This window comes from Gymnogyps californianus, chromosome 1 (genome assembly GCF_018139145.2).
Source record: "Gymnogyps californianus isolate 813 chromosome 1, ASM1813914v2, whole genome shotgun sequence".
Lineage (NCBI taxonomy): Eukaryota > Metazoa > Chordata > Aves > Accipitriformes > Cathartidae > Gymnogyps > Gymnogyps californianus.
In genome coordinates, this window is record NC_059471.1 from 7,970,327 (window position 1) to 8,092,222 (window position 121,896).

Below are 121,896 nucleotides of genomic sequence, written 5' to 3' on the forward strand. Positions count from 1 at the left end.
GACAAAGCAACTGTAAATTGTCAATATCCAAAGGCACTCCATTTCAAATCTGGAAAATTGTTGGCTCTTTTACCCATTGATGTCATTCAGCTTGTTCTATCTTCTTTCCTCTTTCTCTGTGGGTTAATATCTAAAAAAGACTTGGTTCTAGGAAGGCACGATGGCTATACAACTGGCGTATAGATTACGCATGAGTTCACACTGTATCAGCGGGGTCCAGTGATAGGCAAGACCAATAAGTGACTTATGATAGTGTCCAAGAGATGAACAGGAGTGTCTCCCTAGCAGAAAGTAATTAACAACGACATAGCTCTGCGGTCTCCAGCTATTTGTCAGCACACCCATCAGACTATGTAGCTGCTGAATATGCAGCTCTTTAGCCAGACGCTACGTTTTCAGAGTCAAACTAAACTAAGCCACCCTGAACAAGAAAGAGCATCCAACCTGCTTTACCTAAGCCCCTACTATATTCTGTAGAGAAATGATAAAATATCCAACTGTAAGAACCTGATGAAAGAATTTATGTTCTGTTTTCAGACACCTGCTCCATTTCAGCCCTTGAAGGGTCAGATGTCATACTGCTGAGATTTCAGTGGCATTAGGGGCTCGCTCCAAAAGGCGGTGAAATACAATCCGGTGGAGCATTGCACTATCTACCTTCCAGCTGAATCCGGAACTTCTTGGGCCGCTGGGCTCATTACTCTATGGGAGAAGAGTTAGGTGCCTTGGCATGCAACACAAAACAGTCTCCTTGTTGGGGAAGAAACCACTTCAAGTCGATATGCCAAGTGTACCAAGACAGTAATTCATCCAAAACTGATAAAACTGAGACTAGTTCAAGTAAAAACTGGTGTCCAGTATCATCAATCCAAGTCCTAGGGGACAGGTAGCAAACAACAAAGAGCCTGTACAGGGAAGGCTAAAGGGCTAGAGATGACTCAGTATTTCACTGCATCATGGCAAACAGGAAGAGGCTATTTCATAAATCATGGGTCATTTCCATAACCTGAAAGCCCATATGTATGCTAACAGGTCATTACAGCAAGGAATCACACACAAGATTTTCCATATTATTAACCTCAAGCAGAGCGCAAGTGCTGGGCACACTTAAATCCTGCAGAAAGCTCTATACCGTCTGGTGTAGACTGGAAACTGTTCTGGAAGAGCCACAGCATATACTGGCGTCATGAATACACCCCCGTGTCTGCAATAACCTTGTCTTATCCTTCTGACCCTGTTCCTCTAATCCCTTAATCATTCTTGTGGCATTCCTCTGTGTTCAAATACATCAAACACCCTTCAAATACATCAAACACCCTTCCTGCACTGTGGACACGGTTTTGAAAACTGGTTCAAAAGGCTTGATCCCTGCAGAAGAGGAGGATGCAAATCCTACTCATGTGTGTTTGGTATTGCCTGTGTTTTGTGGAAGGGAAAGCCAGAGGTTATCTGCTGTTTGTAGCCATTATGGAAGATGCCTCTTCAATCTTTTGCTTGAGTTGGTCACTAGGTTGCTCTATTTCTGCAAACAGAAAGGAATGTTAACTACCCTAGCAGATACTAAGGCCTCATCTGTGCTATGCTTCTGAAATGGTTCAAAATGAAGACTGCTGGTACTCAGTTTTTTTGAAAATTAAAGCATTTTAGATAGGAATTCCATTTCAAAAACATAGGTTCTGAGTGGTAAATAAACTGAAATCAAGGACAGGAATTTTTGAATTTTTGTTCAAACCTTTTAAAACTACTTAAATATGTGTAGGAGAATTCTCAACAGAACATCTAATACAGAATATAAATCACTATATATCAGAACATGACAAATTTTCCATCACCACTTACTATTACCTTTTATTCTGTACAGCTTCCTAACAGATCTCCAGTCAACAACAGCCTGAACTACTTATACAAGTGCAATTGGTCCCATGTGGAATGCCACTGATTTCAGAAAAGTTAATGACTATCTACTAATTAGATAAGTAACTGTCACACTTTATGCCACTGGATGTGAAATCAGATCCATAAAATCTATTGTGCATCTACAGACCTTTAAAGATGAGGCAGAGTATTACCCAGTATTAGTAACACCAGCCTGCAGACACAGTGGGTGAGATGAATCTCAGCTAGGTACGTAGGTTGGAAGTCTAACTTTGAGCTAGACTAACCTCTGCTCCCTCTGTAGTCAACAGAAAGGAACAGACATCTCAAGAGACAAATTAGTCTCCCTGTAGCACAAGCATGAGAATTGAGCCCATTCCTGCATAATACTCACATAATTAACTGCCTAGTCATTAACTGTCGCACATAGTGGGACTCCACATGAGAATAATTATACATGCACAAAGGTTGCTTGGGATCAGGCTGCTGCTAGCTTGTGTTCTGTAAACTTACATTCCTAAATTAGGATAAGAGGTATTGAAGTCAACCTTGGGATGCGTGCAGTCCTCTCCACAGAGTGTGAGGAAAGCCTAAGCACAGACTGGGCATCTGTTAGGTGTCTGAAGTTCGGCAAGATGAATTCCATTGACTATTAGTGTCTTAAGTTTCAATCCCTAATAAATGCTAGAACACTGACAACTTATTCACAGAGTTATGTATTTCAAATACTTTGATCCTAGACTGAAGTAGTTCCCAATCAATAGCAACATTATCTCAAACCTGTCTTCCTAAATTTAATTACAATGTTTGGTTATTCTCATCTGGAAGAATAATGTCAAAGCAAAATAAACAGTGAGGAAAAGCCCAAATGAAAATCTTTGTTAAATACTTAATTTCTTATAATTACTAACTAAAGATAAATGGAGGATTGGGAAATAAAGGAAGCACTAAAGCCATCATGCTCAATATTCAGCCTGTAAAGTGTTTAAACCTTAAAGCAATGTATACACGGTCTTAGAGCCACCCTCTGCTGGTAGAGACCCACAAGTACAGTGGACTAGCAGCTAGAGCAGCCTCTCCAATTTCAAAGCTAGCAGACATCGACACCTCTGACGTGCATTTTGCAGCACCATGTAGTATTTGGCTACATCGAAGACTTCCGAGGTGTGACCTGAGTGGTGGGGAGCTGGGGAGATAGAGGGACCGAGACCCTCTCTGCCCGTTAGCATTACAGGGTGCCCGGGGTTCTGCAAGGGGGGTGGAAGTCTGCCATTCCCTCACTCCCCTTGCAGCTGCATCCAGCCCAGGTTTAAACTTACAGCCCCATCCCTAGGAGAGTCTGCGATGGGGGAGAAGATACGAAAAGAAGGATTTATAACTGCTAACACTAACTGCGTTCTCTTTGCTGCTCTGTAGGCAAAACAGATGGGCTGGTAAGCCACAAACCCTGCCTGAACATTGACTGTATAAGCATGTGCATGCATTCATTTTATCTAAAATAAAATGCAAATCTAATGTTCCTGTTTTGAAAATCAAGGCTCCTTTTATCATTTTTACTGCTTTCAAAAGAAATAACACAAAGCCACTTTATGTCTTGGACTTAGAAATGCGAACATATCCAATGATGCCACAAACTGGCTATGAAAATGGATGAGTAGTTAAATCTCTTTCAATGTTCAAGAAGTTACATTTTATCTACAGATGGCATCCAATATAATCTTTATTAAAGTAGGAGTGATAGTTGGCTACATTTATTAGTGCATTAAAATGGGGGGAACCCTATAGAGGTACTGGTAAGTATTTGATTCTCCTCTTTAAAATGTTGTCGACTAGTTCTCCAAGGGATAATAGATTTTAGACAGAACACTGTAGGCGTAACATTGTAAGAAGGGCTGGGTTTGCTCAGCCTGCTGACAACTTTTTGCACTACTGTATGTTAGTGGTGACTGGCTGGTTCCCAGCAATACCATGGTTCTGCGTATTCACTGGGTATCTGCAAAATAGCACTTCTGTCTTTGAGACAATTGGCTGTAGAGATCTGTTTATCCTCGGGTGTCATCAGTTTAGGAAATGGAAGGTGCTACTTTAAATTTTTAAAATGCAAAGGTTAAAAAAAAAATTAAATTCAGCACATGGGAAGCACTTTTCATCTACCTTTTAAGTGTTACTAGATCTTATTCCCTCCCCTCCAGAGATTCAGTGGGAACCAGAAGAAAGATTTTGTCCCAGAGATAAGAGATGCTGGCGTAGCAGCAGCCAGATGTTCACACAGATGTCCTCCAGTGCAAAACATGGTCCTGAGGTATAAATTATTTGCCCACTGAATGTGCCAGGAGAGGATCCAGGTCCTCTGAAGTTTGAGCTCAATAACTCTTGTGGTTTATGACCCAATTTTAACATGTTATTCAAATATTCCTGACTTATCTAATGTGGATACATGCAGCTGTAATATAAAACATGAAAGAAATGCCTACTAAGACATGTAATTTATATGCCTTTGCATAAAAATGGCCATATTTGTACAAAATGGAGAAATGTAATCGATTGTAAGCTACATGGAATATGCAGGGATTCTCTGGGGTTGAAACATGCACCAAAAAAAAAAAAAATGGAAATGGGTCAAACGTGTTCTTCCCATCAACACCTGCTCTGAAGGACCCCTGGAAAAAGTGTAGAGCCACCTTCGCACTGTGAGCTCATCAAGGCCTTCTTACTTAGCAGAGGATTTCAAAACCCTAATGCAAGATTACCACAATAGGGCCGTGGAAGAGTATCTTATCATGGTGCCACTAAAGAGAAGACCAAGTCACATAAGGTGCTTTGTCAAATTTAGCAGACGTCACACACAAGAGTGTACAAAGGTATTTCTTGGACCTTGTCCACATTAATGTCCCCTTTGTTACAAACGACGTAAGGACCTGAAAAAACTTCATCTGCTGGCACGCCAAGACACATCTAGGCCTCCTGTTGCTAAAGACTGCTTGTGCTAAAGGGCCATATTAGAGCAGCTGTTTTCAAACAAGAATGGGAATGAGCTTCAGGAAGGGGGACATAGAAGCCACAGGGACAGAAAGTGACAAAAGCAGAAGATAGCACCTCTTGAGACTGGTGTCCCCTCACCTCCTCCACCATAGGGTGCTGCTGTCCCACCACCCAGGGCAGGGGATGGGTGGAGGGCAGCAGCTGATCAGACCCCTGCACCAGCTCTGGAGCTGTTCAGGACATCCCAATAGACAAGAAGGAAAGGAGGGCTCCGTCCTCCATGCTTTCTTTTTTCTTCTTTATAATGATGGGATGCAATAGCTGGAATTCTGCAGCCACTGGAATCACCAGCTCCACACAGCTGAAAAAACAGGGAATTATCCTAGGGCTTCTCACACACATCAGGGTATAACCTACAGATTGAACACTTAGTGCGATGTACTATGAATGGGTGACAGGGAGATACTACAGAAAAGGAAAAAACCCAAAGTTTGGAAAACCTGTGTGTTGGCACAAAGCCTCCCTTAACACCCATGTATTAGCTAGAAACAAAATGGTGACCAAAAACAAATGCCATTCGTGCATGGTGGACACGAGCAAAATAATGCCTTGCATTCCCTGCTATATCACTGTGTGCTGAGTAGTAAATTCAGGGAAGACTGGGGTAGCCATCCCTTTGCATCCCACAGAGGTGAACATTACCTGGAGGTTGTGCACATAAAGCACTACCATAGCATAGGGAAAGTTCAGGGCGCACGTTTCCTTTGGGAGGAGCGGTAAATTGACTGTACCCAAGAGGGAGATCCACCCATACCAGCGAGCACGACTGAATATTACAGGGAGGCAGGCATATTCCAAACCCAGGATCTTGGCTGTCATGATTTGTACCTAAATTTACCTTCAGATAATGGAGAACTGGCTATAGTGAAAGGCTGGGATATCTGAGATACCGTCAAACCCATGTGAACGAGGCTGCAACGCCACTCAATGGCTGGCAGCAACATTATCCATTCTGGAGAGCTGCAACACTTAAGTGTCGACAGAAACTTGTGAGAGACCCCCCACATACCTGCTTCCATGGCCAAGCAGGTCCCACGCCTCAGTACTCATGACAAGGTTAATCCACAGCCAAATAACCTTCTCAAGGATGAGAGTTTAAAAGACAGACATGATTAGAAATTTTAACAAAACAAGATGATTCACACAAACTGTATTTGTTGGGGACCAGACTGTCACATTCCATCTGTTCTCAAGAGGGAACAGCTACTCCATCCCAAGACTCTGTTGGCAACACAGAGCTCCTCTATTTTTCTGTGATTCCCTGGGCTTATTAATTTATATTTTATAAATTGTTAATTTATGAATTATTAATATATTACAACAATGCATATATATTTAAATATATACAATTTATATACATATATGCCTATATTTCCAGGTATGTATTTATAAATATATTTACACTATAAAAATATTTATAAATTATTATTGTATAATTTAAATATATTTATTCATTTATAATGAAGAGTAGGCAAATTCATTTATTTTCATTGGATCTACTAAAATAAACTCTCTTTCCTCACCCACTTGTTTCCAGGAGGTAGCATTGGGACAGCGGTTGCTCCAGTCACAATCTACCCTGGAGATGAGAGGAGCTTTCAGTGGGCAGGAATTTGCAGGCGGCTAAACGGACCTCGCTGATAACGAGCTAGTAAAGCATGACTGCCTTTCATCCCCGCTGAGACGTAGTGCCCACTTGGCTGTGCAACACCCTCCGGCCAATTCACGTGAGGATTGCATCTGCCTCTACTTCTCATTTGTTTTTCCAGAAAGGTTAACAGCAGCAATAATCTAACTCTTAGGGGACGCAATTACTATTTTAGCTGACATTCGCTAAAGCAGAGCAAGTACAGCGAAGCCACTGCACGTCATTCTGAAACAGCTGCCACCACATCGTCCTCGTCAGAGGATGACATCCACCATTATCAGGATGGAGGCAGTAAATCCCATTTGCATTGTAAGAGTTCACAGTAGTGAAGCTGACTTCACTCATATCAGGAGCACTGCAAAAATGTTGACACGGAAAACTGCGATTAGGCTTTTCATCTATCATGTGTGAAACACTTTAGTTCCCAATTCTCTTTTTTGCAGATTTACTCTGCCATTAAATATAAAAGGGATATTTGGCTATGTGCGCAGGGGTAACATGCAACTCCCTAAGCATAAGAAATTACTTCCATCATAAGAGAACATATTGGTACTCTCTGTAAGTCAAAAAACCCCAAACTTAAGGGAAAACTGCTCCACATCTCACTCCAGCTCTCTTCTCCCCCTGGGATTTGTCTGGACTACATCTAGCAATCACCAGTGCTGCTTACAGACATCAGGGTTTCTCGAGCTGCTGCTGCCTGCCCAGGCGGCTACACGCAGCAAAACATTTGGCTGGGTCATGAGATCTAAAGCAGAAAAACACGGTTAACAAAAGCATCCACATGCGCAAGGGACACCCTGCTGCTGCTGCTCCTCCCCCACAAAATAAGCTGCATCCTTAGACGCATGATTTAATGAAACAGAGGCTTCAGCAACAAGCCCAAGAACTCTTGACTTCAGCTGTGCACGTGGCCACCTATTTTTAGTGCCATGTTGCAAATACTCTAAACCAGCTCACTAACCTGATTCACGTTTCAGAAAGCTGCACAAGTACAAACTTTCTCTACTTCCACCCTGAGCCACAGAAAGGCATACACAGGGCAGGGAGGGTGCGTTCACAGCCTGATTAAGACACTGATAGCTCACTATGCCACTCCAGATAGTTGCGTTGGCATAAAAGGGAGTGGTGTACTGTGGCACAGGAAGGCAAGCAGCAAAAGGTAACACCAAACTCCTTCAACCAGCAATGCCACCACAGCCTCTGCATCATACAACTGTATTTTCTGAGAGCTCAAAGCAGGGAGCTCAGGTAATACACCTCCTGGGAATGCAAGCCCAAAAAGGCTCTACTAGATACAAACCAACTCTTGACATACATGAATCCAGAACCTGAGGATAAAACTCTGAGCAAGGTAGCTTAGACAGTCAGCCTCACACCTCTATGCTGGTTTTGAAAAACCTCTCCTCTACTGCAGCATGTCAGACCTATTAAGACATGAAAAACATATCCTTCTCACCTTGAGAGCCCTAGGTCTTGTGTATGCAGAAGAGCAAGGTTCAGAAGAGATTCTGGGTCATGCAACTCAGTAGCTAAACTGATCAAACCTAGCGTGTCCTTTCTTAAGTCTCTGTACGAGCAGCATAACACGATCTTTATCATAATGTCGTACAACAGGAAACCAAGGGCTGTAAGAGTAGCCACTGAATTCATCGTGAGGAAGCAGGCTTGTGTAAACCTGACCTGTGTGGACTGGGGCCAAGACATAAAGGTTAGCTGCTTACTAGCAGTCCACTACATTACATCCTTAGGACACTGCATGTAAATAACTTGACACAACGGAGCAAGTGAAACCATGCGAGTGGAAACTTGGCCAGGAACCCGAGACACTTAGTGTTGTTCCCAGTTTTCCAGGAAGAGGTATTTGCAGAGAAACAGCAAAAAACAAAAAAAATAATCAGGTGGTGGAAAAGAGCCAACCAGCGATAACGTACAGAAAGGCTAAAAGTTTGGGTAAACAGCAGCGTCCAAGGCAAGGAAAAGGAGCAAACCCAGGGAATTCTGGCGCAGGAGATGCTATCAAATGATGCTCTCCCTGAAGGTGTGTGCTTTTTCACAGTGCAGTGTTACTTACCCAAAAGGAATGGTTTGTGTGCGTTAAGGAATGCTCTGACTGTAATATTGTTGTTTAGGTACTCACACTGCCAAAGCTTGTATTTTAAGCTGGATTGTATAGGAAGAAACATGTAAGTTTGCGCCACTGCACCCAAGTAGCTGGAGAACCTGAGAATGCTACCACGCATAATCAGGGACTCCAGTGTATCCATTTAGTCGCCGGACTTTCTTTGAAAATAAGTAATGGTGCATAATTTGACACAAAACTCCAGTTGTTAAAATTAAATTTTTACCTGTGGTTATGCCTTTCACACTCTCCCCGTGTCCAACACTTCTCCCCTACGGACCTCACAACAAAAACAGGGACAAGGAACAGTGTTGGAAGATTGCCATAACTGAAAGCTCACGTTGCCTTTGTCACACCATTCATTTCCCAAAATGTATTCTTTCCACAATGATATTTTCAGTGGGCTTTGAATTTCAGTAGAATTTATGTGACTCTTCAAAAAAATTCCCTGCTGCCTGCCCCCCCCCCTTTTTTTTTTTTTTTGAAAGGAGTAAAAGCTAGTACCATGCTTGAGGATTTGTCAGCTCATGGACTACTTGTCTGGCACAGACACGCACATCAACTGAACGGTATCAGTTACCAACTCAGGTTTACCACTACACAACTACAACAGACTTTTCCGGGATTAGTGGTAACTGAGCGAGGTTCGCACCCAGTCTAACCTCAGTGTGATACCTCCACCTGCTTTATGCAATACAGGGTTTTATCAAGTTTTGTGCTGAAGAGGGCAGTGCACACACAAAGTACATCCGAACCAGCATAGCCCAAGTGTTTTCTTGTTCCACGTGGAAGCGCTCGCACACACCCGTTGTATATACTATAGCTAGAACGCAGGCAACCAGAGGATTTACACTCAGCCCTGGAGCCCATCCTAGTCACGTTTGTGTGCCAGAGTCTCCAGCAGCCCATGGGTGGGGAAGGCTGCTTCTCTTCAGAGCAGTGCTGCAACCAGCCAGATAGCTCTGCAGCAGCTGGGTGGACCCAGCAAAGCTATTATTTTTAAATCAGGAAATACTCTTTTTTGATGAAAACTGAAGCTGTTCAGGTGGTTCTGACTTGGATAGTTGCATATATGCTCTCAAGATAAATGTGGTCTGCCTACAACCCTATGGTCTTCAGTGGTCATCTTAGGCCATCCCACCTTAAGAAGTTTCCCCCACTGCTAGTGTGCCTTCCCAAAAGGGAGCTTCCCACAACTGGAGTCTCTTGTACTGGAACTACCTGCTGTTTTCCAAGGCCTGTCACAGTGCCCTGACCAGCACTTTTAAGTCCCCTGTTTTGATCCCCTTCTCCAGTATCTACAATAAAAGTAACCTCCTGTTTCAGTATTAGATGAGCTCCCATTTAAACTCAAAGGAGTTAAAAGTTGTGGAAGAAACAGAGTTTCTCTCTCTACTAAAATGAGTTCTTTCAGATACCAGTTCTCATGAAACCAGGGACTCGCAGTAGCCTGCACACCCTTTGCTGTTGTGTAACCGCTATTGAGCTGCTGCCGTGTTTCAGCTGAAGAACACGTCCATGCTATCTGAAGAGGTTCTTGACAGCTCTTAGAACACTCTTCTTGTGCTGAAAGATAAAAACAGTTAACACTTTTTAATTAGTCACTAGAATTATTTTCAGAGAAGCTTTACAAACTTTTCTGGCTATACAGGACTACTAGGTTCTTCCAGAAATTGGTTTAACAGCTGCCTCCCCACAATCTCATTAAGCACTTAAAAAGGGACAGAAGCCTTCCGCTCTTACCTGCGTTTTTCCAAGCTCTCCTTGCTTAAGAACAAAGTAGACAATGCAATGTATTTTTCTGTATTGTTATCATTATGATACTTGGGAAACAGTAACACAATATCAGAAGTACTTACCTATTCTACCCAGCTGAATTCACTCTCTCACCTTTCACCTTGCAGCTCCAGTAACTCTTTGGGAAATAGCTCCATGGGAGACAATTACAAACAAAAAACCTTCATAGCAGCTTCTTCAGCCTCCAGAATCTGAGCAGTAACTTTGATGTTAAAGAGTTTACACCCTTTCCCCACAGGCTCTGAAGTAAGCAGTTGGTCAGTGACACTTCAGCTCTCCGCATTCCTCCAAGGGCACTGTGGACAACTGAGTTTTATAGCTGGGATAATTAAGAAAATGGGATTTTAAAACAAAACTTATGTGCCAAGACTAGCATAGATCGTATCAATCACCCTGAGAAACCATATTCCACTCCATGTTTGAGTGCACATGAAAATCTTTTCATCTAGCTAATTTGCATACTAGGAATTATGTAAGGCCCGACAATTAATTTGCAAGAACTGAGACAACTGCAACATCCTGCCAGGTCTCCACACTGCGCTGACAGAGATGTTGACACCATGACAGCAGAACATCAGACACCTTAAAAATTGTTATCACATATTTGTACACTTAATCTCGTAAAATTGTGCATTTCTCATGCAGACTGCAGAGCTGGCTTTGGTATACTATCAAGTGGAGGCTCAATTTAGAGCATTCAAATCCTTGAAGGTCTCATTAAGAGCAAGAACTTGTCAGAATGAAAACTGAGATATGAAGCCAGGTTTCTACATGAGAACTTAAATTAAACCTCGATTAAGCAACTTCTTCAGTAAAGACATCACACATTCCTACTTATCCTCATCTTTTGCATCCCTCCTGCAGGGTCTTCCAAACGCTTCTCCTGGTCTTCATTAGGAGACCAGGTGGTTGCTTACCTAAGTCCACAGTGACCAAAAACACTTTAGTAACAGACAACGCATAGTTTCTGCAGTGTAGCATGTCAGCATAGTAGTCCAAGTATACACAAACGTATTGGCTTCATAGGCTCAGGACCATACAGACACTGGAATGTTTTCATTAACGGTATTAAACCAGAGTATACCCACGTATTAAAGAAACACCAAAGGCAGGCTTTCAATTCTATCATCACCTTATGTCTTTTCATATGAAGTGCTGAGACAACGCTTATTTCTGCAATAGGACCGTAAGCTTCTTGTGGATCTTGCAATTAGGACCTGTTGGGTCAGGAGAGACTTGGACATTAGCGCTTTCAGGTGAACACAGTATCCAAGTTTGAGACACGTAACACAGGTTTCATCATTAACATCTCTGACAAGTTGTGATCAATGAGTAAGACCCATACACTGACAAGTATCAGACACCCCCAAACTGATGAAAGTGAACTATACACACACAGAAAACTATTTTACTTGTCTCTTGCATCAGGCATTCATCTGGGTAGTTTCTGAAGTCAATTCCTTTTTTCTACATTTCAATATGCTATAGCAACTCCTAGCTGAGACATCAGTGGCATCTACATCTTCAGATAAACATGGTATAAAGAATGAAACAAAGTTATCTGTAAAGGAGGATGCATCCTTGTCTCCTCCCCAGAGCGGCAGCACTGACACAAAGGGGAAGGGGAGGAACAGAGGGGAATCAATGCAGGTGAAACCAATTGTTTCTGAACCAGTTTAAACAACAAAGCATACTGTCATTAGGTCAGCAGACTATCTTGGATGAGGATTTCACATACATGTTTTCTGCTGGTTACAGAAAAGACAACCAAGCTCCCCTCCAAGTACCCCACTGCAATACTTACCATCATTACTTGGTATCAGCTGCACATATATAAGCATAGGCTTTAAAGTCTACAGTGGGCAACTGTCATGACAGAAGTCATCATGCCACTGCCCCTTTTTTTCACCCACAGCACACCTAATCTAAAGGTATCTGTGTAGAGAAGGAACAGAAGTAGAAAAGAAATAAAAGGGGCTGTACTTGTAATTCAGAATTCTTCAGATGTATGCAGCTATTACTGAAAGTTATAGCAGCAACCAAGAATTACGCTCCCTTCGCTCCTTTTCTTCAGTGATGAATATGGCAAAACTGGACAAGCTGGGGGTGGGGAGAAGCACCTCCTGTCCGAGGACACCAGACGTTTTACAGGAAGGCAAGCAACCGATTCAGATTCTTTAACTGGAGGGAGCTGGATTTAAAGAGATACAAGAATGGCACACATTGCTCTAGTATCAACAAATCTTGAAAGGCTGCAAGGTTCAGGTTAAGTAACTGCATCACAGAACATCTCATGACATTCTTCCTCCATCATTCAAGTGTATCCTCGGGCAAACAGACTACTGTATCTGTGTAGTTATTGTGAGGCAATATCCTGAGCAAATGCATTGTACTTACCTCCAGGAGGAGCCAAAGTATGAAATAAAAACTTGCAACCCCATTTTTCCTGAGCTATACCATTTCTGGACTTTAGCCAAGACTTCCAGCGAGCCTGTGAAACTCTTCATAACTCTTTTCAATGGAGTATCTTCTTGAACTAATAAAGTACTTTATTTCACAGGAATCAGCTGTAACTAGAAACAGTGTTATTTCACAAACCATGTAATACTTTGAGTGTCCCCCCTTCCAGTTTTGAGCAAAGATCTTCCACACGTTATTTCAGGGAACTCCAGTCCCCTTAAGCCTAACAGAGATTTAATCAATCTCTCATTTGGGGAACAGGTCACTTCCCATTCCCCGACCCAGTGACTAGCACAAGCAGGGATGATGTTCAGTACTGGAAAGTCTACAACCCGCTGCTCAAAATCTAGCCTACCTCCTACACGCCAGCCAGACGGTATGCTGAACTCAGATAGCACCTAGTCAGCTGGCTAAGCCATGCCAACACTAGACAGCAAGCACAGGTAAGAAAACAGGGAAGCAAGTTAGCTTGGCTGCTCCCATACCATGCTGAGAGGTCTTACACCATCTCATCCATTCTCTCAGCTTTTTCAAGGTTGCTTTATGTCTCTATGAACATACTGAGGACAGCTGCCTTTAGGAGGGAGCAAAGCTCCTGCTGCTGGTCACACTAAGCCACATATGTATGACAGCCAAACACTACCAGTGCAGTTATCAGACATCAGTCAGAAGCCACAACCCTTAAAAGAGCCCCAAATCAGCAAGCACAGGCTGTCACCTGGTGTGTGACAAGGGCATGTCCTAGCCTGCTCCCTGCTGAGGGCCTTCCCCACCAAGGCCAGGCCAAGAGTTCAGCCCTGCTCTTTAAACCACAGTCTGTACTTCATCCCAGGCAAGGGCCAAACACCTTGGCAGCTACAGTCCCCGCACGGGGCCCAACCCCGAGAGCCACCGGGCCCTCTCCGGCTTCCTGCGCCACACACGGCTGCCTCCCCCTCCAAAACTAGCACCATCCCAGCCCCGACACGCACTGCAGCCGCTGGCCAGCCTGCCCTCACAACCGCGACCAGCAGCCCCTTTCAACCGCCCGCACCTCCCCCCCCCCCCCCCCAGCTCCTTCCACAGACCCACCTCAGCGGGCGCCGCTCCCGCGCCGCCGAGGCCCGCCCGCCTCAGGGCTCCGCTACCAGGGGTGCACGGGCCCCCCTCCGGCCCGCAAAGGGGGCGAGCCCCGGGAACAAACTCCTACCCCCTACCTCACTCCCGCCATGGACAGGCACTGCCCTACCAAGCGCCGGCAGGCACCGAGGGACAAGCAGCCGCTACGCGACGTCCTTCAGGGCCCTCCACAACCCGCCGCAGCCCCTCAGCCACTCCTCAGCCTCCCCCTGCTCTCTCGCTCCCTCACACAAGCTCTTTCTACCCCCTGAACCAACACCTGACTCCCACCCTCTCCCTTTTCCGACATCTTAACCCGGTTCCCCGGCCGCTCCTCCCGAGCTAAAACCATCGCACGCCACCAACATGGCGGCCGCCACCACCTCCCTCCCCACTCCCCTCCCGCTCCTCACCGCGGCCGCGCAGCGCGGGGCCTGCCGGGAAATCGAGTCCTCGCCCTGCGCGCTGCCGCGCGGCGGGTCTTCTCACGAAACTACAAGCCCCAGAAGCCCCCGCTGCCGGCGGGCGCCAGCCAATGGGGAGGCGGCGGCGCGGCCGCTCGCCCCGCCCCGGCGGGCGAGAGGGGTGATGTCATTGCCCAGCGGGCGGCCGCGGGGGCGCGCCGCCGTTCATTGTGCTCTGCCGGTGCCGCCTCCCGCTGCCGCTGCCGGCCACGGCGGGGGGGCCTCGCTCCTGCTCCCGCTCTGCTCCGGCCCCCTTAGCAGCGGCCTGGGGCGGCCCTGCTCCTGCAGCAGCCCGGGGGCTGCCCTGCACCGGGGGCGGCCCTGCACCCATCCCCGAACGGGGTTGCCTTGCACCGAGCCCCGCTGCACCCATCCCGGGGGGGGCCTGTCCTGGCCCGAGGGTGGCTCAGCACCCATCCCGGGGAGCTGCGCTGCACAGGGGAGGGGGGTCGCCACCCATCCCCGAGCGGGGCTGCCTTGCGCCCAGCCCCGCTGCGCTCATCCCAGGGAGCTGCCCTGCACCGGGTGGGTGGCCAGCACCCATCCCCGGGGGAGCGGGCTGCCTTGCACCCATCCCTGGGGGGCTGCACCGCGCCGGGGGCGGCCCAGCACCTACCACTGGGTGTGTGGAGGCTGCACCGCACCCAGCCCCGCTGTCCCCATCGTGGGGCGGCCCGGGGCTGCCAGCTTTCTCCTATCGCCGGTGACCGGCTCCTGGCTCCCGCCTCGTTTTATGGTCGTGGAGAGGGAGGAAGAATCCCAAACCAGGTGAGTTCTGCGCTCCTCTTCCTTTTTTTGTGTGTTTTACCTCCTCCTTTTGCCCCCGCATCCCTCCCCCCCCCCCCAACTCCCCCATCTCCCGATGCGCTTCCCCGCACTGTGCATTCCCCAGCGGGGAGAAGCGCTGCCGAGCGGGGCTGCGCCACCTTTCCCTGCCAGTGCTGAAAAAGGGGGGGGGAACCCCCAAAACCCCCTAAATCAGAGAAATACCGCGGAGATGAGTACCCCTCCCCGCCCTTCGGGCCCGGCGGGCAGGTGCGTCCCCGCCGCGGCGGCACCTCCGCGGCCGCGCTGCGCGTCCCGCAGCCTCCGGGAAACTCCCGCAACTTCGGGCTGCGCCGGGCGCCCCGAAATAGCGCGGTCCTGACCGGGGGGGAGCCCTGTCCCGTTTGTCTTCTGCACTGTCTAACAGCGGAAAATAAGATGGACTTTTAATTGCTGTCGCTAAGTGCTGCTGAGCGCCTCTGAGACCCGGGGTTCCTGGGGAAAAAAAAAAGTCGGATAAGCGAGGTCTGTTTTACGATCGGTTTTGGGGTGCTGGTGTGCTACGTCGTGTGGCTTCTGTGTTTTGACACCCCCATTCCTCCCCTCTTTCAGGGAAATGGGGGAGATTTGAATCAAACTGGCTCTCAATTCTGGCCGCGTGCAGTTGGTCTAGGTTTCTTTTCCAAGTCGTATCATGAGTATGCATCTTAAAAATTGTTGGTTGGACAGCCTGATGGTTTATTTCAACTTCCAAACTATCACTCTGGTCTTTTTCCCTTTTATCATAAATACAAGAAGTGTGTATATTTTAAACTTTGTAAAAACTTTGTGGTCCAGCAGAGCTTCATTTTAGTGTGGCTTTTTTATTTGTTTCCCTGTTCCTTACTGTTCGCGAGGTGCAGTTCAGATCTTTACTTGAACAGTGCTATGATATTAGCGCAAGATACTAGTTTTTTTTTTCCTTAGTGTATAACATCAGAAGGTTTTATTCCCTTCTATAACTACATTATCGCTGCAATTGCTCGTGGATCCCATACATCTAATTTTGCGCTGGTGGCAGTGAAATGTGTGCACACAGAGGGGTCCTGCTCTCCTCAAATCTGTCAGCGTCTTTCGGTGCCCTTTAAAGTTAATCCGCTCCAAAGCCCGACTTGGAGGCTCTTCTGAGAGCAGGAAGAGAGCGTGCAGCTCAGCTGATTTTTTTTTTTTTTTTTTTTTTTGCCCCCCCCTTTCCCTCTGCATATTTGCTTCTGCGCTTGTCTTGTGTAACTGGCACTGTGTGTCCTCTGGCAGACTCTCCCTGGAATCGCGGCGTTGGGGGACGGGTGACATGAGTGCAGTGGGGACAATGAAACTCCCTGTTTGGTTTGATCAAAGTGTTTGTCAACACCAAGGCGGTGGTTGGGGTGTCCATATGCAATGCGCTGCGTTTCACAGCCTCCCCTCTTCAAGTGGGATAAACATGCTGCATCCACACCTTCTCCTTGCATTTATTTTATCTGTGGTTTTTTCCTTCCTTCCTCTTTGTTACTGACTCAAAGGGGAAGAAAAACAGTGTGTGCAGGAGTTGCCTTTGTTTGGTTGGTCTTTTTTTAACATTTTTATTTCCTGGAATGGCATTTTCCCCCTTTTTTTTTTTTTACAAGGGAGGGAACGGGTAATCTAATAAGGGTTTCCCATCTTGGCTGTAAAAGGAGAAGTTTTATAGCAGTGATTTTGTTAGCTATGGAGAGAAGGCACTGGAAATGAAGTGATAATTTGAAAGTGTAGCCTGGGAATTGTTCTGGGAAATATTGATACAGAAGTTGGGGAGAACAAGCAAGGAATGCATGGCCAGGGATTTTGTATTTAAGTAATGCAATTTTCGTGGTGTCCATCTTTTTGATTCTGCTTTCATCTTTATATGTGTGTATATATATCTTTACAAATATGTATTGGTATTTCTGCTTGTTTTGTTGTTTTTTCCAAATTTATTATATTTGTTGAATTTAGAAAGACTTACGACAATGCATGCTAGCATTTTCGAGCTATATTATACTATAGCAAGAAGTGGATTAAATATGTACCTCAGAAATCTACACTATTATATTAATAAGATGAAATTTTGCCTTGCAGCAACAGAAATATAGACACATAAAAATGGACCAAAAGCTGAAAATCACTCAATAGATGAGTGATTGCTGTGAAAAAGCACAGATGAGCTAAGGAGCCCTTCCTCTTGAGTAATTTAAATCCTGATCCTGCAAAGACCTAAATGCAATGTGTGCATTTACTGTGATTCAAGAAGTCCCTGAGATGCCAATTGCTGGAAGCAGAGAGACTATCCCAGGAAGGCAGCACTAAATATTTCCTCTGGTCTTTTACTTTTTTCCCCAATTTCTTACTCATGTCCAGTGTCTGGAAGGAGATTCAGGGCTAGAAGGTCTTGTGGCCATACCCTGTACAGTTTTCTTGTGTATTAGTCCTGTTCTTAATCAAACTGAGTTTGATGCCATTGATTGGCTTCTTAGTAAAGCCAGAAATTGCATCTTTGTGAGTTGGCTTTATCAGCATCACCTACGTGCCCTGCGCTGTATTGAATTGCCCATCCCAGAACTGTTGTAGCAAGAGGTTCAAGCTGCCCTGCGATGCTGGGGTGTCTCCCAGCCTCATGTATGGGGGGACCCAAAGACTGGTGAGACGAGGGGAACTGGGAAGAGCCAGAGCTGGGACAGACTTGCTGTCTCTTAAGCTTCACTTTCTTCTCTGCCCTAGAGCTGAGCTATGAGAGGACAGTGATTTTTTTTTTTTTTTTTTTTTTTTCCTTCCCCCCCCCCCCCCCCCAGCCTGGAGCTGGGGTCTGGTGAGGCAACTAGAGTTTCTGAAGGGAGAAGTGGATGGATGAAGAAGGCTTTTGGGGGGGGAACTGAGCAGATGCTTCCCAAACAGGCAGGGGAAGGGATGGTGAGAATTGAGGAGTGGGAGAAAGGTGTCTGCGAGCAAATTGAACCTCCGTTTGTTGCCTTCCCGTGAAAGAGCTTTCCTCTGTTTGCAGATCTAGGCTGCATGCTCCTCTTCTTCCCAGGCCCAGCTGCAGGTGGTAGGTGTTGCTCGCAGCCTGAGCTGGAGTGTTGGGGCTCTCTAACACAAGCTGCAGAGCTCCTGGTTTTAGCTCTGGAGCTGCCCTTGTTCGGTCCTTGCTGTGATAGCCAACCTGGCATCCATCAATTGGCAAATTGAGGTGCTTGCTCTAAGTTTTGTGGCGTGTCCCAGGCAGATGTATCTGCAGCTGGGTTTTTTTGTGGTTGGGGTATGGGGTTGTTGGCATTTTCTTATTTTTACATAAAATATAGCCAAACAAGAAATTATAATAGCTGAGAATTAGATAAATTCCTTTTCTAATTTTAAGGCATGTTACCTTTTTTTTAGGGCAGGACCAACAGTTTGAGTGAAAGCCTTGCTCTTGGCAAGTACAGAAAGAGGAGTGGGGAATGTGCTAGGAGCTAGTTCATGTGTATTGCCAAATAACCACTGAGGCAATGCAAAAGTTCGAGAGATTCATTGCAATAGTGTGGCTGGCGTGGCAGGAGCGCAGAAGGTGGCACGGCGTGGGCATACCTTGCAGTGATGAGGCTGTTTAAACCAGGAAGCTCACATGGATGCTTGCAAGACTTCACAGCAGGAGACTGAGGAGACAATAAAATCATCTGTGTTACAGATGGGTTTCCGACACCAAAAACATCAACCCTTGGGGCAGAGATGCTCAGCAACAGCCCTGCTTTGGCTGGAGGTGATGAGATGACCTAAGGCAATGTTTTGATTGACTCTCCAGTTTCCATAATTTCATTTTGCAGCAAGTCATTTAGCTTCCTGCCCGCCCCAGGGATTCTGTCAATAACTAACTAAATCCTCATTTTATTTTTAATGTCTCTCTTACAACATGAAACAATTGGTCTGTCATGTTTGTCATATAATCCTGGTGCCTCTTGGTCAGCCTGTGCTTAAATCAAGAATTTAAACTGGGGGGGGTTAAGTCAAATATTCCTCAGGTGCTAATATGTTGAATTAATTAGGGCAGAACAGGGATGAACTTGTCCCTTAAAATCATTGTCAGTATTTAAACACAGTCGAGGCCACGTTAAAGTCTGTCGCTGTTAGAGCAGTTTCATAACTAATCTGTGCTGTTAAACATTGGCCCTGAATAAGGAATTAGTGAGATTTGTGTTATAATGTCATTTGATTTCACCCTGCGTAGACAAAAATCATTAGAGAGCTTTGTTGCATTGAGCTGGGGACAGATATTTAGGTTGCAAACATCTCGAGACTGAATTGCTGTTTGTCATCTCGCCTCTCCTGGAGTTACTGCTCTCACTACACTGCGCTTCTCTCTGAATGCAGAGATGCACTCTTCCCTGATATATTTAAGGCAAAATTTAAACCACCTGTTTAAACTAAACTAACCTAGCTATTAGTTTCCTGAGATAATTAAGGAATACTTGTACAGAGGAGAAAACCTTCTGTTAGGTCTTGTTTTGCTCGATATAGAAAGCGCCTCACGGAAATCTGCTACTGTCCTTTTAAAGATCACAGGATACCCTGTTTGTTTTCTTTCCTTTTAGCAGCAATGCTTTCTTTTAGGTACTGCTGAACTAAAAGTTAACTGTAACCTTTAAGTGTCTGAATAGTGTTTTCTTTTAGACCTTGAAAAGAGTAATGGGAAGGGAAGAGAGAGAAGAGGAAGGGGAGGAAAGGCTGTGCTGGCATGAAAAAAGATAAGCTTGCACATGGTTTCTCAAAAGACTGTATCCTGCAGGGTGAATTTAAAAGGGGAGGGAAAAAAAAAAAAGCTGTTAGAGATGCCAAAGTGTACAGAAGTCAAGCAGTGTTTGGGTAACTCTGTCCTGCTAAAGATGCTCTCCACAGAGAGAGGAACTTAATGCAGGGCCCCAGCAGCCCGACCCAATGCTGCACTGTGCTGCTTCTTGTCTGTAATGAAGTTACAGAAAAATAAAGTCTGCTTTTTTGATTAAGCAAAAAGTCATTTACTCAACGGGCAGCATGTGTGCATTTAAAGTGGGAGTATTTGTTGATATAAATCCAGCCTATTATTTGCAAAAGAGAATCGCCATGGAACTACCATCCCATAGGCTGGTGCTGAGCCTTGACACCAATTTGTTTGGAACAGTGAAGAAAATGAATCTGACTGCGTACGAGTCTCTCATGTCCCGCAGTAGCAATCAGTTGCATGTGCTTTCCAGAGTGTTTTGGACTGAGCCCCTCACGTCAAAAAAAAAAAAAAAAAAAAGAGGAGCTTTTATTGCTTCAGCAGGAGGGACCGCTCCCTTACCTGGCTGTGGAAGTATGGGATCCCTCTGCAGAGTAATCAAGTGGTTAGAATAGAATGTTTTCAGTTGGAAGGGACCTACAAGGATCATCTAGTCCAGCTGCCTGACCAATTCAGGGCTGACCAAAAGTTAAAGCATGTCATTAAGGGCGTTGTCCAAATGCCTCTTAAACACTGACAGGCTTGGGGCATCGACCACCTCTCTAGGAAGCCTGTTCCAGTGTTTGACCACCCTCTCAGTAAAGACGTGCTTCCTAATGTCCAGTCTAAACCTCCTCTGGTACAGCTTTGAACCGTTCCTGTGCATCCTGTCACTGGATCCCAGGGAGAAGAGCTCGGCACCTCCCTTTCCACATCCCCTCCTCAGGAAGCTGTAGGGAACAATGAGGTCGCCCCTCAGCCTCCTTTTCTCCAAACTAGACAAGCCCAAAGTCCTTAGCTGCTCCTCATAGGACATTCCTGCCAGCCCTTTCACCAGCTTTGTTGCCCTCCAACAAAGCTGTACAGGGTCGTACGGGATGTTTCACCTGGGATGTCACTACTGAGACAGTACCAGATTGAGGGGAACTGCTGACATGCTTGTTCCCATCTGCTTTCTCCATGCTTGTTTTCCATCTGCCTAAGCCTCTCCTTGCTCCAGTGCAGCCATGCCACCTCCCCTTCCCCCATGGCTTTTCTTCTATCTAGTGATGTTCAGCAATAACCTTTGGGAGCTTGGATATTCCCCAACTACAAATTAATCCAGGGAATGCTGTGAATGGGCATAAATGGAGACTCTCATCTGAAGAAGACGTGACGCCAATAGGGAACAAGTTACTAAAGATGTTGGGTAGAAAGAAGAATGTGTGTCTAATTAGTAGATCAGCGCACCTATGCTCTGCCCTGTGGCAGATGAAACTTAAGGCACAGGAACTTGTCAAGCCCTCCTGTCTTTTGTCACTCTTTTGCTCCAAATACCAATTCATCCATAGATACAAAAGTGGTGGGAGATCCAGAAAAATCTGTGCTCCAGAAAAATCCCAGATCTATGTTCAGCATGTAGATAAACACCTTGAGTTGAGAGGTGAACGCCAACATTTGGATTTATGGGCAATCAAAGAACAAGTGAAAGGGATTGCCAGGATTAGAAAAGAGGTTTTGGGTTTGCTATGTTGCAAAGAATGCTTTCAGTAATGAAAAGCTGACTTGAAAAATAATCATTAGCACTTCTCTGTGATTTAAATTTCATTGCCTGAACTCAGAGTAATGGAAAATAGATCAGTCAAGGCTTTTTATCTAACAAGTTTTTAAAGGAAGCCAGCTTCATGTCTAATTAGTGAGAAGTTCTCCATGGTACCATGTCTTATGCTTCCAGGGTATAACGCATGGTGTTTTCATGACAGTTGTGGCTGCAGCATGGGAATATTTACTTAAAATAACATCCTTTCTTAAAAACATAGTAAGACAAACTTGTATATAAATCTGTTTCTTAGCCTGAATTCTTGTTAGTGACCTCAAGAAATCCCCTAAGGGGTCTCCGTGCTGTGTGGTCTTATTTTCCTGTTGCTTTCTGATGGCAGAAGGGAGTTTTAAATACCATCTTCTTCAACACTGGAGATTCAAGCTTTATTATAATGGCTACTGAACTTGATTAACTGTGAGAGGAGATGACTGCCCCTTGAAAAAATAATATTTTTTTTTGTTTTTGCTTCATAGCTATTGACTCAAATACCTGAAGAATAAATGTAGGCTTGAAAAAGCTTTCCTGACTCATTTGGTATCCCTGTTAGTTCTCTGGAGACATCAGATTATTCCATCCTGAGACGAGTAATCTTTGGAGGTGAGAATCAGGTAGCCTGAAATTGCTGTGGGGGTATCAGTTCATTTTTGTGTACTGGGAAAAAGATTAAGAGAAATAACATTAGCTTTTTATTCTTGCATCTCCCCTGAAGTTCATGGTGCAGCGTGTCCTGTGGAGAAAAGGTATTAACTCACATAAACCTGTGGTAATGAGTTTAATTAAAACGCCAATGAAGACTGGAGTAATCTGTAGCTTTCACAAGAGCGTAAGGGCAGGTTTGGGATTTCCATATGTCTCTGACTGCCCAGGACCCCGGGATGGCTGGTTCCAGCATCAGGTTCCATGTCCTGGTTGACTGGAGATGTAGCTGCACGCTCAACCTGTGTGATGATGGGTTTGGGCTCTGCTCCTCTTCTCTGTAATCCCCGTTTCTTTGGCATAACTACAGAAAAGTGCTTTCATTCTAAAGGGGTCGTTTTAACACAGTTTGCAGCTAATTCCATGTTTTCTATCTAAAATACACTCAAGTAAAGCAAATATCTGCACCATTGCAACTACTCCAGCCCTGCAGGCAATTGCTGTCTCCTGTCTGTGGCCAACAGAAGATTGTGGCACCCTCTGATTTCTCATGTATCTGATAATATAAAAATCCCCACTGTAAATATTTGCTCTTGAGAGCATAGGGTAGTTATGGGGGGATTCTTGAACAGTGTTGAGTCTATTAAAAAAAAAAAAATCATGCAAAAAAGACTGTATCCGAACTGCATGTACCAGAAGCTTGAAACAGCAGAAGCAAAGTCGGTGCCTGATTTCTCTATTGCATTTGTCCTTGTTCTGAACAATTTGTTCCTTCTAAAAAGGGAACTGTGCCCATTTTCTTCAAGCCAGCAGTATTCACATTTCTAAAATATGGTAGTAGCATTTTGCTCAGATAGATGGATGTGTGTGTGCGTGCACATAGAAAACCCCCAAATAAACCCAGGTTTCTGTTAACTCTTTAATTTCAGCAGGCAGACGGGAAGTCTAAAGTCAAGCTCTTAACTCCGTGCTAACGGATTTCTGCTCAACCTACTTAGGAGAGGGAGGTGTGAGTGTGTGACTCAGCTGGAAACTGCTTTGTGGTATCTGTAGGAATGAGGTCTCCTCTTGTGTTGTGACCCGCTGTTGGGCGTTGGCATGCCCTGACCATCTCTTGCAGGGATGTAGCGTATGTTCAATGCAGAAGCAAACTGTGTCTTTTTAGCAGTCGCTAACCCCTAATTCTGAAGTTTCTTTTGCCTCCCCCCAAAACTGGAAAACAAATTTAAATATATCCATATTGTGATCCTGAGGTTCTTCTCAGTATTTCCATTATGTTTGTAAACCTTGGAAACTGCTTAATGTAGAGTGTTTCCCTCTACTAGGAAATCTTTCTTTCCTTTTTTTTTTAAGTAGCAGTTCTGTTGTCACAGTTCTGCAGGAAAACTGTGTCTTGGTGCACTTGCACTTAGCTGTGCAGGTAGTTGGTCCCTATATGTCACCAGGAAGCACTGACAAAAGTGTCTTCAAATGCATGGCCTGTGAGAAGTGTCTGCTGGGTCATGTTGGACATCCCTGTGCTGGAGATGCTTGAGATTCCCCTGTCCTGTGCCATTATACATGGTTATTATGGACCATTCCTCAACTTTCTATTGCAGATGTGAATGTAGCATGGGGAATTTTTAAAGCTCCTTCTCAAGCTGCTGCACGGCCAAAGACATCTGTGCTTCCATCATTAGTAACTTCACCTTACTTACCATAAACCCTCAGTCTTTTGTCAATGGCCATCCCATTTATATCAGTGTTGTCTCTAATTTGTTGTGCCTCTGGACTGGGAAACTGCTTGGTTAAAGCCAATCTTAAAATTAATCTTTTTTGCTAGGTTAATTTTTTTGGGACAGTGTCCCCAGGCTGATTCACTTTGCAGCCATGCAGGTGCTTAGCTGGTATTTAATAATAAAAGCATCTTTAAAATAAATCCCCCCTAGTTAGAAATTCAGAACTGAAGAAATTCAAAATAAATTGAGTATTGACTTGTGCAATGAAATAACAAAGGAAAACATTCATTGTGGGCTGAGGCTAATTCTGTTAGAATAAAGGAGGCTGATTGTGAAATAAATATTAAATAAAGTGTCTCATTAAGTTCTGCAGTTTTACATAAGCTGTAGCCACAGGGAGGAAGAACCTGGCGTGAATTATTGTTTGTTTACTGCAGCTGTCAGTCATCGTGGCGGTGAGCGTGTTGCATCAATTCGTAGAGTAGCCATTAGTAACCAGGCCATCCCGCTTAAATGTCAGACTCTTTGCTGGAAAATGTGTGAAACTACATAAAAATTCTTTCCATCTTGTTAACACATCTTTCACAATGTTCCTCATTTTGCTTGATGACATCAGTTCTTGGAGATACAGAAGGCTTTAGAAATATCTCCTGGGCAATGTTGGGTGATGCTTAGTTAATGAATTTAGTTATGTCTGTCTGATACTCTGGAGGGTTCGTCCATTCCTGGTTCTTCCTCTGACGCAGTTTTTGAGTATAATCTCTTTTTGACTGTTCCTGTATTTTATGTATAGATTGGATTTTATTATCCATTATAAGGTCTTTGGGATAGGGCTTTTATCTCTAGTCCCTACTTTATACAGTGAGAATCTGCAGTTCTCTGCAATCTGTGGGTGTTACTGTAATGTGAGTAACCAGTGCTGTAACTTGGGGGGGGGGAGTAGCCATTAGTGATTTTGGGGAGTGACAGTCTCCTTAATTTCACTGCAAATCAATCTATACAATTTGCAGTTTTGTCTAGAAAGACATATTTTATACTTTGAAGGCAAGACAATTGAATTCTGCATCTGTTTTGTGTTTATAGGCAAATCACTTCTAAACTTTGTCTCTTGGTTGCCTCTATCTGTAAAATGGAGATAACCTCAGAGGGATGCCCTGAATATTCATCAGTGATTTATTGTATGCTGCTGAAGAAAAGTGTTACGGGCAATGTTAATGAAGATTGTTACTCAGCCGCTGCTGCACGTTGATCGGTATTTCAAACAGCGGCAGTCTCCACAGTGAGTGCTAGCAAATTCTTAACTGAACTTTATCCTGTGGATGACAATAATAACTTCAATTTACGTGGGGCTTTTCCTTTGGAAGAGCTCCAAAGAATTTTATAAACTGTAATGCAAATGATAGTGTAAATATTGCCTTAGCAGCCACCAGCTATCAGTGAGGTGCTGCGTGATGGATATTGCAATGTAGCTGGCAGCTGTATGTGAGAGGATAGCAAAACAGAGAATACTGCAAGCAGCGGAGGTGACACAGGTAGGGAAATAGGAAGACAAAATGACACTACCTGAATTGTGATTTTTAGCTTTGATGTGATCAGCGATCCCTAGAGATCAAGTGACTCTCATGTGAAACATGGCATTTTTGTTGCAGTCCCACGGTGCTGCGATATTGGTTCAATTCCAGTCGAGCAGAAAGAGCCTTGCTAGCTCCCAGGGGTTTCTTTCTTGCAGAATGTGCGCGTTTCTGGATATCTTCATTAAAATACTGTGGTACAACAATGTGATTTCAGTAGTTTCTCAGGCTGGTATGGCTGTTTGTGTAACGTCCTCCTTTTATGGAGGCAAAAGGCACAGTCACTTGGAGTTTGCTCTGTACATCCAAAAGACTTGAAAGTATGACCCAGATAACTTGCTCTCAAACTGAAGTCCCATCTAAATCCTTTCAGAAGGTGTAAATACCTTTGCAAAGATGTTGGCTAAGAATTTGTGTTCGTTGAGTTTGGTCACTGAATGATGGAGCCTTGGCTTCTCCCCTGAATCGTAGGCACCTAAGTTGGGTTGTCTAAAGTGGAATGTTGGTATTGTAGGTCCCAGCCACTGTTGCTGGAGAGAGGTGGCAGATTCAGAAGTGCTCAGAGATGCTTGTGTCTCTCACAGTTTGGTAGGGAGGCCAGGCCTTGTATAAGATTAACCTGGACATTTTGATTAGCTCCTCAAAGATAGGTAAGACGAAACAGTGCCACCATGTACAGTGAAATCTGCCATACAGTTTGTGCTTTAATAGACTGGACACAGGGCTCAAGTTGTCAAATAATTTATTAACAAGAGGTTCATCAGCTTTTGTGTCCTGTGCAGGAACATGTGTTTTGGGGAGGTTTTGAGCACTTTAAATCTGGTGGCTGAGTGCTGAAGCTTCAAAGGCTCAGAACCACTAAAAACCAAGACAGAGAGGTCCAGAAACTGGATAACACAAATGAGTAGCTACAATTGGAAGCTATGATAGGAACATCTGGAGAAGAAATGCATGGCTCCTACATGTGCTCTTGGTTGACAGGCATTAGTGTCCTGAGCAACTAGCCAGCTGCAGCCAAACAAAAAATGTCAAGGGCAGAGGTCAGCCCAACAGTTACAGTGTGTATGCTGATTTGGGGCTCATGCCAGCGGCCTGTTGGTCACAAAAATTGTAGAAATTGTATTGTCTTTGTAATTTTGCTGAAACAGTCTTTCCTTCAGTAACTTTTGAGCCTGTTGGCCAGGCTAGATGATTGCAAAAGCTTGTTTTTCTTAGAAAATAGGGTTAAAGTGTGTATAATGCTTTAAGGAGAGGGGAGCTTGTTGAATTCAGATGCTTGTTTGGCAGTGGTCATCCAAAGCTTGCCTGGTGTGGAGAAGAGGTTGCGTTGTATCAACTTTATTTTGGGCATGGTTGGGCAGTATAGAGGTATTTGCTGTTTGTAAATCAACTTTAGAGACTATGTCGTCTGAGGCAAATCCAGTATCTTCTGTAATTGTGAATGAGTAATCAGTAACATTCTTATCATTCCTAAACTGTAATTAGAAGAGAAGCAATACTGTAAAAGTCATCTAATTCGCATGACCGTCTCGATAGAGAAAAAGTGAATCATAGAAGAAGGTTAAAGAAGGCATGCTTGTAGAACTTGTGTTGTTCACCTTCTTTTTTTTTTTTTCCTTTTCATTTTATTTTTTTTTTCTTTTTTTTCTCTTGTAACTTGTGTGCCTTTTGTCATGGTTTAACCCCAACCAGCAACTGAGCACCACACAGCTGCTCACTCGCTCCCCCCCGGTGGGATGGGGGAGAGAATCGGAAGGGTAAAAGTGAGAAAATTCATGGGTTGAGATAAAGACAGTTTAACAAGTAAAGCAAAAGCCGTGCACACAAGCAAAGCAAAACAAGGAATTCATTCACCACTTCCCATCGTCAGGCAGCTGTTCAGCCATCTCCAGGAAAGCAGGGCTCCATCATGCGTAACGGTTACTCAGGAAGACAAACACCATCACTCTGAACGTCCCCCCCTTCCTTCTTCTTCCCCCAGTTTATGTGCTGAGCATGTCATATGGTATGGAATATCCCTTTGGTCAGCTGTCCCGGCTGTGTCCCCTCCCAACTTCTTGTGCACCCCCAGCCTACTCGCTGGTGGGGTGGGGTGAGGAGCAGAAAAGGCCTTGACTCTGTGTAAGCACTGCCCAGCAGTAACGAAAACATCCCTGTATTATCAACACTGTTATCAGCACAAATCCAAAACATAGCCCCATACTAGCTACTATGACGAAAATGAACTCTACCCCAGCCAAAACCAGCACACCTTTTTAAGGGGAAGATTTATTAATTGAATCTTAATATGTGTTGTGATACATAGAGATACACTGGAAAAAGTTGTACATTGAAACTAGCTGGATTTCTCATGTGCGAGATGCGTGTTGCTGAAGTGTGGGCTATTCTCAGGAGCTGAAGGACTGATGTACAGGTTTTTGTGAAGTGTGTTTGGCATTTGAGGGCTTTGTCCAAGGCTCTGACGTTTTACTCTCCAACCTCTGGTTTTAAAAAGGAACATCTGTCACTTTATCCGAACCCTGAAGTGGGTCCCAGTGTGCCTCTGTGTGTGATTGAGGTCGATTGTCCCCTTGCAAAGGACAAGCTCATAATGGCTATTTTGGCTGTTTCTGGGAAAGTAAAGATACTCTCCATTGCACGTCTGCTTTTGCGTGGGAAGGGATCCCTCTGAACAGTCACAGAAATCCCTGTAAATATCAAAAATGCATCTCGTGACACTTCAAATCCTTCCTCATAATTCCCTGCTCTCCTGCTGTTTGCAAGAAACCTGAGCCACGTGCTTTCAACTCACCATCAGTGTCTCAGCCTGACGGAGCTGGGAGGGATTGCCATTCTCTGTGGATCAGACCCAGATGAAAATGAGTTGCATGGGAGTAACAGCCTGGCATTTCCATTTAGGAACAGTTGGATAAGCCTCAAGAGGGGAGACTTGCTGCTTTAAATTAAGGGCGGCCCACCAAGCAGGATCCCTTCTTCTGCCTCTTGCTGCTGCGTATTGCTGCAGCATCCCATGGCCCATCATTGCGTCCCAAATAACCGTGCAAATGCAAACCACAGTTTCCATCTGGCAGAGCTCAGCGCTTTCTGGTGGGTGACAACAGGTCACAGTCACAAACAGGCAGGGAAAGGCCAGGTAACAGCAGTATTTTTCATATCATAGAATCATAGAATGGTTTGGGTTGGAAGGGACCTTAAAGATCATCTAGTTCCAACCCCTCTGCCACGAGCAGGGACACCTTTCATTAGAAGGAAGAGCAGGAGAAAGCTCGATGGGTGTTTGCAGGGAGATGCACGAGGGAGAGCATGGTTGACACGGCTGCTTTTGCATTGAGGATAGTTAGTGGGATGTAGGCTAGGCTGTAAAATGAATGTGAAAAGTAATAATAAGGAGTTGGGGAGCCATGGAAGGAAGAACAACAGGAAACCCTGAAGATGCAAATCAGGAAAATTGGGAAAATTGTCCTTTAACAGGATATTTTTTTTTTTTAATGGGGATGCCAGTGATCCAAGATGAGATCTGTCAAGGCCAGAGAGGGACAATTGCAATAACTGAGATGTGAGGGGATGCTGGGTTGGATTAATCCTGACAGGACTTTTTTTTGGAATGCTTCACTGATGTACTTCTGCAGGAAAGAAGCTATCTTGCCAACAGAGATTAAGCCAGTTCTTCACATAAATGACCTGTGTGAACAGCAAAGCTGCTAGTTGGCGAGGCTTTCGTTGGGGAGGGAAGGGCTGTTCTCTGGAGCAAAGGGAGGAGAGGGTTTAAGAAGAGGTGGATGATGTCTGTTTTAATCTGGAAATCTTCCTAGATAAGTATCAGCTACTGGAGCTTCAGAGCTGCTTTTGCTGTCCAGGAGTGTTCCAGCCTGCAGCACAAGGAAAAATAGTATTTTCTTGCTGTTCACAGCTTTACCAGTTCAATTGCTGCCTGCAGAATGTTAAATTAGGATAGAAAGCATTTTTACTGGAGTCTGGGGACAGAGGTGGCACTAAAGCATTAGTGGCTGGGGGAGAATTTGGGCAGTTGCAGAGCAGTGGGATGTGGCCTGTCCGCATGGAGACACGGTGAAGACCTCCAAGGGAAGGCTGTGCCATCGTGGGTGACCTGTCCTCCAGCACCTCGGAGTGGGTGGGAGGAGAAGCTAGAAGAATTATCTTCTCTATTTTGATAGCTGTAACTTTTATACGAAACTTACTAGTTAAAAGGGGAAAAATTCCTGAATACAGCCCAGAAGTAGTTCCCAGAGGAAAATACCAGCCCTATTACACCTTTCTTGGTAGACAAAGACAAAAATGCATGTAGAGAGCATGATACCAGGGCAGAGGAAGGCAGGTATCAAGACTGCAGAATGAATAGAAGAAGAAAAAGAGGGATCAAGGATAGTAAAGAAAAGCAAAGCAGAGTTGGGGGTGGCAGGGCGGAAGGAGGCTGGAGAGGTAAAATAGTCCAACAAAGAGAGCATGAGGCTTAGGTCTGGTTACATGGGGGCTACTCCTAAATTTCTGACCTTGGGCAAATCACTTGATCTGTTACTTTTTTCCCATCTTGCCTGTGTGTACAGAGGCTCAGAGATGGACAATAATGCTTATTAAGTGATTTTTGTGTAGTACAGAGTGCAGTGAGGCCATCACCCTGGCTCATATTTAAGTGTTATGATACAGATTTGAAGTTACTCTTAATGCTGAGGAAAGGGGAAAAATGTACATAAAGTTTATGCACAACTTGCTCTCACTTTAAAATTTAAAGGATGTACATGTGGGCATGTGTGCGGTGGAAAGTGTGCTTGGACACTCCCTCCATGCAATAGTTAAATGTTGAGTGAAGCTTTTGAGTTGTAACTCTTGACCTTTTAAAAATGCCACAAGCCTCTTTCAATGTGATAGACCAAAAAAATTGTAATATATTCTCTCAAAGCACAACTCCTATTTATGTTGTTGGAGTCCATACAACCGTCTGTACAACCTGGTATAAAGAAAACTCGTATCATGCACACCAAGGTACCAACAAGTAGCAAATAACAACAGGGAGAAGAACAGTCTGGGAAGTGGGCAAAGCAGAGAAGCCACATGTATAGAGTCTGTAACGCTCCTCTTGTGCTCTTAAATAACCCAGCTGATGTTTGAGTTAGTTTCATGTTCGAATTGTTGGTTGTTGTAATGGCATAATGAATGAATAATTTAACTTGATACAATATTATATATTTAATCGTGGCTTCCTAATCCCTACGTGCTCATCCAGGCTCTGGATCTGTCCCAATAGTGCATTTGTGTTGAGGGTGAAGGGGACGATATTTGTGACGATGCTCGGACCTTATTTTGCTGACTTTGGGGCAGACATGAGAGGATGCAGACCTGCTCCAAAGAGCGCACACTGTCTTCACTGACTGTTTAAATGTAATAAATGTACAAAAAAATGCAAATGTGGTGCTTTCTGTGTGATCCTAGTTATCTGCAACTCTTGTGTTGTACCTGGGAAGTCTCACTCGGTGCTTACCCAATTTCGTGGCAGGGGGAAGAGAGGTTATTAGTTGCCAAGAAAAGAAACTCAAACCAATTTAAGTGAGAACTTGGAGCTGCCAGCTGTAACCCTGGGCAGTATGTGAGGCTACTGCAGAGCAGCAGAAATAGAGCTGTGAACCAAAGCAGCGGATTAGCGAGCCCACAGTGAAAACTTGGATTTCTCCACTGGAGGTGAAGTTCTTCGCTACAAAGACTTTTTTTGATGTGGAGCACTTGTCTTTGCCACAAGCCAACCTACATTTCTATGCCAAAACAATACTCGAACCTGTCCCCTTGTATTGCACCACAAATGGGATACTTGACACTTAATACCTAATTTTCCCTGATTGTCTTGGGTTGTTTTGTGCTTTTGACAGTGAACTGAAAGCCTATTTGTGACTTACAAATGCGTGTTTTATTACAGATGGATGTGTTAGCTGGGGTTGTAGCGACTGTTATTCAGGCTGGCACTGACATTTGCACTCGAACCCGATTTGTGCTCAGTGTTTGAATTCAGATTCCCAGATCCAATGCACAGTCTCACCAGAATATGCATCTCCTTTGCAATTTTAAAAACGGAGTGTTTTCTGACTTTTGGCAGAGATAACCCTAAATCTTTTGAGTTTGTCTCTGTAAGTAGCTGGCAGGTGTCCTTCCAGGGTTAGGGATTGTTTTTTGCCAGTTTGTTCTTCCCATCATCCCCTCTGGGCTGCACTTCTCCTGCCCTTGTTTTGCTCTGCCGGGCATGGATGCTCCTCTCCGCAGTGCTGCTGGCTAGGCTCATGCCTTGGTGCTCCAGCAGCATTCGCCTAGACATCCTTATCCCAAATTCATCCTGTATCCTTCTGTGCTTCCTGTTTTCCCTGTCTTTTCACCCTATAACTTTTATTTCTTCCTTTTATAATCTAATCTGAAATTGCCTCACAGTTTCTTTAAATGACTTTTTTTTTTTCCTTTAAACCTAGATTTTTACAGCTATAACATGTTTCCTTTCACCATCATCTGTAGCAATTCAGAGTACTGCCATCTAAGCAAATATCCCAGTCCAGGTGAAGCCAGTTGTGCAAGCCTTGTTACCCTGCCTGGATTCTTGACCACCACAGCAGCTTCTCTTTTGCTTTTTATCATACATGTATCCAGTTGTTCAAGATGGCTCAATTTAAGTTGTTCTGCACACGACTATTGCAGAGGCGCTGAGGTGCTTATGCTACGAGGGAGCAGCAGCGCACATTAACAGTGAAGATTTCTCTTCCCTTAGAGAGAAACTAAACAGATTGGAGAACAGAGTAGTTTGAAAAGGTGGTTCAAAGCTGGAATTTGCTTGTTCTTGCTGGAGTTGGCTCACTGCAATAAAATTGTGCAAGTCGTCGCAAACCCTCTGTTTTCAGAGAGAAAACCAGCTACTTTGAAAATCTGCTTTCAAAGTTAAGTCGTAAGATAATGCTTCTGCAAAAGTTCCTTGTACAGAGCTTTGCAGGATGGGTGGGTTTGGTCTTGCAGTGCATATAATGACTGTCGCATAGGGAAGAATAAAATCTGAAGTGCCATGTAGGACCTGTCCTGCAAGCTGTTGCCAGCAGAGCCAAAAAGTCTTCTTATATTCTGACTTCTAGTCTTGGCCTCTACCTTATTTTCCCTGCTGAGAGGATAAATATGCACAAAAAAAGTCATGTTTGTTCTCTGATTTGTGGTACAGTCCTGGATATCCAATTTCAGTCACATGTAGTATAGAAATACATATAGAACTGACTAGAAATAAATATAGAACTTCTTGAGAAGTCCTTTCTTTGCTTTAGATGGGCTCTGTTAGACATGAAATCTGTTTGTAACTAATGACAATTGCTGTGCAATAGGAGATGGTGCTTGTGCATTGCTTTATACTTGATGGGAGCTTGCTGTGCTGGGGGGCAGCAAGGCTGTGCTTGCGTTTGGTGGAATAAATGGCAAACTGAAACATGAAGAGGGAATTCTGTATTTGACTAAATGAAAATGCCTTATGTTGAGTTTTGAATTACAAGTAGTGTTGTTGGGTAGACTGCCCGTTTTGTTGAAGGACAGATGGTGGCAGTCCAAGTAGTTTTGTGTAAAACTGGGGAAGTGCAAGGAATGAACAAATGTGAGATATTCCGTACCCCCATAAGCACAGTCTGTCTAGCTCATGCCACCTCCTTTGATAAGCTGTATCCTAAAGAAAAATGTCAAAGTATATATGTATTTAAGAAGCTGCCAATGCAGTCTTTTTTGTGACCAAAACACTTTTCTTTCAGGATTGTACGTCAAGATCTTGAACACTTGAGTGTAACCAGCTGGCATTAGCCTTGGGACAAAGTCTACTAGTTGGGATAAAAAACATTTAGTCTGTCACATCCCTTCAACTTAAAGGAGTAAAACTGTGTGGTGTCCAACAGTGTCAGGCCACTCCGGTGTAATACCTTAAAGAGAATTATTCTTGCTTGGTTTTGGTTTTCTTTCTGTTTCCCTTTTTCTTTCTCAGCCTGTCTCTTAATTCCCCTTTGGCCCATGCTTTCTCCCTTGCCCATCCCTCCCTGCATCCACCCACGTGCATAGCAATCCAGAAATGCTCCAGACCCCGAACCGCTGGAGGACTGAGCGTGTGAGCCAGCAACCCTTGCAGGGATGCGATGCTGCGGGACCGGCGTGCCGAGGGGTACTCTGGCTGGAGTCCTGCATGGAAAGATCCTCTTTTCTGTGTTTTTGGCTTATTGCCTGGGTGAAAGAGCTGAGTTCAGTTGTCCCCTGGATTGTGATTGCATTTCCAGTAACTTCAGCAGCCTCAACGTTTCAGCTCTGCAGTGTGGGTAAGGGTTAAAGCATGAGGCTTGTGATACAATTCACAGTGTTTGAGCTGAAAAGTTATTGTGGAAATCTGTTTATCTCATGCTTGATACAAAGTGACCTCCTCTTGGTATGTGCAGGCCCTAAATGAGGAGGTGGGGGTCTCACCCGCAGTCCTGCAGGCACAGCCTGGCTAGGGAGGACAATGATGAATCTCCTTCCTTCTGCCTCATATCCAAAAGATAAAGGATCCCAAATAGTTATCCTTGTTATATCCTGTTGCCTTTAGCTAGTTTGCATAGGCGTCCCTGATTGTGGCTGAGTTTTGTGGATGAAGTTTGGGGAGGAGCACGGTTTGGTTTGTGGTCGCGACGAAGGCTCTGCAGTGCAAACGCGCGCTGAGGCCTGTAGGATACGGCCCTCGGTGTGTGTACGCAGCCAGCGTTGGAGTGCGATGGGGCGGTTTCATACACAGCTGCTTTTTGGGGAATATAAGGGAAGGAGCTTGTGGCTTTCTTTAGAGAAGGGGCTGCTTTCCAGCCAGCCACACGTGTGTGGTTGTGCAACTTCTGGTCCCCCCCATGCAATCATGGCGGATGGGAGTGGCAGAAGAAAACCTAACCCACAGAGGAGCATCGCTTACAACATTGTATAATAAACATTATTCCCTAGGGTCCTGTTGTTCCTTCTAGACAAAAGGCCTGGCATTGGAGCCTGGGAGTGAAGAGAAAGATATGCAGGAGGGGAAGGGCTGGAGACAAAACCAACCAAATAAGACCTGGTGGTGAAATGAGTGATGTAAATCTGCCGCGTGGATATCCTCAACTTCCCAGATCTTTAGCGTGCGGCCAAAACCAAAAGGCAGTGTGGCTGGAAGGAGCAGGCTCTCTGGGGACCTGCTCCTGAAGTTACAGCCAAATTATCTCCTGCCTATATTCAGAAAATCTACTGTAATGAAAGATGTGTGGTGCTGGTCGTGCAGGCAGGGTACAAGGTGCTTCGGATTGCCTGTGTTGGAGCAAACGCCGGGGTGTCTTTGCTGCGATTACCTGTCTGGCAGATTAAAACTCACACAAATACCCGTGGTTTTGGCTTGCTTTGAAAACACATGAAGAAACTCCCGTTATTGGACACGTGGCAAGAAATGCCGCGGTGATGCTGAGTGTGGGAGCAGGGGAGGGGACTCATGCCGCTGCCAGGTTCCCCTGGCCGTGCCGTGCTGGCAGCCTCCCCGGGGAGTCAGTGGCGGAGCTGTCATGGAGCTGAGACCCCCACCCCCCCACCCCCAGCTAGTTCAGGCTCCCTTTGGCAGGCAAGAAGTCACCACATATAAAGCACATGATTCTCATTACCCGCGCCTGAATGTCTGCTGGGGCTGAATTGCCTGGATCCCTGAGAGTCGCTCAGTAAGAAACAGCAAACATTTTCCCTGGAAAGGAGCAGCTGTTTATATATAGTGTGCAGTGGGTTCACAAGCGATTATTAGGAAAACATTCCTTTCTAGTCATAAAAAAAGGGCATTTTTGTTGTCTCTCTTCCTCTAAAACACACAAGTTGGACAGTTAGCAATTTTCATTTGCCATGACAACCAATGAAACTGCTGAGCCATGTGATTTCTCTGTCCTTCCTATGAGTAAATCTTTGTTAGCAACATGGCCTTTAAAAAAAAAAAAAAGAGTTGGGAAACATCAGGTGTTATTTGTTTTTCTCATGTAGATTAGGCAGGATTTAATTTGCATGTTTGCTTGGGAGCTGTAGAGAGCTGGGGGATATTGATATTTTCATAATTTATGGTAAGAATGGTGTCTTAGTTCAGAATTACAGTATTGTACTGAAGTCTCTTTTTTTGCTCTTTGAGACAGTGCTATTACTGAGGGGTCCTGGCTCCCACAGGACAAAAACCATCGTGGGACCTATCAGTGCTACTGAACAGTGATGAGGTTCAGAGCCTTGGAGATGTTGGTTTACACATGATACAAACTGCTTAGAGACTTTATGAGCCAATAAATCTTTTCATATTCTTATGCTGGGACAAGGTTTTGCAAAGGCAGAAAGTGTGATGGACGTGACTCTTGATGCCTGGTCCATGTGAGGACTCCCGTTGGCTCCAGGTCTCAGCATTTCACACTAACCAAAAGCCTGGGGGTGGTGTTACTGTCAGCAAAGCTCGAGTACCAGCATTTATCCTCTCTTTTAAAAATTGCTATCTTCTGCTCAGGAATTTCCCCAGGGTGCCAAATATAGATTCAACACACACACAAAAAAATCAAAACCCAACCCCAAGAGCTGCTCTGTTGCTAAGGAATAAAAATAAATGGTCACAAACATGGTGCTGACGTGCCAAGTTGTGTCCCCATGACCATGCAGCTGTGAGCATGAAGGTCCCTAGCTGGGCAGTGACAGCACTGCCCAGCCTGCACACGTCATGTTGGCATCGGTGCCTGTGGAGGACTGGCTACTGTTTGCTTTAAGTAAACAAAAGGAAATAACTTTCTGCTTCCTCATGTTAGTCCCAAAGAGGTCAAAGCTTCAGTAGGCTGCTGCCAGGAGATCAGGAGTAGTAAGGGACAATCTCTGTATTTTTATGTGGTATTATATATAACACAGCAATGTCTATATTGGAAAAGCCTTGAGAGATCATATTTGCGATGGGAACATATTTTTGAGCAAAAGCACCATGCTTAGGGAGATCTTAGGCTACGTCATAGGATTGTTGAACATTGACAACATCAAAAGGGTGAATATTGGTGCTGCAGAAGCTTCAGTTGTGCCTTCACCTTCTCTCCAAATGCAAATCTCTATCTGCAAATCTCTGCAATAATTTATTAACCCATGTGGCTGGAGATCAGGAGTAGCTGAGCTGGGAGTAGAGGTGTGCAGAAGTGAAGACATGATTTATCTGGGCTAGAGAGCTGCTGTGACTGACGCAGTCTTTTAATGTGTGTGTGTGCATGCACATGCGATGCTTGGTTTTGTGGGGGCCTGCCTGCTTTAGTCTTCAAGGTACCACTTGCTGCATCAGCTCTAAATAATAAATCTCAAAGACCCTGCCCCTGGAACACATTTTTTTATTATTATTTTTTCAGATTTCAGGCTTTTACATAAGCTGTTTGAGTAATGTCCCTGCAGTGGTAGGAGACCTAGAGCAGAAAGCTTCCACTAAAGAGCTGCTTTTTTGCTTTTTGGGATTTCTTTTAGTGTCAAATTTAACCCATGCAGTCTCTTGAATTGCAGCTGGCCCAAAGCTGAAATGAGGTTTTAACAGCAGATAGCTGCCCTAGATGAGTAACTGTACTTTTGCGGTGGTTTAGGACAAATGAAAAGTACTGTAACCACCTGAAACTGTAAGGAGAACTGAAAACAGGCTACATGTTAGCGTGTGAGCTAAAATTTAACCAGAACATGAATACTGTTCCTTACTGTATGAAGAGACCTGTGATATCCTTATAAAAATCTTACTCAGGAGCCATGATATGAAATTACCATTATAGAGATACTAGTTATAGTAAAGATACTTTTTTACAAAACTGAAATTCTGGGACCAGGGCTGTAAAACCTAATTCTGCTGTCCCACCCCCAAATTTTTTTCCCATCTGGATTGGGTCCCACCTGCAGCTGGCAGGGTGCTGGGCACAGGCTTGGCTGTGCGGGCAGGGCTGGGAACCTTACCTTTGGAGGCAGCAGGACTTACATCAGCTTAAACCAGCCCTGAAGCTACACCCAAGTCTCTTATTTCCCCTTTCTTCCCTCTCTGGACAATTTGTTTTCATGAAACATCTGCTTCTCTGGCAGATGCTCGCAGTTGAAACTGTACCACGGTGTTTCTTTGCAGAAATGCAAAGAATATTCCCCGTCAGCTCAGCCGCTTGCCAGACGGGTTGGCTGATCCCAGCTGAGGGGTTTCCATCAAATGAGAGCATTTTTAGAGGGGACAACTTTTTAGAGGGGACAATGCTTGTGCAGTTTTGTTATGAAGCAGAAGCATATATGCTCGGATGCATAAGCATGTATGATGTTACAAGTAAAGTGTGCTTCCCATCTGGAAATGAGGAGGTGATGAATTGGGGAGCACTGGGGCAATGATCAGCCTAGGACTAGCCTAGACCCATCACCCCAAATTTGATCTTAGTGGCAGAGAGGGCCCTCTGGTTTGGGGTTTTGAGCTTGTCTTTGGAGGGAGCAGGAACCTGGGAGATGTGCTTCCCTGAGCTGCCCTCATCTTCTCCAGCATCTTCATCTCCCTCCCCATAAGGATTTAAATAGCTAATGCTATTGCATTGCCTCTGCCATCTTAACAGCAGCCTGTAATGCTTAACTCTATTTTATTCCTCCATCGCTTCATGTTCAAAAAGCTATCATTTCTGGGGGAGAAACCTTCCTTTAAAATGCATAACGGAGGCAGACGTCCTTCCTAAATACCAATGTGCTGTTGCAAATTGCCACCTTTCCTATCATGGTGGCACAGGGGTGTGATGCACAGCTCCTGTGTGGCTGGTGGATGTTGCACATGTGGTTCTGATAAGGAAGCCTCCAGCTGAAACACAGGATTGCTTCTTTATTTCCTCATGTAAGTTGAAAAAAAAAAAAAAAACCCAACAAAACCCCCTTTTCTCTTAGCAATCCTACTCTGTAGTAGCAGGCTGTGCTCTTGAATTAGAGGGCATGCCTGAAAGTTTTGCCTGGGGATGTCAGCCTCCCCCTTGTGTCACCAGGAAGATCCTGCCCCACAGAATCCAGATGCAAATGACTGATTGAAGGTGGGTTACCTGCACTGTGTGATTAATTGCCCTAATAATTTTGTGTTTCTTCCTAGAGAAAGCTCCTTCAAGCAATTGTCTTGGAGGGCTTCTTTACTGCACTTCAGGCTACAACATAAAATGTATGAGAGGTGCTAGTTAGGGGTCGAGATTCTCTCACTGAAACCTTATCAATCCTAATGCTTCAGAAGAATGTGATTTTTTTCCTTTTCTTTTTTTTACAGCTTCTACAGTGCAGGTACAGTTCTTACAGCTGTGGTGTTTTGGCTTTGATTCTTGCTATTTTAAGAGAGCCAGCGCAAGTGCATGTAGCTGTAGCAGGAGTGCATGCATCTCCTCTTTGGAGATCTGGTGATATGGGACGCAGACTGAATTTGGTATGAAGGAATGATAGGTACTGTGTCTGCTCCTCAGGAGGTGTAGCTGTCTGACTATTAGATCAACTCAATGGATGATGAAATATGTTGTCAAGAACAGTGTGCAAGGTAGTTTTTTGGTTTGTTTTTTTTTTGTTTGTTTTACGGTGAGGTGGTGAGACACTGGAACAGATTTCCCAGAGAAGTTGTGGATGCCCCATCGTTGGAGGTGTTCAAGGGGAGGTCAGATTGGGGCTTTGAGCAACCTGATCTAGTGAAAGATGTCCCTGCCCATGGCAGGGGGTTGGACTAGATGATCTTTAAAAGGTTCCTTCCAACTCAAACCGTTCTAGGATTTTTATCTTGCTTTATTACCTCTTCCCTTTACTGCTGGTATTGCTAATTTATCATTATATTTTGGGAAAGTTACCTTTTAAGTCTGATATATCTGTCCCAAGCCACAGAGCCAAAAGTGTGGTGGGTTTTTTTGTGGATCCTGTTGTCCGTTCTGAACAAACAGCAAACTTTCATCTTAATATAGCAGTTAGTTTTTAGCTTTTTGATTGCTGCTGCAGGACTCTGTTGGGCTGGCCCAGTGTGACTTCACCAATGGCATGGCATGATACAGCATGGCATGGCACAGGAGCATCACACATGGTGCCGTGGACCCCGCAGCCCAAGCCGCAGGATACCAAGCACAGCCCTTGAGACACTGATCTCAGCCATGTGAAAGTGAGATTAGATGAGGCTTAATTACGTGTTACTTCTACTAGGTTTGATGGAGAAGTGATGTAAATCACAAGCTAACTTGAGCAGAAATCAAGAGGTGGAAATACCTGCTTATTTTTTTAATTAGAAAGTATTCTTACAAAACAAAACATTATTAGCAAAAATGTTTGGTTTGTTCATACCACAGTCTCTGGCACAATCAAAACAAGGTGGTCAACAGCAGTAAGATATGTCATTGTAGTTAAAACTCAAGAAAATTTTCTTGGACATGCTTTTATAACCCAAACTATCTAATGTACGTATTCATATTTCACAATACATTCATGGGACTTACGTCATTGGTTAATGACATACACTTATGATACTTCTGTATTTGCAATCTCATTTGAGTCACGATGTTCTTGTAAATATTTTATTGAAAACCTTTAGTTGTGATAGCTTTTGTCATATCTTGTCAAAAACATTGGTGTCAAACTGTCTAATCTTGCAAGTGTTTTATCAGAGCCCTGTCACCCAGTGTCAAAATATTTCCACGTACAACTGTGACGCCACTCAAACCCATGCCAGCCCAGCAAACTTAATGCATCAGGAGATTTCTTTGCCTTTTACCTGGTTGACATGCACATACCTTTCTTCTGCACCATGGATGAATCATTCTTCCTCCAGCTTTGCCTCCTTGTTTGTAGGGCTGCTGTCCCCAAAACCCTTCCCAGCTCATGGGAGACACCTGAGGTTCAGCCTGATCCTGCACCTGGTTTCTGAAGGCAGAGTAATTCTCACCTAAGGTGCTGATGGATTTCTCCATTTCAGTGGGTCAGGTCTTGGTGCGGGAGCTTTATTTCCCATTGTAGAGAGCTGGGCTTAGGAAGCTTTCCTGACTTTTCCATGCAAGGCATGTTCCAGTTAATGCTTGGCTGTAGTTTTAAAAACTCATTTTGTATTTTTTTTTTTTTCCTTTGGGAAGAGGCTGTTGTTTTTGAGTGGATAAAGCAGCATTTTTGGCTGGATTTCTGGCAATGCAGTTTTCCACGCTTGGAAGTCAGCCTGTCTGCTGTGCTGGCTGAGTCTTTAACTGCTTCCATGCAAAAATGTGTTGCTGCAGAGCATACAGCTTGGTGGTCACATGATTTGCTAAAACAGTGTTGGTTTTAGCATGCACTATTGGGTCTCCGTGTCCAGGCATGTCTTATAAGATGTTTATAAAAGCGTGTGTTAAGGTTGCACCGACTCTTTTGCAGTCAGAACCCAGATTCTGCCAGTAAATGGAGTGTGGGGCTGTTCTCATGCTTGGAAACAGTTTTCTGAAGATGGTGTGTATCCTGGGCGTGCTGCTGCTGGTGTGTGGTTTGGTCAGCCACTATTGTGGCATTATAGATGTGCATGTCAGCGTTCCCCCCCCCCCATCCTAAATAAATTAATTTTCTATTTGTTATTTTGCAAATACTGTGTGTATCTCATTTTTCCCAAGTAATGCAGAAATCGGATTAGTTCACTTATCTGTGTGAGGAGAATCATCATTGAGTAACAGTTCAATCCTCAGATATATTTGATAGAATATAACTTGCTGTCTGCATGTGATATTTTGCACTTCTATGGCCGTTCCCAACACCGAAGTGCGTTACAAATGTCACTGAGTCTCCCCTCCCTCCAGGAGGTGGGAAAGTTAAATGAGGATCCTGGACTGCAGAAGCTGTGACTTGCCTGGTCTCTCCTGAAGAGCCTTTGGTGTCACTGAGATCCTCAAGGATGTGTCCAACCCAAACACCACCCATCCTTCCACCACCCAACAAAAAATGATTAATGATGTGTGTTAATGCGGCTCTTGACACCAGTACTAGGAAAGCCCCCCAGAAGACTTCACCCAGAAGGGGACAGCATGGACACAAAGCCTTTTCACCATCAGGGGATGCCAGGAACATGTGAAAATCCAAAGATTGCTCCTGAGTGCGAGATCTGTAACCTCCACCGTTAAGCAAAGCAGGCAAAGAGGGCAGTCTGCAGTCAGTTATCTCTGGAAGTGAGGAGAGCTGGTGTCCGGCCGTGGGCAGTGGCAAGGCTGGGCCCTCTCGTGTTGAGCGTGGGCATCACAGCTGAGCCTGCTGCTCTCCTGAGCTCCTTCTGCCCAGTAAAGCAGAGCTCCTGCTCTGAGCTCTTTCTTGGGATGATATTGGTGCTGGATTTACCTGCTTGTTTTATGGTGAAGTGCCTGTCATCGCTGGTCAGTGGGTTCCTCTGTAGCACTTGCACAAGCTCCTGGAGGCTGACTAACGTATGAGCCATGACCTGATCAAAGTAGTCCCGTGAGCTACAAATTTTCTCTGGTGGCAAAAAGAGGTAAGGGGAAGGGCTGTGTGCTCTGTGCAGTCATTGATGCAAAACCTCTCAGCTTTAGCTTTTCTGTTATTTATAGAAATATATCTGCGAGATAAAACATACCTGTGGTACATGAGAACTTGTACCTACTTAGCTCGCTTGGTTTCTGTAGGAGAAATATCCTGAGCAAAGGGTTGAGGAGCAGGAATCTCTCCAAATAGGGTAGGGCTGAGGCTTTCATAATATACTGCTTTTTCCAGCTGAAAAATTTGGATGCAATTTGCTATTTTTTCAAATGTGCCTAGACTTTTGAATGACTGGCAGCTGGTCAGCCAATGCTGATGGGGCTGTCGTGCACAGGGAAGCTCCACGCCTCCCTGCACTACGTGCATAGTTGCTTAATGCCTTCTGGAAGCGTTGGATGGACTTAGTGAGCCTGAAATTGTCAGTGGCGGTGTGAGCACACTGCAAGCCCAGTGCACCGTGGTGGTGTGTGCACTAATAGTCTGTAGGTGATGTGTGTGTGTGGGATAAAAGCTGCTGTGTTTCTGCCTGGGAAATCACACTTAGAGGCATGGTGTTTCTGCACTCCGGACCTTCTCTCTTCCTATGAGGGACTATCCTTGATGAAGAGGCATGTTTAGGATTGCCAGTGCACAGGCAACTGGATATTGCTTGCCTGGAATGGCAAGTGTGATGGGAGGAGATGGGGAAATGCTGGGCTCTGCAACCCCGGGTGCCTGCAATAATCTTTCTCCCTTGAATTTGGGAAAGACATCTCTGGAGTTTCAATGTTGCATGAAGAGCATGGATCCCACGTGCTTATGGCTTTGCCACCAGCAGCACAGAGGCATGGGTGATCCAGGCTTTTGTGGGGATGAAGTCTCCCTTCATTTTTCCAGTGTGAATGGAAGTGAAATTAAACCTTGTAGAGAGGAGTGAGGAAGGTGGGCAAGGGAGCAGAAGGAAATCCAGGCTGCTTGTTTGCAGGGAGGCATGAGCTGGGCTCGTGCTTGCCAAGTGCAGGAGCCTGCTTGGGTTGGCAGGTGCTCTGGAAATGAAAATATTTTATCCTGAGTTACGTAATGCAGCAGCATGTCCAGACCTGAGTTCCCTGCAATTTTCTGGCCTGCAAGGAATAATTTTCTGCTTGAAATATTAGCCTTAGCTTTGAATTTCCTGGCTCATGTGGCATATGCAATCAATGTAATATCTGTATACCTAACTGCTGCTGTTTGAATTTGAGATGTTTAGGTAAATTTATTTTTGTTTATAGCTGTTGGATGATGAAGAACAGAAAATACTTGTTCATTAAGAACTGTATAAATACATCAAAATCCACCCTGACCTACTGGTTAGATCCAGCAGGTTGAAGAGGCTGCAGATCCTTCTGTGTGTCTAATTGAAGCAGTAGGTTGTAAATGAGGATTTGAGGTGGGATAGAGCTGAGGTGCAAATTATCAGTGTTCCTGGCTTAATTTAGTTTCAGTCTTTATCCCTAAAAGTGGAGAAGCCTTTGGAGCTGTGGATAGGGTTTTTTACACAGCTCTTCACTGGGTAAAAAAACTGGCTGGATGGCTGGGCCCAAAGAGTGGTGGTGAATGGAGTTAAATCCAGTTGACAGCCGGCCACAAGTGGTGTTCCCCAGGGCTCAGTATTGGGGCCAGTTCTGTTCAATATCTTTATCAATGATCTGGACAAGGGGATCGAGTGCACCCTCGGTAAGTTTGCAGCTGACACCAAGTTGGGCGGGAGTGTTGATCTGCTTGAGGGAAGGAAGGCTCTACAGAGGGCTCTTGGACAGGCTGGATCGATGGGCCGAGGCCAACTGTATGAAGTTCAATAAGGCTAAGTGCTGGGTCCTGCACTTGGGTCACAACAACCCCATGCAACGCTGCAGGCTTGGGGAAGAGTGGCTGGAAAGCTGCCCAGCGGAAAAGGACCTGGGGGTGTTGGTCAGCAGCTGGCTGAATATGAGCCGGCAGTGTGCCCAGGTGGCCAAGAAGGCCAACAGCATCCTGGCTTGTATCAGTAGTGTGGCCGGCATGACGAGGGAAGTGATCGTCCCCCTGTACTCGGCACTGGTGAGGCCGCACCTCGAATCCTGTGTTGAGTTTTGGACCCCTCACTACAAGAAAGACATTGAGGTGCTGGAGTGCATCCAAAGAACAGCGAAGCTGGTGCAGGGTCTAGAGCACAAGTCTTATGAGGAGCAGCTGAGGGAACTGGGGTTGTTTAGCCCGGAGAAAAGGAGGCTCAGGGGAGACCTTATTGCTGTCTACAACTACCTGAAAGGATGCTGTAGTGAGGTGGGCGTCAGTCTCTTTTCCCAAGTAACAAGAGGAAAAAGCCTCTTGTTGCACCAGGGGAGGTTTAGATTGGATATTAGGAAAAATTTCTTTACCAAAAGGGTTATCAAGCATTGGAACAGGCTGCCCAGGGAAGTGGTTGAGTCACCATCCCTGGAGGTATTTAAAAGACATGCAGATGTGGTGCTTAGGGACGTGGTTTAGTGGTGGACTTGGCAGTGTTAGGTTTACGGTTGGACTCATGATCTTAAGGGTCTTTTCCAACCTAAATGATTCTGTGATTCTATAGCCATGCATGGGTCTGCATCACCTGGCTGCACTAAGCCTGCTCTGATTTGACCTGTTCTGATCTGGGGACAGTGGCCCCCTAACCATGTCTCGTAAGCAGGACATGCCCACGAAGCCTTCTGATGCTTCTTCAGGCTACAGGAAATGAAAACCCATGAGTGAGACTGGTGGGGAGAGAAGGTGATGCCATTATGTGCCACACACTCCCTGCTCCGGTTGTTGCTTGGACCTGCAAAGATATGAACTGCTGCACCTTGACTTCTGCACCTCTAACTCACAAAAGGACTGAGATACCATGGAGGTTTAGAAATAACAGGTTATTTCTGTTTTGTTCTTCTCAAATGAAGGCGTCGAAACATTCTTTTAGACATGAAAGGCTTTTGACTTCAGATGAAGGCTGTCCATCGTGTTTCCTAAGCACACATTACCTTGTGAAGTTCAGGGAGGGTAAAAGACAGGTAGAGGTTGGTAAACCTTGCTGTTGACTGAGAAAGGCTTGCTCTTTTGAAGTATCCCACTCCACTTTTGGCTCCATGAACCAAAACAATTGGGGCAGAATCATCATCATAGAGCCTGCTCTGATCATGCCTCGAGGTGGAAAGTCTTCCTTGAGCAAAGGAGTCAAGAGAGAAGTGCCAGAGATTTTTTTATCAGCTAAAAACCTCACTCATACTTGCTGGTTTTTTTGTGCAAAGACTAGTGCTGGTGTAAAAGCTGATGAGGGACAGGCAGAATAGTGGTTTCATCCATTTGAAGGAGAACTTGATCACTTCAAAGTCATTCATGTCTCCCAGGTAGTATTTGAACCTTTGCATTGTGTTTCTGCCACTTAGTTGGTACCCAAAGAGGCTGAGCATGGCATGGTCAGAGCAGGTCAGAGATGAAGAGGAATCCTCTGTGCCCATCCAAACTAAGGAGTGAAAAAACACTGCAAAAAGATAAAATAATTGGTTCCGATGATGATAAACGCTGTCAAGTAAACCAAAGTGGATCAGGGAGAACTAAGGTGGATGGAGCAAATGCAGGGAGAGGGCATCCTGTTGGGGAATAAACTAAAACATATATGCTTCAGGGAATAAGATATCCAGGTATTTACTGTGGATAAACTCCTTGCCTTGTGGCTTGTGGCGAACAGGAGAAGCAGCTGGGAGTGTGTCTGTCTCCTCCATCAGCTGTGCTGCTGTCCCACATCTACAGGCAGTGAAGAGCCCACGGCAGGGTGAAACAGAAGACCAAGTCCTGCTGACCATGCTATGGGAGAGTTTCGAGCAGTCAAGATACTGGGAGAAGCGGGAAGGACTGGTGCACGTCTGCCTTTGCAGCAGTGCTCGCTGCATGGGGAAGGGAGCCCATGGCTTCTGCACTTCTGTTTTCAGGTGTCTCCATGCGAGCTGGAGCTTGTTTGTACAAGCTTGCATGGAGGGAAGGAGAGGTGAAAGCCCCTGGCCCCTGTGCTTTTGTTTTGGGTGGATCTCACCAGTCTTTTGGTTGAATTGGAATTAATAATTGAAAAATACCAATAATATTTACTGCGCTGTCTTGCCTAAGTATAAGAAAACCAGCTAAGCCTAAAACATCTCCTGCCATCCTTCAGCTGCATTCGTGCTGATGGTCCACCTCTCCGGGTGGTCACCCTGCTTCGATTTACCCCTCCTGGCCCCTTGTTCCTGCCCACAGCGTGACCGTGCATGGGGCCACGTGATGGAGTGGAGCAGAGCAGTGACACAAACGAAATAAAACCCTGCAAAACTGATCCCCTGCGAGGCTGGTGGGAACAGCCCAGAGGGGTCATGAGCCACGGGGCTGGTGGGGATGCGAGCTGGATAAACTGTCTCTGGGGAAAAATGGCCATGAAACCCAATTTTCTGCCCTGCTACCAGCCTCAGGCTCTGCTCCTGCTTCACCTCATGATAGGTCACGTCTCTGTGCTGTAGCCAGCCCTGTTCATGATTTAAACGAACGTGGTGAGGGGTGGCTGAGGCATGGACAGGCATCCCATCCTCTGCCCTTGCTGCAGGGTCTTGTCTCTGCCAAAGGGTGGGACAGGCAGCTGCAGCCCTAACGCTTTAAACCAGTGCAGGTATGCAAGGCAGAGCCCTGTGCCTGCAAACACAAGAAAACAGAAAGGAAAAAAAAAAAACCACACGAAAAAACCCCAAGAAAACAAAAACAAACAAACAAGTTGCACTCTGCATTTTTTTTTTTTTTTAAGCATATAATTCAAAGTGTGATGTATTGCTGAGATGCACATTCCCTGGCTGTGGCAAGCCGGGCAGAGGTTGAGACACGTCTTCCCTGGGGAGAGGGAGGGTTGCATGAGCCTGAGTCAGCAGCAAAGGTCACTTGGCTGAAAGGCTCCGCTTGCAGGAGGAGAAGATTTCGTAACGGTAACTGATGCAATGTTTCTGTGTTCAGTGCTGACAGCGTGGTAGGTTAGTGTGTGTGCACATCAGAGGGAGAAACACCAATTTGCGTGAACAGGGGTGACAGGGAAGCGATGGTCAACCTCACCTGCCCGTTCCACCTCCCAAATCACTTCTCTCTCTCCCTTGCTGCTTCCTTTGCTTTCTCCCCTCCTGTGTCCCTGCTTTTTGTGCCTCTTCAGTTCTGGCATTTAATCTCATCGTTGCTTTGTTTGTTTTATGGCCTTGGCTCATCTTCGAGTTCCTGTTTGGGGTCATTATCACATATGATTAGTCTTGGAGCCTAATGAAGGGGATCAGACATAACTCTAGGGTATGTCTGAGCCATTTAGCATTTCTGAGCTCAAAGATCTGCAGAGGAAGTTTGTTTTTAAGCTTCCTGAAAAGACAAATTTGAACGTTGGATTGCTTAGGGTACAAGTAACAGAACTGAAATCCCTCCGGGGGGAGCAGTGCCCTCCAGGATTTGAAGCATCCCAGGGATAATTATCCAGTGCTGAGTAAGTCTTGTTAGTCTTGAAATAGCTTTTAGTAGATGATCACATTTTTCTTCACGTTGGCTAGTGTGAAAGCTTGAAACCGTATATTAATGTTTAGCCTTCATTGTAAGAGCACTGTCAACAATCTTAATACTGTTGTTGTTACCCAGTCCCACTCTGGGAAAGCCAGGCATGGAGATACAAAATGATTACACAAAATAACAACCCCAGAAAATAAAAAAGGGCATTTTTTGAAGCTGCTTTTTAAGGTCCCACTCTTTCACTGTATTAAGAGATAGGAGGGAGCAGCAAGGTCTTGCGTGTCAGAGCAAGGCGAGGTTAGAGCATCCTCAGGACAGCTCCAGCTGCTGCTGTTTGGTGGCACTTTGCAGGGGACCGTAGCTCCAGCTCAGCAAAGCAGGAGCAGGGCACATGCTGTGCTGTGTCACTGGCCCAGGCAAAGTGACGTGTCCGTGTAGTGACTCAGCTGTCTCCCTGCTAACCATCTGCTGATGTGATGCAGATCATTAGTCACTAGTTGGTGTGGTTACCCTTTTTTTAGGCTGCTGGAAAGGCCAAGGATCATATAGATGTGAAGCAGCTGAGTCAGTCTTCCACCTCTTTTGCCTTCAGGTCCACCAGGCTCTTGGTGGTGCTTGGAGAGCCGTTTCCGTGTGCCCTGCCAGGCAGACCCAGACTGTCTCAGTTTTATCTTGTATTCTCTGGCTGTTTGACTATAAACCTATCACAGCTGCATGGTGGGACCAGGGTCTGTAGCTGGGGCCTTCTGGTGTATTGCAATGCACCCTCCCAAGGAAGGACCTTTGGATGCAGCGGTTGAGGGCACTCCGCCTTTGGGCTGTGTGAGAGAAGCTTGTTTCATCTGTGCTGCATTTGCTCCCTTCATCAGCTCTGTAAAAAAACCCTCTAAGCAATCTGGGGCTTTACTGAGGATAGCAATTTCATAATACTTTTTTTTCATTCTGTGTCATCTCCTGTGCTTCCCATCTTTGGCTCTATCTCTTCACCCAGTGCCTAATCTATAGGTACTGGTGGGTTTGGTACTGATGCTTAGGTATCGCCTTACCTGATATCTCTACTGATGGCTTGTAAATCTGTCTCTCTACTGATGTCTTTTGTGCCATTACCCCAGACCAGTCTTGAGGACAGGTCTTTGATGCCGCATATAATACCTGGATCCTCCTGGACACAGCTGGGTTTGGACACTGCCCGTCTGCTCCCTTGTCTGTGGGTTTTTCTGTCTGCCTAAAATCTCCAACTGAATCTCTTCCGGCTGTTTGTTGCTTTTCCTGAAGGTTACAGATCCCTTCTCTGGTCACAGTGGCAGTGGCACCCTTGGGTGCACTGGAGATGGAGGTGTGGATACTTATCCCTCATGCCTTGCTCAGCTGCAGCAAACTCTACGTTTATCTGTTTGGTCCTCCCCATACTTTGAGTTGCCTAAGGAAGCCCTGTAGGTCGTCTTCCGTGTAGGCAGCCCTGCCCATATCCTGTGACATTGCTGAAACGTCAGTCTCTGCATCCTGCAAAGGAGGTTGTACTTGGGGCGGGAGGAGGATGTGTTCGGGGTACCCCCCAGGCTCCTCTGTGTTCCTTTCCCATTTGAGCTTTACACCAAGCAAGCTATCCTCACAAAACTAAAGAAAATTATCATAGTAGTAGCAATATTCCTAATAACATCTATTATTTCTTCTTTTTTAAAAACCTCTCTTAATGTACTTCAGGCAAACTGTTACTCCACTCCCCACTATAATTTTAGCCAATGAGCTCTTTCTGTCTTTAAGGCAAACGCTGCTGCCTTTATTTTAAAATTATTTTAATTTCCCCATCTGTTCTGCCTTCATGCGTGCCCCAGCCCTGCTCTGTGGGTACCCAGCGCCCGCCTGGAGGAGCTCACAGGGGAGTTTCTGGGTATTGCCCTAACAGAAATAAATTATGCGATCCCCTCGGACAATGTGGTAAAGTCCACGCTGTCCTTTGGAGCTGACATAGTTAAAAGCAAAACAAACATTTGGAGAAATCTAGGAAATGGTGGCTCGGGCTTGTGGAGTGTTGCTTGGAAAGCTGAAAACCAGCATCTCTAATTTGTGGGCAGCCAGGTGGGATGGCATGAAAGCTGAAACGTGGCCGAGGTTTTGCAGCAGCTGACGTTGGACTGCATGGATGCCCCAGCTTGGAGTGGGAAGGGCTCTTCTCCCTTATCTGAGGAGCCACGCACGTGCCAGGAGACCTTTGTTCTGAATATTTGGAGGAATAAAGTTCAGCAGGAATAAAAGGGCATTCCCCCACCACCTTGGTTCACATCGTGTTGTGCTCTCTGTCTCTCTTGCAGCTGCGTAAATGAGTATGGAAGATTATGATTTCCTCTTCAAAATTGTTTTAATCGGCAACGCCGGTGTGGGGAAGACCTGCTTAGTCCGTCGCTTCACTCAGGTAAGGTTGGCCGCCTCTTGGATGTGGGACGTCGGGGTGGGGGCAGCACTGGGATGGGAGCGTGGAGCCTGTGGCTGTGCACTGAGGGCTCTGCTGGCATCGCAGCTCCAAAGCATTTTGTTGTCCACACTCTTGGTGCGTGCATCGCCTATAGCGACATACTGCACAAGCAGCACATCTGTATCTAATGCTTTACTTGGCCCTGTTGGGGATCTTGCACTGGAGAAAGCTCATCCCTCTCCAAAGATGGAAAGTCCCCTCTGAAAGCCGCTGGGACAACTCCTCCTGATTTGGAGGTGCTCTGGACTGGTTATAAGGACCAGCACGTCTCCTGGTGTGCTGCTATGTGCCTGCTCCTCCCCATCCCTCCCTGCATAAAGCTCTACCTGTTGTTTGGCATTAGTAGATAATTAAATAATCTGGGTCCTGGGCTGTCAGTCCGGTGTCTTCTGTTAAACACCAGGCCTTTTTTTTGTGGCAGAATAACGGGGAAAGGACCATGCTTCTGTGATCCAGGGCAGGAGAAGGTTTTGCATAACGCACTATAAAACATTAGTTGTGGGGTTTTTGTTGCACTCTCCACTAGGAATTGTCAGTAATTTTCCCTCTCACTGTTAATTTTAGTTTTAAAGCTGTGGTGATGTTAAACGCTCTCCAACCGCATGTGACAACTAGTGGCAATAAAGCTAGTCGACCCCAAAGGGTTAACCGCAAAAATCTGTGGCCACTTCTGCTGCTTGTGCTTTGGCAGCGCAGCTGCTGTAGGGGATGGATGTGCTCCAAAATTAACATGACTTTGTAGACCTAGACACCAGAAATCAAAAAGCTGTTTGTTTGGGGTTTTTTTTGGTTTGTGTTGCTCCTTTCTGATGGTGCTGCAATCAAATACCACCAGCATCATGCTGGCCCTTGCCATTGCTGTGGCACCGGTAGTGGCTGGCTTCATGCTTCGCTCACAAAATGCTGTGCAGGGATGTGACCCTGGTACTAGGAGCTGCCAGAAATGCCTTTCCATGCCGTGGCGTGTGGTGGAGGGGAGAGGGAAGGCATGAGGTTGCAGGAGCAAAGGCATCTCATCCCACGGGTGCTCAAACCTCTTTCAAGGCATTGGGAAGTAGGATGGAGGGTCCTCATTTACCTTCCTCTGCCTCTTCCAACTGCACAGAAGCAGAAGGGCTTTTCCCCTCTCATTTTCCCTGTATGCATTTTCCTTTTCTTCTCCTGTTTTCCTACCTCTGAAGTCAACGACTTGCTACATGACTAGAGATGTGTAGGCAGGGAAAACACTGTGGGGTTGAATTATGGTAACATTTGTGCTGGGGAAATGTCACATTTTCGTCTCTAAATGTGATGGAAATAAGTGTCTGGGGAAGGGGACAAGGGAGGAATAGTTTTGAGGATGGAAAAGAGTGAGGATTGGCACCCAGAGAGAGTTTTGTCTTGCTACAGAAATTTGCTTAATGAAACTCTTGTTTTCTTTCAGGGGCTTTTCCCACCGGGTCAAGGAGCCACGATTGGGGTTGACTTCATGATTAAAACTGTGGAGATAAACGGTGAAAAAGTAAAGGTAGGAGCCTGATGGTTTTAAGCGTAAACTCGTGTGGCAGTACCATAGCTGAGGTTTCTTGCTGCAGCCCTCCCGCTGCTGGAAGGCACGTGGGGAAGCGCAGGGCTGTCTGGCGTGGCTCAGGCAGTGCTGGGTCTAACAATCTTTGCACCCCTCTCCACAATTACTATCAGGATCATAATGGTGAACCTACTCTAAGGGAGAAAATGGAAAGGGGAGATCTTGCAAAACTCTCTCCTTGCTTAGGAGACACTAAGATCGTGCCTGGCTGGGGTTGAGGAAGCACAAAGAAGCACTTTGGTGCAGCCTCTGCTCATGGCATTTCTGGTAAGCAGAAATCTGTTGCATTCCCACTGGGATGTGCTTGATGAAGGTCGTCTTCTGTGAGCTCCCAAGACGGCCATTGGGGAGAGCAGGCTTCTGGACTTGAGCGGTTCTGCACAACGAAGGCTCATCTTCCACTTCTGCCAAGTTATGGATTTGGGAGAAGTGGAGATGGTCACAATACTGGTGCTTCAGTCAACAGGTTAAATTGAGAAGGGCAATGTCCTCCATATCATTAACTCCTTCATCCTCCAAAATAGGGTGGTTGCAACCAAACTGCTTCTGGGAAACCGTCCTTGTCCTGTGCTAACTCCCAAACTGAGCCTGAGCATCACTTGGCAGAGAGCTACTTTGCCTGGGCCAAAACACACCGGGACCAGTCTCATGCTTTAATGGGATCCATGGTTGGGTTCCAGCACCCAGAGAAGTTGGCTGGCGCCGCTTTGTTCATTAGTAGAGATTTCACTAGAGCTACTGTGGTGTCCAGGAGGTGGAAGAAGAGTATGGTTATCTGAGCCTCTAATGTCAAGATGTCTAGGGTCCCTGAGCTGCTCCTGGAATTACTCTGCCTGCATTAAATCCAGGGGCATTGAAGTGAAAAACAGTGGTTTTCCCCTTGCTGCCTTCATCAAATCTAGTAGTGAGCAAATGGGAGAGCGGCAGCAGTGTGATAGCGGCTGGATGTGACATTGAGACCCATTTTTAAGCTTGTGTAAGAGATGGGATGAAAACAGTGGTCTTGTGCAGATTTTCAGCCTTGGGTTTTTTTAACCTGTATTTCAGCACAGAGGGTTTTAAGAAGAAAATCAGGTGGTGTATTCCTAAGTTTAGGACAGATTTTAAAAGCCATGATCATGTCAGCAGGCTGCCACCCCGCTGCGTGAGGAGGTGTACAAACCTAAGGCAAGTGATAGTCCTTGACCAGAAGACCTTCCAGCCTGAGCAGGTGAAGGACAAGAAGTGTAAATACCTTCACCTGATAAAGACCGAGTTAATATTCAGCACATCGCTGTGCAAGTGGGACAGAGCAGCAGGCAGGAAAGCAGTGAGGATCACGTGTAGCCCCTCTGGTGTCGGTGCTTAGCTCGGTGGTTGTGATGCTCATTAGCAGGCATCTGGCGTAGCAGGGTTGGCCAGGACACGGGTGCTGCTTGTCCAGGCTGCTCGGACAGCAGAGATACTTCATTCAGCCAAAACCAGCTCTAGTGGAGCAGCTCAGAGGATCTAAGCTGGTAAATGGCTTAGGTACTGCAGTGAAGGTGGAATTCATTTTTTCCCTTATATACCTGGCTTAAACCAGCTGTCTCAAGATTGTCCTGGTCAATGGAGGGAGAAAAGCAGTCTTGAGGGAGATGAATCTCATTCACTTCAGACACCTCACCTTTCCAAGCATCTGGTTCCCTGTCAAGTACAGATGGAGCCTTAAGAACATTGCTTGTATCTGAGGTCTGGTTTTTGGACAGGTGAACTCACCCTAAGGATTTGTCTGCGTTTTGACTTGTTGCTCCCATGACATAATCCTGTTTTAAGACTAGCCTGGACTGAGGATGCAAACTCCTTAAGAGAACGTTGGGAGCAGTCGTGCCAACATGGGCTATCTCAGGGGCAAGGGCAGTCCAGGGAAGCTCTACAAGCTAAATGAAAACTCATCAGTGTGGTAAGCCCCTGCTGCCCTGCAAATGTCTGATGAATGCACAAGTGTCCACCCAAGCAACTCTCTTAATCACCTTGGGGCTGGCTTGTGTTTCACAGAGCCTTAGCGAGTGGTAGCTGGTATACCAGCTGTATTTCTCATAGCAAATAATGAGTTGTTAAATCAAAGTCCCTCTCCCGACCCCACCAGTGGAGTGAATTGGAGTCGCCGGAACTCAGCCACAATGACCAAGCTTGGGAGAAAGCTTAGTATGATATGTTTGGGCATTTGAATGAGCCTCCCAGCATCTGAAAGGCAAACGGATTTCCTTCAGGGAGTGATCTTGTAGCCGAAACTTTTTGAGTAAGCAGTGCTAGTGAGAATAAACATTTAATGAGCAGGAAAAGCAGGAATGAGTCAGAGCACAGAGCAATAAAAATGACATCTCAGTCAAACGAGGCGCTTCTCTGACTGTTAGCTCATTTAACAGTGCCCGAGCCATGACTCTACTTTGGTGCCGGGCAGCATCTCCTGCACGTCTGCTGGGATCCAGGATGAGAGAGCAGAGCTGTTTACCGAAAAGGTTTTCAGACTTGAAAATAAATGATAGATTTCTGGGGAAAAATACTTTCCAGCTTTCAAAATTGCATGTGAAAGTCAATGGAGAGGGACTCGCTAGCACGAAAGCTGTGTGCAAGCCCTATCAGATATGAGCGGCTACTAAAGCTCTCTGGCAGATGAGCTGAGACAGCACTGTGCAGTTGAGGGGGCTTTTGATTTGCCTGGCCTTTTCTAGTAAACCAAAAATGTACAACACCTGTACTAAGAGGCTACACAAATTTGAGCCAAGTAGACAGCAGTTACCATGCTGGTCAAAGCTAAGCATCCTCAGTGCTGCAAACAGAGGGCTATGCTATATGGACCTGTGATCTTATTGTACTTGGTGGAAATGTTCACACGCATAAAGCTAAATGTATGTGCAAATATTGGGAAAGCGGGAAGCATCAGCTGGCTCCAAGAAAATAAACATCTAGGTTTTCTGCAGGCTGATCACTTCCTTTGGTTCCTTTGAAAAAATGACACAAGTAAAATGGTTGCTGTGAAATATTTTATTTGGCATAAATAATCAGTGGGGTGAAGTGTGAGATGTGCATTTTGTGTGCAGGAAGAGTTTATCAGTGGCTGTAGGGTCGGAGGCTCTTCCCTGCCTTCTGCACCTAGCTCACGGGTAGACTCATGACTGCAGCCAGTAAGAAACTCTCTCCCCCAGGGCAATCCCTTTTGCTTTCAGTGTCTGTTATATTAAAGTGGTGGAAGAACATACTCACATCAAGTTTTTATCAGCTTGGAGATCTTCTCAATAAATGCGAAACATATATAAGCTGGAGTTAACCAGTAGACCAATCAGTAAATGTTTTTCCTGGGAAACAGCCGAGCAACAACAAAATTATCAGGATTTTTCCATCTGCCAGAGTTTGGAGGCTGGTTTGTTTTAATGGGGACTCGTTTGTTATTTGAATTTCATGTGCAAGTAATTTCACTTATGGTTTTGTGTGTCACTTAACTGCAGGTGCCAGGTTCAGCCGTTTAAATACAACTGTGCCAAGAGATTAAGCACAAAGGTGCCCAGGAGCTGTGAGCCAGTCACAAATTACTTTCTCTGCCAAAAAATGTACTTTTAAAAAATCATACCCCACGTCTGAAAGCTGCTACTGGGAGCTCTCATTTCAAATGAACACATTTATGATGAGTAGCTGGCGTAGTTCGACTTTGGAACTGGGCAAGAATAAGGCTTTCTCTGTTATGGGCTGCTGAATATATGGAAAAAATCTCAACTACTTTACCGTTTCTTCCCAAAGTACACAGGATTCTGGCTGGAAATCACCCTTTCACATATTTAATTCCAGGGAGGGGTGCTTTAAAAAAATAAAAGCTGAAGCAGAGAAGTACTCTCTTATATTGAAATGTTTTAATTTTGGATGTTTGTTTCTTTGACTGCCTTCTTGAAGAATTGAGGTTTTGATGACCGACTAAAAACTATCAGATGGTCAAATGATAAAAACAGTATGAGTGTAGTTTGTATTGGGAAATATATGTTGTCTTCCTGGACCCAGAGGGTTTGGCAAACACTCATGACCTCTTTGATACAGTTAAGGACATATCAACCAGTTCTACGTGTTGGGAAGGCAGGCAGCGAGCAACTGGGTGAGATGGTTGAAGTTGTAGAGAGGAAGTGTGTTAGAGTCCTTGGATCAGCCTTCAGCTGCGCGCCTTGTTCAATCCTGTGGTTTCCACTCATCAGTGCGTCACCTCAGGATGACTATAACTAGCTTTGGGAGCTAGAGGAGAGGCTTTCTGATTTCTTCTTGGGATGGATGCTGCTGTTGGTTGGACTTCAGGGGCAAGAGAAGCGACTTTCTCCCTCCGGCGCCTGCGTTGTAACTCCAGGCCAGCAGCTCTGTCCACAGCAGAGGGAGATGCTAGAAGTCGCGTGAAAGCCCGCAGACCTGTGGCTTCCAGGGGCCGTCGGCCGCAGTGCCAGCTGACTTTGTGCCTTGCATTTCAATCCACAAGTGCAGGAACGGAAACAAAAAATGCTGGGGGAGGGGAAGGCAAAGGGGAGAAGAGCTAAGTGCTTTCCCAGCATTGGTTTTACCCTGAAGGGTTTTTTTATGTCAAAACAGTGCTGCTATCAAATAAAAATGGTTAAATAATTTTTTTTTTCCTTTTACCACCCTTCCTTGCTATGCCAAAAGCTGCAGATCTGGGACACGGCAGGACAAGAGCGATTCCGATCCATCACACAGAGTTACTATCGCAGTGCTAACGCGTTAATCTTGACCTATGACATCACCTGCGAAGAATCCTTCCGGTGTCTCCCCGAGTGGCTGCGAGAAATCGAGCAGTATGCCAGCAATAAGGTCATAACTGTGCTAGTGGGTAAGTGACAATCGTCCCTCGCAGGGTGGTGTGATGAGGGGGTGAGCTGTGCGTGTCGAGGGGTTGGTGGCAGATGGAGGTGTTAGCAGGAGGAAAATATGGCATCTGTGTGAACTGGTGGTGCAGGGTGCTCGAACTGGTGTAGCAGATCTTGTTGCCAGCCAGAGTTGTAACCGCAGGTGGGTGCAGCCGGTGCATTAAACCCAGTGCTTGGACCATTCCTTCTGTAAATAACCCCAAGGTGCTGATAGTGATGTTCAGGACACCACAGGCACTTCTCAAGGTGTGGTCTTGTCTCAGGTCTAAGGCTATTGCATGCAGAGGTGGATACTTCCCACCAGTTGGTCCCATATGGGACTAAAGTGTTGATGGTGCAGCTACCAACTGAGCTAAGAATAGAGCAGTTTCCCTTGTGACTCCCAGCTCGGATCTCTACAAATATACAAGGATCTGCTCAAGTTGGAGTTGCCTCTGGGTTGCTGTACCCCATAGCTGTGGGACAACCAGAGTCTTGTCTCAAGTGGGTCAGGATCTGGGACCCAGATCAGGATGTGATGGTTGTGTGGATCATAGCACTCCTAGGTGGGAGAGAGCTGGAAAACTGGATATTTTTGCATGGATTTTAAGGAAACTAAAATTAAATAACTGAATGTTACGTTAATTTGTAGAGCTTCAACTCAAGCTAAAGCAGACCTCAGGCCATCTCTATACTACAAGCAAGGTGAAGGTTATTTTGCCTACCAGTGCTTTTCCATGCTCTGCTTTCAGCATCTGATAGTCAGGACTTGGCTTTTAAAGGCCCAAGAATATATGAAGAACAATGGAAAAATAACTTGGGGAAAACCAAAAAGTTTCATGCTGCAGTGTTGATATCACCTTTAATAAGTTTGCTGTTTAAAACAAAAAATCTAGAGGATTGTAAAATGTGTTTAAGGTGGCTTTAAAAATCTTTTGAGCTTTATATGCCCCAGTGGTATTGCAAGTGAGCCTTAGGATTTATAAAGCTTCCATACAAGAAACTCATACTCCATCAGAAGGGTATGGCATGGGTACAAATGGCGCAGAAATAATTAAAATACGACTAACAAATGTATACGTGATTTTTTTTTTAGGGAACATTAAGTTAATTATCAACATCTACAGCACAAAATATGAATGATAACAGCCATAACACACACTTTGAAGATGGTGACACCCATAAACCGCTTGTGTTGAGTGATAATTTGTTTAGAAAGGTAACTTCAGTGTACATAGCAGGTCCAAGAAGCTGCTTTATGAGGAAAGGAAGGGGATCTCAGATAAGAGAAGGGCAATGAGATGTGGCTTGCCTGTGGAAGCACAGTCTTTTCCTCCCACTAGTTCTCACAAAATTGCTGGTAGAAGTGAGGCCAGGAGATGTTTCCTCCTGAACTTGCCAGGTCCCTGGACACAGCCCCCTATTATCGCAGGTCCTGGTCTGTTATCTTCTTTGTAAGATTAATTTATGGCAAAACCATCATGTTTGAAGTGAAGTGGCTGGTAATAGGGTATAATCATATCAGACGCTTGCTTGAGGCTTTAACCAACTCTCCGCTAAACCGAGCTTTCTGAAGGAAGGGGCTGGCTTCTCACCCCACGTCGCTCTGTGAGTGCCCCCGAGCCCATTGCTCTTCCAGCCTCAACAGCTAAATCCTTCACGGGAATATTGAAATAGGAAAGCTGCCTTCCGTGCCAGGCTTCTTTTAAAGCTTGTAATGACATGAGAAATACCATGTTTAGTGTCTCATATGCTATAATTGACATTTTAAGTGCTCCTCAGAGCAAGAACAGGAGAATTTTCAATAGGTATTAAAATGGAAATCCTTTAATGTCGGTTGATAGCAGCAAACAGATGCACTGGTGCTAAATTAAAGCTAACTGACTTGGATGTTCGCAGGGCATATTCCATTAAATGAGCTGATATTAAATGAACTTGGTCACATACATCAGGGAATCCATTATTTGGAGGGGAGAGCAATCACTAAGAGTTTCACATCAAAACCACTGTCCATACATATATGCAACACCAAACACTTCTTTATGCCTTATTAACCTCTGTTTGTCTTGTTTTGGAAGTCAAATTAATTCCTTTTCTAAAATTTTATCAATGCAGGTAATAAGATTGATTTAGCTGATAAGAGGGAAGTCTCCCGGCAAAGAGCTGCAGAGTTTTCCGAAGCACAGGACATGTACTATCTGGAAACCTCGGCAAAAGAATCGGATAATGTGGAAAAACTCTTCCTGGACTTGGCCTGCCGGTTGATCAGTGAGGCACGACAGAACACCCTTGTGAACAATGTCTCATCCCCCTTACCAGGAGAGGGGAAAAGTATCAGCTACTTGACTTGCTGTAATTTTAATTAAAGAGCTGGCATGTGACTTCCCCTTCTGCCATGGGCCAAAAGGATTTCTTTTTTGCTGGGATTTATCTACTTGAAGGGAATTCCTGCCACTTTCACCTATCTGACTTACCCTCAGTCAGGTTGCAGACCTGGAAGCATGGCAGGCTGATGGCTCCAGCTGCATGGCAACATAGCAGAACATAACATGGTTTAAATTTCATTTTTCTTGCAGTCTCTGGAGCAGGTTAGGAAAAGAAGAGTTGCACAAATGCTTCATGTAATGCAGAACGTGAGCTATTGCATTTCCTTCTATGGGAGACTAGAGCAGCCTCTCTTGAAGATATTGAAGAGATCAAAATCTTTCTTACAGAAAAATGTGTTTGGTCCTTCTTAAAATAAAAAAAAAAGGCAAGAAAAAACAACAATGAATACTGACCCTGGACTACACTGGCAATCTTCTGGGCTGCCAGCAAGTGAGCTCTTAGGACATGTACATAGTGTCTGCCCGCGCGTCTTCATGGAGGACTCTGGTGTTTGAAATAGTGTTATGTCTCTCATCTACAGGCACTTTCATGAACATGGAATTTAAAAAAAAAAAAGTTACATATATCAACATTTTCAAGATTTAAGACAACATGGATACAGCTCAGTTGCTCCCTTTGGTGCTAGCAGTTCAGCAAATATTCCATAGACCAAACGTAGTCTCACTACATTACTGTCCTCTGAATGTGTAACTTAGACTGGTTAGGAAAAAACACTAATAAGCACTGTTCATAAAAATAAAAAATCTCGTTACCTCTTTTTCTAGGCCTGAACGTAGTGGGAAAGGACTGTGCTGCTTTGATATCCAACATAGGATGAAAAGACTTTCCAGAAATAAAAAAAAAAAAAAGAAAATTAACCGTTCCTCCTCTAATTGGTAATGTCCTAATGCGAAAAATTAGCCTTGGGAAAGGTTATTGGTGGAGTTGGAAAAAGCAAACCAGATGTGACCAAAATCTTGTGCGTGCATGGATTGTGTATAAGGGTTCAAAGGGAGCACAGTTTGCGGTGGCAGTCTGCAATACGTCTGGCTTAAAAATAAAGCTTGTAGATACAGTTCTTGTGGAAAGGCAGGCGTACAATTTTGTAGAGGGTCTTTTCATGCTAAGTGGAAATAGCGACGGGTTGCAAGTGGTATCATTCTGTGTTTGACGCATCCAGCGCTTACCTTGTGGAACTGCTCTCCAAGACGCTCTTGAAGGTATCTTCTTGGCATCCAGTCTCTCTGCTAGAGTAGCTTTCAGGTTTAGGGCTGTAGAGTCATTTAATTTACTTGATGCTTTGTACTCTTAATCCCAGACTCCAGTCTATGTGTAACTGTTTAGGCAATTTCTTTCTACAAAACCCCTGAAGTGGAAGCGCTATGGAGTTTGTGATGTTATTACATCTCTGGTGCCATATGCGAATAACGCATTGCAAATTTACACGTTGACGTTAAAGTGAAATTGGAAGATAGTGAATGCGCACATGAAAAATGATATTTAGGAGTTTGAGTTCAGTTTAGCTAATCTGGATAAATCTCTCCTGGCAATTACATGGCTGTGCTGTGCTGTAATTTAGAGTTAATCAATTTAATATTATTTGGCTTTTACTGAAGATTGTAACAGAGCTTTTGTATTGACATAAAAAGCTGCCAGTAAGTACTTCTTGAAAAGAATAACAATTAAAAAAAAAAAAAGGCATTTTAAAATGCTTTTTCACATTTTCCTGGAAAGACTTCTTCGGGCTGTATCATGTTGTGCCTTTGATCTGTAATGGGGAGCTGACTTTATGTGTCAGAGAGAGGGGGGATTGGTGTGTCATGGCCATTTTTAATATTTTCTTGCTATTTTTTAGGTCACGTCCTTCTTTTAGGACCAGTGGTAAAAAGGAAGATGTAGAAGTTGTGGTACGAGGCTTATTTGTCATTTAGGTAACACTTAGCAAAGAGCTTCTGTAAGTGTGAGATGTTGGGGGACATGTTATCTGCTGCGCTGGCCTGGTCCTTTTCAGTCTCTGCTCATGGTGCAATCCAGAGGATTTAGAAATATGTGGGACTTGGTGGTTTCTGCTGTGCTGGACCGTGTGGTACAGCCTGTCCTGAAGAGCAATGTCTTTCTTGAGCATTCCCCAAATTGCCAAATGCAGGCTCATTTGAGCTTGTGAAGACCACCCAACTCTGAGACAGCTGATTCTGCACAGCTTTTAGGTAGTTGTTTAGAGCAAGGCTCAGCGTGTTATGTGTAAGTTAACACTCGAGTTAAAAATCAATACTATGTATATTTAATTTGTAAAAGCTCTTACTATCCAGATGCTGGACTTGTCAGCATATATTTAATAACAAATAGGGCAGGGCTGTTTGAGTTAATTGAGGAGGAAGGAGACTGCCCACTAAAACACCTGTGGGTTCCTCAGCCTGATTTCCAAAAGCATCAAAGCTGGGCAGGTACTTTTCATTCCTGCTGAGTACCACTATAAATGCATTTTAAAGTGCTCCTTGCATCACTTCTGGAGGTTGAACTCTAACGCATTATCATGACTGAACAAGCTGAACTGGTCAAATAGCAGAAACTGCTAACTTCATTTTCTCGAATACTCACTTTGAGGTTTCTAGAAGGCTAAGTCTCTTTTTCCAGTGCTTTCCTAACCTGTAGGTGACTATTTTGGAGACTAGCTGCCTACTAGTAACCTCGAAGCATTGGTTCTTTTTATTGTTAGCAAATCTTCTCCATGTAAGGACTCCATCTCCAGGCAGTGACGTGCTTTTGCGGCGGGGTGGAGTGCTGCAGTTGGGCTGATGTTACAGTGAAGTATCTGACTTCTCCAGGGACAAATCTGAACTGATTCCTTTCAAGGTTTATTCTGTGTAGACTTAAAGTTGAAAGGAAACAATGGTGGTATGTGGAATGTTTTATAAGGTCGTAAGCCAAAGCTGTAGTTTGAAACTCGCCTCTTTTTCTGCAGTTACCAAACACACTACCTGTCGAAGAAGTGATATTTTATTGTGGTAACTCCTTTGCAGGAGTTATTTTTGTACACCTTTGAGTATCTCTCTAGTGCATACAACCCACCTCTCCTTGTAGCACTGAGGGCTTATCTTCTACAGTCTGGTCCACTGCTGAAGGCTTCCCAACTAGAAGAGGAGCTTTATCAACTGCTAATGACAACTTAGTGCTGTGGCATAGTGATCAAAGTCTTGAAAAATAAAAGGAGATTAAAAAAAATACAAATCCCAATTATCTGACAATCAGCTCTCCGACTGTGGCCAACACCTTGCTAGATGAGAACTGTCAGTAAAAGCCTTGTGATGCTTGCTGGGCCGAGTGTCCAGAAGCCATGCAGAATTGATATAATGGGGCCAAATTTGACTGGAAATGTTCTCTACTATCAAGAGAGCGAAGCATTGCTAGATTTTTATGTGTTTTCAGGGTGATATATTCACAGCCATGGAGTAATCTTCTTATTTCTGGGTGAATATTAATTTTTATAGTAGTCCCATAATGAGACCTTTTATTGAAATTTTTTAGCGCAATGAGTAGCTCCAAGCAGTAGCCAATATTGGATGCTCAACAGATGTTTGGTTTAGCTAGCAAACCTGTTTGCAGAGATTAGTTAAAAGCATCTCCTGAAAACTGGATGGTCTAAACTCTGTTTTCCAGTTCAGCCACTAACACAGTCAAGCTGATCTTGGGTAAACCACCAAATGTTCTGTGCTTCAGATGACTGTATGTGAAGTACTCGCTGGTATTTTGTGTTGGATATTTACACGGCAAGTTTGCTGGGACAAGCCATGACTCCCTTCTGTTCCTATTTGTGTTCCCCAGGAGAGACCAAGTCTTGGGGGAAAAAAAAAAAAAAGGCCCTTCAGGTCAAAGAGTTATGATGGAAAAAGTGAAATTATGAACTCTCTAAAGAAAGGGACACTGGTGCCTCTTCCTACCTCTAACTGAAGTCCTGATTTGATCTACAGGTAAGTTGTCTGAGCGTGCAGTCAGATACGTGTTTGTGCTGAATGCTAAATGGCTTTGTGATCATTATTTAATGAAAACCACACATGACAAATTGTCAGGCAAGATACTTTGTTCTTTGCTGTAGAACACATGAAACAGCCCTTAAAATCTGTCAGCCTGCTGGTGCTGTTTGTCTTTTTGGAAATAGCTATATTGGTAACAGTTGGCTCCCGCTAGTCTAGGTTTAGCGGTTAATGGCTATTGACTTCCTTCAGCATCAGTAAAAACAGCAGCAGACTGAGGCTGACACAGGAGACAGTAATTTGAAAAGAGGGAAAGTCGAAATTAGTGATGCAGAAGCACGGTGGGTGCACACACACGGGACAGCAGGCTTTCCTGAGCTTTTGCTGACAAGGAATGCAATTAGTTATAGTCAAACCCACTGGGTTTTGCCTTGTTTGTTATCCCTAAGGACTGCTGTTTGTTCAGCTGCTTTTCCACTTGTCTTCTCTTTTCAGTATGAAGAACTGTCTATAAATCAGGCTGAGATGTTAGGCTGGCATGATTTCTGTAGTCAGAGACTGAATTCAGTTGGAAAGTAGGTGAAATTCTCCAGCTATTGAAATAGGCTGAGCAAACATGCAGGATACGCTGCCCTTTGGGGACCTGTGGTGCCATCGTGGTCGGATATGGCTGGAGACACTGTCACAGAAACCCTCTCCTGGCTGCGGGGCAGACTGAATGCTATAGCCCTTTGTGCAAGGGCAAAGATGACTGTGTGGAGCAGAAAAGGCAAAGTAAAGAGATGGTTCTACTCGCTCAGGATTTTCTCAATCCCATCCTCTTGTAAAAAAAAATGCACCTATGACTTAGATTTTGATTGCTCTGGACTTTAATAAGGGATGCTTTGAATTTGAGTCTCATCTGAAATTCTTCTGTATTCTTTTGCTTTCAATATCAAAGCACCCAATATCCTTATATGGGTTGCTCCTACCAACAAAGACCTTTTTCAGTTAATTCAGTTAAAGAAGGTGTTTCTAGAGGACACTTGGTGAATTCCTAGTGAGCAAGTATGGAAACTCTCCGAAATGTTGATGTACATAAGGGCTTACCAGAAAACCCACTGGAGCCAAAGGAAATACTCTAATCAATTCTGTAGTGAAAACCCTGTGAAAGATGTTATATCAAAATGTTTTCTTCCTCTGTTTATAAACTTTATTTGCTTATCTGAACAAATTTGGCTCTTGACACCACCCTTTTTCCTTGCATCAAGTCTGTCCTCTCGCTGTGGGTAATAATTGTTCTAGTTACTGTTCACAGGCAGCAAAGGATCATCATTTTGAAGGACAGTCTTGTCATCTTATGATGATGAGTGGTGGGGGAAACAGTAGCTTGACTTCTTACAAGCGAGTAGTGCATCCTAAGCAAAGCAGCCTCAACTGGAACTGGTCATGTCTTTGAAATGTGATCATCCACTCGAGCTGTAGTTAAATGTACCATAAAGGTTACAGATTTCACATCTGCCTCGGTTTAGGATTTATCTTGGCTAGGAAAATAGACAACAGGGTAATCACGCTGACCGTGATGCAAGGCTCCCAAAGTAGCCCGCTGCGTTGCTCTGACTTACCTCGCTAATCACCACCTCGCTAAACTGACCCAAAGTCTCCTTTGCTGTACTGTACTATATCCAGCTGAGAGAGATTGCTGGCTGTCATCACCCATGGATGCCATCACACCCTTTCCCCTCATGTGAATGAGCTGTAACTTAAACCAGAAGTAAAAACTATGCCATGTGAGTTGAGGGTGTTTGATTTTTTTTTTTTTTTTCCCCCCAAGTGGGAGCCACAGATCCAGAAAAAAAACCTCATCTCTACTGCTTGCCCCTCTGAATACAGTCAGCTGAGTAACTGGGGAAAGATAACCCAGATATAGCAGAAACTGAGATGGCAATGAGTGTAATTTAGGCTGTAAATACTGTCAGTGAAAAATTAGACTGGTTTTAAGAGTATAGCCAGGGTTCACAGCTCAGCTCATCTGTCTGGATAAACAGGAGCTGGCTGTACTGTACTCAGAGATTGTCTCTGTTTTCACATTAATAACTAGCTATTAGCACTTCCTGGATGTGATCACATTTGTTGAACCAGTTATTCTTTTCCAGCAAGCTCAGAAGTTAATTTTAGCTCTGGCTAGTGCTATGATTAAACTCAAGAAGTAGATGCCGCCTTTACATTTGCACCTTTGCTTTTTCCACTACTGCTTATCTTGGGGTAACATTTCCAAGGACATGCACGCTTGTGAGTGCACCGTGGTGGTGTCCCTGTTGAGCATCTTCTGGAGTCCAGCCCTGGTCCACAGGCACCTGACATGGCCAAACCCTGTGTCAGTCATGATTTAGCTGTGCGTGGTTCCCTGGGGGAGAGGGGATGTTAAAAGTACTCTTACGCTTTCATGGGCAGTGATCAAGGGCTCTGGTGTGTCTGGTGTCACGTGAATGCAAACCTCAGAGCTTTTCAAAGCCTGATTTCTCTAGTACCTTTCATCCATGAATCTGCTCCTTCCTAATACTGCTCATGCCTCAAGCACTGTGGAGGACTCAGACTGGAAACAATCCTGGCTGCATGAACCACTGGATCAGACTCCTCCTTTAGCCAGAAGGAAGAGCATCCGTGGCTCGTCTTCTGTGCCACCTCGAGTTTCTTACTATGAACATAAACCTTACTAATTTGATAAGCCCATTCTCAGCCAGGGCTGTAAGGGATGTTTCCCTTCTTATGGGACCAATACAAGAGATTCAGATGTTAAGAACTGGTGGGCGTTTGGTGTGAGTAAATCTCCAGGGAGCAGGTGGATGCTGTTCTCCATCCAAGGAGACTTATGGCCGTGTGAAGGAGGAGAGTCATTCTGAGCTGTCACTTGGGTAGTGGCGTGAATATCTCTGAGGGTCTGGGTTGCATCATTGGCACGAGCTTTAGTAAATGTAATGGCCACAGTGTCCCCAGCAGTCAAGCCTTTACGGAGGGGGAAGCGGAGGAGAGGGGAATGCTGTTTTGACGTTTTAATGGAGTGAGAATAAAATGTTTGGTCTATTGCGGGGAGAGCTGCTGTGATTTCAGGCACTGCCATTGCCTCAACTCTTGCAGACTGGAAGAAAGCCTTACTGCTGGCCCCCACATACAGTCAGCACTGAAGGGGAAAAACTGACTTCTTAAGCCAACATTTTGGGGGAGAAAAGGCCATCTAATGAGAGTATGGAGGAAGCCCAGCGCTTGTTGCTATGCTGGTTTGGAGTGACAAGTATATCTCTGGATATTAGAGAAGTAGTTTAAAATGTGCCATGCTTTTTAGCATAATAAGATGCACTGCAGATATGTCACATCCATTTTATTCCCCACAGCTGTTTACAAAAGGGAAAAAAAATAAAAACCCCCTGAGATTGGAGCAGCTGCAGTCACTCAGCTGTCAATATGGGACAAGGCTCTTTCTGCTCCTCTTTTATTTCCACTTCACTCTGTTCTGCTGCACATATTTGGCTGTTCTGTGAATTTGCAGATCATGAGATTTTTTTCAAACTGCCTTTGATCTATACAGACTCACCCAGTGCTCATTTGAATTCATTAATACTTTGAATAGGCATTTTAATTTTATGTTTACTGGTTTGTTTCCCTTTGTAATGTTATCTAACTGACAAGTTCGTCGTGCTCTGCATTGCCTTTAGGTTTCTGAGTCTAAAAAGTTTCCTCTTGCCTGAAAGCTATGATCATTTTTAGAGATGTTACAAAGGTATCTTCATTTCCTCCGGAGAAAACCTGAATTACTCTCAGCTTTGATGACTAGCAAATCAATATTGAAGCACGTAATTTTTTTTTACAGCATGAACAAAGTATGTTTTACATCATCAACTGTAGTTTGAATTGTAGTTTAAAAACCTGCTTAAGCACTAAAAGCAGCATTTTGTTTGCAACTTCCATGCCAGGGAAGTCACAGCATTAAAGGAATTTCCTGGGTTGGAGTTTCTCCCACAAAGGTCTGCTGTCTTTTCCCCAACAATTGTGAATTTAGCACAATGTACAGAATTTTAGCAAGAACCCTGATTCCTAAACACATGGCCAGAAGGGTGAGGAGAGGATGTGTTTCTTGTTGATCAAGCACAACCATTTCAGTGGAGAAAATGCACTACAGCTGGTCAGACCATTGATCTCGAGTTGCTGGGGTAGTGCTGTCTTTGGGAAGGGTATAGGTGTTAGCAAATCGCCAAACTGTGAATCATTGACTGTCGGAAGCATTTGGCTTGTCTGTTTTTTAAGTTCTTGTGGTCAGGTGTGCTACAGTGGGATTGAGAAAGGAATGTATTTTGGATGACCAGGATGATGAATGTATGATGCTTCATGTTTATTTGTAATGTCCTTTTTATACTTAGCAATTGCTTACATATGTATCTGTATGTAAATAAATGTTTAATCCTTTCCACTTTGTGTTTAAATTGTTTTATTTGTTTGTTTTTTTGATTTGAACTGCAAAGCGAAGTTGCCTTAAAAATATGTACAAGACAGATTCACTTGACATGATTTAATATCAGACCAACAAATGAATGGCTGCTAAGGATTTTTTGCTTGGGTTGAGCATACCAAGGCTCTCACAGCATTGGGACCTCACAAGAAGAGCAAAAGTAGAGCTGCTGTCCATGGGAGCAATGTCCCTTTGCACTTGAACAGAAGAAAAATTTTATTCAAAACAAGAGAGATCATAGTGAAGTTTGAAATGCCAAAGAAATGCCAGCATCAGTCACTAGAGGGTGGTCTTTGACAGAGGTCTTTTTTTTTTTTTTTTTTTTTTTTTTTTTTTTTTTTTTTTTTTTTTTTTTTTTAATGCTAGTTCTTCTCTTCAGCCTTCAACTTGCTCTTTTCATGCTCATAGAACTCCACTGGAGTTCCCCAATGACCTGCCTTTCCGGGGGCCTAGAATCCTTTTGGAGAAGATCTCTCATTTTAAGCCTTTAGTCTTTTTAGTCAATATATAAATTTTGTGCTCTGACTCATTCTGGGGATCAGGTTTCCTCCCCTGTGCTCTGCTCCACATCAAAGATGACTTCTGCTAGCACTTACACTGAGAAATGAGCTGTGAAGCTTGGAGATACCATGTGTCTTTTATTGCCTCTTCCACTGACCTCCACTGACCTTGAAGCTCCTTCCTTGGTAAATGTCTGACATGAGGGCTGGACCATCTGCTCTGTGTTCCCCAGGAAGCTGGCAATTTGAGTCAGCGATAAAACAGAGAGGTATTTGGAGAGGGAAAAGTCCCTGCATCCTTCTAGGTAGGAACTGGGCAAAGGGAGGGGAAGAAAACATCCTTAAATCTCAGACAGCCTGGGAACTGAGTATTTACTGAAGGAGAGGAGAGCTGGAGTGTGTTGCCTGTGGGGGTGATGGCTGGAGAAGCCAGACCAAGTTCTTCCTGGGGAAAAGTAAATGGCAAGTGAAGAGTGGTAGCTCTTCCTTGTAAGGAGCGTGTAAGTGGTGGGATGTGCAACCTTCTCCTTCTTATTCAGCGGGTGTGGCAGCAAGGGCACAGCCTGTGCCAGGCTTTGCTGTGGGTAAAAGGATTGTAGGAGCATGAAGGCTCCCGGGGAAGAAATGCAAGACTGACAGACTACAGAACCAAATCCAAGACAGCTTACTGCCTCTCCTCCATCTTCTCATGTACAAAGTCTTCCTACTGAGCACTTGGGGAGCTCTGCCCAGAAGATGTCATCTTGCTGACAGGGGTCTGTCACACAACAGTACTTTTTGGTCTCACTATGTGTGCAGTCCTCTCGCACAAAGCACAGGAGATCTGACTGCTCTGCATTAATGTCATTGGTATTGTACAGACAGTCCTACCTAATTTAAAATCTAGTCTTGATTTATGGATTTCTATGCATAGGGAATCAACCACAAACCTGGTATGCATTTTCAGGAGTTTTATTACCTTCAGAATTAAACATGCTGAGCTTTATTCTTTTTGTACAAGCTTATAATTATAATCACATCAGCTTGCACCAAAGCTATCACTTACCGTAGTATGTGGATGAATTCTCCACTGAATAAAATCACTCATGCTGGACAAAACATTACATGTCAAGATGCTGTCAGGTACATGATGTAGGAGTTCTGGCAGTGTTTCATAGCTAGCCTCATCAAGTCTCTGGTGTATCACTTGGACCACGTCTAACCCCTGTGATAAAGTGGATGTTTGTCCAGTTCATCACAAGGGAGTAGTTAAGGAGCCAGTGATACTGCAGTCTTGTATTATGTGCGAGGCTGTAGTAGAACCAACTAGTTTTATTTGTTTGGGCACTGATGTCTTAAAACCCTTTCAATATTGTCTTCCCTGCACTCAGTGATTTGGGTATGGGTAATGCTGTCTTTCCCTTTATTTCTTCTACCTATGCTCTCAATGCAGATTTACCATTTCCAGGCAGGCTACGTTTCTTACTCCTTTTCTACTTGCCCCTAACATAGATTCATCAAGTAGGATTTTATTTGCAATAAATAAAATCTTTTGAACAGGCATAGCATTGGTAAATGCAGGCACAAGCATAGGCTTGTTCACTTGGGCTCACGCTAGAGCCTGGCACTATCCTGACCGAAGCAACCCTGGTGCAGTTCTGGTGCTCTGATCTGCTGTCAAGTGCAGGGCTAAAGCTCAGCTGGGCAAGTCATCATCAGCTTATGAAGGCTGTATGGCTGCTTCTATTACCGCCGTGTCCCTTCGGCTGTGCCAAGAAGCCCTGCACAGGGATCTGTGTGTGCCTTACAGTGCAGCGTTGCCACGTTCTGCCGACGGTGGTTTAGGCGGGCATCGCTGGCACAGCACTTAACAAGTGACTCCACTCACAGGTACGATGCTTGAAGTTACTTTGGTCATCAAATTATTATGTTTAATTCTGCTTTTTTTTGCCCCCTTTTTTTTTTTGCTATAACTGGATGTTCCTTTTTCTTCTGTTTATCTCTAGGATCCAGGGACTGCAGGGATCTAGGCTTGGACCTGTAAGAAGAAACCTCAAGCCTCTTGCCACTGCCACCTACTGTTGCAGCATCCTTAAACACTGGGAGGAACTTTTGGGTTGTGCTTGAGTATCTTGCTGGGTAGGACAGCAAGGAGAAAAGATTATTTGCTGGTTAAGGTCTTTCAGTGATATCCAGAGCTAGGCTCCACGCTCTCTTAATGTTGGGCAAGTCTTTGAACCGGTGCCTCAATTTCCTCGACTGTAAGTAAGCAGTGAAAAAAAAAAAACCCAAACCCAACACTGACTGCTATGGAAAAACTTCTTTGTAAAGTGAATTTACGTGTGGAGACTTGCTGTGTAGCCACGAGGAACAGTTTTCTCTGGTCAGCCTGCAGCCTCAGCACACCCGTGCCCTCAGTAGGAGAGGCTGTATCTCACTAATACCCTGCTCAGCTGCAGAAGCGGCTTGTTTCATTTCAAATACTGTTCTCCTTCCCATCCCTCAATGAGAAATGCAGTTGATTAGAAGGTGCAGAACTTAGGGTAGAGACCGAGAAACTGAACTATATGTTCTGTAAGGGTGATCCATGCTAAAAATAGTGGATAAGGGACAAGGTGGTGAAAGTAAATGCCCTCATACTTTCCTGAGTGGTCTGAAAATAATGAGCAGGTACATAGTTTATAGAAGAGATATGAAGGCACACAAAGATTACACCTCAAATCCAAAGGTCTGGTTTTTTATCCATCCCAAACGTGGTTTCCACTGGCTGTCTTAGGCAGGTCCTGCCTCAACACGCTGGTTTGTATGCGCACCCCACGGAGGTACCTATCGTGACACCAAGCGACTGTAAGGTTGGAGAAGCCTTTCAGAGTCACACAAGAAGCCCTTCTAGCCCTGACTCCAACAGTGACTAACAACAGACAGTAAGTAAAATACACAGGAACAAGATGAGCACAAAATGATACGTTCCCACAACACTCTTCTAACTTCCAGCAACTTCTCCCTCTCAGATTTCCTAAGGCAGCGGTGGTGTCTTTATAACCTGAAAGTGTTTTAGTTATCAGGATTGATACAATTTGTTCCCTGCATGCAGAGACACAAAACTCTTCTGAACAAACACTGAGTCTGAGGCTTAAGTAGGTGCATTAGAAATGAAGTGAAGCCTCAAACATAGAAACGTAGTAATGTCTATCTTGTAGCAGAGAATGAACCAAGTAAGCTCTCCTTGTCACCAGTCACAACGTAAATGGCGCATATTCATTCTATGCCTCAAAAAAAAAAAAAAAATCACAGCAGATTTTAGGCCTGCTTCTGGTTCTACAAGTCAGCATTTTCAGGCTGATGAGATCCTGTGCCATCAGGTTCCCACATCCTTCTGCAGGACCTGACCGACAAGCTTGCAGCAGCAGCAGCTCCAAGATTTCTCTATTCAATGACGCTAAATGCAGCTGTTCTGGGCGGGGGATATGGAAGACCCCAAAGCAAGGAAGAGGAAAGACACTGCCAGGAATCTGCCACTAGCAGTCTTTAACTTGAAAAAGCCCACAGGAAAACTGGGAGCTGCTACCAACCTCTCAGGATGGTCCCTTCCAGCCAACTCAACTCTGTCACAGGATCCCAAGTGGGCTCAAATATAAGGCTTCCATATGGTATTTGAAATTCTTTGATGAAAACTTTGCTGTCCTGGTTTCGCCTGTCGGTTTAACCACGACATTTGCCCATCTCCACAGAGTCATCAGGTAAGAATCTGGAGTGGACACAGACACCAGGGCTCTTCTTGTGATGAAAGGACAACACTGAACGCTAAAACACTTCACCTACCTGTACTTGATAAAGTGAGATCTATTAAATACTCACACATTTAGAAAAGTTTTTATTGCACATTCTAGAGTTAATTTACAACAAAATATAGTAACTGCAAATTCTGTTTTCCCCCATCTCTGTGGTACAAAGATCTGCAAATAAACATAACTCATTTTAGGAAGACATATGCCAATAGGTGTATCAACAATTTAATTGTTAAATAGCTCTTTTCTTCTACTGGCTCCTTCCTGAAAGTCTTAAAAATAATTAAGAAGTACACAGCATAGAAATATCTTTTTTTAGTATTTTGGCTTATTGGAAAAAGGGGTCCGTGCTTGGAAGAACAACTCAGGAGACCAGCCAGTTGCCCCTGCCAATATACCCCCTGAATAATTTGCACTTGAGAGGAGATTCTTGCCTTCTGAAGGGGAACTAGTTTCCAGGACTGTATCGTTTAAAAACAAAGCCTTGGTGACACCTGCAGATACAGGAGTTGTTAGAATCCTGGCTGTATCTGCAGGGCTTAATCTCTCATTTTGAAAGCATACATCATTTTCACTGTTCTCTTTGCTTTCAGAAATAGTGTTCCTGCCAGCATGCCCACAGGTCGATTGCAAGTCAGCAGCCCAGCTAACTGTTTTTAAGTTTAAAGACGCAGTTGGTTTCCACCTTTTGTTTGCAGATGGAGGGATCCACTCCTCAAAGCTGGCAGGTGGTTGGCTGTGAAGGAACTGCTGTGAAACAGAGCTATTCCTTTCTTTGTCTTCCCTGTTACTTAGCCTTTCACGCTTCACTAACCTGCCAGTAAGCTGCTGCAACAGAGTGTTTTGAAAGGAAGACCTAGATCGCTTGCATTTGGAATGGATTTTAGTGGGATTTTTAGGGGTGAAGGTAGTGACAAAAGAGCTTCTTTCCCCAACAGGCCATAGTTTCTGGAGAGGTTTTGTCACAGGAGTCGACTGTGAATAAGGAATAAAGTCTTGAGCACTAACTGAATTGCATTCTGAACCACAAAAGGAGTAAGTTACTGGTGTACTGTGCTTACTAAAAGCAGGAGAGAACTTATGTAGGGATGAGCTCAGTTTTGAAATGTTACAGGGAACATCTCCAGGATAAAGCACCAATTCAGGAGCTGTGACCTTTTCTGTCAAAGTATCTTCCTGTATTAAAGAATTACATGATTTATTTAAGAATTCTACAGGTTTTGCTACCTCTCTTGCACTTGCATCAAAGAGATCAGCAGAAGCATTGTAGCTGCCTTCAGGGAAGATACTGTTCCATGGCATCTCTCTATTAACACTTTTGAAGGTATTTTCTGACAGTTCTGTCAATGGTTTTAATTCTCTTTTACATATCCTTCTTCTGTTGTTGGGAGTTGCTGGATCAGAGTCGCATGCCCCTGTGAATGTAAGATCTGTTCTTTGGCTTGGTGCAGAAGAAGAATTTTCTTTATTTTCACAACCAGCTGACCAGCTATCACGTGCAGAATGCACACAGGTAGCTGCCTTGCTCCTTTTTAAACAGGAGGTTTCTCCATGTTCAGCACTGCACTGCAGACTAATAAAGGACCAAGCTGACTTCAAAATGTCAACATTTGCTTCTTTGGACTGCACATATCTGCTCTCGGAAACAGAAGGCTCTGATGTAACTGGCAAGGACTGTGACAGAATAGGTAGATGAGGGTCAGGTATAAAGCAAGATGCTCCACATTCCTTGTCAGTTGAAGATAAAACACAGAAGAAGACTCACATTGTGACACCTCATCACTCGGAGGATTTGCATTCGACTGAAGACAAGCAAACAATATGTTCTCCCAGCTATCATTCTTTGCTGGTGGTAAGAACCTCCTTGAGACGCTCGCTTCAGGCAAATCACCAGCTACTAGGGTTTGCCTGGGATACGATTTGTTAAGATTTACACCCAACTTGCTACTTTCAAGAAGGGCATGTTTGCCTGCATCAAGGCTGGGTGATGTTACAACACTCTTAACATCTTCTATTCTGGCTAAAAATTCATTTAGGCTTTCTGAGAATGGGAGCTCATCCCAAAGCATAGAGTCCATCTGAGACACTGCAGCTACATTTACATGATTAGATGCTGAGGCATCTCTCTTGTAAAAAAGGGAGTTGTGGGATTTTTCGGGGTAAGAATAATTTCTAGTATTAGTCTTCGGGTAAATGCTTTTTACCTCAAATTCCAAGGGATGTTGTAATAACCTGGAACTGTTTCCATGTAAACACTCAGTCTTTGAAGAGGATACTCTCTCTAATTTATCAGTTGCAGAGATACTGTCAGTCTGACTAGGCTGTGAACTCCAGTCATTATCCTCCTCCTTATTCCCTTCCTTCACAGAAGAGCTGCAAAACTGTGAATCCCAAAGAGTTTGATTGTTGAGGCTTACACTGCACGATTCTGCAGAGACAGGCCTCCCCTCTTGTTCATGCTGTTCACTCACCAGCTTTCCCACTTCCAGAGTGGGAAAGTCTTCCGCTGTTACCCAAGCAACAGATGAAGTCAGGCTGAAGGACTGCTGCCAGGACCCTAAGAAACTTTCTCTGCCAGTAGACTGAACAAACCAGGAGTTTCTGCTCAGGCTAGACAAGCTGCTGAGCTCACTGACAGGTTCATCTACTGGAGCTGAAGATGCATCAGGTAAGCATGAGCTGTTATTACAGCTCCTGAATTTTGCTGACTGCAGGAGCCGATGGAAGTAGCTGATAACCGTAAAGCCAGTAACAGCAGCATTTGGCAGGAAGATCTGGCAAGCTGTAAGGTTTTTTGTACTTCTATTAATTCTGGAACAGTTTTGCAAGATGCTGCTGACAGCAGAACGCCCTCCATCTTCACTTGCATGACTCTGGGGGGAAAAAGAAAAAAAAAAAAAAAAAACAAACTTAGTACAATGCTTTATTTTGTGATAGAAAAAAAAATAGTTAATGCATGTCTTTTAAGTCAGGCTTAAATTTAGGTCTCACTTTTTGTCAGGATCTGCAGGGAAGAGAATACAAAACAGTCTGTCACACAAAGCAGTACTCCCTGGGAAATAAGCACTGGCAAGGGCTATAAAGGGCATCACAGTGAGAGGTTCTTTGCTTGTTGCAATTACGCAGTTTTGGAGCTGGAAAAAACACCAAGAATTCTGAGAAAGGACTTCACAGAAAATTTCTTCCTCCCTTTAGGGCACTGGGTGCTTCCAGGCTTCCTCCAGTGCAGTTCTGTGCAAATGGCTAGCTGCCTAAAGCGAATGCTTTTCTTTTATCTAGAAGGCACTGGGCAGTACGTGAAGCAAAGCACTCTGGTACCAGATACCTGAGCTGCCAAGTCAGGTATCAAAGCCAGCATGATATTTTCTATGCGCTACCTCTGTGAAAGGGAAATAAGCTACAACTTTTATCTTCCCAGATTTATTTAGGGAGTAGTGTTTCAAAGGAGCTTCAGCTGCAATTCTTTATAGAACCTGCTTCTCTCTACACAGAAATTACAGGTGAAAAATAACATTAAAAGCAGAGGGAATTATCAAATGTTTTGAGAAGTGGGTAAACCCTTTTTCACCTGCCCCTCAAGGTCTGGCAATGCCAGAGAGGCCAAAAAGCAAACATAGCTGTCTTCAAATTCAACAACCCTCCTACTCCCTGAGCATATGCAAAGGTTCAGGCTGAAGGCTGTTAGCCAAGGACAATACCCTTCTAGGTAAGTCTTAAAAGAGTATGTTATGTTGATTCCGAGTTTTATTTGGGAGAGTGCAACTGTATGCCTAGCTGAACACAACTATACAGAAATGTCTACAGCCAAAGGCTGAACAAACGGTCTTCGAATGTGTGTTCAGTCCTTGTGCGTGCCTGAGCAGCAACAAGGCTGTTGATATGTAGGGTTACTTATATTTGTAAAGGCATCAGACCTAGAGACCTGGTGAATGGTTCCAGTTAAGTAAAAGTTAATCCATGAAGTCCTCCAACTTCCATTACTTAAGATGCTGTGCATTAGGAAAAATCTCAGCTCAGACACAAACCTCATGGTACCTGTGGGAAAGGAAAAACACCTGCCAGGTAGGATTTAGTTCACAGACTTCATAATATGAATGACTCACACAAGCACCACTTGAAGAAAACTTAGAAGACTGTTTCTATGGAAATATTACTAAGAACTAATATTTCAAAGTCTGTTAAACACATAAAAGAGCCACAGATGCATATGTTGAACAGCTGCACTTTATCAATGTTTTTAAACATGCTCTTAAATTCAGAAATATCAAAATGCTGCAAGGGGATGTGTTTCTCCTCACGTTTCAGACACCAGGAGACTATGCAGCATGGGAAAGGTAGGGCAGTGCTTGAAAAGACAGTCTGTTTCTTGCTTGAACTGTACATGGTTTTTTTACAGACTCCAAGCTGTTACTGATACGCAGAGGAGCTTGCGCTCCTCAGGCTCTCTGAAAAGCAGCCCTGACAAGCTGTCAAGCTGACTACTGCCATTCAAGATGGCTTTTGGATGTGACTCATTTTAAATAACACAGGAGTCTGGGGAAAGAGGAGCAGAATCCTTCCCATGTCCTAGCCCTAAATTTTCTCAAATTCCCAAAAGATGTTGTACATGATGTTTTGATAACTCAGTCTATGCCCCCAGCTAGCCACAAGCTAATGAAAAAACTCATTATAAGAGAGTAATGTGGTTTAAAAGTTACCTTCACTCCAAATATAAATCTTTTTCCAATGAAACAGGTTTCCACTGCTTGAACTAATGCTCCTGGAGATGCATCTGTGTTTGTTTCTCCTGACAGCTGATTGAAGTCTTGAATACACCTTGAGTAAAAGCATAGAAGTATTGCACCAACAGAGGAAGCCTTACATAGCATTTTAGCTGTAGTATAGGTAGGACACATGCTAAAGAGAAGATACTGTGGTAGCTTAACCGAAACACAGAATGAAAACAGGAAACCATGAACGTATAAATTCAATTGTTTACTTCACTTAATTTGTTAGTGAAATAGAAGTAAACAAAACAACCACTCTGAATAGGTTTGATATACACACAACTTTCGGGTGTTCCCTGTGTGGCTGTGATTTTTGTATCAACACAATGACTGTATAATGCTGTCAATATGCTGCTATTGCTTACACATCCTTTCTGTCCGCATCTTTACAGCGACAGCAGCATCCATGTTAAGACATACAGATAACTGTTTTTCACAGTTGACAGTAGTACAGCAGTGTAGTGTAGAATGCCTGCCATGAGAATGTTATTAATGCTGCTAATACGGGATTTAAAAAGTGTTCATCTTTGACCCAGTGATAACACAAGGCATTGGAAAAATAACAGAATTGAGAAACAAGCAGTGAACGTATCCACATATCCCATCCTAGCGGTTTCACGTATCAGAAAGTCAGAAGCTTATAATGTAGGTGATCAGGCTCTGAGGACTAACAGGCTTTCTTAGAAATCCATCCTTGCTAAAGGAAAATCTGGTCATATTGAAGACCACTCATAAGGTGCACACTCCGCCCCCCCCTCCCCCAGATCCAAACTGGTAAAAAACCAAAACAACACAGGCTATATCTTTACCTTAAGGCTCTTCTAAAATCTTGAGGAAAAACTATGTCTAAATCTCTGGAAAAGCCAACTTACTGAGTAATCTGCCATTAGACAAAGAAAATTCAATCATCTCAAATGAAGGAAGAAGGATGCAAGGAAGAAGCCCAACCAACCAAACTGTGAAGCTCACTTAGCAGGTGGTAGCTGCCTTCAACAGACAAGTGGAGGATCTCCGACACAGAAGTAATCCATCTCAAAATTTCAACATTTCAGGAAGAACCCAAACTTCAGCATTTTCTCAAGGTGATGGATACCAAGGAAATGCTGGAAAGCAGCACTTTAGCAGCTTCTTCCCACTTGTCTCCCCACCATCCAACCTCATCTCAATTTTTTTAGGCTGAAGAAAAAGCAGCAGCTCTAGAGTTAGAAACAATCCATTCCTTACCTCTGCAGATTTCCTGCAGTGACCCCAAAGAATGGATCTAAGCAACTTCCAAACACGGTAATGTCAAACAAATCATTAGTGTCAGCAATCTTTAGGGACAATCTATATCTGTAGCTTGCATCTTTAGCTTCACCTGTGCAGCCACATTTTAGACAGTTAAACCTGACAAGACAGTAAAAGGATAAAAAAAAGACTGAATACGTGAACTTCTGTTAATCACTGCTGAGGTAAGAACTTATCTGCAGCCGTAAGTATTACTACTATAATGTATCAAATACTCCACTACAAACTATAAGATTCTTTCTTATTCTTTACTCCTTGAGGCATTAATCTTACCACAGGCTCAGCAAGGTGTCTGTACCATGACAGAATCCCTCTGGCTTCTTTTACTGATTTATTACATGCTAGCCTGTTGTGAAGTTGGAGAGAGACAGTGGGCTTTGAATGACCTGTCGGGGAGTAATTTTTAATTCCCTGCACCCCCATTTTTTGCGTTTTGTTCTGGTTTGGGATTTTTCTTCCTGTAGCTTTAGTATAATACCTAGATTTAAAAAATCATCAGGAAACAGCACTATTATCTTTTACTTCAGCATTTGAAACAACAGATATTCTTGCTTTGCAAAGTCAGCTCCTTCCATTTAGTGCTGACATTCATTGATTTACTGTTCTTCTACGTGTCACAGATTTCACATAACAGTGGGATTAAAAAGGAACTCCCATATGTTTCTGGACACACAGTAAGTGGAAGAGTCATACAGGACTACCTGACGCATTGCACATACAAAATGAGAAGAAATTAAAAAAGATTAGGACTTCTTTTGGAGGGGCTTTCAACCAATGCTTTCCAACTTAGGAACAGCACTGAAGAGCTGGACTGCAGGGGATGCACTTGGAAGCTATTAACACACATAATTTATTCTCCTAAACTGTTCTTCGATATTGCATGGCACTGAACGCAATAGAACTCTTGATCCACAGCAATCTCCAAGCTTATACTGGAATACAGAGATCTAAATAGTGATAAGTAACATAAATATCTGAAATTAGCACTTATTTCTACAATGGCTGGATTTTCACCAATTTGTTTTAACTTGTGTTCAGCTAACAGAGATTCCCAAGGCCTCTGACAGTTACAGTTAATGATCCCCAAAACAGGACATACCTCCTAGAATCCAGTATCAGCCTAGAAAAGCATTTTTGACAGGCAGGATAGATGAAGCAGGAGTTCTGGACGGAAATTACAGAGGCAGCCAAGAGTCTTCTCACACTATTCATGTGCTCACAGCATCACCTGAAACAAGTAAGTCAAAATGGTTCAAAGAGTTCTCATTTTTTGAGATGTTAACATTAACTACTTTTATCTGGGTTTTTTGAACATTTTGAAAGGCAGCCCTCAGGAAACAATGATCTCTGTTTGAAAATGGTAGCCCAACTGAGGCAACATCTATTATTACGCTTAATTAACCCTTTAAAAAGAAAAAAAAAAAGATGAAGATATGTAATAAGAAGCAACAGGCTGCCCAAGGAAGTGGTTGAGTCACCATCCCTGGAGGTATTTAAAAGATGTGTAGACATGGCGCGCAGGGACATGTTTTAGTGGTGGACTTGGCAGCGTTAGGTTTACAGTTGGACTCGATGACCTTAAGGGTCTTTTCCAACCTAAATGATTCTAAGTATTCATGATATTTGCACACTATTGCAGATAAATCATGCAAATTCCCACTCGTATTTAGGGAACCTTTATTAGAACTATCCTTGAGCACAGCACTGCAGCAAATCTGTTTCTGATTTTTTTTCCCTTAATTTAGAATGAAATCATGACGTGGGCTTAAAAACTGAAATGATTCAACACTTGTAATTCTGCAAACGCCTTCAATACCAATGACTTTGAAAGGAGAGGATGCCCAGAAAGTCTCAAAACGGCTCGCAACTGCAACTATATTCATGCTGTTTGAGGCAGAGGGACAGCTCTACAGTATTTACCATTGATTTCAACAAAGGGGCTGTATGGATCTGACAAATAAATGATGAACTAAATGTTTAAATAAATAGAAATCAATTTATTATTATTCATTATTACTTTCCTGCAGAATTATCTTGCCTTTATTACCATTATACTGTCCAAAATCTCAATTTTTAGGAAACGTCCCCTATTTTAGAAAGTTAACTTTTTTCTCGACAGATGCTAGAAACATGTTGACAAAAATACCCTAACACACCTCAAATCATAGAGTTCCAACTTAAATGACCAAAATGTTCTCTACAGCTGAATTAAAGGACACCTTAAAAATCCTTCTTTGCAAAAGCACTTTTATTACAGTAATAGCTAAAAATACATCTCTTTTCAATGTAAGCTGCAGAATAAACTCAGAATAGGAAGTGAATTTCACATCTTCATCCCAGAACTCCCTCAGGGAGGCAGAAGGCCAAGGAGATAAAGCAGACTCAGGTATGGCTTTTACATGTTAAAAAACATTCAATAATCAACAACAATGTTTTGTTTGTATTTTGCCACAAAAAAAAGTTCAACTTACAGGCTGTCCCTTTGCCCTTAGGGGCACCGTTCTCAGCATTCTGGTAAAGACAGGATCTATAACACGAGCACTAGAAAAACGTGAGTGACTAGACTCATTACTCTGAGTAGTTCAGAAAAGGAAAAAAAAAAAAATCAGATATCCCAATATTCCCTATGGCAGAAAGGCCAGGAAAACAGAGGCAGGAAAAGGTAAAAGCTTTACCAGAGGGCCAACCAAAACAAAACAAAAAATCTCTCTTCAGAACATGTATTAACAGACTCATTTGACCTAATATATTAAATGGTGCATGCCTTCAATTCTTGCCAAAATGGAACTATTTTGTTTTAGTTACAGTACAAGATAACAGTAAAAACTACATGGAAAACATTCCAATATATAGAAAAGAAGTCTGATTTTGTTATTGCCCAAGAAGGCAGACTTGGAGAAGCCAGCAGGTGCTTCACATTCCAACTGGTTTTCAACTCAGAACTATATAAACAAAGTATACTGTTATCTGCAGTTTTTAATGAAATAAACCACACACCCCGGAAAACACAACAAATACTTCAAATATTCCATCAGAATATGGGAGATAAAGCATAGCATGTACATATTCACACAGGTTCTGGTAAGAGCTCCCTTTAGAGCAAACAGACTCAAGACCTACACCTCTATTTCTCTTTCATAGAAATATAGTACTCATTATCTGGAGATAAGTTTAAAAAGTACAGTACAAATAGATCTGTTTTACTTTATTTTTTTTTAATAAACAAAACAAACCAAACCTCTGGACCCACATACCCAGCCCGGCAATCACACGGCAGTCCAGGTGCTCCCCACCGCCAGCCTCCAAAGAGCGTTGCCTTTCAACAGCCCTGAAGCCTCGCCGAGATTTCCATCAGTGCCTGGTGCCCTCTAGCGAGCTCATCGCCTTAAACGCTCCCTAAGTAAAAAATCAAAACACACGAGATGAGTTGTTAACAGGTCTCACACTGCAATTTTTACCCCTTAACCAGCAGCCTCCTCCCACTCCTTCTCGGCAGCCCCAAGACGCGCCCCGAGGCCGACAGGGAGCAGCCAGGCCGAGCTAGCCGGGCGCGGGCACAGCAGAACGATGCTGAAGGCCGGACGGAGCTGCCTGGGAGCCAACCCACCCCCACCGCTCGTCCTGGGCGCTTTAAGCTTTGCTCAACACCCAGGAAACGCTTCAGTTACTGAAGTATTACCCTCCCTACCGATGTGCCTATTTTAGCGCTGCTACACTCCGTGACCAAGTCGAGTCTCCATCTCCTGGCGCCAGGGACCGCGCTGAAGGGAAACGGTGAAGCGCTGTCACCCGGGCAAGGGAACAGGCAGCTGGCAACGCCACCTCCCCTCGGTGCCCTCAGGCCCGCACGGGAGGGAAACGCCGAAAGGTGGTTATCCTGGCCGTGCCCCCATCTCCTCAGCTCCGAGCCCCGGGGAAGCGCCGCCCTCGACGCGGCTCCATCGCCCAGCCACAGCCAGAGCCGCCTCAGCTCTGAGGGGAGCCCGGAAGACGGAAGTGCAGGTTGCTGGGGGCGGGGACGAGGCTGCGTTCACCCAATCGCGACGCAGTCCGGAGGTAGGGCCGCCCCACTTGTCCAATAAGATGCCAGCCTCGTTCTCACCCGCCCTTCATGCAAGCACCTAGCGACAACAAGGGCGGATCACGTGCTTGCAGGACGCCGCGCGACCGAACCCCCCGCCCAAGTCGCCGCAGCCAACCGCGAAAGCGCGCGCGAGCTATCCTCAACTCCGCAGCCAACCGGAAAGCCCCACTACTTAGTGCCCACCCCTCCACGTGTGACAACCCCTCCCACTTTGGGGGTGGGGTCGCACGGCGCTGCCCGCTCAGGGCGCACGCGCGGCACCGCCCCCTCCGCTGGGTCCTACCGCCCGCCTCGCCCCGCGGGGCCGGCTCGGGGCAGCCCGCGGGCGGGGGGAGCGGGGCCGGTATAAAGCGGCGGGGCGGCGGGCGGCCTCCGCTCCTCCTGGCGATGCTGCGGCTCCCTCTGTTTCTCCTGCTGCTCGGCGCGCCCGGCGCCCTGCCCGCCCCTCCCCGCCGCTGGGGCGTCGCGCCGCCAACCGCCCCCTACCTCACGCGCTACCTCACGCAGCAGGTAGGAGCCCGCCGCGGCCCGGGGCAGCGGCTCCCGCCTTCCCTCATGCCGCGCCCGAGTAACTCCGCTTAATAAAGAGGCTGTTTTTAGAGGGGCGGTCGCCGCTCCCCTCGGGGCGCTCCATGAGCGGTGCTGGGGGCCATCCCCAGCGCGGTGCTGGGCCGGGGGGGGGAAGCTGCTGCGGGCTGGGGTGAGGGGAAATCCGCGCGGGGAGGCCCGCGCCGGTGTGCTGCGGGGCTCCCAGGTGCTGCCGAGCTCCCAGGTGCTGCCGGTGCAGCTTCTGTCACTTAAAGGTTTGCCCGCAGCCCGGCCAAGCGCAGCTGCTCTGACGAGCCGGTGGCCCGAATCAGACTGGGGCAGGGAGTTTCCGTGGGGATTCAGCGGGGCATTTTCTCCTGTCGTATGCCTCATTGAGCCGCAGACCGGGCAGTATGCTCTTGCAGATTTCGGAGTGTTGCAATGCTCGGTCCCTTTGGTAAAATGTTCCAGGTCTTGAATATTCCAGTTAAGTTACGACTATTCAAAGCGACAGGTAGTCTGCTCTGTTGTATCTATACGCTATATCCTAGCACCAAAGCCTGTATTCCAAAACATAATGCACAGCATGTTGGCAGAGAGGGGCCAGGGACCTCAGTTGTACCCTGATGGTATTTGCAAATAGCAGTTGTGTGATTTTTTGTTTGTTTTAAATATGGAACAGATTTCTGTTACTGTCATGAGCTTTGTTTTCCTGTCTGCTCCAACAATTCTCTTCATGATTTGTTGGCAAAATCCATAGCACGTGGACAGAACAGAGGGCTCCACAATGTTGGCTACGAGTGCTAGTGTGGTCCCCTTGCAGAAAACTTGAAACCCCCCTTCTTTATAGGTTTTCACAAAACCAGTCAACAGTTCCTTTGTATGTGTTAGGGAATGTCTGCATCTTCACCTGTGCTGTACCTGATTTTTGCAGGGGAGGTAACGGTTCCTCTTACTGGGAGGCATAGTAAGGGGAGAGGACACTTTTGTAGTATTCTCTTGGTTTGATTAGAATCAGGCTTGCAGCCTGCATCTGAATTTCACACCCTGGTCTACATAGGGAGTGGTAGGAAGGAGACAGTGTTTAATTCACAGGCATCTTGTATGATACGTGGATTGAACATCTCCTGTTTCAACTTTGTAGAAGGTGAACTTAGGATGGAATGAGCAAAATGGGAAGATTTGATGTGTCTATTTTAGTGATTTGAGATTTGGGTCCCTCCATTAACTCCTCTAGTAGCCCTGAAGCTTGTTTTGGTAACAAACTGCAGATATCTTCTGCAATGCGTGGTCAGTGTTGGCCGGGATATCAATCCTGCGGTAGTGCTGTAACTCTAAGCATGACACCTAATTGTTCCGGCGCATTAGTTATTACACATTGCTATCATAGTATCAGTGATACTAATTCTGTGCCATGGTGTTACACCTCTGTCCACATCCTCTCTCTGGGTTGTGGTTCTCACCTGGTTATTCTCCCCAGCTATTGGCAGAGACAGCCCGTTGCCAGGAAAGCAGCAGGGCTGCTGTGTGCCTGAGGTGGATTTTGGGAGGTAGGTAGATGTTGAGAGAAGGGAGGGAAGAGTCCCAGTAACATCCTGTTGTAAAGTTGATGCCACGTCTTGCTCCCTTCAGTCTCTTCCACGTTCTCTTCCCCTCATACTTCAAGAAAAATCACGTTGGCTGAGAGTGGCTGCTGCGGGAAAGAGGGGTCATATTTACAGGCCTTGAAATCCTTGCTTTACTTGTCCAAAGACTTACTAGTATTATTGAACATGGTGGGAGATGTGTGTATATTCATGTATTTTTTTGTATTCATCAAAGATTTGAATGCTGCTGCGTGGTACTTGAAAGATACAGGGTTAGCATAAGAGGTCTAATCACACGGAGGGCGTAAGACTGCTTTTTATCAGTAGCATAGCATGCAGAACTGACAGGCAAACTCTTCAGGCCTTATGACACGTGCACTGAGTGCTGCTGTTTGGGAATTTGTAATTACATAATGATTCTATAGTGGAACATAAATACCATGATTAACATATTAAATAGGGGTGGTGATACTTTGCCACCTCTCAGGATTGTTGAAGCTTAATTATTTACATTATAGTTGCTTACAGCATGAATCATCTGCTTCTGTTCCATGCTGCCGAGTCTTTCTTCTTCACTAAAGTTCCTATTTTGATTCTTGTTTCTCTCTTTGATGGTTTTCAACATCAGTTGAAACTATTTATATAGAATCATACAAGATAAAAATTGCTTCATAATATGGCAAAATATTACGCTGTTACAAAGGAAACATTTCTTATACCTGTTTATATTTAAAAATATCTTTGAACAGAGTCTTTAAATATTTAATACTTCCACAAAAGAAAACTTTGAAAAGTCTAAGTAGATTTCTTGCATAAATTCTGTTGCTTAGAAATACCTCTTGAGCACTGTGAATGATTCACACTGGAGAAGTGAATTTCGGAAGCTGAGAATTTTCATGTGGAATTACAGTCTCTAAATGGAGCCTCTTGGCATGAAGGCCTATGGACCTGTAGCGTTGCTTGAGGGTTTAGTGTCAGCCGTTACTGAGAAGCAATGATATTTAAGTCTGCTTTCATAAAAGTGGAGAAATAACAGGGTCAGAGTTCAGCTCAACACTCATTTATGTTGAACTTCCTCCTGTTTACCATTTTAAGTATCAGACATCCCTGATGACGGGGCTAAAGTCTAGAATATTGAGAAATAAGTCAAGCAACGCCTGGGTCAATGTGACTAGGATCTTAGCTTGCATACTGGCCTGTGTATGACCTTAACAACTGTTGTTATTTTGGCTTGGGGGGGGTGATTTTTTTATTTTCCCCCCCCCTTCAAAAGCAACCAATGCCTTTCAGCCCTCTACTCCTGCAATGCATGAGTGAAATTACCCCAGTATAAAGGTACCTCATACTGACCTAGATTAGTAGATGGCCCTTTAAGGAGAAACTCTGCCGTCACCCACATCTTTACATCAGCAAATTGTATCTATATGGGGGAAGCTGGTCTCCTTTTCAGCTCTTGATGTACTAGCATGACCTTTGTAGGCAAGACTATTCTCACTTCTGCTTTGGTTGCCTGCTAAAAGGTTGCTTGTGATTTGTGTATTAAATTAATCCATCCAAAACTGAACTTTGCAGAGAGAATGATGTGTAGGATGTATAGAGCTGCAGGAAGACCACCACTATCTGAATGGCTTCTTTGTAGGCAGCTGTGTCTGTGACCTCAATTCAAATTCACTGGAAGGACTTGGTGAGGCATCCAAGAGCCATCTACTTGTCTTTGCCCAAGTAGAAATAATCTTCTAGCATAGCGGGGAGGGTCTGGAGTCAGGCAGCTTTTCTGACCTTTGGGGAGCCTTGTCTTGCACCTCTGCATTCCTGTCTTCCAACGCACGTACCAGAGTTACAAAAACCATAGCCCAAGAACTTGTGGTGCTTTAGGTGCAGTACTACTGAGAGGATGATGCCTTGAACTTCTTGATATTTGAAGGCTTCTCAGTGATAAACTGTCCTCTTAGAAAAGAGAGTGGATGTGGTGTCTCTTCACTCAATTTGATAATTGACGGCTGTGTGAGACTTAATGCGTTGGTGGACCCTTCACCCCAATCACACTTTGTAAGCACATCAATTGTTCTGTGAACTGCTATGAATTTGTCTAAGAACCAATGTAACAAGTACACATTAACTTTTGTTCAGCAAGTTACTGAGCCTGGTCCTTCAATCAGATTGTCTTCTGAACTAATACATGTCAATTGTGTCACCGTTTCCAGAAGATGGGTTCCGATTGCATTTAATAACTTCCTAGATTTCATACCTATGTCAGTATTTCATAGCTTAGTAAATTCATATGCAAGTCTTTGTGCTCTAAAACACATCTGCACTTCATATTGTGTGTACATAAAAGTAAGCTATGTTGAAGCTTCAAAGTAATGAAATTTAAAAAGTAATGCATTTTGACCTTTTCTGGCTCTATCAGGTGTCTTTAATACCCTATTTTGTGTTACAGACTGAAGTTCTGAGGCACAGAAAATGAAAGCCTTGACTGAAAGTGCAAAAATTAGAATGTAGGTTTCAAGCCAGAAAAGAGAATCTGAGAAGGACCGCAAAGGAGAAGCGAAGATATATTTTCTTTAGACATGGTTCTTTCTGGGCCAATTTAGAGGAAGCCAGTGGGTCCCAGAATTTTCCGGCTCTAACTGAAAATCAGTACTACATCAAAAACCAATTTGACTTCAGTCAGGTCACTGCATGAATGCACAGAGTAAAGGAAAGTGCGGTGAAGAGATTGGATCACCTTTTTGATGACAATGCTGTCTTAATTTATCAAATTAATTGAAACTAAGGGTGCAGTTTTGCTCTTGAACAAATGTTGCATCTGTCGTACTCACAAGAAGGAAGTTTATAATTACAGAACAAGATATCTTTAATCCAATTCAGCATTTTTCAGTATTTGAAATTTTCACTATTGTATGTAAATGAGTGGCACTAAAAATGTATATACAACAGTTATGTATAAGCTCTTTTAATGTTAATGGAGTAGTTTTCAACCATGGGCCTAAAACTTGCTTATAAAGATATTAAGATAGATTGAGATGATCACTTTTAATTCTGGTTAGCAGCTTTTTCAGCATCTTCTTGTGACTCAGGTTGGTGTCTCGGAATAGTAACAGATGTTGGGAATGGTTAAGATGGGTTTGTTTTTCATGCCTGGCACCATAATACAATAGCACTTTTAACTTCTGGAGAAGGAAAAAACAAAGTGCTTTTTACAGAGCCTCTTGGTACCAATTAACAGTTATGTCAGTGGTTAGAGAAGAAGTGATGCTGATGTTTGTCTCTAAGGTGAATTACTTGGGATATATGTTTTACTCATAAAGTAGTACAGGAGTACTTGGCAGCTCTTACTCTATGATTTCATAGTGTGATTTAAAACAGGAGCTGTAAGCTATAAACCAGGTCTATAAGCAGAAACAATAGCTCTTATTCAGTGGACAGGAAAACAGGGAAGTACTTGTTAAAGCGTGTCAGTGAATTTTTATTTTTATGCACTACTTATCTGTGGGTCACAATGCAGACATCAGCTTCTCAAATTAAGCAGGAAACACTTAATTTCCTCACAACTTGCAGCCTCTTCCTTCAAGTGAGCAGTTAATACTAGAGACTACAAAAAGCATCAATGATCACTACTCTCTCTGAAAATAAGCATTTTTTTTAATCTCACTAGCTTTAACCATTAAAAGCTGTAATAGGCCACTGAAAGATTTCTGATACTAAACAATAAACAAAACTGCATATGGCTGAAGTAGCAAGCTGTTTACAAGCTGGATGTGCACGAGAGAAATCCTGTTAACTTCATTGAAGTTATTTTGACTTGTACTAGTTGCCCATGAGCTTCTAGCAGTTGAATCAAAGTCTTAGATCTGAATTTCTTGTTGTGGTTTTTTTTTGGGGGGGGGGGGGGCTGGGGGGAGAGATAGGGAAGAAAATGAAGTTCAAAATGGAATTTGATGCTAATGTGTTCTGTATTGATTTCTTCATCTGACTTTGAGGAGATCAAGACCAGCCAATAGCATACGAAGTTGTCATAGACTGCGCAGATAATTTGTAACATTATGCCAAATTGGTGAGAGACTAGAGGTCACACTTGATTATTTCAATTTAAATCTTCAAAAACTGAAGAAATACCTTAATTTTCTCTATTTCATACGTTCTGGAATAGTTAGATTTTATATCTAAAGCAGTGAAACTTGTAAGAAATTTAATGGGGAAAACCAGGCTGTACTCGGTCATCTTCCATATACTTGCAAAATGGTTCATTTCTTTGTTTTCCAGGCATGTGAATTCAGAGAATTAAATACGGACAGAAGAATGGGAATTGCATTTCTTTTAAGCACAGTCAGTAGATACTGTCCTCCTTGCCTGTGGTGTAGGGGGATAATTTTCTTTTTTATTTTAAATTTTTAGTTGCTGTCTCCTATGCTTCAGTTCAGCCCTAGCATGCATGGAGTATTTTCTGATACTCAGCGCTGTTATAGTTCTACTGCCAAGTGGCATTAATACTGTCAGTTGTGCTGTGGTGTGGTTGCTGTTCTCTAAACGCATATAGTGACCAAAGAACAAAACTTCTGATCCTTTTGGGCCGTTGTTTCTACCTTCAAATTGACATAACGGCTTTTTCCATTATTCACTCTTACAGCCCAGATACAAAGTGTATGTACGAGCTTACCCTTGTGTCAGGCTTCAAGTGAGAGTGATTAGGTGAAGATTATCTGGAAAAGGTGTTTGTAGAGTAAGATCCGAGCAGTGTGTTTCTTTCGTGAAGAGGAGAGGGTTCACTGAAAGGCCTGCCTGCATGGGATGTGAGTATGCGGGAGCTATGATACTGTGCGCTAGCTTCTTCCTCTGACTGCTGATATGGATACACTTGGTGGTGCATCTCCTTTCCTTCCTAGTTAATTTATTCTGCTTCCAAAGGGAGTAAGTTTTCTTGCATTGTGAGGCAAAAAACCTTTCTAAAAAGCATCCACAAAGGGACTTAGTGTGGAAGAAAAACTAGTCAGAGGTAGGCTTAGATGGTAGTTTCCATGCAGGAACTTCCTTTCAAGACAACAGGAACAGAAAGTGATGAGCATCAGGCCCTTTGACTTCAGCAGGGCTTGGACTGAGGCCAGACTGAACTAGAGGAAGTGGGTGAAAGCAAAACTAGCATTAACAAAACATTTGATTTATGCCTCAAAGCAGCAGCTTGCTTTGCCCTACTGCGTGACTCCCTGAAAATGGAGTCTTCCACAAAAGCTGTTCAGAACAACATGCTGATCTGGAAGTGCTGGCTTTTCTGTTGTGTCTCCTATACAGTGATAAATGGCTGGCCACCTACAAGTGTACAGTTTTCAGTCCTACAAGTCACTGCTACAAGGGTGGCAATGTAGAGTTCCCTTGACTCCTAAGCAGGAGCTCCTGTCCTACAGGATGATGGCAAATGGCTTTTAGCAATGTCTGTGGAGTTGTTCAGAGTTTGTTCTGAACAGGGTAGTTCATAACAAAATGTTCTTGCCTATTTTTAAGTGGAAAAAGGGAAACAGAAAAATCTTTTTGGATAAAAATCTGAGAGCCTCTATTTAGATGAGAAAACTGTTGCTTTGCTATGAGAAGAAAATTATCTGTGATCCAGCTCATTTCTGGGTGCTAACTACACTGGTATAAAGACCCATCGTTCATCCATATGTTTGCTAGAGCTTTTCAGCCACTGGAGAACTTTTGTAATGGTTGTGACAGGAGACCTGGATGTTTCTGTTGTAAAGCAGAGCAATCTGTAGAAAAACTTTTCACCTGCAGGGAGCCATGGATGTTATTTTCCTGAATGCTGCTGGTCTCCCTATCATCCCGTCTGCCAATGTCTTGGAGCCCTGCAAGCAGACAGTTGTTCTCCAGTGTTCAGATATGTTGCAAGCTTGCCAAAGTAGCAGTTGCTATGTGGTATTTTTGCTATTGCATAAGGGCTGTATGATTAATTGCTGCTTTGATGCTTTGTTTTCTGAAATCTTCTTCCCCCTCTCCCTCTTAGATGCTCATCAGAATTGGTGGCTATTAAATAAATGATCCACAGTGGCATGTGTAAAATCTCTAGCACTCGACCTTATGTAGGTATTCAGTGCCTTTTTATATAAATAAACGGCCATCCCTGCACTGAGTTTTTGCCTTTTTGCCTGTGCTTTGTCTAATTAGAAGAATATCTGGATGGATGACAGGACAGTTTTCCTGTTTGCTTTCACTGCATCTGTCTCTTGTTCCTTGGGTTCCCTGTCTCATGTCGGATTAGCTGTAGAAAAGAAAATACAAATAATAGTGGTTGAACTAAGGCTGGGAAAATAATAGAACAGAGCAAATTTCTTTGTAGCTCTGAAAATCTGGGAAGTAAAACAATTGCAACTTGAGTTGAACCTTTAAAAATACTTGGCAAAGTAGAAAGTTCTAGCCCTTTTTGGGGAGGGGTAGAGGTGTTTTAAATATTTAATTTGACTAAATTAAAATATTGTCTTGAATCTGAAATGCTTTTCTTCCCCATGTCTTTGTTTAAAAAAAAAAGACTGAGGAAGCTGTTCAAATGGAAACTGTTTTGATCAGAGAAGATCAAACTTATTTTCTAAACTCTTTTGTTTAAACAATTAGTCCTACTCAAAACTTTAAGACACTCTCAGCAAAACTGGAATATTTTTATACTGCTTAATCTGTGACATATTGAAGGTTCATGTCCAATTTTTCCCTCTCCTCTGAAGTTAATCCTCCAAATGTTATGGATTTGTAATTCAATCTGGAAGGCAGATGGAAAAAATTACAGGCCTTTGCCTGTTAAGGGTCTGAGAGACCTTTCACAAGGGTAACTTTGTTTTTGCTGGTGTAGTGCATCTTCATCATGCTTATTTCAGCCTTATGAAATAACGCACTTTGGGTAATACAGCTCTGACCGGGTTGTTCCCTATGCCTTGCCCCATCCCTTCTCCTGTGGAAGAATTTCACCAGAATAATAATGCCTTGAATGGAAACATCAATGATGTGAACATTTGCTGTGTTTGTCGCCATAGTAGTTTGTTATAAATTTACATAGCTGATTGATTCTCAGCAGCACAAGCCTCTCCACTGCTTGGAGAAGAACAGAGTGGCAGGGCAGCAGAGAGTGTGGTTAAGGAGAGTCAGCAGTAAACTGATTGAAGCGATTCCTGCCATCTCCTGCCTTGGTCACCCATTCTCTCTCTTGTGCTGGAGCTTTGCAACCCTCAAGTCTGGGGCAGAAAATGTTGGGAGGGCCTGTGGGACCTCTCAGACTGTCCTTCCAACTGAAGGAGTTTTAACAAGGAATTGCATCTTCACTGTGACTGCTGGAGAATTTTATACCTAAGTAATTAAAGCCTAAATGTGTTTATGGACTTCATTTTTACGTGGTAAGCAGAATGTGGAGTTTCAGTTGCAGCACAAACTACTAATGGTTTGTGGAAGTTGAAACCAATTTGTGTTCTTGTTAGCTGCTTAGGTTTCCAACATAAAAACAACTTTTCATCATACACTATTTGGGAACTGTTTGTTTCTAACAAGGGCTGACCTGAGTAGCCTGGTGCTTTCCTACAGCATATCCTGTAGCTGTTTAAATGTTCTTTGGTCTTTTCAAGTGCCTTGTCCAAACTGTGTGACTCAGGGCAGGGGGAGAGTTCCTGTCTGAGGCTTTCCTTGTCAGTGCTTTTTAATCACTGAAGTGATAAATGAGTGCTAAAAGCAGACTTCCTTAAACAGTTGCAACCTCCCAAGAGCAGGTGACATGGTTTCTGCTGCATGAAAGAAGCTTCAGTAAAATACATGAAGCATGATTCTAGTCAAAGGCCAGTGTGTTCACAAGGACGTAGTTGCAATGGAAGAGGTCTCTCCACTACAAGGATCTTAAGCCTGCATTTGTTTTGGGGAGTATGTTTGGCTGAAAGCTAATTCCAACCAAGGAAAAATTGGTAACAGTTGCTCTAGACCATTGCTAGTAGAATAGAAGTTGGAATCAATTAATAGGCAAAAAGCATGCGTATTGTTATGTCTGTATATTTTGTTAAATGTGACAGATTAATGAAATAAAATTAAATCTAGTGAACAAAACCTCTGAATTATGGGGAGTGTGGAAGATTACAATGACATAGACTCCATCTCTTCCAGTTTTCTTACATTATTTATGTGTAGGACTTTTAAGTTAGTGGGTTAACACAGCGTGATGCAAGAAGGTGCAGTTTACATCCCTCTGCTCTTCCACAAAGCATGAAATGATGACACATTTCAACAGACTGGTACTAATCTTCAATCTCTGCTGTCCCTTGCACAAGTATCAGCCTAGAAAGCAAGGAAACACCTCATTCCTTGCATTTAAAATGGAAAAGATAAAACAAAGCTAACCTTGATTTTCTTGTCTCTCTTCCCCCCCCCTCCCCCCCCTTCCTTTTCTTCTGCACTAAATGAGCAGGGACAAACTGAGAGAATCTTACCAGCTGTCAGTGAGATGAAGCCTCAGTCCTGGCAGGCTATGATACACATAAATGTGCAATAGGAGGAAACAAAGCAACAAGAATAGCATCAGGGAGGGAGACTATTTTAAAACTGATTTTTATTTAGCTTTCATGTCTGGTTCTGGCTCCTCTGCTATGAAGACATCAATAGTGTGTGAGTGTGTATTTTTTTAGTCGTACTTTACTGCTGCAATGGTTTTTATGAGTTTGTATATTTAATTATATGTAGTAGTACTTGTAACAAAGTTTGGGCCCCCCTTGAATATGATGCTGTGCAAAGATGACAAGGCAGTCCCTGCCCTCATGAACTTGCAATTTTGTCGTGGTTTAACCCCAGTCAGCAGCCAAGCACCATGCAGCCGCTCCCTCACTCCCCCCCCTGCTCCCAGTGGGATGGGGAGGAGAATCAGGAAAGAAGGTAGAACTCGTGGGTTGAGATAAGAACAGTTTAATAACTAAAGTAAAATATAATACTAACAATAATAATAGTGAAATATAATAATAGTAATGAAAAGGAATATAAAAACAAAAAAAAGAGGGGGGAAAAAAGGGGAAAAAAAAACCCCAGTGATGCACAATGCAGTTGCTCACCACCCGCTGACCAATGCCAGAGCTGCGATCCGCGCCTCCCGGCCAAATCCCCTGTTCATATACTGGGCATGACGTTCCATGGTATGGAATACCCCTTTGGCTAGATCGGGTCAGCTGCCCCGGCTCTGCTCCCTCCCAGCTCCTTGCCCACCTGCTTGCTGGCAGGGCATGGGAAACTGAAAAATCCTTGGCTGAAGATAAGCGCTACTTCGCAACAACTAAAACATCAGAGTGTTATCAACATCATTCTCACACTAAATCTAAAACACAGCACTGTACCAGCTACTAAGAAGAGAGTTAACTCTGTCCCAGCTGAAACCACGACAAACTTAAATGGAGGAAGCAAAGATTATATGAGGAAACAAAGCTAATAGGGCCAGCTAACTGGACTGGAGTCCCACAGCCTGTCAGGAGTAAAGCCAGGAATAGAAACACATCAGTGAAATCCCAAAGAGGCTAGTGCCTACACTGCTGTTCACGCAGGAGGATATCCTCAGACTATCCTGTATCTTCCTGTCCTCAGGAAATAATTCAGACAGGATGAGCACTCAAAACAACTCCATGAACGTGTGGAAGGTGGAGCATGACTCTTAAAATCCCTTGGCTTCTCCCCAGTAAAACTGACTTGATTTCACAGGGAATATCCAAATTTGGGAAAATAAAGCTATTGCATAGACGATCGAAATTCAAGGCATGACAGAAAGGCTTTCAGACACTCACAATCTTGCCAGAAAGTATAAAACCATCAGGTGCCAATTTACCACCTCGAATGACATTAAATGCTTTTGGTTAGAAGCTACCTGTGAATTGTAGTCTTTTCTTGGTAAAGGCTTGAGTTTGCTGTCCTGTCTCTGTACTCACTAATGACCTTAAGGTGCTGCTGAGAAGGAAGTGGGTTTTAGCCCACGTGTCCTGTTTTGTCTTTGTACTTATTGCCATAGTTCCTGAATAATTCCAGGAGTATATTAAGCAGACTAACATCTGTACAATAACTAACATCTGTTGTGCCTCTTTTGCCTCCTCCCCAGGGGAGATGTGTGGCGGAGTGGCTTGTTTTATTTTAAATGGACTTCCAAAACCACAAAAAAGCACATTAAAAAATCCCCACCTTGAGATGAGTCAGCTTTGAGAGCTCAACAAAACATGATACATGTGCACATATAAGGTAAAGTCAAAGCCATGTGCCCTGTGTTTCAAGCAGAAGGTGGCAAGGTGGGGTTTGGCCCTTCCTTCCAATGTAAGTTTGTTCAGTGGACCAGTCTGGAGAAGGCTACTCGTCCTGAGCCAGTGAGCTGTACTTCGTTCTGGAAAGTTTCTCTGAGCTAAAGGATCAAAGCTGCTGACTTGAGTCTTCAGTCTGGAGCTCTCATCGGCCTCTTGGGCACAATGTCTCATGCTGCCTACTGCCGTTTTTAATCAAACTCAGTGAGTGCAGTTCTCAGGAGCTGTGCTTGGGCAGTGGCTGCAGTCTTCCATCTGGAGCTGGCTGCCTCTTAAGCAATCTGTTGTGTGTATGTTTGTGTGTTCCCCAAATGCTTTGTGAGTCTTTGGACTCACAGATGTGCAGGAGAATACAAGGTGATTCCTTTTTTAATCAAACAAGGTTCACGAAGATTTTTGTACATGGAACTGAAATTTTGTTGCTTGCTTTCTTTGCCTCACAGCTGTAGCTCTCCAAACTATTCCCATCCTGCCTACCTCAGCTGACAGAAGTTTCCCTTGAACTTATTCATAACTTATTACTTTCAATACTCCTTTTTCTATTTTTATCCTTCCTTTTATTAGTATCAGAACGACTGTTTCTGTGTCAGAGTGTTTTATGTACATCATACTTTCATTTGTAAAACATTGCTGTTGTGCTGCTGCTGATTGTATTCTTATTTCTAACCAAACTTGGTAGGTAGTCCTGTTTACAGAAGCTTAAAACTTTAGGCTGTGTAACTGGTTTGGATTAATTCTAGAATAGTTTAGTTTTGGAAGGGAAGTCTGCATGTCATCTGGTCCAACCTCCCCCTCAAAGCAGGGCCAATTTCAAAGTTGTATTAGGTTGCTCAGGACCTTGTACTTACTGCTGACATCCTGGCAATAATTGTAATTATGAAAATTGTAATTAGAAAAACCTCATATATGCTAGTATGCCTTTACCATTGTTACTTTTAACCAACAGGTAAGATATTGTAAATGTGTACTAAACTGCTTTTTTCTTTTGCTGTTGTGGTCTATTCTAATTAAGTCTGGTTGCAAAAAAAGAAATTTTCTGGTTCAACTTTTTAATGAAATCTGACGGGGGAAAAAAAAAGCTAAAAAAATATCTGGGTGATTTGAGTTGTAAAGTATACTTCACACAGTTTGTGGGGTTTATTACTTGTTTGCATACCTGTTCTATAAAGGATGGTGAAAGAAAGCACTTGTTGAATGAGAACCAGCAGCTCCCATGTGCAGCCCTGCATGTCCCTGCAGCGCGGTTTGGCTACACGACAGCTCCATCTGCTGTTCTTGAACTACAGCTTTCCCTTTGTGTCCAAACCTTTCACTTCACAATTTTATATTGGTTCTTGTGCTTTTTCCCTCTGACTGACTTAGCATGTTTTCAAACAGTTTTTACTGTTGTGAGGAGATAGTCCTTGGGACACCTCCAAACTGTGTTTTGATGTTCTGGATTCAGAATTTCTTTGAATTTCTTGGCAATAACCAGCAGTTGTGACATCTCTCTCTTTCTCCGTCTGCTTTACAAACATTACAGTTTTTTAGTCATGGTATGTGTCTTACCCTTGCAAAGAAAAGTTACCACAAGGTATGAAGCCCCATCATCTAGCAATAAAGGAGTTCCTGCTCTTCAGTTGATAGGTACTTGTGATTTTTTTTTTTTTTTTTTTTTTTTCCTGGAGAAGTCTGGACTTGTGTCTGTGCTGCCTGCCTGGGTTTTTACACGTGTCCATGGTTTGATGTGTTATGAATATGATGAACAGAGGCAGTTTAGCTGCTTGTGAGGTTATAAAAATTTTACAGATTGAGGGAGGAATGGGAAAGAAGAATGTGACTGATGACAGTGAATGAGTCTACAGCATGGCTCAGAGTCAAGATGGAGAATCACGACACTTTGATCAATGTGGTTACTAAAACCAGCAAAAGAAAACTTAAATTCCTGTACTCTTCTCCCTCTTGGTATTGAGAGGCAGACTCACTAGAGCATTGGGATTTTGGGGTTTGTTTTGTGGGAGCAGACTGACAGAACACATCACAAGGAAACCATAGTAAATCATATTGCTAAAGAAAATTAGCTGTCATTTGGGAAAATATATTCGTATTGGAATATTAATATCCTAATTTTCCAGTTCTTTTGGAATAGGAACAGTAAGATAGGCTTTAGAATCTTTTCTGCACAATGCCCCATTAAATAACCTCAGCCTGGTGCCAAAAGGATGCTTATCCATTAAACTATTCTGATTTTTTTAATCTTCCCCCCCGCCCCCCCTCCACTGTATGTTTTTTGTCTGTTGCACATTAAGCTGCCTGCACTGAGATTTTGGTACGTATCTTTGTAGTTCAGGAAAGTTGAGTACTTTTTGTGGTGTAGTCTTGTAGTTGGTGCTGTGGCTTCAGGCAGGAAGGATGCAGAGTCAAGTTTTAAGCTAATGTTTAATTTTAGATGATTCCATAAAAGGCAGACAGGACACATGAGCCTGTTTTTTCCTATCTCTGGCTAGCAGCCTAACCAGAAAAGTTAAATAGAAAAAGATACTTCTCCCCTTTACAAACAGACCTGGAACAAAAGATGTATTAGTTGTACTTTCTAATAGTGTTGGAGTTTATTAAACTATATTGTGACTTTTATTAGATGTGCCTTACCTAATCCTTCTCTTTAATTGTCCCAAGGTCTTATGACCAAAGACTTTTTCAGTTGCTGACCTTGTTCTGCCTTTCTACATCTAATCACTACATCTAATCACTCTTGATTATGCTTGATGTAGAAAGTGAAACTAAAATTAATAATAACTGGGCAAACGAAAAAGGAGCAGGTGAGTTGTCAGTGTAAAATAAGCCCAGCATATATTGTCAGCACTTGAATTCAGTGAAAGAGCCCTTAAATATGCGCGTGATAACGTCACCACGTACTTACGAGTAAGTAGTAAATGGTCCCACTGAGCAAAACTGTAGAACATACATGAATTAGTTTTATTTGGGTCTGGAAGCAGTCACTGAAGTTAGCTTATTCAGGGTGAAGACCTTGTCTCTTATGTCTGCCAAGACCATGTGCAGACCTTCAACTGCTGCTGCTGTTCCGCTAGCACTGAGCTGCGACGCAACCGTCCTCTCACTTCAGTCCAAGAGTGAGTAAGCTTTGAGAGAGTTTGGAAAAGACACTTTGCAGCAGATTGCATATCTTAAATAAGTTCCTGCTCTCTCTTTGACCCAAAGCAAATATAAGTACATGGTGTGGAGTAGCTGGATCCTGCAGGTCAAGAGTTAGGCTTTCCTGAGCTGCCTGGAGGAATCTGCCTAGCAGTTAGGTCACTACGTTAGCAACTAGTGCTTGGATTTGTGTGTGATTTGCTGCTTTTTAACATTAACTTGCAGATGTTCTCAAAACAGGAAACATGAAAGGTTGGTTCCTGGAGCATCTGAGAGATTTGGCAGAGCTGTCAGTGTAAAGGCAGATGGGTGAGCAGAGATGTTCAAGCCAGCAGATGTCAGGCTGTTCCCGCCAGCAAGTAACTATGAAAGGAAAAGATGCTTTGTGCTGACGGAAGTCAAAATTGGGAAGCTACAGGTCATCTTGAACTGATGAATAAAATTAGTGAAGATTTGTGAATACATGGTAATTAAGCAGCATAGCTCTTCTAGAGTAGTTCTGTGTTGTGTTTTGGTTTGGGTTTTTTTTTAAATTTATTTATTTTTTATAGTAAAAGCCTGCGTGGGTATTCCAGAATAAGATTATGCCCATGCAGGGAGTTACCTTGTAAAAACAATTGATAAACTTTCCAGTGTGGATGAATGCTTGGGGAAGGGTCAAGGGGGATAGTGCATACAAAGCAGTGTGAATAAAAGCTGAAAAACTGGCCTTAGGAATTGAAATTGAATTTCTAATGAGGGAATAAAGCTAACACTGTGGGGTTTGGTTAAGTGGTATGTATAGGCTTGCAATATTTGTAGGGCAGTGGAAAGAACTGGGGAGGGTATGTGGATTAGTGAAAATTGCAAGGAGAGAAGGAGAAGCGCTCCACAAAACTATCTGAAAATCTGTCAATAGCACAAGAACTACAGAGAATTAGTATTTTCTAAGAATTAAAAAAAAGACCCACTTTCTAACAAGACTCTGTTTAAATTTCAATCTTATGCCAAAAGGGGGGAGAGAAGGAAGAGGTGGGTTTTTTGTTGTTTTTTGTTTGTTTTTTTTTATTTTGGGGGTGGTGGTGTTTTGTTGGTTGGTTTTTTTTGTTTTTTTTTTTTTTTTTAAAGAAATGATAAGGCTAGTAAGGAATTTTCCTAAGCCTCAAAACATTGCGGGACAATGACTCTTTTTACTTGTTGATACAGTTTTATTACATGAGATACTTTGACCCCTCAACAGATTTGTCTGATTTCCTAAATATATTCAGAATATCTCATGTTAAGTATGATACTATAAAAAGGACATGGATTTTTTTTTTTTTTAAATGGCTGAAAATAACATTTTTCCTTCATTGTACACACCTGTAATTTTGGCTGGTTTCCTTCGTAAAGCAGAAGAATTTTGATGTATTAGGAACATAAATTAATTCAGTGTCATATTTTTTTTATCTTGATAAAACGTTTTTGCTTTTCTTTATTTTTCATTTGCAAAGTGACTGTCAGCACTTCCAGTGGACTCCAGGATCAATTTTAGCTTTCTGAACATGTTGTTGTTCCTTGTTCTTACAGATTGATCACTTTGGATTTGATGAAAATCTTACATTCCAGCAGCGGTATCTAGTAGCAGATCAGCACTGGAAGAAGGATGATGGACCAATACTATTTTATACAGGCAATGAAGGAGACATCACATGGTTCTGCAACAATACGGTATGTAGAAAATAGATTCTTGATTTTTTGAATTACAGTCCTTCTTTCCAGTAGTGGTGTACTGAAAAAATAAGGAAGAACAAGGAGATAGTGTCAGAACATAGTTTAAAGAGAAGTTTGTAATCGTTGTTATGATTGTTATAGGAGGAAGAGGAAACTGAACAAAAGCACAGAAAAAGTTTTAGGGGGTTCAGGGTCCTATTTGAAGCCCATAGAAATCAAAGGGATGCACTTGTATTAACTTCCTGGAGTAGTGAAGAAAATTTCTAGAGGAAACACTATAAGGTGCCTCAAGCTAAGAATGCAAAATTTTGGACCAAGTTACACCTATCCTAATACTTTAGATTCCCCAAGTAAAATGGGAGGTTTTGATGTTTTTTTTCCTCTAAGAAAAATGTGTAGTGAAATGAAGGGGGCTGGAAATCAAAGACAGATGATTCTTGTTCTCTGACAAGACCTGTGGAAGTTTTTACTTCCTTGACTGATACAAATGCAGAATGGAGTGTGTGAGTATTTTTCAGCCACTTCAATACAAAGTCCAGTAACACAACAGGAGGTGGCATGTGCTGAGCTCAAAGCAACCAAGGACTGCTTAACACACTTTGTTCTGTCAGCAGGCGATCTCTGTCTGCCTGTTTCCGTAACTGGTGGTAACAAGCTGCTGTCAACAAGTAATAACAAGTTGTAGTTATTTATTAGTTGAAAATAAGTGTATTGCAATGCTCTAGATTATTGCTTATTGCCAAACAGATTTTTTGTTTTCTGTAATGTAGTCCTAACTCAAATGCATGCTTTTCTCCTGTAGCGTTTTTTATTTCCTATGGACTAAGTTCGTGCCATAGGAGTTCTGGCAGGATTGCCTGTGTGCACTCACAAAACAATACTGTTTAATATTTTGCAGCATTAAAATATAGATATTTTCTTTGTACGTGTCCCTGTCTCTGGGTGGATATCTGTTTTGTGTGTTTTCTTACTTCAGTGATACTTTAAAACCAAATTGCACTCTATCTTTCTAGTTGTATTTTGATAGTAATATCTTTCTAATCAAAGAATAAGAGTTGGAATGTACTAGACTGAAAGTAGAGACTTTGAAAATAATTGATTCAAGTTATTTAAATATCTGTTTTCCACCAACCAGGGTTTTATGTGGGATGTGGCTGAAGAACTTAATGCCATGTTGGTATTTGCTGAACATAGATATTATGGAGAATCTTTGCCCTTTGGGAATGAGTCTTTCAGCGTAAGTGTCATCTTTTGTCTTCCTAAAATGTGTTCTATACAAACATAGTTCTGCCTATTGTAATTCTTGCTAGTGCAATGACTGTTAGCCGAGGAAGATTTAAATGTGCTAGAAGCACACAACTATCCTATTTTTGTAACTATCAATTCTAGGATAAAAAAAATCTGAGATTTTCTAGCACTTCAAGGGAAACCTGCAAAGAATATTGCGTTTGTTATCAGGCACAGATTTAGAACTCTACATCTGCTGTGGGGAATAGAAAGACTGCTGCTGGAAATCACTCCGGTGCTGTATATAATCTGCTTTCTTTGTCTCAGGATTCCAAGCATCTGAATTACCTGACCTCAGAACAAGCTCTGGCAGACTTCGCAGTACTAATTGAGTACTTAAAGACAACCATTGCAGGAGCCCGTTACAGTCCTGTCATAGCTATAGGAGGATCTTATGGAGGAATGCTTGCAGCCTGGTTTAGGATGAAGTACCCCCATGTGGTAGTTGGGTAAGTGTACTCATCCTGCTCAAACACAGAGCAGGCATTTATTACTTCCGTGCTATAAATATTACAGCACTGGGAGAAGTACCATAATTCAAGCTGGCTTGAATTTTTCACTCTTGGGAGGAGGAATTAAGTTACCTTGAATTTGGGAAGAGGCACTCTCTGCCTAATAAAGACAACTGTTGGTCAGCAGGTACTGGATGGTGTATATTTTCAGAGCTGTCTGTTAGTTTTGTAAAAACAATTATTATGAACACTGACTTTGCACCTATATTTTTTTAGGATCACCAGACTTCCTGGTGACTTGAAGCAGGTCTTCAATCTCTTCAACGCCTTAGTTCCCCTCTGGGAAACAAGATTAGTAATTCACCTACCTTTGTGTGCTACAGAGAAGATCTTTGTGGGCAGGGGCTCTCTTCAGTTGAGTTTGCACAATGCCTAGTGAGAAAGACCTAGTTGCTAGATGAGAATGAAAAATAATACAGTAAGCAAGTCTGAATTTGTACTTTATGTATTTACTGATACCTTTGTACTAGGATCCAAGACTTAGAACCTTCAACGGCCTTTGGGTGCAGACCTATGGAATAGTTTTGCAACATTATGGTTAGTTCGCCTAAGGCTTAGTGTCCAAGCTGAATTATAAATGCTACTTAGATAGTGGCTGTGGGGAGGGTATTGACCAGAGGACAGAAGTTCACTTTGCAGGGGTTCAGGATGCATGTGTTTCTTCCAAACAATCCTTTTATGTCCCTTTGCAGAGCTCTGGCAGCCTCTGCCCCAATCTGGCAGTTTGGTGATTTGGTTCCATGTGGCACTTATTTCAGCATAGTGACTAATGATTTCAAAAAGAGTGGGACAGGCTGCTCAGAAAGCATCCGAAATTCCTGGAACGCCATTAACCACCTTTCCTCAACAGGTGAGACCTCACCAATACTTTTTCAAAGGGTCGTAATGTTCAGGATTGTGTTATGACTTCATAAAATGAGCAAGTTCGTGTTATAGCTGTCACCTGTATATGTATTGATTTTTTTGAAACTATACTCTTAGTACTGAAAACTGCCAAATGATCTCAGCATTATTTTTTAAATGTCTGTTTTGTTGGATCACAAGCTTCGTTCATGCCTGGTGTGATTCAGAATGCAGGTCCAAACATCCCTAAGCTCAGGCAGGAGCTGACTCCAGATCAGAACCTCAAGGCTTGTATTCCTTTCTGACAAAGTAGGCCAGATAGTCGTTACTCTAAAAAAAATAGTTTAAATAACAACCGAGGCAATTGGGTATAGAAAATCACTGCAATCCATATGGATTCAGTGCTAGGGACTCAGCTGGACTCTGGTCTTAAGGGTCTTTTCCAACCTAAATGATTCTATGATTCTACAGCTACCTGAAAGGAGGTTGCAGCGAGGTGGGCGTCGGTCTCTTTTCCCAAGTAACAAGTGACAGGACAAGAGGAAACGGCCTCTTGTTGCACCAGGGGAGGTTTAGATTGGATATTAGGCAAAATTTCCTCACCGGAAGGGTTGTCAAGCATTGGAACAGGCTGCCCAGGGAAGTGGTCGAGTCACCATCCCTGGAGGTATTTAAAAGACTTGTAGATGTGGCGCTTAGGGACGTGGTTTAGTGGTGGACTTGGCAGTGTTAGGTTTACAGTTGGACTTGGTGATCTTAAAGGTCTTTTCCAACCTAAATGATTCTACGATTCTATCTCAGATGAAGTCACTGTACAGCAAAGGAATTCAATTTAAAAAAAAATAATCTTGCTACTGGAGTTCACTGTCCTAAAGAAAAAGCCTGGTATGATGAGTTAGCTAATTAAAATCAGAGAAGCTGAATTGGACAAGTTCTAGACCAGATAAAATAGTGAAAGGAAAGTCCAGAAGAGTCCCAAGAGATCTATCTATTAATAGTCCTTGCACTGTGAGCTAGCTGGTTTGAAGTTTTCCTTTCATTGGAAGAAGTGTGCCCTGATGTTACTTCCTATCAAAAAAATGCCAAATGTCTTGTAAATCTGTCTGGTTTTTTAGATGTTATCTTAGCTGTGACATTCACATACACTGAAGTATGCAGATTGTATTTCCCTTCACTTAGAGGTGCTGACTAAAATTTGATCTGCTATGCTTGTATGTATGTGGAATAATTTCACCAGATTAGTTACACTAAGTGTAAATATTTTTTAGCAGCAGCACAACTGACCTATATGTTAATGGTACAATACATTATTTTTTTTTTTTTATTAAAGATGCAGGTTTACAGTGGCTTTCCAGCACATTTCATTTGTGCAGCCCATTAAAAAATCTTCAGGATGCTGCTATATTGAAAAATTGGCTGAGTGAAACATGGGTAAACTTGGCTATGGTGAACTATCCCTATAAAGCTGACTTCTTGCAGCCTCTGCCAGCTTGGCCTATACAGGTAATTGAGAACCGATGTCTTGGAGAATTATTCATTTGGTTTAACTAATTCTCTCCTCTCCCAGCCTGCACCTTTTCCTTTATTTTTGGCACTGTAGAACCAATATGGCTGAAAAAAGAGAATCGGGGCAATATCTTCTTGTGCATGGACTGGTTTGTTGACTAACTGCCACTTGTAGGGCTAACAGGTTGCATCGAGAGCCCAGAAGAAAAGTGCCAGGGATGACTGAAAAAACTCAGCTGTCCTGCAGAGTTGTTCCTGAGGAGCAGAAGTGTTGCACAAAAAGCACTTGCAATTAGAGCTTCTGATGCCAGACTTAGCTGGCAGAGCTTGCAATTAAAGTTTTGAGCTTATGTCGTTTTTGATGTGGAAGAACTAGTGAGAGGAAATGTGGATCCCCACAAATGTGTTCCTTGCAGGGTCACTTCTCAAAGCAGAACCGCTTTTCACACTTGCAAACCTTAACTTGTGCAGTTCTGTTATCTGCAGTGGTTTCTCCAAGATTTCTATTTTCTTGGAGTGTTTTTGTTCTTTTAAGACCCTGGCTGAATTTCCCTGCATGGCTTTGGGTTACTGTGTATGGCAGGTAAGGTAGATAAAATATTAGTATTTTTGGCTATTAAACAGTAGTTACATATAAAATAAAAAATTTTGCTTGTGTAGAGCTGCCTGATGGAGGAGAGGAGGGTCATTTATCTGTCCTATGTGGCTGTCTGCAAAGGGCAGAATGAACACCTTGAAAATTATTTCTGCTTTGTTATCAATCTGACATGACCTAAGAAATGTGCTCACCTTCACCACTGTCCATGCTATCTCTGTTTGACTGAAGTATAAACCTAAAATAGAAAAGGCTGCAGCTTGTCTGGACAATGCTGATGTGTGAAATCTGAGTTATTTAAGCTGTTAAGATACTTTTTCTGAAACAGAAGCTCTAATCTGACTCTGAGGATGACCAAGGGGGGAAAAATATGTTTGAGTAGCTGGATATGTATGTATGTTGCTTAATCTGTTCTCTGTTGTGGGCTGCCAGTACTTTCTCAGAAATACTCATCTCTTGTCTCTACCATGCAATCTGAGCTTCAGATACAGGGCTGTCTGCAGCCCTCTGCTCTGCTATCTGTCTGCAGTGTATATTTGCATAAATTAGTGAGCTTTCCAAGCCTCTAATTGCTGAGTTAAAAACTGATGGCAGAGCTAGCCAAACCATAAAACCTACTTGGAATGGCAAAATGTGGAAGCTGTGCTCTGATGTTCTCTATAGGGAACAAGGGAGGGATCAGTTTCCTAGCTTCCACAATGAAAACGAGGGGAAAAGATTATACAGAGGAGGGAAGGATAGTAAGTTCACTTCTTGGAAGACACGCAGTTTGCATTGGCCGTGTGAGTTGTCCCTGTGTGCCTATGCGCCTGTACTTGAACAGTGTTGGAGCTGCGGTGCATCTTTTGCTCCCTGCAGAGAGTAATTTTGGATTCTTCTGATGGGCTGGGAGCTCAGATTCACAGCTTTTACCCTTCACTGTCCTTGTATCAGTCCTAACTCCATGGGAACAGGGGTAAGGAGAAAGCCTTGCCAAAGAGAATATTGTCACTTTAAAAAAAATGTTTTAAGAAAAAACTTTCTGGGGCAGTAGCTTTTGTGTTTTCTGTTTGTTTTGGTTTTTCCACTGCTTGTGTCCTCAGTTAAGATTTTGAATTAAACTCTACCCAAGATTGCTCTTAATTTTTCACTGGCAAAACAGTGCCTTGTTCCACCACCTCATATTTTCCAAACACAAAGTAGTAAGAATTTTGCAATGCTGCTGTATAAAAGGACTTAAAAATATTAGAACTTTCCTTACGGATGTTTCCATTTGTGCTACAGCAAACTGCAAGGAACCCCAATCTATACCTGGAGCTTCTTTGTTATATATTTGCATGTGTTTTCTTTCATTACAGAGGAGCTAAATACACTTTATTAAGTATTACCTATTTTAAAGAATGGGAAATGGATTGAAAAGCTTGGTGAATGAAATATTAAGGTTACATTGTTTTTAAAGTTTTAATCAGGAAATGTAAAGTTTCAGGTTCCTCATAGTAGCATGCACTACGCAAACAGAATACTGTTTTTTATGATAATGCTGAGGGTATATCATTGGATGGAAAGACACTTTCTGGAAGTGGTCTGACAGTACTTCAAAAAGAAATGATATCCCATCAGGTATCATGTATTAATCTTTATTTCTTGCAGATTTAGACCCCCCCTTCTCTCTTCGTTGCAGGAAGTCTGCAAATTCTTGAAGGATCCCAGTCTCTCTGACAAGTTGTTGCTGCAGAATGTTTTTCAGGCAGTAAATTTATACTACAATTATTCAGGAGAAGCCTCATGCTTAGACATGTCTGAGACTGCAACAAAGAATCTGGGCCAGTTGGGCTGGTACTATCAGGTATGTGCTCTATCCTTTCTAAATTGTAACTCAGTGAGGATTTTTGCGCTAGAGCTACTGAGAATTGTCAAGTTATTTGACTGTCAATATATTGCACCAGATGTAATTGATGTACTGATGAAAAATGTAAGCATAAAGCAAGTATGATTGTAGTGGGGAGGGCAAGGCACAAAAGAGAAGCAGCTTTCCCAGGAACTTTAGGTTGTGTCTTCATTATCTAGCTAATTGTTGAATTTCAGCTCTTCATATTGACTGAAAATGATGTACTGCAGCAGCATCTTGGTCTTCTAATCCCTCCATCCCAGCTGTCTACCTCAATTTGTGCAAGCAAATACGTCAGGATAAGTTGATACTAATTTCTTGCAACTAAAGCCGTTTATCCTGTGGTTGGTGGGTTGAGACCCAACCTTTCCCATCAAGTAGGTAACAAAAATACAGATCCCTGTGGTGAGGGGTCCAGGGCATTCTGCTCTCCCCATCCCATTTACTAAGCACATGCAACACAGTTATATACAGTCTCTCTTCTGAGGAGCAGGGCAGCTGCTTCCACAAGCAAGGTGTTAGGAATTGGTGTTCAGGTTGTGACCATCTGCTCTTGGCTACTGTCTCCTATGTATTTGTTCCAGACAGCCCTGAGAGATGTGCAGGCTTTATAAGTTGTCCTCTGAGAAAGGGGGGAAATGCCATATGGGTATATATGAATATAGCAGCTGGGCTCATTAAAACAACACATCCACTCTGCAGCTTGTTCCACGCCTGCTTCTGAAGGCACATGGGAAAGGGGGCAAGTAGGAAGGGACTGTAAGTTAGATTAATTGCCATGGTGGGGCCTGTGTTGCTTCCAGGATATAACTTGTTTTTCTTTTTTAGCTAGTATCACTAAGGTGTCAGAGAATAGTTTGTGTGAAAGATAAAACGTTTGCTTGGTATCTGTGTTCTGGCCCATCTACAAGAAGGGCCGTAAGGAGGATCTGGGGAACTACAGGCCTGTCAGTCTGACCTCGGTGCCAGGGAAGGTTATGGAGTAGATCATCTTGAGTGCCATCACATCGCACATACAGGACAACCAGGTGATCAGGCTTAGTGATGACCTGCTTAGTGGATGAGGGAAAGGCTGTGGATGTTGTTTACCTGAACTTTAGAAAAGCCTTTGACACCGTTGCCCACAGCATTCTCCTGGAGAAACTGGCTGCTCATGGCTTGGATGGGTGTACTCTTTGCTGGGTAAAAAACTGGCTGGATGGCCGGGCCCAAAGAGTGGTGGTGAATGGAGTTAAATCCAGGTGGCGGCCCATCACAAGTGGTGTTCCCAGGGCTCAGTATTGGGGCCAGTTCTGTTTAATATCTTTATCAACGGTCTGGACGAGGGATCGAGTGCACCCTCAGTAAGTTTGCAGGTGACTCCAAGTTGGGCGGGAGTGTTGATCTGCTTGAGGGAAGGAAGGCTCTACAGAGGGATCTGGACAGGCTGGATCGATGGGCCGAGGCCAACTGTATGAGGTTCAACAAGGCTCAGTGCCGGGTCCTGCACTTGGGTCACAACAACCCCATGCAACGCTGCAGGCTTGGGGAAGAGTGGCTGGAAAGCTGCCCAGCGGAAAAGGACCTGGGGGTGTTGGTCGGCAGCCGGCTGAATATGAGCCGGCAGTGTGCTCAGGTGGCCAAGAAGGCCAACAGCATCCTGGCTTGTATCAGAAGTAGTGTGGCCAGCAGGATGAGGGAAGTGATCGTCCCCCTGTACTCAGCACTGGTGAGGCCGCACCTCGAATACTGTGTTGAGTTTTGGACCCCTCACTACAAGAAAGACATTGAGGTGCTGGAGTGCATCCAAAGAGCAGCGAAGCTGGTGAAAGGTCTAGAGCACAAGTCTTATGAGGAGCAGCTGAGGGAACTGGGGTTGTTTAGCCTGGAGAAAAGGAGGCTCAGGGGAGACCTTATTGCTCTCTACAACTACCTGAAAGGAGGTTGCAGCGAGGTGGGCGTCGGTCTCTTTTCCCGAGTAACAAGTGATAGGACAAGAGGAAACGGCCTCTTGTTGCACCAGGGGAGGTTTAGCTTGGATATTAGGAAAAATTTCCTCACCAGAAGGGTTGTCAAGCACTGGAACAGGCTGCCCAGGGAAGTGGTTGAGTCACCATCCCTGGAGGTATTTAAAAGACTTGTAGATGTGGCGCTTAGGGACATGGTTTAGTGGTGGACTTGGCAGTGTTAGGTTTACAGTTGGACTTGGTGATCTTAAAGGTCTTTTCCAACCTAAATGATTCTATGATGGTTTGATGGTAATTACTGATCAAATCCTGTTTAAGCTTATTTATTTAAATACTGCACTAACAGCTATTGGACAGTATCCTGGGAATACATCCTGTTGACCTGCTCTTTCTTTCAGGCTTGCACTGAGATGGTGATGCCCATGTGCACAGATGGTGTCAATGACATGTTTGAGCCTCAGAAATGGGACTTTGATGCACTTTCAGAAGAGTGTTACAGGTTGTGGGGAGTGAGGCCTCGCCCCTCTTGGATTCTTTCTATGTATGGAGGGAAAAACATCAGTTCACACAGCAACATTGTCTTCAGGTGAGCCTTGTTTCAGCTTCTAGAGTGGAGTCTTCCACCGGTTTGGGTTGTCAGTGCAGAAAGCCTGCCCTAAGTAGCAAAAGGATCTGCCTCCATCACTCCAGCTGAATAAATGATGGGCATGCTTTGTGGTGCTCTTGAGAGTAAAATGGTCAAGCTGCAGTGGCCAAAGAAGCCAACTGTTCTGTCACTGCCTGTGTGACTCCAAAAGAAGTCTGGGTTGGGAGTCTGCCAAATGTAATTTTCTTCCCATGTGGATTCCTTCTTATCTTGTGGCCAAAGTCCAGGCTTCCCATGCTGGTAAATCTGTTTAGCTTTTATGAAGCCAAAGCACTGTCTCTTCCACATAAAAGGAAAGTCTAAACAAGCTCTAGCTATAACACAGGATCTTGGTCACTAAAACTGTTGCTCGGGGTGATAGCCTTGTGGAGGGGCTGGCGTGATATTCCTCTTTCCCTTTGATACAGAAAAGAGAGGGAAGTAACTTGGGGAGCTTTCCTATCACTGCCAATTGCCCTTTTCTTTTAGTGGTAATTAGGCAAGTTTCAATAAACGTGTAGAAGATCCAAACACAAGGAGATGTTTCCATTCTAGCAAGGCATACCAGTAATACGACAGAAGTTTGTCTGAAACACCTTTGTATGTGGACAAAAGTGAAAGAAATGTTTCAGTCTAGTGCAAAAACTAGTGCATGCTGCTTGGTCTCTACTCAGCCTTCACTTTCCTTATTTTTAAGGTTAAACTTTGCTTTCTTTAAAGGGAGGTTCATGTAGCTGTACTTCTGCTGTGAGGTGATACAAAATTTTGAACAGCTAAGTACTGGCTGTTCATTAGGTTGTTATGTGGTAGGGAGAAATTTAGCAAGCCCGTTGAAGCCTGTGCTTCAGGAGTTCTGACTTGCTGTACTGATTGCCCACTGCAGGCAGCTCCTGGATGTATAGTCCTCTGTGCTCTGGTTAAAATTGTGCAAGGCCTTTTTAAAAAAAAAAAAAAAAAAAAACAAAAAAAACCAAAAACAAAACCCTGTGACTTCTTTAAACAAAACTCAGAATTAGTCTATTGGACTTGGTAAATAGGTGTGTATTTTAAAAGTAGAAAGTCCTCACTTGAATTGGGGATTATTCTTTGGATTTCAGCTGTTAGTGTTGGTCTGTTTGGCTCCAAAGGCCTGTTGCTTTCCTCTTGTTTGCCTCTTGCTGTTTCTGTCCCAGCAGGATATCTGCTCTAGAGTGAGAAATTCCGCCCTTTTTTGGAAAACTTTTTAATAAAAAAAAATTTGTTAGTTTAACTTAATTTCTGCAGAATGTTGCTTATTTCCAAGGCTTCACAGCTCTGTACAGTAGAAACCCACTTTGTAAACGATAGACAAGCAAACAAATCTAATAAGTGTTTAAGAATTTATGCCAGCTGAAGGAGCTTGAAATGAGAAAAGCTTGAAAGCCATCAAATGAATGAAGAAGTAATGTTGTACACACAAAGCTTTGGATCTCAAGCTGGGTTATTTCTCTTCAAACAAATACATTGTCAACACTGTACATTTTATATAAGAGCCTTTTATCCTTGAACACTGCGGAGTGCTTTACAAAAAATATCCCTATGTTTACCAGGGGATGTGGCTCCCTGCGGGGTAAAAAGCACTGTGTTTCAAGTGTCAGGCGACTTGCACAACAGTTTAGTGCAGGAAAGGAAGAATACTCCATCTAAAGAGAACCACTGTAGGGTGGATTTATCCAGCCGCAGTGGTTTTTGGCCAGGATGCTTAAACTGGTGTTGCTGCTTCTCCCTCTGCCAGCAGTGCGTCGCTCTGCAGATCCACACTGTGTTGCATGTATTGTATGGTATCGACGCAGGAATCTCCATTGCCACTTTGGTACCTTCTTGGAGGCATGTAGTGTGTGAGTGGTTACTTAGGCTGTAGGCGGATATTACTTGCCTGTCCTGGGCAGTGCATCTTTATTAAAACACTAGTTTGAGGAAATTGGGGTTTTCGGGACCCTGTTTGCCCTTTCTCTTCCAGCAATTTCCACTCCTGATACTCTTACTGGAACATGCTGTGTACTTGGTGTGGAAGTGCTACACAGTGGTGGAAACAGCGTTGTAACACTGTTCATGCTTGTGGTGGCAGAGAGCTTGTAGCAGTCGGTAGTGTCTCGTCATCGACATACTGTGGTAGTCAAAATCAGCCCAGGTTATATCAGACAGTATGAAATTCAGTGCACAGTCTGAAAATTGATGTTTTTCAAACTGGATGGATCACACCTAGGTTGTGCGCTTTTAAGTTAGGGCACCCACCTATCCAGTTCTGCACTGGGAGGGGAGAAGCAGACAGTGAAGGCTTTGTTTTGAGAGATACTGGAGCTATGTGCAGAAGGGGGGATTGTTAGCATAAAAGATGGGAATGGAGGAAAAGAAGGGAAGGCAGAACAATGCCTGGCTGAAGAGAAAAGGTGAGAGAAAAAAGTTAATAAAAGGAAACTTGGCAGTTGTGGAGAGTGGGCATGTTAAAAAAGAATGCACAGACAACGCTGCTAAGATTGTGTAAAACCTCTCCTTGTTCTGGGCAGGGCTGGAGGGCTGAGGAGGCTCTGAAGAGATGATAGAAAAGGGAACTGTTTGCTGTGGGATAGGCACGACCCTATTTATGCTGTCAAGGAGATATGATGAATTGAAAACAGGACTAGCATGCTGATATTTTGCATTGGGTTTTTTCTGAAGCCCTACTTGCCTGGCCACTGCTAGAAAGGAATGGCTGACCTTTTAATTCTTTCTTTTCTTTTACTTCTATTTACATTGGGAAACTCCTGTCCTGTAAGATGTGTAACTGAGTACTTACATGCATGCTTAGTTTTAACACATAAATAATCTATTCCAGTTGGTACTGCATTATCTTATTCTGTAAAACTGTTAAGACTTATGATTATTTTGTGGTGAGCCCTCCATCCCCCCCTCCTCTCAGCAAGCATCACTTCCCAAACTGCGTCAGTGCCTCTAGTGCCATCATTTGGCAGGAGCTGCAGAGGACGCAGCCAGAAGCTCCCAGAAAAGCCAGAGAGAGTGTTGTTTTCTTGTGGCATGCTTAGTTTCCACATGACTGGGACCAAAAGATCCAAGTTCATGTACATCTTGAGTCTCTCAGCAACTCATCCCCCTGTTGCCACGGTGCTCTGCTGATTCAGGCGACCTTTTAAATCAAATGCTTCTTGCTTATTGGTCAGCTCTGTATGCTTTTTGTTTTGCAGATACAAAATGTTTCTCTTCTCCTAAGTCATATTCAGAACTACTGAAAATAAAGAACTACAGAGATTCAAGATACTTGTTATTTTTTCAATGGAGAAACAAAGTATTAGTTCAGACCCCATCAGGTTTTTACTCTTAGTTATTTCTACAAAACTCTTTTTTACTCATTATTTCTTTCTATTATTTTCTGGTGCTGCCATTGTGGTATTTTTCTAGCTGCATATCTCTTAATGTCCAAGGATGTTTTAATTTCGTAGATCCTCCTAGAAATTTACACTGACATACAACAGTCCATCTCTAATGTTTCCTTTTATGGGTAGGTCCAGTGTTTTAAGTGAGGAACAGATCTAGATTTGTGTAGTTCCATAAGTATACGGATGTTGGTTTCTTTGTGCAGAAAGATGGACCACATGTGGGAGGAACCTTGTGGTAAAGGAAAATAAGATGTAGTAGGGATTACTGGGTCAAGTCCAAAGCTAGGAATGAGAGATGCAAAACTCTTATCCCTGTTCAGCCATTGGCTTGCTCCATGGACCAGGCATTATTTGGAGCCAGGTCTACAGCGCAAGGAGTCCTTTCATTGACTTGGGGTGAGGGAGGAGGGGGAGTAAATTGCATTAAATTGTCCTGTCACAGAGGAAGAGTCATTGTAGACAGTTTCTTGAGGGATGAAGCTTTATTTTAATATGGTTGTTATTAGAAATAAGGGGACTAACAGAAGGTCCAAGCGTTTCTTTGCAAAACCAGGTTGGCACCCAGCTGAGACAGCAAAAGGTAGAACTTCCTGAAGATTCAGCTCTAAAGGGTCCAGTTGGTTATTAGTTTATGGCAGACTGTGAAGAAGGAAAGCAAAGTGCTTTGATTTGGGAATTTGGACATGTCTTGGTACAGGGGAACCTGAACCTTTTATGACAATGACAGATGGCAGCAGATCTGTATCCAGAGGCTGTGGCATTATTATAGGTTATCTGAATTATCAGATAATTAATGACAGAAGCATAGCCTTGCTTAAGCTGCTAATAGCTCCATACCTCTGTCAAGAAGGCTCCTCTCAGCAGAGGGGTGGGCACAAAGACATTGAGACAGGCCTGAGGTCTGTTTCTGTTGGTACATACGCAAAACTAGTTGAAAGTCAACGTGGATATGTTGATGTGAGCTGCAGCCCCACTGCTGACTGCTGTGCAGATGGACCCTAATGAGGTATTCTTTCCTTACAGCAACGGTGGCCTGGACCCATGGTCTGCAGGTGGGGTGACCCAGAACATCACCGATTCCCTCGTGGCAATTGTGATCCCAGATGGAGCCCATCACCTGGACCTACGCAGCCGCAACCCTTTGGACCCCAAATCTGTGCAGCAAGCTCGAGCCTTGGAAATCCACTACATGAAGCAGTGGATTGAAAAGGCCAGGCACAACCACTGAAGTGGTACTGCAACAACTGGGGCCATTATACCTCTGTTGGCTTTGCTGGGAGTAGGGCCAGGCCTTATCACATGGTCATTTGAACATTTCACTCCTGCTTCCTCACCTGTGTTGCAGCGCTAACCATTGCTTGTGCCCGTGAGAGAAGCAGGCGGCAGACAGATGGAGAGCGTTCTCAGATAACAAACTTTAGTCAAAGTGCATGGATTGAGCTGCCTGCTCTGGCTTGCTTTCCTCTTCTGCTCTTCTCAAATGCTGTGCTTTATGGTAAAGTAAAGAGTTCCTGTTCCAGGCTTGATGCCTTCCTCGCTGTGCTAGGTGATTGTCCTGACTGCTGGTATATACAGTGGATTAAATGGCAGTGCTGCTGCTGCTGAAACTCCTGCTGCCTTCAGTGGGATTGAATTTCAGACATCCTCAGCTGGTGCAAACTGTCATGGCAGGGGCATGGAGATAATGGGGGAACAGAAGTCACGTCTTACTGCGATGTTTGGTGGAGAGGTAGGGAAGGCATGGGGAAACTGGCTGTGCCGTTTATAAAGAAACTAAGCAGCCCTTACCCTTTGGAATCAATGCTGGAAAAGAAATAAATTTTTTTTATTTTATTTTTTTTTCCCTGGCAGCTTATTAATCAAAGCTGTCTCAGGTGGCTTTTCCATTCTGCGCTGTACTGAATGGTCAGGGCTGGGCCCAGACTCACTCTGCTGATAACTGGCTGAGCATGCACAATCTGCATCAGGGTTTTATTTTTTCCTTTGCTCTTTGTTCTAATTCTGAAATATCTGCCACTGTGATGATGGTTGCCAAAGAAAACTCTGGGTATATTTTGTGTGTGTGTGTGTGTATCCCCCCAAACACTTAGCTTTTTCAAATCGGGAAGCTGTCGAAGCTATTCTCTTGAAGAGCAAATGTGACACTTTTGCTGGCTAGATCTTACGAAGTGACAAATAATTGGGGCTGTGCCTTGTGTGGGTTCCTCCCTTCCCCCCCCCCCCATTCTGTGTATTGTTCAAATTCTGCATGATCTGTTTGCTGATGGCTCTTCAATAAAAGCCTTTTTAAAAAAATTGTTTGCGGGACAAACTATTCAAAACACAGAATGCAGCTATCCTCTTGGATCAGCCTAAAGCCTGATGCTGAGCTCAACAAGCCAGGTGCACTGGGCTTTCTGTAAGGCTTCCAAAACAGACAAACTGCCCTGATTCATGGGACAGCATATTTGACATTAATAAATGGCTGGGGCAGTCCCCTCGTTTTCCAGCTTTGGCTTCATTCACACTGAAGCCCTTCTTCAGAATGGATTCTTTGCAGTTTAAAGGACAACTCCATTTCAGAAAGACTCAGGCAAGGCTTCTTGTCCCCAGACTCTTAAAATTCTGATTCTATTGAAAAGTTTTCTCAGCTTTGATATGCCCGATAGTTGAGTATTTTCCGAAGACACCAGGTGGCCTTTTCTGTTTCCAGTCTCCTCCCATCCTCTGGGAACAAAGCGAACCCAACACTGAAATTTTTCTTTTAAAACACTCCTGTGCATCTTCTTTCCAATAGAGTTCCCGGCATTCTCTCGTCTTGGGTTAAACATGGCATTTGTGTTCAGACTCTGCAATCTGAACCTCTCATGCGCTTGAGCAAGGTAATTACTTAAGAGACTATAGAGAACAAGACCAGAGAAGAACCACAGGGGGAAAAGGAAGAGCTACGTAGAATTTGCCTGAAACCTGTTGACTGAAAGCTGTTGGCAATCCCTTTTCCAATAGTTCCAGTTTTTGGTACTCTCCTGTAAATATACTCCAGTCTCTTGCTTGTGTACTTTATAATGACATGGTGGCCTTGAATTTTTTGAAACAAATAAAAATGATTGTTTTCTAATCAAGTGAGTTACAGTCAAGTTCTTAGAAATACCATTGTATCTTCTTAGGTGTTAATTGATGTATGGTAATATCCTGGTTTACTGCAAGGCAAGGAATGGAACCTGCAAGAGTAAGTACAAATTTGGTGGTCACAGATGGTTTGTAACAGCAAGCAAGAGCCTGGTCTAGCTGCTCCCACTGCTTGCTCAGAGTGCTGCTCTGATTGCAAATTCTAGGAAAAACACTTTCATGTTGTATGGAGAAGGATGTCAGGATATTCATGCAAGGGGCTGTGAATGGTCCAAATTAACAGCCACTCTATATAGTAATAGATAGCAATCAGCTTGTGTCTCCTTCTCTCTCTCCTGCTAGCTAACTTACTGTCTCAGGAAACAGCTGCTTCTTTGTTGTTTGGAAAACATTTTGTAGTTTCAATCAGAATAAGTAATCTGAACTTTCATTCCTCCCTGCCCCCCCCCCCCCTTCATAAGCAGGAAAAAAATTGCCTTTAATGAAACTTAAAAAACAACCAACCCTGCCATTTTGGGAAGCTGCATTTAAAAACAAAATGTACAAAGTTTTGTGGGTTGGGGTTTGTTGGGGTTTTTGTTGTTGTTTGTTGGTGTTTTTGTTGTTTTTTTTTTTTAATTTTACTATTCCATTCCGTTTCTGTCTGTGAGACTGATTCTAGTACACTTTGGATCAGGTTCTTACTGCTTGGACCAGCTTATGAATTAGGTGACTGGCTTTCTATTATTTTTAATTCTCCTTCCTTTTTACTTTTTTTTTCCCCTCAAGTTGAGTAGTTGAAACTTAAGGTCTGTCTTACCTTAAGCATTCAGACTTCATCTTAAAATCTATGTACACATCTCTGTACGCTACCGAGGGACTGCCTGTGGTGTTTGGCTACCTCATCTAAATGTTACCTCTCCTGCTTGTTTCATGCAGGTGAGAAGAATACAGGCCATGGGAAATGGCTGATTTCTCTTTCCAGGTATTTGATGATGGACCATATTTCATCTAAGGCTTATGTATGTCCTTGGCATGTGTCATGAATGATTGGAATTTAAAAATGTATGTTTCCTACTCATTGGGGAAAATGCAGAAGGAAAAAGTATCAATGATTTGCCCAAAGCGTGAATCTTACTGGGGAAACTGCAGTTTGTATCAATAAAAATGCATTAAAATGATGAAATGTGAGTTTCTGGAACTGGATTTTTGTTTTGCAAGGGTACGGACTTTTATCCCTTGGCAGATTCGGAGTTCTGCAAATAATGTCCTGCTTGTGCTTGACTGGTGGAGTGGGACAAAAACTAGTTAAGGTAATTCTCAAGTTATGCACACAGCAGTCAAGATGTCAGATGGTGAGTCTCTGCACTCGTTTGGTAGCTTCTCCCTGCAGAGGTTTAGCTGCCTGGTGAGGAGCAGGTGTATGAACTGGTTGTTCTCCATAGGTGACCATGTTGAATACAATCAAGCGAGCTATAATGGGAAAAAAATCCATTTTGAGAGCTTAGTCCAGTCCCAAGCAAACAATGCACTTCCTACATGGTTGTGTGGGTGGATCCGTAACACTCCCTGACCTGGCCAGTGGAGGTTTTAACTGGGCTGTGTAGCCCAAAGAATTAATCGGGCAGGCCTAAGGCTGCAGAGTCTTGGGAGGGAGCTAAATAGCTTCTGTAACTGCTTGTGTTTGTAGGTAACTTTAACTTTGAAGATCATCAAATATTGCATCATTGAAGGAGACTATAGAAAGGAAAACTCCTCCAGAAACCTGGAACGTGGTTTCTAAATCACAGGAAAAGTGCGTGCAAAATGAGGATCAAGTTTTGTCTCCCATACTGTCTGTCCACCATATATGTTGCAGGCCAATGTCAATATGCTTTAAATAAAGGTTGGGTTTTTTTTTTCCTACCTTTGCTCTTAAAAGGGTATTTAGCTGTTGTGAATCTAGTCTCTAAGGAATCATGAATGACCTCAAGAGCTTTCTGTATGTTAAAGACTTTGCGCATAGACCCTCAGATATTTTAGCTCCTTCCAGGACTAATAGTGGAATCGTTGTGTCTTTCTGGCAGTCAGGAGGATGCTGTGAAACCCATAACCATGGGGTTGAAAGAGCACAGGGGATTGTATACTCCAAGCCTATGTGTCTGCTCTCCCCTGTTGATTCAGAACATCATCTCTATGCTGTAACTGGGGGCATGCATTTGTGAAACTGTGTGTTTAAAGGAAAAAATAGAAGATTTTTATGGTAGTTTGAGTTAAAAATAACATGTGTAAAACTACTCAGGCTCGTGACCCGATGATACTTGCACTCACAGCCTTGACCAGCTTGAAGGAATGTACCAAAAGACCACCATGGGGACAGATCTGTGCTGTTGGAATAATAAAATAGGTCCTCGCAGAGCTGAGCGAGTAACACATTTGTCTCATCTTTCTGAAATATGCTGCTGCTCCTTAAAATAGAAATCTTTCTGAAGTTGAAACCGTACATATGTGATTTTTACTCCATAGGAACAATTTATAAATGATCCTTTGGAGGGGTTTGTTTGAATCCCATTACACTTCTGTCTCTGTTGTTTCCCATGATAGTGGTGTTAGTGTTGATGTTTAGCACATTACTAGGTGTTACTGCTGTAGCCTCTAGATTTTTTTATAATCTAGCCTCTTTGTGTGTTTTTAAACCAAAGCCATGGTCTTACAAAAATGACTTTACAAAATGTATTGGGTTTGCGTGGCAAGTTTTGGTAGCAGGGGGGGCTACAGGGGTGGCTTCTGTGAGAAGCTGCTAGAAGCTTCCCCTATGTCCGATAAAGTCAATGCCAGCGGGTTCCAAGATGGACCCGCCGCTGGCCAAGGCCAAGCCCATCAGCGATGGTGGTAGTGCCTCTGCGATAGCATATTTAAGAAAGGGAAAAGAAGTTACAGGGGAGTAGCAGTTGCAGCGAGAAAGAGGAGTGAGAATATGTGAGAGGAACAACTCTGCAGACACCAAGGTCAGTGAAGAAGGAGGGGGAGGAGGTGCTCCAGGCACCGGAGCAGAGATTCCCCTGCAGCCCGTGGTGAAGACCATGGTGAGGCAGGCTGTCCCCCTGCAGCCCATGGAGGTCCACGGTGGAGCAGATATCCACCTGCAGCCCGTGGAGGACCCCACGCCGGAGCAGGTGGATGCCCAAAGGAGGCTGTGACCCCGTGGAGAGCCTGTGCTGGAGCAGGTCCTGGCAGGACCTGTGGACCCTTGGAGAGAGGAGCCCACACTGGAGCAGGTTTGCTGGCAGGACTTGTGACCCCGCGGGGGACCCACGCTGGAGCAGTCTGTTCCTGAAGGACTGCACACCGTGGAAGGGACCCATGTTGGAGCAGTTCATGAAGAACTGCAGCCCGTGGGAAGGACTCATGTTGGAGAAGTTCATGGAGGACTGTCTCCCGTAGGAAGGGACCCCACGCAGAGCAGGGGAAAGTGTGAGGAGTCCTCCCCATGAGGAGGAAGGAGCGACAGAGACAATGTGTGATGAACTGACCCAAACCCCCTTCCCCATCCCCCTGCGCTGCTCGGGGGGGGGAGGGGGTAGAGAAAATCGGGAGTAAAGTTAAGCCTGGGAAGAAGGGAGGGGTGGGGGGAAGGTGTTTTAAGCTTTGGTTTTATTTCTCATTATCCTACTCTGATTTGGCTAGTAATAAACTCATTTTAATCGAGTCTGTTTGCCGTGACAGTAATTGCTGAGTGCTCTCCCTGTCCTTATCTCAACCCATGAGCCTTTCGTTATATTTTCTCTCCCTGTCCAGCTGAGGAGGGGAGTGATAGAGCAGCTTTGGTGGGCACCTGGCATCCAGCCAGGGTCAACCCACCACACAAATCCAGCTTCTTTAAGACTGTCCATGTTAAAAAAAACTAAAATGCTCTGTTTTGGCAGTGCAGGTTAGCAAAAAATGTATGTTGCCTCGTGTTACCTCAGCAGTGAAGCAATGGCAAAAGATCTGAACTGAGGATGATATCTGGGATAAATTCACAGTGCTTAAGTGCTTTTCAAATTTCCCCTTCTATTGTTTAAAAAAAAAAAAATCCCATGTTACCATTTTAAAGATGCTGGGCATCTGCTTGCAGCTTCCACTGGTATGAATAGACTTGTGCTCTTATATTACTTTGATTCCTTGATTTCACAGCACTGCCTCCAGGTGCAGAGACATCAGCACTGAAGCCCCAGGTCAGCCTTTCTGTTTTTTGCCCCAGCCCAACTCATTTTCACCAGCAAATCTGAAACTATTTGATCCACATGCTTTAGGGCAGTCTCCTTCTCTGTGTCCTTTCAAAAAGACAAGCCCAATGAAGAAATTGCTTTATAGCATTAGTTATATTGCTAGCAGCTAATTATAACATTAATTATATTGCTATTACTACTCTGAGCCTTGCTGAGGTGGGGACCCGCTCTGTCCCCTCTGCAGCCCCGCGATGGAGGTCCCTCCAGTCCTGGGGTGCGATGCAGAGACAGCAAATGCCCACAGCAATGAAGAGCGAGAACGTGTTCCTTTAGCGTGGAGCACCCTGTATTTGTGCTCTCCAAGGCAGTAATAAACTACGTCAGCTGTTCCTTGTCTTGCAGTTGGGTTTTAGGCACCAGCTAATCAGCCCAGGAAAATCAGCTGGCTGTCGGGGTGCTTCAGGTGTAACGTGTGGGCACCTCCATATGGAAAATGTATTTTCCATAGTCCCCAGTGCTATATCCGAGTGTTTCCTCAGTGGGGAGCGAGGGCTCCTGGGGGCGGGCGGGGGCGGCTGCTGCCCAGCTCTCGGGGGCTTTCCCCTCCGCTGGTGATTTGCAAAATCTTTTAGTTCAATCCCCCAGTTTAGAAAGTAGGGGCAGCGAAACACTGAGACCAGGAATAGCAAATCCCTTCCGTTTGTCTTGTTGTTTTCTAATGTATGCGACCTCTCTGGGTGGTTTAAGCGGTTTAGGTACTTTCTATAAAAGGGATCTTTTAATGACAAAACTAATGTGATTATCTTACCAAGTGTGAGAGGCGTATTCAAGGTTTAAAGAAAATCTGTTAGAATAGCTGAATGTATCTGCTTAATCCTTTCTCTAATGTGGGTGGACAATGCTCTGGGAAGCAATTGGTCTTTCTTTCTTAGAGTAAATGCCTGGTCTCCAGAGGTAGGAACTTGTTTGCAGCTTTTTATACCCTTATGCTTCACCTTCTAGAGAATACAAAGGCGCAGGAGAGAGGCAGAGAGCTTTGAGAGGCCAAGTTTTTCCTCAAATAGCTGGGGGTGTAACCAATACGGGGCCAATTCCGGCAGGCAGCCGAGCACCCTCCACTCCCTTTGAATGCCACCTGAATAGAGGGTCCTCCTTTTGCCCTCCTGCAAAACCACATTCCCTGCAACGTGAAATACAGAAATGCTTTCTCCTTTCTGAGCGTGCGGGGAAGCTGCTCGCAGTTACTTGGATGACAGGACCCTGTCTGGTTTTGTGTGTTGGGTGAGCAGCCCTTCCCACACGGATCCACGGCTTTGGGGAATTCTCTGAAGGTCCTGTTTTCCTTATCAACGCTTTGGAAAGGTTTGGGCCTGCTGAAAAGTTATCGCAAGGTGACGCCTGAGCAGGGGTGAACACGGCTGTGCTCAGACAGGGAGGACAGCACCGAGGGGTGATGCTGTGGGATGCAGACATAGCTGGACCTCGGCTGGTACCAGCCTGGCGTTGCTCAGCTCCTCCACTGTTCATAGGTCTGTGCTTGTGAATCTTTGATTCCCCCATGTCCATCTGGATACACAGATCTTAGAAACATTAGGAAATCCTATTGTCCGCAACAGTTAGCAAGATAGGTAGAACCCCCCACCTTGCCGAAGTATTTAACAAAGCAAGTAGTGGCTCTGGGACTCTTTAGCACATGGATTTGGCTTTATAGCAGAGGCAAACAGGTTGCATTTTGTAATTTGTTATCCAAACATCCTCAAAACAGCACATAAGGAGGAAAAGGATATTGAGCAGCAGCTCAATAAAAATTGAGTTAAAAATAGTATGCCTGAAACTACTTAGACTTGTGACCTGATGATACTTGCACTCACAGCCTTGACCAGCTTGAAGGAATGTACTAAAAGACCACCGTGGGGACAGATCTGTGCAGTTTCCCAGTTTGAGTGAAACGCACTGTCTCTTCTCACCACCCAGTAGTGTAACACAGGGAAAAGAGGTACCTCAACATCAGCGTATCCTCTTCACGGAGACAGGCACTGAGCTATAGCCCTACACACTCGTCTGGCTACCCCAGCCGTGGAGTTGGCACTGGGTCCTCTGTTGTGGAGAGAGACGGTATTCAAGAACTTAGTGCACAACCTAAAAACAGACCCACATTGTATCAAACCGAATTTTCTGAAGGAAGGGAAAGCAATTTGTGCAGATGAGACCTTGGCATCTCCCCAGCAGGCTGCTGTATGATCAGTAATCATAGGATGGTTTAGGTTGAAGGGACATCAGGAGGTCTCTGGTCCAACCTCCTGCTCACAACAGGCTCAGTTACAGGGTCAGACCAGGATGCTCAGCGATGTATCCACTTGGGTCCTGAAAACCTCCAAGGACAGAGCCTGCACAGCCTCTCTAGGCATCTTGCTCAACTGTCTGCATGGCGGAAAAGTTTTGCGTCTAGTGTGAACCTTTTGTTTCAGTTTACGTGTGCTGTTATCCTCCCACCATGCACCATTATGAAGAGCCCTGCTCTGTCTTCTTGATAAGCCCTGTAGGCACTGGGGGCTGCTGTTAGGTGCCCCCAAAGCGGTTCCTTTTCCAGGCTGAAACAAGTCTAGCACCCCCATCCTCTCCTCACAGGTCAAGTGCTCCAGCCCCAACCTTCGCAGTGGTCCTCCACTGAACTGCTCCAGTTGATCAATTTCTTCCACTGGGAGGCCCCAAACTGGATCCAGTATTTGATTTGTGGTCACCAAGCACCAAATAGAGGGGGATGATCCCTTCTCTGGGTCTCCTGGCTCTGCTCCTGTTCATATGGCCCAGGAGGCTGTCGATTTCTTTGCTGCCAGGACACACAGCTGGCTCATGCCTAGCTTGATGTCCACCAGGATCCCCAGGACCTTTTCCATAGAGCTGCTTCCCCAGGCTGTTAGTGCCCAGCCTGCACCACTGCAATGAGTCCTTCCTTCCCAAAGGGGCAGGACTTTG

At 43.9% G+C, this 121,896-nt stretch overlaps 3 protein-coding genes and 1 long non-coding RNA gene across 4 annotated transcripts in view; 2 read left to right on the plus strand and 2 right to left on the minus strand.

Moving 5' to 3' along the window:
* Window positions 1-9,094, minus strand: part of LOC127029500 (uncharacterized) — a 12,315-nt gene extending 3,221 nt beyond the window's left edge. The window contains exons 1-4 of the long non-coding RNA XR_007768204.1: window positions 6,441-9,094; window positions 5,927-5,994; window positions 4,996-5,218; window positions 1-1,522 (exon numbers count right to left, since the gene is read on the minus strand). The exon at window positions 1-1,522 is cut by the window's left edge and continues 3,221 nt beyond it. This is a non-coding gene — a long non-coding RNA (uncharacterized LOC127029500). The remainder of the gene's footprint in view (window positions 1,523-4,995; window positions 5,219-5,926; window positions 5,995-6,440) is intronic.
* A 5,684-nt stretch (window positions 9,095-14,778) lies between these two features.
* RAB30 (RAB30, member RAS oncogene family) lies at window positions 14,779-59,372 on the plus strand. The gene is made up of 5 exons (XM_050891285.1): window positions 14,779-15,274; window positions 50,047-50,147; window positions 51,631-51,714; window positions 56,428-56,611; window positions 58,743-59,372. Exons 2-5 carry the CDS (start codon window positions 50,055-50,057, stop codon window positions 58,991-58,993), a joined length of 612 nt encoding a protein of 203 aa, XP_050747242.1. The 5' UTR covers window positions 14,779-15,274; window positions 50,047-50,054; the 3' UTR covers window positions 58,994-59,372.
* Window positions 59,373-73,250: 13,878 nt separating this feature from the next.
* Window positions 73,251-81,671, minus strand: DDIAS (DNA damage induced apoptosis suppressor). The gene is made up of 6 exons (XM_050915163.1): window positions 81,457-81,671; window positions 81,023-81,164; window positions 78,868-78,996; window positions 77,706-77,867; window positions 76,413-76,530; window positions 73,251-74,588 (listed from the first exon to the last, which is right to left on the minus strand). Exons 3-6 carry the CDS (start codon window positions 78,978-78,980, stop codon window positions 73,311-73,313), a joined length of 1,671 nt encoding a protein of 556 aa, XP_050771120.1. The 5' UTR covers window positions 78,981-78,996; window positions 81,023-81,164; window positions 81,457-81,671; the 3' UTR covers window positions 73,251-73,310.
* Window positions 81,672-82,240: 569 nt separating this feature from the next.
* PRCP (prolylcarboxypeptidase) lies at window positions 82,241-114,740 on the plus strand. The gene is made up of 9 exons (XM_050914322.1): window positions 82,241-82,362; window positions 98,927-99,067; window positions 100,206-100,307; window positions 100,625-100,806; window positions 101,562-101,719; window positions 103,043-103,215; window positions 105,474-105,638; window positions 108,025-108,212; window positions 112,667-114,740. The coding sequence occupies exons 3-9, from the start codon at window positions 100,212-100,214 to the stop codon at window positions 112,869-112,871; spliced, it is 1,167 nt and encodes a 388-aa protein (XP_050770279.1). The 5' UTR covers window positions 82,241-82,362; window positions 98,927-99,067; window positions 100,206-100,211; the 3' UTR covers window positions 112,872-114,740.
* The last annotated feature ends 7,156 nt before the right edge of the window (window positions 114,741-121,896 follow it).

What these genes read in the sequence shown, in the direction of transcription:
- DDIAS (XM_050915163.1), bottom strand. Translation starts at nt 78,980, where the DNA reads ATGAATAGTGTGAGAAGACTCTTGGCTGCCTCTGTAATTTCCGTCCAG. An exon ending in ACTGCAGGAAATCTGCAGAG is followed by an intron (nt 76,531 to 77,705) that starts GTAAGGAATGGA and finishes CTTTTACTCAAG; the next exon opens with GTGTATTCAAGACTTCAATC. An exon ending in GATTTATATTTGGAGTGAAG is followed by an intron (nt 74,589 to 76,412) that starts GTAACTTTTAAA and finishes TTTTCCCCCCAG; the next exon opens with AGTCATGCAAGTGAAGATGG.
- PRCP (XM_050914322.1), top strand. Translation starts at nt 100,212, where the DNA reads ATGTGGGATGTGGCTGAAGAACTTAATGCCATGTTGGTATTTGCTGAA. An exon ending in TTGGGAATGAGTCTTTCAGC is followed by an intron (nt 100,308 to 100,624) that starts GTAAGTGTCATC and finishes TCTTTGTCTCAG; the next exon opens with GATTCCAAGCATCTGAATTA. An exon ending in TACCCCCATGTGGTAGTTGG is followed by an intron (nt 100,807 to 101,561) that starts GTAAGTGTACTC and finishes GTCCCTTTGCAG; the next exon opens with AGCTCTGGCAGCCTCTGCCC.
- RAB30 (XM_050891285.1), top strand. Translation starts at nt 50,055, where the DNA reads ATGAGTATGGAAGATTATGATTTCCTCTTCAAAATTGTTTTAATCGGC. An exon ending in TAAACGGTGAAAAAGTAAAG is followed by an intron (nt 51,715 to 56,427) that starts GTAGGAGCCTGA and finishes CTATGCCAAAAG; the next exon opens with CTGCAGATCTGGGACACGGC. An exon ending in GGTCATAACTGTGCTAGTGG is followed by an intron (nt 56,612 to 58,742) that starts GTAAGTGACAAT and finishes TTATCAATGCAG; the next exon opens with GTAATAAGATTGATTTAGCT.